The 144,179-nt window shown below is 39.5% G+C and overlaps 1 protein-coding gene across 1 annotated transcript; it reads right to left on the minus strand.

Annotated features, from left to right (window-relative positions):
• Window positions 1-4,777: 4,777 nt before the first annotated feature.
• Window positions 4,778-118,391, minus strand: TfAP-2 (transcription factor AP-2). The gene is made up of 5 exons (XM_071591896.1): window positions 118,153-118,391; window positions 57,039-57,157; window positions 8,586-8,727; window positions 6,385-6,556; window positions 4,778-5,443 (listed from the first exon to the last, which is right to left on the minus strand). The coding sequence occupies exons 1-5, from the start codon at window positions 118,389-118,391 to the stop codon at window positions 5,321-5,323; spliced, it is 795 nt and encodes a 264-aa protein (XP_071447997.1). The 3' UTR covers window positions 4,778-5,320.
• Between the last annotated feature and the right edge of the window lie 25,788 nt (window positions 118,392-144,179).

Here is a 144,179-nt window from a genome sequence, read left to right on the forward strand (position 1 = left end):
CTTCTTGTCCATGACTTCGTGCATAAAATACCTTTATGAGGCAGCTGTAAACAGCCTCAGAATTGGCTATGATTTCATCATAAAAGCTTCTCATAAACTGTTTTTCATATTTGGGAACATTTTAATTCCAATATAGAATTACAAATAAATTTGTGAATCACAGTGAAATAATGGCAAAAAGTAAATTTTCTGTATTTTAGCAAACACTTTCATAACAAACTCTGAGTGCCAATCTTTTTCTGTCTCATCAGTTTCTTAAAAATCAGCTTTCACTGTTTAATTCTGACTTTTTACAAGGATACTCTTATTTTTTGTTGCAGTTTTGCAGTATTTTATGGACCATTTATATATTGCTTTTTCCTCTTTCATTAAGATACATGTTTGATGGTTGGTTATTACGTACTCAACTGACTATTGCTTGAGTCAAATGCACATTCCAATGACGACTCCAAATTCCAATCACCTTGGCATGGATACTAAAACAATAGAATTTAAATGAAATAATAATTTTTAAGAATGGAATGAAATTTATTCCAGGTATAGATATACACACTTCCAAAGTAAAAATCAATTGAAATGTAGCACTGTTTAAATTATCTGGTAAATCATTGCCATACATAGATAGAAATACACACATGATGATAAACGCCTTGATTTAAAGTAAATATTAACAAGTATGCATGGCATGTGCAATTCTTAATGTACACACACATTCAAAGGAATATACCAACAATATTGTCTTACTAAAAGTGGCAAATGGGTCCTGGTAGTGCTTTAAATTATTAGCTGTGATCTACACAATGTCTGACAAATGGCCTACAGAACAGCCTTAGAAGATATTAAGGAAACTATTAATGGTAAACTGTAACAGTAAAAAAAGACAATGTGCATATCCAATTTTCTTGCTTGTAAGTTAATAATAGAGGATTTGGAGATTGAACAGTAGCTCACATCCAACATGAAAGAGCAGAGTGGATTATATTTGAACAAATTAGGATCATCATTCATTCTTCAATTAAAGATTGCACTTCAAATAAATTATGCTAGGACACCATGTTCTCTTGAGGTGGCACAATTATCTTAAGAGTAAAATACTTGATTCACAGTAGAAACTATCAACATCACAGAAATGTTGTCAGTTGCTCAATGGTTACTGTAGTAAAATGCTTTACACAGTCCAATACCAATGGACCAAATTATCACAAACCATGATATAGCATAGCACCTATGCATTACTGGACAAGGATTAGCTGTATACCACTTTAATCGAAAAAAACTGAAGTAGAATCTTCCCATTACTTAACCTTTGTAACAGTCAGGATTCAAACATCCTTAGTCAGCATAAGAATTCAACAATATTACATTCTGGATAAAGCCCAACAGATGATTTAGTGATGAAAAAGGTGGATTATAGAACTTGGAAAATCAGTTAAGTACCAAAAGCCAGCCTTGTTTAATAAACCAGTTTTTATATGGTACCTAACTAATAGGCAGAATACATAATTATTTCATGCTGGAAAATATTGTATCTCAAATTAATTCTTATTTTACTGTTCCAAAACCAATCACAGTGATGTCTGTTGAGGCATGAGAATATAATTTAGATTCACAGATACATTAATCAACAAATAAAAGACATAATATTATTTTTGTAATGTCTAGGTTCACAGTGGATCCTGACATTTTGTTTGGTCCAGCACATTGACATAATCCATTTCTTAAAGCTGCATAAACATCTTAATGTAAATATTTAAGTTCCAGTGTGGTATGATGCTATAAAATTAGTTTCCTTAATTGCTGATGCATGAGGTAGATCTCACTGACAATCTTTTATGAATGTTTTACAACTCATGAGCAGGTAGAGCAAGTATATTACTTGAGCAAACACTATTTAAACAATAATAAACATTAAACAACAACATAAGAAGAAATTCATTTCAATCAAATAAAATAATATTATCATTCATAACGTGGGTGGGATTATGCCAGACTGCCAGGAGAAAGCTTATGCCATGAGATACATAACAAAGATATATGAACAGATTTACTTTGCTTATTTGCTCATCAGCACAACACTTCCTGTCATCACATGCATTCTCATTCACTTCAACTGATAAAAAAATAAAAACAAATGTAGGAATTTTATGACAGATCTCCTGAATGCAAAGGGGATCCACCAATTGGGAGTCAATAAAACTAATAAAATAAAATATATATCCAATATTTATATGAACAATATACAACAGTGGAAGAAGTTTAAATTCATAGCATTCCATAATTCTGGGGACACAGGTCTTGAGATCATTTTCTGTCTGCAGCACCACATATTAAAAGCTTAATGCAATGCCTTTAATTGTTTTTAACCCATTGATGAAGTATCTACCAATTATGAAGGAGGCTGAAACTTCTTTCTATCTCTGCATGAGAAAATGTTTTCCCTCGCAAACTTGAATTTAATTTACATAACTGATGCAGACTTGATTTCAATTATTGCTTGATCAGGGATAATATTTTCATCAAAGACTTGAGTTTGTCCAACTGAACTATTATAATAGGTTTTCCAAGTCTTTTAAACAAAAATCACAAATAATTTGGGATTAGGAATTGAAAATCTAAGACACATTAGACTCCTTTGTTTCAGTTTCATTTTGTATTTACTGCTTTGATTGTTTTTGGTTCCAGTAATCCAAAATTAACAGTTATCCCACGTTTTATGGTAAAAAAAATTGAGTGGAGCAATATAAATAGTACATGATTGCACCTTATAATTTAATTATATTATTTCTCTAGATCCATGATATGTAGAAATAAGTTGCAATAATTTATATTCATTCATACCTATGTGCCCTGTGGTTCCAACCTACTGATAAGTTGCATGGTGATTGAGACGTTGTGACTGGAAATATTGTTAAGTCGTGCAAAGCCAGAATTTTTATTTAAGGGAGTTTGACTTTGTTAAAATATTTCAAAAAACATCAAGTACCTAAGTGCAAAACTGGAATAATTGAAGAAGAAAAAAGGAGAGGGAAGACTACTCATGTATCAAATGTTTGCTCATGAAAAAATAGAATTACCATTTACATGAAGGGGGAACTGGGTCAAAATAAATGTTTTTCTGAGCAGTTAAAACCTGATTTACTTTTGCAAAAAGAATGGAGACATCTCAATAGAAGTCTGGTTGGAAAAAAATTTCGAAGTGTCCCATCTGTCAGTTCTAGTTGATTTTAAAAAGCAAATAAAATAAATATTATTTGAAACTATAGAAAATTGAGGCTATGACATGAAAATCTAGCGGTAAAAAAATATTTTAAAAATCAATGAGCACAATTTTGGGCAAACAGCTGCTTTTGGGCCACTTTTGAAAATATCATGAATATGAATGCAAATGATCTTAAGGGAAATTAGAGCAAAAGCTAAACAGTAAAACTTTAATGTGGTCTTTATAATCTGAAAATCATTAATAGTAGTAGTGTCATGGGTATAGGTTTTGGCAAGAAAATTTTTTCATTAATTAATCCTTAAAGCACAGATTTACTTACTTTGCCTCTGAATGCATGTGCGATCTGAATATTATTCATGAATATGAATTTACAAAAAAAACAACTAACATACACTCCAAGGAGCCAGCATTATAATAACATGCTGGAGCATTGAATCGGATACTGGAATTGAGGGCCAAATGATCAAACATAGAACCGGCTTTCTCAACTAAATTCTAAGAAGGATGCCAATTTTGATCTAAACTTCCTGACAAATTTAGAAGATTTAATAGACTAATACTTCTTTATATGGTTTAGTTTACTTAATGTTGCCAAGCAGTAAATCCCTTATTTTCCAATTCCTCCTCCTTCCAAGCTTTACACAGTTAATCCCAATTGGCAAATCCCAACCTCGTTGGTTACTCATGACATGGGGGAAATTGCACTTGTTACAAGATAGAAGATTGTGTAATGATGTAAAGGAGGATGTTTGCAAGGGTATGATTACATTACTAGGAGTTTTATGTGTCCCCTACTTGCAGTCATAATTAGGACTTCTATTGCTATTATTCCTTTGGTGACTTTTCTGGCATTAATACCACGAAAATGTCTAATAAAAAAACTTGTTTATATGAAATTTGACATGCCATTAACCAGAAATTAAAGCCAAATTATTACAGGTTTTCAAGGAATTTAACATATTCAATAATATTCATAATCATCTACGCAATCAAAACATTAATGATGCCCATTTTTATTTTAATGTGCCCACATTATTTTTCTTTTACAGGAAGGAAATTTGTGAATTACTCCAGATTGTGTTATTATTGCACTGATGACAGTTATCACTCATTATGTTTATGAAATCAATACAGAGAAATTATTTTTTTGGGATGGGGCTACACATTTTCTGTTCTGCTTAACTTCAAATAGAAAACATTGCATTCCTTGTACATTAGCTCCATGTTCATTACGCACAATACTCTATTTCCATTGATGCTATGTTTTTTTTCATTCCAAGTCAGTTCTTTTATTTTGAGTGAAGGGTGAGTGCATTTCTGAGCAATAAAAATTACATAAAGTGAGGAAATGACAGTATTGGAGATAAAGATAATTGTTTATAGGAGTTATATTTTTGGGAATGCTACCATAATGAGCAGCCATAAAACCCAGCAATAAGAGATGAGAAGACCATCTAGGCCAAAACAGCAACCTCACATTTAAGTACACAGTCAAAGTATTTTTTTTACCTTCCTTTACCACTAATTAAGAAATAAAAACCCTGAAAGTTAACCTCCCCACAATATACATGCACACACTCACACGCACATATGTACTTGCTCACAACATCTTCAAGAGCTTCAATCAACGTTTTCATCCACTTGACCACAATGGATATCTTCTGATATAGGTCAAAATTGAAGCGCACAACTATTATACATGGTTGGGGATGCAATATCAGAATTGTTCACTCTTTAAAAATGCAGTTATATCCCATTTTTGCAATGGTTCGATTCAACAACTATTATTGCAATCATGTCTGCTTTCAACACAACCACTGATGCCTTCCAAGATGCAACTTAGGAAAGGCAAAACATAACCTGCTTGCCACTGTGACTCAGAAAGAGGCTTGCCATTGTCCATTCCTAGGAATATTCCCATATTTCACCACAACAGCTGACAGTGCACAAACCCAACAAATCAGTAGGCTCAGTGTCTCCTCATTTTATCAGCAGAAGCTGTGGCGAGGCACAAGGCAAGTTTAAAACATAGATGATGGCAAGTTTAGCCACTATGACCATTACCAGCTGTCCAGGCATAGTCTGGCAGGTCTACCAATTTCACTTCTTGTCTAAATCCTTAGGCTTTGTATCCATTGACTGAGAGGAAGTTACAGAAGTGACATGTGCATTTCCAGATGGATACATTTTTTCCAAATGCTTCAGGGATTCAGTTAAGAAATTCTGCAAAAGAGAAAAGGAATAATTAGTTGGAAAATAATATTAGTAAATAATAATAATTCTTTTGGTCAGTGTGCAGCTTAATTAAAATCAATTATCTGTTCAATTGTTCCCGGCTCAACTTTGTGGAAATTCATGTTAATTAAATGAAGAATACAATATATCAGGACATATACAATGTATGTAGGACAGTGGAAAGATACATTGTATTCTTCATTTAATTCAATTATCTGCCTTAAGAAATTGCTTTTGTTTATTGTTACTCATATCATCCTTTTTGGGGCTTCAATGTATCCAACAATGAAAATTCCCACTTTTAGGTAGATGTATATATTGTCCCAAATTTGTGCTTATATGAGACATTTCGTACAGAAAATACAACTCAAAATTCAAAAGTAGATCTCAGGGAAAAATAGCCAATTCATTATGTAGAGTAAATAGCCAAATAAGCAACCATGATTTTTGAATCTTCTGAGTACCATTTTCTACTTAAATAATCCTCGATATGTGGGAAAGAAAAACACTCTGCTCTTCCACGCAAATAAACTGCAAATTAAATCAATCCCTCAAAAACAGCTTACATCAGGGCCATTTTTACATTTGGGAAGTTGAAATAGGAATATTGCGTCAGCTATAGAGGATCCAAAACTTCAGCTCAAGAGCAAGTTTTGCTATTTAAATTTCCAAAAAATTGACTTCTAATCCTCAAAACATGGTATGATGTATAAAACTAACCCAATTTGAGAGGGAACCAAGAATATTCATACTTATCAGCTCCATAAATTCCTATCATTGATTAGTACATAAGTTATTCACTTTTGGAACTATCTGAGGCCCATCTAACAGCAATATTTAAATGTATGGATCTGCATAATCTCAGACATTATTCAATAAGAGGTACAATGTTGATACAATAATGAAACAATATATTCTATTAAACTTACTTGTATTGCAGTTAGTGCAGCAACTATTGCTGGGCTTCCAAAGCCATGCGTGATGAGAGAAAAGTGGGTTAAATGTCGTTGAATACTTGGGTCAAGGATTATCTGAGGGCGGGTGTTGCAAAGTGGAGATCGATCCTGGTTTAGGAGGTCCATTAACTCTTTGGTCACTTGCCTGAAAAGAGGAAGAATATCAACATAATAATATTTTTGGAATCATTACATAATTAGAAATTTAGAAATTTAAATATTTGTGTAAGCAACAGACATGCCTAATGCTACATTGTACCCTCCAAGCCACTACCATATAGTATCTACCAGGGGGTGATTCAACACCAGGAAGGTAAAATTAAAAATTAAGTATTTCTTTAAAGTTTGTCACAAATATGTAAAATAATTTAAATAATGGAGATAATGTAAACTGCAAGTTCATGTACAATGGTAACAAATTGTGAGATAGGCTCTAGTAATAATACAATAAACCATCATGAAGTAGTAGTAGTAATTAGGGGAGGCGACTGACAGCTGAGGTCATTTGCACCATAGGGGATGGACAGGAAAAGATGAAGGGTGGAGAGAAACCCGGCGTCGGCATTAACCTACTCTTTACAAAAGGCGCCAAGGGGTCCGCAGCTTAACGTCCCATCCGACAGACGGCGCACTCACTCAAAGTGCTCCCCACAAAGCACCTCACGTAGGGATCGAGATACCTCTGAAAAATATTCAACACCGCCGGGATTTGAACCTGGAACCTCTGGGTGGGAAGCCACTACGTTCGCCCCCGCACCATCTTGATCCCCTACCATCATGGAGATGCTGTTATTTACATTATATAATTAAAAATCATGAGACTAAACTGTACTCTCCGGAATGGTCTTAGTTTTCCTCCACAATCCCTGTGATTTCAATTTTTATGACTACAATAATCCAAAAATACCACCCAGGCTAGACAAACCCCTCTGCCTCCCTCCTCCAGCTCTGCTAGTGTGATAGCCTCTATCAAACGCTGGTGTGTATAGAATAAAATAAAAAACTTAGTATTCTTAAATAATTATGGATAGATTAGATTTTCCAAGTTCTTGAAGGAGAAACTCCATTAACTGACACTGGAAACTGTTAAGTTTATCGAACAGTGATGAGCACATGTATACAATATACTTTTATGCACTAGAGAATAAAAAACATTTTGTTAATGAGTGAAAATTAAGTTAAGGAGAGTGTAAAATAATTAACTTAAGATAGTGATATTTAGTTATTTTTCTCATAAGTGTCAAAGTTCACAGGTTTTACTGGAAAATATCTAACTACACAGCTAAATTTAACTTTATATCAGGATTCCTACAGAGTAAGAACAAGAAGAACTTTGAAGAGGGGCATTGAATGAAAGAAAAAATTACATAAAAGAGGATGTGACGAGAAAATAAAATATCAAAAGGTCCAATAAAGAAAATAAAACACAAAGCTGATCGCAGAAATAAAATGAAGTCTCACATGGGAGAGATAGTATAGTAGTGATGTCACACCAGAAAAAAAAACAAATTTCTAGTCAATTATTGGTAGCAAGGTAGGGAGGGAAGAGAGGAGATAGAAATGGATCACTGGCCAGAGGACTGGGTAAGTAGGTTGCCGAGTTCATTCAAAATATTGAGCAATATGACTACAAAAACACCAGCTATTTAATAGGTAAGCAGTTTTCAAACTGGGCCGACTAATTTTTAAAGGTTTATCAAATATACATATGCTTGCCATTAAGCACATATGAAAAGCTATATTGTTGATTTATCTTTAATAATGCCAAGATTTTTCAGAATGGTGTTTCATTAGGAGCGATCAAAGTTTTTTCTTCCTGAAAATTTCAAAACTAATGGTTACCGGATCAACCAACAAGAGGACATTTTACAATAAAAAAATTTCATCCACTGTCTCCGAATTTAAACGGATTTATTTACAAGGCGCTGATTTTTACTCATCAAGCATTTACTCATTCTTTTTTTTAACAACTCTAGATCTTTTATACTAAAGCTTCCACTCCAAATAAAAAAATGATTATGGTATAAGAAAAAGTACTCATTATTTGTCGCCTATTACCGTTGCTTTTATCGGACACCTGCCGTCTTAGATACGGCAATAGCAACTAATTAATCAAATTATGGTAGAATTATTGAGGCAGTAATAGGAAAGGAGCAAGTGTACATGCAACTTACTTGGTAGCGTGAATGACCTCCTTCCTGCGATATGACTCAGAGGGATCCACGTGTTGGCGACTTAGATACTCCGCCACTTGCCTCGCCGGGAACTCAGTCTCGCAAACGTAGCCGAAATCCCGCGCTAGGTGGATAGCTTCGCCTGTAAATAAAGAGAATTGATAAGACTCATTGTTGTGTTAATTTTGGAATAATTCTGAGTCACAAAATGATTAGCTTGTTTAAAAATATTCAATAACACGAAAGTTGTCAAAGAACATGCATTTTACATTTATCAAAAACGACGTCAACTATTTAAATGCTAATTTATATGTTATAATAAGATAAAAATTTAAAGTTGAAATCGAAATAATCCCGGCAAGATATCTTGCCCTCATATTAATTTATGAGTAGGTAATCAAGATTTTTCAGGACTATAGGCATCACCAGCTGAGTTAAAAGAGTTGGCTTATTTTTTAGAAAATTATAAAAAGATCATTTGAACAACACATAAAGATTTTTGAATGATTTTAAACTGCATCATAGTATTTCTAATATAGTGACAGCTTATGTGCGTGGTGGCAGAGGAGGTCAGAGACGTGGCAACTGAACGAAGGACTTGGGTCTAATTCCGAATAACGCCCTTGGACACCTTCCCCTTCAATTTGATAAATAATCTACTAAAAGACAAGACTCCAAATGAAAATCAAGTATGGTCGCAAAGTTAAGGGTTTCAAGCAGCGACCTTTTATTCATTGTAACTACCGGTTACTCTGCTTGTGACGTGATGATTGAGAAGTATACCTGAAAATACATTTCGTTGTTGGTAATTGCATTTAGCAGTTTTTCTGAAGAATGCATATAAAAATGAATGGAGATTAAGTTCGCAATTTCGATATAATCAAAGCACATGTGTGCGTTCAGCGCAGTGCAGCAGTTTTTTAAGATGGTTGCTTGAACAAAAACAGAACGGAGCTCATCCACACCAGTTAAACAGAAACCTTACAAAATTTTGAGTGCCATGCAACTGCGTGTCCTCCTTCATGAAGGCATTCGGTTGCATAGGGACTAAGGACTGAGGCGAGATACGACTGGTTGGAATGGAAGGGTGAGGAGGGGAGGGGAGGAGAAGAGAGAGAGAGAGAGATATTCACCATTTCGGAATAAACGTTGGGACTAAGGTGGGAGAAGAGTTAATGCGAGCGCATGTTAGGAGGCGAGGATATTAATGGATGCCAGTGACAGAGAGATATTTCACTCCCTATCACGAAGGTGAAAGAGACGACGGAGAGTCAGCAGGAGTAGGGTTACTACGGAGGAGGTGCTGGAGAGTACCGGGCTTTTTTTATAGGTAGAAGCGTGTGCATTTTTGGCCGCGTTTTTAAAAACTTCGGTGTACTTACATTTTCCGTTGTCACGCGATTGTTATTTTCAAACTCGGAGGGTAGCGTACGTTATCCAGCGTTCAAACATTTCCCCGTCGAATTAATTGAAAATTATTGTACCAGAATCGGTTTTTAATATTTGCTTTTGTTTGAGTGAGAAACACGATATAGTAAAGCAGTGAAAAATATGCAATCGATGAACCGTAATAGATAATAATCTTTGGTAATTAACGGACTACAGTGACCCTTGGACCCTTGGCTTACCCAAAATAGTTTGGGTAACTCTTTCCCTCGGATATGAGTTATGTTCTTTATGTTTTCATCTACTATAATTTCGATAGTAGACAAATTTACCAGTTACAAAGAAAACGAGAGTTATTTGGCAGAGGAAGTATTCTTTCGGGATAAATAAAGTTATTATAGAAATAACCATAAGAAAACATTACTACTTCAGGGTGCCCAATGATTTAGACTCATTCAAAAGCTTTTTTCCAGCTTTTCGACGGCAAAAAAGTTTTTCAAAGCCAGTAAAGTTTTTTTCGTGGACAAAAATGACTATACATATTAAAAAAATATTCATGTATGCTAATCCCAATGCTTCTTCACTTCATCCTATTCCCCACTCAGAGTATGTTCTATCAGCAGCAAATTATGTTCTTTAGATGCGGAAGTACTATATATCTAATTCCTGCGAGACGTTTAATTTTAAAATGATTTTTGAAGAAGTCTTTTTTTATCTCAAAGGCTTTTTTAAGTAATAATATATAATTAATAAAAATGTTCGCTCGTCGTACATTTAGCCGCCTGATTTCTATGTTTTCATTAATGTACCTACTAAAGGAATTTTGCCAGATTTCTTAAAATCCACGAATCGAACGGAAATGGCTACCCTGTACTTGGGGCGTAGAATCAGCTTCACTTGCTTGCCAAGATGAGCCTATCTCTATGGAAACCGAGGAAGCATTCCCGTACGTTCCTCGAGGAGGGACGCCCCCCACCTCCTCACCTCTCCGCCTCAAACCGAGCCGCTGCCTTAAAGCAACTACGCTTCACGGGGAAAGGGTAGCGCTCCCTTCACCGACCGACCGAGTGGTCAAAGCGGACGAAAACCGCGCCAATAATTCCGTCGCGCGATCGCGGCTCACGAGGCAGCGGCGATTGATATCTACCCCGCTGTCTACGAGGAGACCGCAGAGCGAGAAGAGGGAAGAGAGTGGGGGACGGGTGAAGGGCAGGGGAAGTGGGCAGAGAGGAGGGATATTTGTTTTGAAATGAGATCCGCTTTTTGTGCCGCGCGTTGGCAGGAATGAGATGGGGAACTGGAAGGAATGGGTATGGTCGGGAATGTGACTCGCGGTCGAGCGGGGAAGACAGCTCCTGGGATAGCTTTTTGAGGGTGGGGTAGAAAGGGTAAATGTGTCGATCGAGGGGGGAAAGTTCGGGTTGGAAAGAGACGGCCGATCGGACGGATTATAGATTAAATATTATTTTTTCCTACAGAAGTAGAAGGAAAGGGGGAATGAAATAAGCAAAAGAGTAATTTGAATGACAGCTATGCAAAAGGATGAATTAGACAGCTTATTAGTCTTTTCAGAAGCCACAAAAGTGGTTTTTCAACAATTCTGGTCTCTGGTAATCTTACTTAGTCTTTAGGCCAATCCAACCCAGGGATTGGAATGAGGATTAGTACTTAACATAAGCAAATACGCAGTTTTGAAAAATTTTGGAGCAAAGAAACTGAAGAGCAGGAGATATATCATGAGAGAGGGTTCAGCGCTAACTACGGCAGATCAAGTTAAATATTTGGGGGTAGCCTTAGCATCACGCCTTTCATGGCAAGTACATCTGAGGACAATAAAGTACTGAGGCAGAGACAAGTATAGTAGAGATCCACTTTAAAGAAACCCGGCTTCAAAAAACGGGTGGTGGGTGAACATAATCAGAAAGTTTAGGAGAGGTGTTATTTCTCTCGAGTTAGGCCGCATTTTAAATAAGCCGTAAGTATTTGGGATCCTTGGGAGGAACTTTTGCTTAAAGAATTGGATAAAGTACAGATAAAATCCTCCAGATTCGCCAAAAAACTGTAACGATAGGAAGTGTGACAGGTGTTTTAGAGGAACTAGGCTAGGAGCCGCTTGAGATGCGAAGAGAACAAGCGAGACGGTCTTTTAGCGAGGTTCAGAACATACGAGTTTAAAAATGATACAAAGGGAATTATTATAGCCCCACAATGTGTGGGCAGGTTGGACCACAAAGATAAGATATGGGGGACAGAATCCAGTACAGATAGATACAAAAATTCGTTCTTTCCTCAGACAATCAGGAATCATAATAGTAAGAAATTAAAGTCATCGTATAAATAAAAAAGGCATTCCATTTACAAAAGAGGACAAGATTAAACGCTGCGTAGACAAGGTAAATTCCAAGAAACTGCGGGAGATGCCGCAACACTGAAACAACTCTGAAACTGTTGCAATGAAAGACAAGGCATATTCATAGGTGGATGTACATGTGGTCTTGCATTGATAAACACGTCTCTGTGGGTGCGAATTGGCATGAGTTTGATAGTTTTGCATGCGGTTCAGTCTGTTTTACGGGTGGTGACCAAACACCTCCCGCCACACGCTCTTGCGGCGGCCTGCGGGGTATTGTGCAGATGTGCCCACGGTGAAATAATTTCGAATTGATTAAATATATATACATAATATATTTTTATACATAAGAATTATGAGCGCATATATATATATATATATATATATATATATATATACACACACACACATATATATATATATATATATATATATATATATATATATATATATATATATATACACACACACACACGCACACACACATAATTCTTGATGCCCATGCATTTGAATATAGTCAAAAGAAAAATAATAAGATGAACCAAAGCAAAAACAACTGCGACTAGGTAAAAGCACCACCTTCACTCGAGCCATATAAGTAATCCAAGAATTTAGTCATTGAATACCTGGGATGTATGCATAAACGTAAATAGTACACAAATATGCATTACTTAACGTATACTAATTTAGCTACCTATTTCCATCAGACGAAAATTTACGGCAAACGACACCACCAACCTGAAAATTCGGCACCAGCCAGTCCCGCCACGAATAAAATTATCCCATCGACCAAGCTAAGGATTTCTCCTTCTTCCTGCCTGCACCACCTTGCCCCTTCGTGGTCCGACCGATCCTTTCCTCCACCGAGGCATGGGATGAGACCAGCCACTCTTATAAACCACTCATGAGCAACATGTGGCCAGTTTTGGTTATTAATCGGGAGAGAGGCCAGCCATCCGAAGGGAAACAAGAAGCACACACCCTCTCCATCGTCATTCACGGGCTTTCAGGACAAGAAAAAAAAACGGCAACACGCAGGAACTCATACAAACACGCAAACATAGGTGTAGAAAGTCGCGCGCGAGGATCGTCCCTCTAACATTCCCATAAAACCGGTCCACGGTACCTACGCGGGGCAGTGCGAGTAGTCTTGAGGCATCTTCGGCCATCTTCCTTCCCCACTCCACTCTGCTTGTCCTTTCGGCCAACGCGGAGTGACCGCGAGCACGCAATGCGCCCTGAGCTCACGATTCACCGGGTTAGGCTATGCAAACTTTCCGCGGGACTTCAAGAGGCTAGATGGTGCGCGAGGCCAGTGGAAGCTGGGATGAAACAGTACTCCGGTCGAGGGTCCTTGGATCACACCTTATGCCATTAGTCCTCTCGCACGAAAAGAAAATTGGCAAAAAAAAGATTGTAAAGTTTTCGTGACGCGGAACGTGTGTTAATGGCGTGTGGATCTGTGCGTATCCAAGAAAGGGAGAGAAGATCCTTCTTTTTCCTTCATGACGGCCCACGTTGAATTCTTAAACTGGGTTTTGGGCCACCATGCCAGAGCGTGTTCACCGATACCATTTGAGTCATGAGTTCGGTCCGTTGCCAAATTTATCTCGACAAGGCCGAATAAAAAGTAAGGATATCGGTAAGGTAAGACAGCAAGTTTTCGTCGACCAATCTTGTGTTTTCACAAGTAGTGAAGGAGCAAAATCTGAGAAATGCATGCTCAAGTAATTGCTGTGATGGTGGCACTTCACCATACGCAATAGTTACATTCCTCATACAATCCAGCAATATTCACTGGTCGATATTCTCGCAGCAAGAGTATATTTGTCTACAAATTTTATAATAAAACCAAACCATTCTTATCAATCATTGGTTGATAAGAATTTTCCCGAAACAAGTTTTCCACTTTAAAATATACTTTGCTATGTCAAGTGATAGAGTGTATAGTGCCTTCCTACTGAAGGAGGAAAATATCATTTTGTATAGCATTCAACGAGTGCATTGATGTGTCTTCATACTATTACAGTAATTTAGCTCAAATTTATGATCAACAGTTAAACAGTGGTGGTAAAAGAGTAAGATAGAGAGCAAAATTTAAAAAATAATTTGGCAGCGGTTGAAGAAAAGAAAAATACGTAATTTTTTCTTTTGTTAATGCTGAAGTTTTGAGCTACATGCTGAAATTAATAGAAAACACTTTAAAAATTCTGAAAAACCGACGAATTAAAAGTAGTATAATAACGAGGATTTATTTCTTCCCGCCCGCTCGCTCATAAAAAATCTATGCACACAATAAATTCTATTTGAATAGTTAGGGCATATTTTTGACTGTTGAATTCGGCCAAAATAAATCACAGATTTCGTTGCTAATCCATTTTTCTCTCGATCTAAGTCATCTGCCATTCAGTTTTATTGTCCATCGATCGGAAGGAAAACTCGGGCGACTCTGTGGACCAACGCCATTCACGAGGATGCCGAGTCGGTACATTATGTGATCTAATCAAGCCATTAACCGGCCATCTACGAGCCGCTCTTGAATTTCATCAATAAACCTTCATGATAAAGGTTTATGAAACCCAACGATCTGGAACCTCTTTTACCCTCTCCAAAGAATCCAGTTTCAGCTATATAAACTTAATTTCTTCTTTGGAAGTATATACATACGACGATCTTCCCCGCAGGCTGAAGTGACAAAAGTGAAATCCGGATGCAAGAGCTATAATTTAAATATTCCTAAAGGCACTTGACATAAAAGTGTGATTTTATATGTAGTCTACCCAGACTTTTGATTGTGTCAGCTTTTGGGTGAACTAAAAAAAGCAATGCAGTGATTGTGTTATCAATAACTTTTTCAGAGAAAAGAGAGATTGGATGACGCTTCCCAAATACGTACATTTTTCTATTTACATTTTACACTGCACTGGGCGATTCAAATAGATTATTGAGGAGCTTAAAAATATTGACCTATTTATGCCAAACTTGATTATAAACTAAGGTCAAGGAAAAGGCGGAACGAGACAGCAATGGCAATTGCGGTTCTTTTCGCTGACTATGGCATTACTTTCCCGAGTTCAATCCTCCTCATTGGCTCATCTCACAGCGAATCTTCTACATCAGCTGCTCATTTCTCGGAAAACAAAGAGTGCGAAACGTTTCTAAGAATTTTATCCGTTTTGCTAAAGCGGGACTCATTATTAAGTCTTTTTCGCAGTTCCGCACTTATGAATCGTTTCTCAAACCTGAAACCATCCTCGAGCAGCTCTACGCAATGAGATCTCGCGAGTAAAGCGGAAATTTGGAATTTTGATCTCGATAACTTCAGCCACGAGACCATTTACCGAGGTCTCAAATCATCACCCTTGGTCCCCACTATCGGCCGCGGAATATCTCAATAACATGTTACTCGTGAGGCGGGAGTCCGAGAAATCAGTTGAAGAGCAACGCCGTAGCACCGGCTGGGCTCCTGCGGAAATCGATGTTCCCCCCGAGACCGTGGACTGCGCCACTAAAAGGGGTATTAAAAGTTACCCCCATCCTTCCCTTCTCTACGTTCGATGCATATACTATAAACGCCCCGGAAGGAGGCGTGGCAAAGATCCTTTTTTGAAATGAGGCACTTAAAATGATCAGATTGGAATGCGATAAGGGTCGAGGTGGTTCGTCCGATGGGTTAGATATCCCAGCGAGGGGAAACAAAGCAAGCAAGTTGCACATCCTCATCATGGGGAGGTCGTTAAAGAGGGAGCTCCTTTACGCTCCTCTTCTCGTCCGGGGGAGGAATAGCAATGACGGTGCCCGGAGAGGCGAACCCTTTGGAAGGTGTCAGGGAAGCGCGTGGAAGAGTAGGACCCTGGGGAAGACCCGGTTGGTGATGCTCCAGCGACGTGGGCACACGCTTGCTCGCTCCGTGTTTAATTAACTCATGGCAAAAAATATTCTCCCGCAACAATTTCGTGCCCAAAGTTCTTCTCGTTTCTTCTCGTTGGATTACATGACCGCGAGATCAGAGGGAAGTTGGCTTTCATGCGACCAACCTGGGGCAGGGCGAAACACCTCAACATAGTGTGTGTTAAGTATTCCGCGCAGGGGAAAAACCATTTGACATAAATCGAGATTATTCATGCTGATAGTTACAAGATCCTTGAGTTTTTCAAAGAACTGCGGGAGATGTTGCGACAGTTACTCTTATGAAGTCATCCGCTGACTCGATACATATACGATCCGCTCGTATACGTTGAAAATGCAGGAATTGCAAACAGTAAAAATCATCCCGATCAAGGCGAATGACTTGCTGTGAAAGTCCTGCATCCTTGAGTGAAACTCCAATATTTTATCCAGTGCAGCTGTTATATAAATTCATCTGTCCTACACCTATAGACTACTACTACCAATCGTAAACACAATGTTGCATTTACAAAAGGTTGGAATGGTAAAAACAAGTAATACTAGTGTAGTGTATATTGTAAGTAGGTATTCATTTTTAAACGGATGACGTGATTTTGAGACCAATTTTGGCAAAGTTACACCAATATTTTGTCCCGCTCATGCTCCACATAGTTTTTAAATACAAGAACGTTACTATCAGCGTAAACTTGAAAATATTATAGTCTAAATCGATTACATCCCAGGAGGCAAAATTGTTTCAAATGGTTAGTCAAAATAATACGGAATGCTAATATTAGCCGTCAACGGCTCGATTTCGAGGTGTATCATTATGTTCTTACAAGCGCAGAGCATATATCCGGGGAGTAACTGCAACGGAGGCCGCCGATAAATTGCAAGTGGCGGAAAGAGAAACGATGAGGATAAGTCCAGAATTCCCAAAATGTATGCTCATCCCCAAAATTATACGCTCTTTGCAGAGGAGCAGCAGGCAATATATATATATATATATATATATATATATATATATATATATATATATATATATATATATATATATATATATATATATATATATATATGAGACCAAAGGCGACGACTGATGGCTGTGATGTTACGTTCAGAGAATTTGTAAAACATAACTTATGCAGGTGGCAAAATGTCTAGAGTCCTGATGGATAAAATACAGTAATTTCCTTCGAATGAAACAATTTTTCGAACATTTATTACTGATTTGAAAATGAAATGGAGAGTCGAAACTCGGGTCGTATCTAATTAAAATACCGTGCAATCACAGAGCTACAGTTTTTTTTCCTAATTTTGCGAACAATGCAGTTATATTGTGTACTGTCGAGTTGAAAAAATAAGGTTAAGATTGGAAGGGCTAGTCAAAAATCCAACAATGGCGATATGAAGTCCTTCATGAGATAACCAACAATCCTTTTTGTAAAGGCGTTGAGGAAAAATTAGAAGAGAGGGAAACCAAAGAAAGGGCCGTAACTTGCGGAGGATAAATAGAGTAGGTAGTATTCATACGGAAAGGAGCCCAGTGAAGGGAAGGGAAGAAGGTTGGGAGTTCGAACGAACTCGCATGAATCGTTAGAGGCGTGAAGAAATGTGTCGTCGATGCACCTGATGCAATAGAGACGGAAGGAGGATGTTAGCCGCAGTGAAAGGGATCAGGGGTAGATATAGGGAGGGAGGGAGAAGGGGACGCGACTTGAGCATTAAAAAGATTTATTTCATTAGAAACCTGACCCAGAATCGAATGATTAAGACGTAATTGTGAATGCCCCGAATGATTAGTGGATACATGTATTTAAAACCACTGGTGGAGAGGAGGGGGTCTGAAAATTGTAATATTGAGCTTAATGAATGGATTTGATTTGCAGGAATACATTTGAATTTATTGACAAAATGGACTAGGTAGAGGTTAAGTAAGTAATAAAAAAAATGCTGTAATAGGGAATTCAAAAATAAAAATCTTACTAGGGGTATAATAAACGGCGGTTAAAAGCAAAGAGGATGCTTGAAAGAAAAATATTTTAATGGTCTGATTAACTAGAGCTTATAAATTTCCAGTTTTTGAAATTATTTTATAGTTTCTAGTCTTTTCAGAATAAATTGATGAAGCAGATTGGAAGAGGGAAAAGTTGAACTGTGTAATGAAGGTAAAATATACGTTCAGGCACGGTTGAGAAAACCAGACTGGTGCTTTTAGGTTAATTGAAAATCCCAAAAAGAATTGACAAATATTTCGTTAAAAATCAGTTTTGATAATTTTACATCCGACACTTTAAAGGTAATTACAATAAAATTGAGAGACAGCATAAAGAGTGCCAATAAAATTCAAAAATTTTATAAAAATAACTGAGGATGCTAGTCATAAAGTTTCCAATATTAAATCAAATTTTAATTGATCGAAAAAATTGTAGCACAAACAATTTATGGTCAAGAATACAAGGAAATAGAGAAAAATACATTTGAATCAGCGCAATTGACCGGGGTGATTTAATACCATAAAAAACAACCGACTTCACAAGTGATTTAATAGGTGATTCGTTGAAAATAATTTCAAAATGGCATTCCCTTTTTATTGCAGCGAATACCTGTGCATTCATCAAGACTCCCAAACTTTATCATTGACTTTGGCCGGAATTCAACAAAAGCGGAAGACGTCTTTGATTGACGGAGTTTGCATTATAGTGGGACGAATGGATGAAGAGAAAGCCGTTGAAAAAGTAGAATGTGAGATAGGAAGTGAAATGAGGGCAGACTTTGAGGAATTTGCACGCAATGCCAAATAATATCTGAAAAAGATTACCAATCTGCCTGTCGTCTTGGGCAATCATATTACTTGCTTTCCTCTCAGCCGTGAAAAGTATTTTATACATGCTTAAATCTATTTCAGGCAGTCATTGTGGCAAAAAATCCCATCAGCAGGCTAATAAAATCATTTGACATTGGAACAAATTTAAAATGAGATTAACAAAGATTGATCTAAATGAAATGACTAAAACGCAGCACCCATAAATATGATACAGGAATTAAGTTAATTTATATCATAACCAGTTTGGGGAGAGGCCAAAATTCATAATCGGTCACTACAAAAAAATGAGTTTATTAGATAATAAGATTTCAATTTTACTGCTATTCACCTGATAACCTAGTTTATGAGGGTCACTATATAGAGAGACATTGAGCGTCCCGTTGATTCAGTCTAACGACTAATAAAACACTTATTTATGTTTATTCGTTTGCAGAAATGAGAATAGTTTAAAAAAGTCGCATGGTTTCGACGGATAAATAACCAACTTAATATTTAAGCAGTCACTATCACGGAAAACAATAGATAATCGAAATATTTTTTATGATTCATTAAATATTTAAAAAGTAATTATGAAAATTGAAAAATTAAGATATGATAAGTGACTTAGATTTGCAATTGATCAAATTTTTTGTAATATGTGGCTATTAACCACGTTAAACTTTTTAGATAACTATCATAATCAACGAATTATTAATAAGCGTAAAAGAGATCATTTGTAATACCGGTACTTATAAAAAGCATATTTTTTCTCAGCAAGGAAAGAATATGCATGGATAACGGCAATCAACGTCAAGTTGACACTATGTCTCCAAGAAGCCCATTCCTGGCAAAAATCACGACTTAAAATTCAGCTTGTAGAACAGGGTCACACCGCGGGTAGGCTCTCGGTACGGGAGGCAAGGGATGAGGGCGGGTGAGAGGGCAGCAACATCACGGGAAAGAAGAGAGCGATCCTAAGTACATGAACTCGAAATCCGCGGAAATGATTAACGGTTATAGCCAACCAAACGTTACGCAACAGGTAGGTCAGGACAAAAGGGTGGAGATTTTCAGTGGATTTGCAGAGCGAGGAGAGAGGGGGTTGGCTAAATGAGAGGAGTGATTGCTGGCGCGGGAAAGAGGGGAGGACGAGGAGGGAGGAGTTGGGAGAGTTAATAGATGAGAGAGAGAGAGAGTCTGTGAATGGAGCATCGCAGATGTGGAAGAGAGAGGGAGAAAATGCAAGGGTGTGAGGAGGGCAAGTTAGAATTAACGGGCGGGCGGGACGTCGGGAGGGGCGGCGGGGGGAATAAATAAGGAGGGAGAGAAAGGTGGGGGAGGGTGAGAGAGAGAGAAGGAGAGGGTTTGCCTTATAAAGGCAAAGAGGCACGCAAAGCAGACGAACGCAAGCACGCCGCCGCGAGAAGCTCGCAGGTGCTCCTTCGAGATGCGATAAAATGGGAGCTCGGGACAAGAAAGGGGGTGGGAGAGATGGGGGTGGAGAAAGGGGGAGGGGCGCGGTGGACCGAGTTAAAGAGGCGAGATGGGGGCGGTTTTGCTTTTTTTCAGCAAGTCGGCCGTGCCTCGCGACTGCGTTGCGAGGGGGATGAGGGGATGAAGGGTGTAAAGAGGGCCGCGTGCTTCCAGAATGGAGGCTGGTTGTTTCAGCAGGGAGTCGTGAGTGGGCGTTCCGAGGAGCGCGGTGAGATAGGGTGTTGTCGCTGCAGTTGCGCGGCTCATGGGCGGCGTGCGAGGTAATGCGAGCAAAGGGAGCTACCGCTGATTGCGTAAGCAAGAGGGGAAGGATGAAATAGAAGAGTATCGAGCGGGGTACTGTGGAGAGGGTAACTAATGAAACCCTCGAATTATGTACGTCGTTTCTGTTTGCGACGCTAATTTGATAAAAACTTTCGTAGTTCGGGGAATGATTTTCCAGACTTTCTAATAACAATCACCACTTACAATACACAATGAATATTATTTCCATCGATGGAATGATGAGAATGACCTTACTCAAGTTGCAAAAGTAGGGAAGCGTAGTCTTCTAAGGTGTCCGAATGTGTAAGGTGGCTCTTCAATATTTCCGTCGATTTACCAAATGCCTTAAAAAAATAGACGTGAGGTCTTACCACCCTATTGGGAGTAATTAGGACAAAATCCTAGGAAAAATTAAAACCATTTCAACCGTTTCATGGAAAAGATATGTTTAAAAATTGGGTAAATTAATTAACATTGAATTAAGGCCAGTATAAATTCCAAAGATATTCATCTGCAATTCTGGCACGGTTCTACCGAGAACCTCGTCCTGCTGGGGTAGTGTATACACACCCATACTCTTGGGCGAGTCGGTGATAATTTTCTAAAAACTCTTAAGTATCGTATTTTACTAATAAACTTCGGAAAAACAATTTTAAACGTTCATGCCCATCAAAATGTGTCTAATTTAATTATATATACGGCCAGTATATGAAAGATCCGCATTAGAGTCATATTGTTGTTGGTTATCAGGATTCAAAGCTCAGCCATTGAGATATTTATATGGATATATCATTATGGTCTTCCTCCATAATTCGCAAATAAAGCGTATAAGAGAGGGGTAATGACTATAGATAAATAAATTTTGGCTGGCATGACGAAAAAAAGTTTTTTTTAAATAATTAAATAAACCTTTCAGATGAGGATTATTAAAATGAGAGAGTAAACAATGAATTGCCATATTGCTAGAAGAAGGCTATCTTTCATCAGATAGGAGAAATCTTTGAATAAAGTTCAATTAACAGATTAAAATTACTCAACGGCCATCTTAATACCACCGCCGTCACAAAGCAGAGCCCGAATAAATTTTAAAATAACCCAGCACGTTGAAATTACACCACAGCATATAATCTGAAGTGTATGAAACCGAAGGCAAAGTGTGACACATTTGTCTTCAACTGGGTGTGAGAAATGGACGATATATAAATCTCCAATAATTAAAAATGATGCAATAGTGTTACGTTAAAAAATCATAGGAATAGAAAGAGAGGATGGAGAAAAACGACCAAAAGAGAGAAGGAATGCGAGTCCACATCTTGGCTGCTTTTATGAAAGAACTCGCAGGACTTAAAAAGAGAGGGAACCAAAGGAAATAAATTGAGGCATGTAGGACGGAGGATAATGGTGGAAGAAAAAATAATGTAGCCACTTTGATGGGACGACGGCACCATTATGGAGTGTGAAAGAATCACAAATGAGTGGTCGGGAAACAATACCCTGGGGAACGCGTGGAGAGCTCATGGCTCAGCAGGTGTCTCTTCGTTTCATCCTATAGTGCCAATGAAATAAATTCACGAGACAAGCACCTCCTAAGCCATGCTCGACCCAATTTGGTATCCGAAAGAATTACGTACCGATTAGAAAGCGTGCTAGTTTCCGATCAATGTATTAGGTGGGTTCATTAGGCCCATGTGCATGCTTAAACAGCAATTTATATATCCGTATCTCTAATAATAGGGGCAAAGAACATTCAGTGGCTTGTAAGCCGAGGTGCGCTTTCATATCGGAGGAATAAAATCAAAAGTTATCGGCGTGTCAATTAAGCTAAATTAGAATACCTTGAGTGTATATGCCTCACTAAACAGAAATAAAAATATAAAAATATTAGAAGGCGCAAAAACGACGCTTCAAACATCATTTGGATATAGTCACTTTTTTAGACATATTAGTTAAAAATTTCGTCATTTACGCCTCATCTTTGTGGTTAAAACTGTGATGGAACAACGAGAATAGAATCCTAGATTAACACTTAAATAGTTTTACAAAAACTGAGACAGTAAATAATCCATTACAATATTTTCCCTCTCTGACTTTCGGAAATGCAATATTTGCCCAACGCTGCTTCCGAATGTGGTCTCGGAGGTTGATGGATGGCTGGAAATTTCCAATTTATGTTTACGTCGTGGTTCGTTATTTTTTTTCCAGGTGAAGTATTAGCAGGACCTCCTACCATGTCTCGTCCCTCGAAACCCACACAGGAAAAGTTGCTGGATAAATTAATGTAATCCAATATTTTACAAACTCTTTCACTTGTGTCCGAATTCGTGCGAAAATGGCACATGCGACTTGATTCATGACCAATCATTTCTTGAAGTAAACTGACTCTTCTTTTAAACATAATAACTCATTCAAGGGATTTAAAAGACATTCAGATACAACTTAAGATTTATCACACGTAAATTTTTAAACGGGCCTGCGCAAATGGAAAGGTTAAGTTTACGAGTCAAATTATCGAATGAATCCCTCATCGTGTTAAAAATCCTGTCGAAGGACAACGATAAAACATAAATAATCGAGAAGCACATTTGATTGAGATACTTTAGTCTATGAGAAATAGGGAAGACTTTGGAAATCATATGACGGGAGCGTAACCACTTCACATGCAACGAGGAATGCATCAAGTTGAAGAAATGATGAATACGAGAATATACAGGTTATAGTTTTTAAAGAGAAAAACAACCAGAATTGGTTTTATATGTGAAGCACTTAAAGATGAAAAGGATATTTGAGGAGTGGAAAGTATGCAGATGGATAACTAAAAAACAAAAAGTATACGGTAAAGTGAGGGGAGTGGAGAAGTTGAAAGGAGGTTGAAAGAGTATGGTAAGATAAGTGGAGGGATGATAGATTAGGAAAAGGGCAGGTGCATTGGAGAAAGTGAAACTCTTCTCCACGTTTCTTAAATACAGGGGAGTCTACATTATTTTTTATATTCAATGGCAGTTTTACTAGATTTTTAACTCGACTTTGAAACACTTGAATAATTTATTGTTAAAATACTTTATAGGAATAATATAATTTCCGATTCGCAAGTCTTCCCTTATTTAACTAATTGCTAATTAAATATGGCTTTTCAGAGAGAAAGATAGTACAATATGAAGTACGAGAGAAGAGGATTTTTTAGACAAAAAAAGAATTTAGAAACATTGTGAGATGGAGAAGGGAAGGCGTTCGAGCAGAGAGGATTAAATAGATACACCAAAAATAAGGAATGCTGAGGATGGTAAGCATTAGAATGGTGAAAAGGGTGGCACCTAAAAATATGACAAAACGAGAGAAGGGGGGATTGGAAAAATGAGTTGCGGTGGGATTTGTAGGGGTGAGTAATGCTCTCTCTCTCACCACGGCAAGATGACCAAAGTGAAGGAAAAAGACTCACACTGCCGGAGGGACGGAGGGGGGTGGCTAAGGTATAAGGCTGGGACGGCGATAAAAGGGTTACGAAAATGGAAAGGAGAGATAAGGGAATGGGAAAATGTCTCGGCGGCCGGAAGGGAGACGAAAGGCACCTGATGGGAGGAGGCCGGGTGCTGGGACGCGCGAGAGTGGGAAAAAGGATGAGAAGGTAAATGGAGGGCGATGACCTCTCACCTACCGGGAGTAATTGGAAATGCCCGTCCATTCCAACGTTCGCCCCTCTTTGCGAGGACGCGGGCGATATGAAAAAAGGAAGATGCGGCGGCGAAGGTAGGTACGTCAGAGGGGATGCAGAAGAGGGTGGGAGCGCCCGGAGTGAGGGATCTTCACCTCTTCTCGAGGGGAAAATGGGGGTGAAGGGATGGGGGCATAACTGTGAAGGGGCTTATGGTTTTTTTAGTTAAGAAATTTCGCTACGCACACCAAGGAAATAATGCGTAAAAGTTTGGGATGGCTGAGATCCCAACGATGCCAATGGTACATTATAACAGGAACATTAGCGGTGGGTGAGCTAAAGGAATAGACACCCTGGGGAGAGTTCTCATATAAGGTTCTTTAAAAATTACCTGCATTCATAGCTGCACATAGAAATTTCAGCAATACGGGCTTCTATATTATATTGTATCTATGAACTTAATTCATAGCATTTTTTTAAAGAGAACCTAATTAATGAAAACCACTTCGAATGATAAAGTTAATAGAATCAGGCGTAATTTTGAGGAAATTATGGTCTCCCATAGTAAAAATATAACTTAGTATAAGTGTGGAAAATTCATAGTTTTTTTTTATTATGGTCGTTTCAAATAATGAAAATGAATGAAAATGGAGAAGAATCAAGTACGAAGACATTGATTACAACGCAAATTTCCTTAAAAGCGACGAATGATTAATGTGAAGACATTAAATTCCAATGGATGCGATTAAATAATTTATGTGTGAGTCGATTAACCTGAGCTCCATTGTTCACAAATATTTAACGTTCTTTTGTCTGCTAGTTTAAGTAATTGACTTAAAGTGTACAGTAAAAATGTACTGCAGCATTTAATACACTTGCGCAAATTGTAATTACACAGAAAGTACAGTAAAATTATCACAGAACGTCTGAGTTTTTAGTGATAAGCAAAGAGAGATTCTTTTGCTTTTTTATGAGCGCGGTACTCATGGTTAGTCGAAAGTAAAATGTCAATCCGAATAAAATCCTCGAATTGCATAAAAATTTCGCAGCAAGTACTCTTTGTTATACTTGAGGCGCGTTTCAAAAACAACAGGGCTTTGGGGAGGTGATGGGGTTAAATAACTCTTACGTTACATCACCTTAAATCTTGGTGAAGGTAAAATAGCTGACCACTTACGTAGATCAAGCCAGGAAAAATCATTGTATAATACTCCAGTCAAAGTGAGCATTTATCACCACTGCAACAATTGTAAAGCTTACTTTCGACAAAAAGATTTTTCCCTCGAACAAGACAAAAATACATCCGAGTACTGTTGAAACTTAAAACGTCAGAAAAATCCATGCTGGTTACTAAAGGTGCATAAAACTCCCGTTTACCAAAGCAACAACGAAAGAATCTCGGCCTTTGTTTGTCACAAGGAGTATAAAAATATACTTTACAAAGGGATGAGAACATAAGAAATAAAAAAACTGAATGTAAAAAGCCGTGCTAGGGAGTAGGATGGAGAAAGAAATGGAAAGAAAGAGAAGAGGAGAGGAAGAGATATGGAGGACAGAAAGAGAAGGGGAAGATATGTCATTTTGACAGAGGACATTTTTCGTGTGGGCGAATGCGAGTTGCTGATGTATTAAGGGAAGGGAAGAGAGGCGGGGGGAGGATTCAGGCATAAGGGAACCGTGATGGGATGGGAAGAAGAGGATGAGAGGAACGCGGAGAACGTGTTGTGGTCTCAAGAAACCAAGGAGTGTAAAGAACGCGGTCCCGAGGGAAAAGAAGAAGAGAGGAAGAAAGAAAGCTGAAGGTTGGTAGAAAAAAGGAACCTCAATGAAAAACGCAAGGAGAAGTAAGACAGATCAACAGAGAGAGAGAGAGAAGGAAAGAGATAGAAAATGACAGTTACGCAGACAAACGACTACAGTAGACTGAAGCTGAGACGATCAAGTCCTTTTTCACATCCATACAAAAATGTATCATTCATCCTCGCTTAGAATCGAACTTGACTCTGCCCAATTGTGTGAACTATTACCGAAGCAAGATTACCATTCTTGGCATTTGGGTTGGATGAACTGTCTTGGTAGCGATAAGATATTTTCTTACCTCAAGCCATGATTAATGACCGTCATTGCTGTTAACTGAAAACTGGTAGAACTGAGCTGGCGACTGCACCAGCAATCCGGATGAGCTCATTTTAAAGCGATCCGAATTTAGGAGGACACACTCGATAATTTCTACGATTGAAAAATAGTCTAGTTAAGTTTAAGAATGGGCAATTGCTTCATTATGTTTCAATTTATAGGTCATTTCGTCCCAATAATTAACATTAACTCAGAAATACAGAAACTAATTTCAATTAAAGCGCCCACATGCATTCTATAAATTAGCATTTGATAGATCTAAATGGAAATAATGAATATCATATGAATAACAAATATTAATATAGCACTCTCTCATATTTTATTATGCGTTGTTTGTTTAATTTCATGGGATTCGTTCAATATTTCTATCCTTTTCAAGCGAGTACATTAAAAAGATTATCACGGCTTACTTACTGAATTGTTTTCTTGGGGCCTACTTTGTGACTTTCACAAATAATAACAAGTGACAAAAATAATGTTGTTCAAAAGGCTGGTAGTGTATTGACAATGAAATTTATGATATAAATATTTCATAAAGAATGACAGAGCGAGTACAAAGTACCATAGGTAAATTAATGCAAAGCTCCAAAATTCATTTGGCACATAATATGTAAAACTATGTAGAGGAAATATTTACCAGTCAACACAAAACTGAGTAAAATAATACAAAAAAATGAAAGAACAAATCCAGTGAAAAATGAAGGAACGAAAGTAAAACAGCTTTAAAAAATTAAAAGAAAACCGAGGTAAACAGCTAAATCAGTCGGGTATGCCATAGAGAGTTATGAATTTCACAAATTATTCGATTTGCAGGACGATAACGATCCTTTTCCTGATATTATTGGTGCCGATATAGTTTAACCTAAACCTCATGTTTAAGTCAAACCGGAATGAAAAAATTGAAGCTGTGAATTTTTAAAGAAAAATTTGGAGCATTAAAAGTGAAGATGCATTAAACAAAAAAATGCGAATAGGACAAACAGAGTTTTAACATGATATGAAATCGTATTTGCAATTACTTGTGGGAGAAGAGTGCGAAGGTTATTCACAGGCACAGGGAGAAGGGATACATCGGAAAGGAGAAGACATGGAGGGTAGAAACAAGAAGTGGGAGAGGAAAAGCAGAGATCACTGGGAAGCCATAGGGTGTAGGGCAAGATTGATTGCTCGATCGGCTACCACTTTGATAGCATCGTCGGCCGGGGCAGGCAGGGCGATTGGCTCATTTCATTTCAGGACACCATTGGACGGCTCGGATAAATAGAATGAGAAAGAATATTAAGCCTCTTCGTAGTCATCCAAGACGTGGAATGCCTCAGACCAGCTTGGTGCCTCGCGATATGCGATTGCGGGTAGGGAACGGTCATTTATCCTTCTCTGGGACCAATACGGCATTAATAGACTCCAAGATCATACACTCCGCTAGACCTTGCGCAGGATTAATGGTAAGTCGAGATTTATAAATCCGGATTATAGGCAGATCTTCTACAAACCGTTCGCTGGAAGATCTTAACTTCTTCACTGTGGACGAAACACCGCCCTTTGTATTTCCTCGCCAATCCGGGAAAATGTCCAGGTCAGAAACATTAAAGATAGTACGTCAGATCATACTCTTTCCTACACTAAAAAGGCAAATTTAATTGAAAATACAATTGAAAATTATGATTTCCAGAAAATAAAACAAATGCTGTTTAGATGGCACGTATATACTCATTTAAAAATTTTATTTTCGTCAGAAGAAAGTGTAATTATTCAGTCAACAAAATACAGGAAAGAGGCCAAAGGTGAAACTCCTTTCGGTGATTACCGTCCAAAGCATGGAGGAGAAGGAGATAATTAATTCTGCGTGAGAGAGGCCCGAAGGCAGAAAGTGATACCGACCCCTACTCCTGAGGATTACATTTGAAGACGCACGTTGGAGATTCATCCAAGAGGATGTAAATATAATTCTCCACTATTTCCCGCGAGAATCATTCATTGCTACAAGACCCTAAGTTCTCCGGGCAGTTCAAGAAATTCAGTTGCAAGTGGCAAATAAATTTTGCATAACAAAACGCAAACACACCAGCACATGATTCCCTCACCACCAACTGCACCAATGAATAATTGTTGATCGTTTTGAAATCTATCGTAATAGATAATGAAGATATTTACCCTTGTGTATATGAAAAGTTTGAGCGAACATCGAAAGAAAATATAAGTTTGAAGCACGTTCAATCCTTGCTGGAGCTATGTTCACTGTGCGATTCGATGGCTAATTTCATTTATGCTTTAGGAACTTATCACGATTCTAGTTGGAGAAAATAATAAAAACCGTAGCATAAGGGTAGCATATCATTTGTGAAGGACATACACTGGAAACGACGGGATATATAAATGATATATGAATTACATAGATATGTATGCCTAAATATGCCTATATCAATGCCAAAATTTTCAACTCTTGAGATCCCAGGTAAATATGCGTCCGACGTGTAATCCAACGGAACCCACCTCTACAATTAAAAAGAGACACGAGGAAGAGGAATCGAGGAGAAGGCATGATGGGAGTGGCCGTCCGAAAGGGTGAGGGAAGAGATAGGTCAGGTCATGTTTTGCCTCGGTATCGAGGCGGCGGCGGTCGACCTGCAGTCGGCGGGCAAGCACCTCTCTCTTTCTCTCTCGCACACTGGGAACAGGAGGACACGATAGGAAAAGAACGAAAGGCTGCAGGGGGACAGGATGGCACAGTGGGGTCTGGGAGTAGGGAAGATGGTTGGGCCCGGGCAGGTGATTCCGGAGGCGGTAGGGTGGAAGTTAAAGGATGGACAAGCAGGAGTGGGAGGCGGGGCGGGCGGCATGTGAAACCTCGGCGAAGACGCGGGACTTGTTTCCCGCTTGTCCTCGTCCACCTCCATCCCACCTTCCCGTTCCTCCCCACCCCCTCCTCTTATTCCCTTGTTCCCGCATACACACTCGCACAACACACACACACATACACCCGACGTCTCGCTCTTCCCTCCGACCACCATCGCATTCCCACTACGTGCGCGCAGTCATCCGACATCCGGCGTCTCAATCAAAGTCCGAAATTCCTCAGCCGCATCGCGGATACTTGCAAAACCACGAGAGAGAAAGGGATGGGGATGGATAAAGGCATTAAATTCCTTATAAATATGGAAATTACGTACAGATCTCGTAAAGCTCACGAGAGGAGATTTCAACGCGTGTTTCAAAAGACTGACACTAAAACTCATACCAAGACTGCTTTGGAAACACTTGATAGGCCAGCGGCTTCTAAACCGTGAGTGCATAAGGAGACGTGTAATTGCATCTTTTGGGCCATCAAAAAATTTTAAAGGACGAAGAGAAAAATAGCTAAAATATATTTTTATAACTAAATCGTAATTCATACAAATGCGGATGACAATGCGACACAGGAGATTATTTTTCACATCCTGATTTTTTGACTCATATAGTAAACTTATATGGTTTTATTATTATGCCTGAAAAATTTGCAGTTATTATCTTAAATAATAATTATTATTGATATTCTGTTTTGGATAGACACAGGATAAACAATTTTCTCCAATATGTATACTTAAATTTTCACTTTTCTTTTTTCATACTGTTACTTTTCTCATACTTCTTTCTTTCCACAAATTTCTTTAACAAGTATTCAAAATGAAATAATTAACTACTCGCTTTTTTATAGCTTTGTTCCCGTAGGTACCACTACGAATTTACTCTAACGGAGAGCGTAATCAAGTTTTTTTAGGACTAAGTGTGTATCAATGAAAAATGAACGAAAATCAATTGAACAGTAAAACCCATAATTTGAAGCGGTGTTGTCGCTAACAGATTGCATACCTGCACACTTTAATTTTACAAATACAAAATAAACCCGTAGACTTATGTTGAACTGGTCGTTGTTAAATGCAAAAGAAGTTTGAAATTAGGTAATGACCAACTCTCACAAAGCTTGTAGCTTTCCTTGTTCAAGTGATTGAGAATACATGCCACAACCCCAGTAGCAATGTGAGGATTTAAAAGTTTCTTTAATATTCGAAATTTCGTGGAATACTATTTAAGGCAATGAGTAAGGTGTTGTGCAAAAATTAACCTTTTAAAAATATATCGGGAGTTCAATCTCATATTTAATCCATATATTATTCCAGGGAACTTTGCAGATGAATTTCCACATGGGAATAAGTGTAATAAAATGCCAAAGCACTATAATAAGAGAATCAGAAGCGCGTTACTACTTCTCTACTTCATTCTTCTCGAAAAACAACAGATTTTAATTCCACATCAGATTATTTTTAGCCCGTTTCAGTTCATTCCGTCTTTTTCCTTAAGTAATGGAGAATCTGCCATCCAAAACGCCAATAAATGATTTATAAGTGATCTCCCTGAGACTGCTGTTTGGAAAATCAATAAACCATTGATCTCTCTTCAGCACACTATCCTCTTGCAAAACCTTTACGACCCATCAGCATAACGATGCTCGTCATTTACACCAGCCACCGATACACCGATCAAGACATGAGCTCCATTAATATAGATGTGTTTAATTTGTACTTGAAAAATTAGAGGATAAAAACTATTAAAATTAAAACTTCAATTAATTGCCTACACACACACCTTTAAGCCTTAACTCCTCGCGACTAATTTATCAATTTCTAATAATATAACTTCGCGTTTTTCGATTATAAAAAAACCCCGATAAGTGTTTTTTTGCAAATACACCTCGAGAAATGCATATAAAAATATTTCAAAGCACTTCATTAGTAGTTCTAATGGCATAAAGTAAATTGCCGGCCTTCATCAAATAGTTGCGTTTTCAACTATACACAAGTAAGAATGCGGATGATATTTGTAAGGAGGAGGGATAAAACGAGGCTAACGGAAAAGATAGAAAACACACAATCAAAATAAGAAGTTCTCTGAAGGTGAAATGGACGAATTAGGGTTAATTAATATCATCAGTCCTGTATGTTAACAGCTCCGAAAATCTTGACTCCAGTATCCACACCTGCCTCACTATCGAAGTATGCTTTTTTTTATACCTCCCGTTCTTCTAACCGCAGTCCCCACCCAATCTGCTCTCTTGCCTCTAGCCTTGTTGGTGTGTCCCCAAACCTGATCCTCACAATCACCGCAACATCATTCCCATCGGGCGACCACAAAATCTTTACCCATGTCAGTCACCTCCCGGATACAAATCTATCTCTTGCGTCATTCCACGGTGATACAAGTATGTTCATATCCACGAGGTGTGCCGTGATTTTAGCTTTTAGACATCTACATCTACATAATACCCCGCAAACCCCCGTAAGAGCAAGTGGCGGGGGTGTTAGGTCACCACCCATTACAAGAGAATAAAACCATATGCAAAATGGCACATAAAATGGGCAATCTCAGAAATGTTTTGTGATTCATTTATTCATTACCCGTTTAATTAGAGGGGGTAAAAAAATGCATTTTTTGTTTTCTGGATTCGAAAGCACATATATGAGTAATTAGTCAGAACTGACAACGTATTGAAAAAAATTGATGTCACTCAAATCAATAAATATATGCCAATACCTTTACGATTGGAGCTCATCAAAAATAGCCAAATATTTATCCCAAAAAGGCCCCATAATCTCCAATTCACGAGGAAATATAAAGTTTCTCTGATAATTTAACCAGCCAGCCAACAAATCCACTGACCCAAACCTAATTTAATTTAACAAACTTTTTTAATGCTCACGATTCAACAGCAACACTATCTCATTCCTTTCTCGCACTATCCCATATTCAACAATTAATTGAATGACTTTATTTTCAAACCGCCCATCATTCCATTTATTCCAATTTGAACCTCTTCCAATCTTCGCCATCGGCCAATCCTTACCATCCGAGGCCCAGTCGATCTTTTCCTTCGACTCTGCATAGGCCTATGTATTCATTTATCTCTGCTCAGGTACGTAGCGAGTGCGTCACATGCGATTTCACTACCATGAAAGCTCGCTTCCTCTCCATAAATGACGATAAAATAGTTTCAGGGGCCGTCAAGGTAAATTTCCTACCACTTAATTCAATAATTCAAGTGTTCTTTGTGTGCCATTACAGTTGATAAAAGTAACAAAATTTACTTTGCAGTTACAACTCACATCTAAGGGTATTACCATGAAAATGATTACACATAAGGTGTCTCAAATGATGACTACTTGTTGCTTATATATTTACGCTCCCTTTTCGATTTTTACTCGAGAGTGCAAGACATTTCTTATCAAAGTGGCATGAATACTTCATCTGAACCGTCAAATTTAAGTACCTACTTTGCTTAGTAGAGACATTTGTACTTTGCATCTTCATTCGGCTTCCTTACCATACTTTCATTAATATATAGTATAGGCATTATTCCCTTTGACGGCTTCTTAAAAAGCTTAATTCTTCTTAACCTGGTCTCTTGCTTAACAAGCAGTTGCAGAGGTCGTTATTGTGAGAATCAGCCGACAAGTGACCACTAACACCATTATCATGAAAAGAGCTACGGAAGAAGAGAGGAGAAGGAAACGAGAAGAGAGAAACTTAGTGGAGGCATTTTCCAAGTAAAGTGACACGAACCACAGAGAAAGCTTTTTAACGTCCCAACGGATTAACAATGTATTTCACTAGATGTTCCCAAAATAGTACTCAATGTGTACCCTGTTAAAATATCTTGAAAAATTCCCTCGTTGTCTTGCTAAAACGGGTCAATGCATATATTTTTCAGTTTAGCGCCTGGGTTTAATCGACGACTCAACGAGATAAGTCAAAAAGGAGAAATGACAGGTCTTAAAATTACGTTTTTAGAGCTAAATAAAATAAACAACATCATTAAGACTACCACTTATCTCACTTAGAAGATATATACTCAACAGGGTGTTATCGTCATAAATATAGCGATGAGTATGCACCGCTTATAGTGATCTATACTTCTACCCGCGATAGTGTCGCGATTTCCGTAATTTATTTCGCCATGCACCTGCCTTCAGGAACATTGATAGAGCTATAACTGTCGCAATTATTTGAAAACAATGATTCAAACCAAACGGGCTGCGCTCTTCCGTGAAGCCGTGTGCGGGTGAATTCTTATTTTGAGGAGGATCAATATCCTCCGCAGGTGGCCGCGAATTAATTCACCTTCACGTCCCACGTGAAAATCGACTGTCACCGGGCGAGAGAGCTGTCGCCATTCCATCACGAGGGTTAAAAAGTTGTCTAACCGCTATAAAGTGTGAAGAATTTGAATTTCTGATCGCAGCGTAATGGATTGCGGGAAACCGCGAACGGTGATTGACAGCACGTCCCTGAGCGCACTTAAATGGTCACTTTTTGTCCTCCGATGGATGAGAGAAAAACAGCATCTCTGGTGAATAAACCCTGAATCACGCCGAGAGGAGGTCTCTTAAAAGGTTTGGTTAAAGGAATAAGTAGCTTTACAAGTTATTACTGACAGGAGTGGAAGAATTTAACGGAAAAGGCGCACATAATGGAAACCGCTAGCGGATATTGGATCCTACAGAATGGGACGTAATTTCAATGCTTTGTGGCCAACAATAACTACGTTTATACCCATAAATTGACCACCATTTATGTCCAAACTGACTCTCAAATGGCCGCTAAAGTTAAAAAGAAGTTTCAATGAACATGAAATACTTTCGAGCTTTCTTGGATAGCGTGTATTGATGTTTTTCTCACGAGCATTTTTCTCATAAGGCCATAAAATGCGGCTTTCTTGGGCAGGAGGTATATTTGTTTCGAAGGAAGACACATTTCTGCCGCTCAATTTAGAATTGGAAAATACAGACTAAGTATTACTACTATAAGCAGGCTACAGACAAAGTAACACTGCTTCTTGTATGATCTTACCTTAACCACTTCAAATTTTTAACTAACCCATGATTATTGGTAGTATTTTTTAAAATTCCAAGAAATTCCCCCATAATATTATTTAATTACTATTCACCTTTTGGAGAGAAACATTTCTCGGTGGTAAGCCATGATCCTAATTAATATCATTATCAAATATTGATTCAATAATAATCATCATAATAGGCCAAAAAGGACATTTTTACTGGGATTGATGGTAAAAAATACAACTACCATGGAAAGCAGAACGAGCTCGGAACTACAGCAGAAAATCGAGAAAGGTACTCAGTACTCATGAGACCTGTGTCTAAGACTAATCAGAAACTTATGAGTTTGTGGGCGCGAAGTTAGGGGTCAATTGAATCCAACGACGGCAAATAATTAAAATATGGAATGTCAGCACCTTAATAATCTCGAAATGGTCACCTTTCTGTCGCTAATTTGATTCTTTATGGAGCATTAGCGATCCCATCTTTAGCAAGTGATCCCCGGAGTTGCCGTTTAGAAATAGATAGATTGTTGCGGTTTCTTTATTACTGGCGACGGCACATCGTCTTGGTATGCACCAATACAAGAGTGATAAGGAAGCGGAAAGGATGTGGAAGCAGCCATATTTGACGGTCGTCCAGGGAGGAAACGAAAGAAGAATAATACTGAGCAACATACGCACGGAAGAGAAGAAAGGAAGTCATGCGGGCAATGAACAAGTGTATTGAGTTTCTGTACACAAACATGGGAGGTTCTCGTATTTTTCGACCGATATTTATGGGTTGAGAGAAATGTTTAAAATTTATGGAAGCGAATAACTATAGTGGAGATGTGGCAGAGAAACAGACTGGAGGAAGAATCGATAAAAAAAACCGACGAGTGTAGTGAAGTGCAAATAACATAGAAATACAGGGTACGTTCCGAAGCAATGCAATTATTATTTTAAACTAATATATTAAACAGTTTTGCACAAATCAAAAATTTAAAATTCTTCATTTTTGGGGACCTCTCGCAATGTCTTCTTTGCGGCTGTTTGGATCTCTTCTATGGACGAAAAATGGGTTCCTTTCAGGGCTACCTTAGTCCGAGGGAACAAAAAGAATTCTGCCGGGGCGACGCCATGACTAAGGGGTGGGGTGGGGCAGCGTTGGCACCTGATGTTTGGCCAGCAACTCTCGGACTCGTAGTGCGTTATCGTGATGGAGTTGCCAGGTAGCGGAGATGTGTTTTCTCGTCCTGATCACCATTTTTCGGAGTCTTTACAGCCATTCACGTAGTATTTAGTGTTTACTGTCTATTTTGAGGAACAAACTCCTTATGGACCACTGGCCATATTAAAAAACCCAGGTTTCATCACCAGTGATGACGTTGTCCAAATAATCAGGTTCATTTTCAATACATTGCAAACATTGACCTGGAATTTCCGCTCGGTTGGTCTTTTGGTTGCCTGACAACCCCTTGGGCACGAGCTTGGTTCCCACTTTCCTCATAGCTAAATCTTAAGTAAAAATGCAAAACACAACAGTAGACGATAAGTTTAGTTTATTGACAACCATCTTCATACTCAATCGGTGGTTAGTCCAACAATTGTCGAACAAAATCCACATTGTTTCGGTTTTGCTGGTTGACGGCCACCCAGAGCATTGTTCGTCGTGAACCTCTTCTCGTTCCTACTTCAAGGCCTCTAACCACATCGAAACTTGTGATCAGGACAGGAAAGAGATTCCGTAAGCCTCACGAATCATTTTGTTAGTCTCGTCGAGAGATTTTTTTTAGTTTAGCACAAAACCTAATCGCTTAACGTTGCTCGATCGTCGATTACATTTTTTCCGTGACACGGTCGGGGCACAGAGGTTTACAATAACTGACATCCTGCTGCTATCACAGGTTGGAGAGTACTGAAATTAATTTTGGGACCGACCTTAGTGTCCCTTCCACCTGTTCCAAGTAATTTAATACCACTCTAACCAATAGAAGCGGCGCGGTAAATTTAATTGCATTACTTTCGGAAAGTACATTGTAGCTGAATAAATTAAATCATTTTCTAGCATTTATTTTGCTACGTGCAGAATTGTAGCTTATTCGTACAGGCTTCTTTCAGATATAATTGATATTAAAAGGTGTTTTATCCCGATACACTAAAAGGATTAATCAAATAATTTTCCCCTTTTATACGATATTCATGTACCAACCATGATTTCAACAGTATGTCATCATCTACGTGACTCGAGGGGCCTTGTTAATTATAAAATATGTTGAAACTATAGTCTATGTATTAAGTGTAAAAATTGACGTTTTATCCTTTTGACATATTGGAAACGAAATACTTGTACTTTCACGGCGTCACCCCCAAGATATATATATATATATATATATATATATATATATATATATATATATATATATATATATATAACTTCTATATCTTCAGATGAAGACGGAGTGTTTCCGTCGAAATATCAAGAAATAACGTGTGAGTGTTCTTCTTTTTTTGTGTTTCTATATTGTGTGTTACTGTGTATTGTACTATTCGGCACTTCCGTGTTACGTCTACGAAAGCATATATATATATATATATATATATATATATATATATATATATATATATATATATATATATATATATATACACATACACACACACACATTTATATATCATATACACATATGATTAAATAAGAAAATCTATGTTAACCTTTCATAAGAATAATTTTATATAATAATTATTATATACATTATTACAATCATATATATAATTATTATAATAAAACTGATTGATAAAATTACTATTTCTATGTAATATAATATTATTAATCCCCTAATGACAATAAATACCATAATATAATCCTTTTTTAGTTTCCACAATAATTGCATAGTTAATATTAGAAGATAAGGAAAATTATTTAGCCCTAGCATCCAATATTTTAAATTCAGTCAAGAAAGAGCAAATCCCATTGCTCTTATATATCACCAAGAATCGCAGAAAAACAACCCCCCCAGCGCAGTCATACGAAAAAATGGGAATACTAAAAGAGCAAGGCAGAAAATAAACAAAATTTAACGCCATTTAGGCTATGAAATTTCGATGCATTTGAATACACTCACCTTCGCGTTCATATGACTAGAGGCCGACTATTGATAGTAGCGTTTCCATTTGCTAGGCACATCCGCCAATGAAGTGATTTCGGATTGAAATTACCGCGTAGTAATATCATCCATTCAATTAATATCCATCCCCGAGGCGGTGACAATGGAAGCGCAGGCCTTCGATTGCGACCACCGGTAGTGCGAATTGTTTTGAGTCCATCCGAATTAGGTGAGCAGCAATTGGTTCACTAACGGCAGGAGTGCTCTACAACTACGCACATAGTCCGAGGAGACAAGGAAGAAGTTTGAAGCCATTCCATACCGGGATCGTTGGGATACACACCAGAGGAGGAGGAGGTGGGCTAGACGGAAGGGGAGGGAGGGGGTGGCAAGGGACACTGCAGGACATTAGCGAGTACTCTGGAATTCTCGGACGGTTCGGCGGGAGGCCCCCAAGGCCATGCCGCAGCCACCGCCGCCACTGAGCTCGCCATCCTCGGTACGCCACAGCGGTCGCCGTGGAATCCGCCCCCGGGCGGGAGAGAGGGATGCCGGGGGTGGGCGAAGGGGGGGTTGCGAGAGCGGCCCTTCGGTGGGACGACCACGGCGGCGGACCAACAAAGGCAGACATCGATTGCGGGCTGCGATGGGGCCTTGGAAGGGGGCAGAGTGTGGAGGGGGGGGGGAGGAGAGGAGTAGTTGTGCACCCGTGTGCATTAAAGCGCGAAACGGGAGCATCGTGGGATTATTCGAAACAGCCGCGGATTAATACACGCCCACCAATTGTGTTCGGAGAGGGCGAGGACTGGTCACACTACGAGGAGTATGTAGCTGAAAGCTAATTGTTGCAAGAGGATGCAAGAAAAAAAGGCTTTCAATCTAATATTGCTTTGCAAAAAAAGAAAAAAAAGGGCTAGAGCCCTCAAATGTATGAAAAACAGTGGCATATTTCGCTTTTCTATAATGGGAATGACTAGATATAGACATTTCCTACAAAATGGAAAAGAGGGATTATACTTCTTTTAAAATGAAATAATATCGATGAAGCCGCGTTATCCATAGAACTCCAGTAATTTGTTGAAACCAAAGTGAAAATAGCGAAGGGAACTAACATTGTTTATGTATTTAAGTATGGAACGTTCCCACAATGTAAACCATAAAAAGTGTTATATTAAATTGCTTGGACGACAAAAGTTTGAAGAATAAGGGACAGGCGAACTTATATTAAAGGTAATACGAAAGATAATCTCGTAATAACAGTATTCCGCTGTCACAGTTTACCTCTTGCTTATATATTTATGTGTATTCATTCACATGGAAATAGATATAAGGAAAATGGAAAGGAACACATATAAAAAGACGAACACAGGAATGGTGGGGAGGGTGGAATCGAGTAGATCACAAGCGTAAAAAGGTTTGCTTGACCGGGAATATTTTACGCTTGTGATCTGCTCGACTCCTCCTTCGCCACCTTTCCTGTGTTTGCCTTTTATATGCGTTCCTATCCAATTGATTAGGAGGTGACAATCGTTCAATTCTCAGCATACTTTGTATTTTCGCGCAAAACTTTTGTGATCATTCAGAAGTGTAATTTACACTGTGTAATTTCACATCTTGTACAACTGACCTGAAATAAAATGGACTCGCAACGATTTCCTAGGCATGCTATTTCTGAAAACTGAAGGAATCGGAGGAATCACAGATATTTCTGAATGTAATAAAAGATCAATCTCTGGAGGCCTAAGTGAGTTATTGATTTCTGGCTGAAGGCATAATGGACTTGCAGGTAAAAATACCTAATGTAATACCAACTCTGGTTTAGAGTTGGTATTACATTAGGAGTTTACTTTTATTGTAAAAACTTAAATATTTAATAAATGCCGAAGGATAATATAATGAAATTTTAACTAGTCCTTAAACGTTCAGTCGAAGAGTTGAATAACTTTATAAAGATTTTACGTGTATTCAGCCACATTGACATTCATTTAAAATTACTTATGAAAGCGTAAGTTCTTTTAAGGAAAGTTCAGCAAAGCTTTATGAAAGCTGAATTCTCCCATCCTGAGACGATATTAATATCGTGAGGGGTTCCACAAGGAAGTGTTCTCCGATCCACTTCTCTCTCAGAGCGCCAATATGACCCAAGTTTTTGGTCGCAATCACGGCGAGAGACTTTCGTCTTTTTTCGTTGGAAAAGTTGGCGCAAGGATGACAATAACATCTTGCCTGCTCCACAAATCTCCCTTTCATGGAGAGCACATCGGGGTCGGGGCTGAAGGGCGGAGCATAAAAAGATTACGGCGAGCCTCCCAATTTTCGACGCAACCTCCCGCAACTTCCTTTGACGGCGCTGCACAAAGTTGGCGCAAACCATCCTTCACAACTCCCCCTTCCATCTTTTTCACTTCTTCATATCTCTCCCGGTTTTTCCAATTCTCTCTATCCTCCCTCTCCCTTTCTAACCCTTCGGACAAAGCTCTTAATTTTCCCAATTTCGTCCCTGTACCCTTCTCTTCACCTCATCTTTCTCTTTTTGATTCATTTATAGCTTCCTATAATGCTATTTTTTGGAAAATTATTAGGCATCCACATAGCTCATGAATTCGAATTTGTCATCCGTTGGAGAGCAAATATTCTCACACATATATTTGCCACGGTTTTTCCATAACGAATTGCTAACTTCAGACTAACAAGAATAGTTAACATATGGCACATGCATTTTAACATTTCATGTTTTTGGCGCGAAAACTATTGAGAACTGAAATAGATTTATCTAGTTAACATATATAATTTTCGAAATATAGATTTTGCAACTTTTTTTGGTGAAAATTTCCCATTCGTTTACAAAATTAATATAAAAATATATTATTGAAAAAAGGTGACTTCTCTCAAAATTCCAGAGTTGAGAATGTTATTCGGCATATCATCTAAATTTGGAGATTCGGCGAAAAGGAATGAAGAACCAATATTTTAATGAAATTAATATAACACGACAAAAATGTGTAACGAAATTACCCTAGGTAATTTCGTCTATTCGAGTTTTACTTTAGAGGATTGGCTCTTAGGATTGACTTTCAATAGCTAATACTAATTCGCCGTGTCACCGAAAAGAGCTTTCACTACCGTGGACCACATCGCCAGGAGAAATGATTGCTGATAATAGTAAGTTGCTCCTCATGATGCACCCAAAAACGACGAATAATAAATACGCAATAGGTACCGAAAACCAGTTTGCATGCTTAGAAGAGTGTGGAATCGTACCCAACGTTTTTCTAACCCTTGCATGCTATATAAGAAACGAAACCATGACACCCATATTCTCGACGATTGAACTTATAATTATGCGCCACTAATATTATTCCCTTTCGAAGCCATGCTCCCCGCTTCTCCACGGCGCATCCCCGTCTTATCGCCATTTAGGCGTTGACAACCGCACTCCCATCTTCCTTCCGCACCCAAACGGAATAGCCTCCTCTTAACCTCCGCATCAGGCCAACTCCTTTCTCTTAGCCCCATGGCATGCACCCTTTGATGTCACCCTTGCAGTCCCGGCATGCCTTTCTTGGAAGAAAGAGACATAAGACAGGGCGTATGATGAAGATGGGAGAGGAGCAAAAGTAGGGAGACGTAAGGGAATCTCGAAAGGATTTCCAGTGGGGGAAGGGAGCGATAGGAGAGAGGGGAGAGGTTGGCGATGGTTGGGGGTGCGGCGGCAAACTTATTTCGCTTTATTAAATTTCATCCTAGGGCTATCTTCCAACCTTCTCCCACCCGCCTCCCCCCAGGCATACCCGGGTCCTTGTAGACGCCTTCCCTCTCTCTCCCTACCCACCCATATTTCCACACCATCCCGTTTCTTTCCCCTTGCCATCACGTGCTTTTACAGCGTTTTGTACCTAGGAAAATACCCATCCTTTGAGCCAACCGCCAATCTTTGGTCTCTTGTGGCCTCGGTGGCGGGAGCCACCCTCGCGGGCGTACGACACTCGGGTTATACCATCTCCCCCTCTTTCACCGTGTAGCGGATCAGCGATGTTGTCGCCTCTCGTGGTAAAAATTGCCAATTTCTTCGTATGCGCCTCCTTTGACTGTCTGCGCCGAGCAAATTACGAACGGTGGAGACTGTTTCAATAGACGCTCCCACCGATATCGTCTATAGAAGCGGTTAAAAAAAAAATTGCATTTCTTATATTTTTGTCATTTCATCAGAATCATATATATACATAGAATACAAAAAGGAGGTGGCATTTTTGGTGCATCATGTCATAGAAGCTGCTTTTTCATCAAGATGGAGATATAAATATAAGTAGGCAGGTATCAGCTGTTCGCAAACTATCAAAGAACCGAAATATCTTATCAAATAACGGATTTTGGTTGATTTATTAGAAATGGGACTATGGCCGTTGACTACCTGCTTTCAGTAGATAAATTTATACAGCAATTTCCTATGACTCTCAATCAGCTGCGCGCAGTCTTGTTTCCACATCTGATTCATGAATTCACAAAGGTAGCTTTTCACTGAAATTTTCAATTACTAATATCTTATGAAAACTAAGCATCCAAGGGATATTTTAGTCAATTTGGACATTTAAACTTTCTCTACGTGATTTTCATCGCTTTTTGGCACGCTTTGATAATAATCAACTAAAAACAATTAAAATGGTGGCAAGGGCGTATCGGTTTAGTATCCAGGATCAAAATAAAAACGAGGCAATGCCTTCATTATTCAAACTCTTAAGATGAACAGAAGACCAGAATAAAAGCCACAAGGGATACTAAGGAAGGAGACTTTATAATCATAGCAATAAAACGTATATAATTTTATATTCATTCTCCTATTTTCCTTCTAACTACTGGAAATGAGGTCCGTACGGTAATTTATAACTTTGTGATACATGAATAAATTTGAGGAAAATATCGGTAGAAAAAAATGAGAGCGAAACTCAACATCGGACTTGAATAACAGAAGAAAATGCCACGATGAACATGAACAATTAAATAACTAGCAAAACTAGTCTAAAATACAGTATAAATTCACGACATTTAACAAAAATTGAAAACTTTGTAACATATTGGCTACACGCGTAGGACATGTATATTGTACTGAGAAAGCCTTTAAGAATGAAAAGTTCCTGCTCTAAAATTTAATTTTGATCGGCTTGCGGAAAAGGAAAGAGAGCAACCAACTTGCTATAATATAGCTCACACGAAGCCGACAATCTTCCGGTCCACTACCATCAAAACCTTCCGCGTCCTCGACGACCCGGGAGAACCCTCAAAGGAGACGCAAATGAGGAGGGAGGCAGCAGAGGGGAAGGGGGTGATCCCACGATTAGTTGGGAGAGGGGATCAGCCAGACGAAGGGCGATCATCATTCCGCCCTATCCACGCACTCGGCCCCGGCCGGCCGGATTTTATCGCGAGCGGTGCAAACAAATAGATGAGCGTCGAGGGGGTCGATTTCGAGCGTACAATGTCGGGCAGGAGGAGCGAGAGACGAGGGGAAGAGAGTGCGGTGGGAGATCCCGCCCCGATTTGTTTTCTTCGCTCCTTTTATTATCATTTTTTTTAATCCCTCCCATCTCCTTCTCTTCCTCCCAGTATTGCGATCGGCGCGTGGATTCCGATGCCGGCGTTCCAACTCCCTCGTGAGTTGCGGGGGGGCGGGCGGTGAGGGTTTAGGAGCTACGAGAAGGGAGAAGAGGGGCTAATGGACCGCGGAAGGGGCCGCGCAATAATGGCAATGGTGTAATGCGGGGTTGGAGAGAGGGGGGTGTCCGGTGGGCGGGGATGCGAGGGACGGCGGGAGGCATGGGATGAATTGATTACTACTTCGCTCCCTTCTCAAGGCGGGCCCTTAACAAACGCGGAACAGCTGAGCATCGGGAGGTGCGGTGATGCACTGGGGGAAGTGGAGATATAAGAATGAAGGGGAGAGTAGGGAGAGGAGGTTGGTGTGTGCGAGAGGGGCCGGAGCACGAGACGAGAGTGAGATGAAAACTCGAAAAAAGTCGGCGCTGAATGAGATTGCGGTTTCAAATGGACTCCGGGAGCTCTCGGGTTATGCTCGCTCAGAAAAAAATACGTGCTACCTTTGGATCCGCCGCTATTATCTATCTTTAGGGCACATTTTATAAACGTAAGGCACGCCCGACGGACCGATTTCATTTGGTTCATATTTTTTCTCATAAACTGTCCTGCTTAAAATATAGGGTTTCGAACTGCCACTCATAATGTATTAAAGGAGACCATGGCATCAAATAACTCATCGGCTGACTTATAGTAATGAAAATTTGCCCTAGTCTCATCCTCATATCTAGAATTATCCTTCTTCTGCATTCCAGATACGGAAAGTTTTCTATAACTACTTTCTTTGGGGAATGGCTACCTGATTGAATCATTATCATATGTAGTCCAGCGATTTGAAGTAGGTTTAGGACGGTTCCTATGCGTCTTGGACTCCTCCAACCTAAACGTTTTTGCCATAAATAGACTTTTATTCGATTATTTATGAGTTCTATAGAGTTTGATGCCGTCCAAAAAGCGTTTTCTATCAATTTCTCTCAATACATCTCAGTATTTACTTTGCCCACTTTTTATGCCTTCCTATTTTAACCCGGCAACTTCCTTTCTTCTATCGTCATATTTAAAACTTCGTCTTCATTAGCCTTCTTGCATTTCTAACTGACTTTATCCATATGAAAATATCTGACCTAAACTAATCCTCTTGCTGCAGACCAGGTTTCAGTAACATACAGAGCTAACCTTCATAATGTCTTTATTAATCCCCTTTTTAATTAGCTTGACCGGCATAAATTCCCACTTCTTTGCAAATGTGTCTTTGGTTAAAGTTTACAATTCTTCTCCGAATGTCTCCAAGCCCATCTTACTCCAAAATAATTAATACTTGAACTATTCCGTGAACTCATCTGATTTACCTGCTTCGCTCAATCTGGGTATTTTTACGAAGAATATACCTTTAAAGAGGCGCAAAATATTTAATAATATCTATTCTAAAGGTGTACTTTATAATGACATGCTGATATGACATGTTTAAGTAGACGTTAATTGGTTAAAACAATGGAGGAATTTTATTACAGCATCAAAAAGTACCAAATAAATTTCATAAATGTAAACTTATCATCAAGAAATATTATTCATTTAAAAACTTTTTGCATTTCGGAATTATGCCAACTACATATGCAATTCATCGATTCTAAGTACGCATAAACGCACCAAGACAATATATATATTTGTTAAATATTTGGAGTGCTTCGAAAGGCCACAGTCATAAGTAGCGCGAATGAAACAGGAATCTGGTCCGGTCAAAGTAAAGGATAACGCATAGGTCTACTTCAAACTCATTCAGTTGACAGTGAAGTTCGAATGACCCACAATTTGGCAATATCGCTGAATTTCAGCATGATTTCTTTCTTATAGCAAGTACTAATGAAGCCAAATTAATACTTATTGTTGGGGAAATGCAACTGAAAAGAGTTATACTACGCATCAAGGAGGAACGTTACGCTGCGAGGGAAAGCAAACCGACAGTCACGAGCGTCTCATAAATGGAATGTCCGTGATCGTCGTCGGAAAAACAGGCAATCATACTGCAACAAAATACTTCTGGTGGATAAGTTCGCTCAGAATGAAACTAAATATCGATTTGAAATCATGTCCATGATGATTTGTTTTATATTTCAGGATTAGGAAAAACGATTCTAACGATCTAGATCCTATAACATGGACTATCTTAGAAATCTGCCAGGAATGATTTAAGACGGAAATATAAAATCGCTCTGACATAGGCATTTAAGTTATTTATTTCAGGTGTCTCAACTATACTTTTCAGTCGCATTGCCATCGCGTAAGCACACAGCTTCGATACACAACCCCATATTATTTTATAGTGCAGGTAGATACCATAAAATTGCCATTAACTACCATCAATCGAAAATACGAATTCAAGCTCACGATGATGCAAAGTATCCAGTTCGAATAACTGATTTTGCCAAACCTTGTTTTGATTACAAGAAATTAAGTAAGCAAAGAGAGTAAATGAATACATTACACTGAATCTACAGTATCCATACTTAACGCTGTGGCAATTGCGGCTGTTGTAGCTTTATATTTATGGCAAAGTATTAATGTCTTATTTCTCCCGACTAAGCGGAAGAATAAGAACCATGAATTCGCATGGATGAGGAATATTTTAATAAACCATCAATTTTCCCAAAATGATCACTCATATCATCTTTTATATGTCCAATAGTAAGTGAAAGTAGTTGTGATATTACGATGAAAAAGTTGCTTAGCGGCATGAAATATGGTCCATCGAGCTCGACTCCTTAACTATCGAAAATCTCCTCCTCTTGGACCCGCTTCTGGACTTGAACTATAGGTCAATTCCATGTCGGCCGGAAAGGCTTAATTTGGGTACAGCCCTCCTTCCTCTTCTTCCCTTTCTGGACGAAATGCTGTACGGCCGCCTCTTAAATCCTCCACCGCTCCTCCCACCCACCATTCATCGTCATCCTCGCGACCCCACCCTCTTACGCTCCCTCGGTCCCTCCCCCCCCTCCCCGCAACGGCACTTTTAAGTGAGAAAGAAGAAACCTTTCCCTCCACTGAACCTCATTCGACTCTACAATTTTTTTACTCGCGCGCTCACCTTATCTGATTCCCTTTCCATCTTCCTCTCTCCCACCTCTCTCCGTTTCAGCCGCCGCGGCAATATAACTCCTCATTCCGATTCACTTATCACTTATCTTCATTGCTTACATGCACTCTATACAGGCTGCCTCTTAACGACCTGTGTAAAAAGTCGCAATCGGGAAAAACGGCCACGGGATTAAATGACGACGAGCTCTTCCTCCGTTTCCATTTCCTCTCTCCATCTCTCCCGTCTCCTCCCTCCCGCACTCTCCTCACTTCCATCTTCATCTCGTCTACCTCTTCTATCCCCCTCCACCCCCAACGCCCTACCCCCTCTTCGACCCCCTTCACCCTTCTCGTTCAGTATATTTCCGTTTTATATCCACTCAACTGGCGGGGGGAGTGGTGGCGAGGGGAGGAGGGAGGCAAGGGACGGTTTGCGAGCGCATCTAGGTATGAGTAAGCGAATTTCACCGGCGGCGTCTCCCCCTTCTCCTCGGACGCCTTGTGCACTTAACAGGACTGGGATTGTGAACGGGGTCTTTGAGGAGGGAGAGGGATGGTGAAGAGGGAGGCGGTACTGCTACTACCACCCACCCAAGGATTCCATTTCTTCGTAATTACGTATTCATCATCATCATGCCGGTACAACAATGGTGAGGTCATCGCCTTCTTCCTCCATCTCGTCTTCTCTCTCTCTCTCTCTCCGAGTCTCTGATCTTTTCCCTCTCTTTTTCATGCACTCCGAAACGTCATCTGCTGGTCGCACGCAGTCGGGATAAGAAAAGTACGAGGTAGCCCCATCCACACTAATCATCTACTCGAATGGTGGTCAGTTTCCGTATTTACGCATTTAAAAAAAATCACATAATAAATATGTAGAGGATGCTGCGCTTTGCGATTTTGAGGCAATTAATAATTTAATAATTGAGTGGTTAGATCTCAGGAAGAAAAGTAAATATGAAGAAAATGTATTTTCTAAGAAGTGACGGAAGGATCAGAACGTTCCGTTCCATTATGGAAAATCTACTATAAAATATTTTAAAATTTTTGGAGAAAATATGAGCAGAGGAAAACTCATCAAGTCATTAATACTCTTAAAAAGAAAGTTTCGCAGTTAAAATAAGGATAAATAGAAGTTAACATCAGCTTCTCAAACGATATTTTTCGCTCTTTACACTGTCTTAAAATGATCATTTATACATCTAGTGAAACCCTTAGATAAGGAGATATTCTGCTTAATCATTAATGTGCATTCAGTACATTACCCCGAATTACTACCGTCACCAAAACCGTACGTAATATCAAATTGTTGTTGGTGTAAGGCATTTAAAATAGGCTCCTTTCGTTTGCCACTATAGTTATTTCCAACTCTTTTAGCGCTCTTTAACAAGAAAACTTTACCAAATTAAACTTTCCTAAACTAAAATTTAAAATATCAGCTTACGAAAAGGCGTATGAGACACTGGTAAGACTAATTTTAGAGTACTCACTTATATGGACCCCGCAAAAACAAGTGCATATTAGAAAAATTGAGAAGGTACAAAGGAAGGCGGCCAAATATTTATTGGGAAAGAATAAGGGGACAGAGAGTATGACCGAAAATTTAAAAATATTGGAATGAGAACTTTTAAAAATTAGTAGAAAAAGAAGCAGACTTTGCGGAATGTTCCAGGTACTTAGTGGGAAAAAAAGGAAATAAGGAAGGACGTAGGAAAACCACATTTCACAGGGAAAATGAACAATACTACAAGATGAAATGCCGGGCGCAAAGGACTAATTTAAAAAAAGAATTCATTGATCAACAAAACAATCGTTCATTGGAACGGTCTACCTTTAGAAATAATCGAACCTTTCGAAAACAATGAAAAAATTTTGTTTAGAAAAGGAGCGAAAACATTCCTGGAATAATTACATGTATATATGACAGTTACATTGTTATAAACTGAATGTTCGTTACCCCCTGGGAAACTGTAAATTGTAAAAATGAACTTAAATAATACTGATAATATTTCTCCATCTATATTTTCTATTTTTTGTCAGAGGAAAGCTGGTAAGTGCGGGCTCTTTCTATCAATAATCCTTTATCTAAAATCTAAAATCCTTTTCCATAATTCTTCAGGTTGATGTAATGACATTTAACGATCATTAGCATATTAATATGTGGAAATATTTCAATATATTTACTTGTTTAAAGAACGTGTATGCTATGATTATCATAAAAATACACCACAAGGCCGTAATACCTAGTTCCATTTACATGTATGCTTTCATTTCTCATAATGCACGTACATATAGTAAGATGGAAAATTTGGATGGCGGAAACTTCTTGGATGATTTGAGTTCTCGGGAGATCATCTGTGCAACCCAAACCCCTCAGAAAAACAGCTTTACTTTTGTCTCATTACTGGAAAAATCACGAGCCTGAGCCTATATTCACGGGAAAAAATACTGTTATGATACTGAAAATAATGAGCGCGAAAATTTATTTTAATACGAGAAACTCGACGTACGGATTATTCATTTACTCAAAGCAGTAATAAAGAACCAAAGTTTGCTTCAACGCGTGGGAAACACCATCTGATTGTGGGACAGGAGCGAACACTAACGAGTATTTCATAAGAAGAATATACTCACCTTTAAGTAGTTATGTGGAAAAACCGAGATGGATGCCGCTTTTTAAACCTTAAGGCGACGAACGCAACGAGCTCGAGGCCGAGAAATGACGGCGGCATCTCTTTGGCCATGGCAATAGAACCTCGCGCAGATGTCAATGCGGAAACGTGACACTGAAGCCGCTTAGCCGTAAAGATGCGAGGGCAGGAACCCGAAGTCCCTTATTTGTGAGAAAGGAGGTTTGAATCACGGGTGCGAGGCCAGAAGGAGGGTGAGTTTTTTTGATGCAAAACAATTCAAAGGAGTTGAAGGCAAGAAATGAGGAGAGAGAGAGAGAAAGAAAAAAGTAGGAATATTATCAGAACAGTTATTTTCGCGAGAAGCACCCATCTTGGGGCCATCACGGCCACGCTTTGCCCGTAATCCCTCTATATCGTCGTGGTATCTCATTGATTGCCTCATTTTAACGCAGGGCGTAATTCATCGAGTTAATCGGAGGGGTCTCAGCCCGACATTGTGGAGTTGACTGCATACAACTGTAACTGAGGATACTTGAGATCTTCAACCGCACTATCCCTATCCTGGGAGATGCCACCAATTTTCACTGAAAGAGTCAGATTTTTTGCTCATTGCGGGTCGGATACGCTGGCCTCGCCAAACTTATTGGTACAAGTGGTCCAAGACTAGGACAAGTGGTCCAAGAATGATTAAAACGTACACTCACCAAAGGCATTCGTTTGTGGCTATTTTTATGACTCGAAATAAAAAAGAGGAAAGAGCTAAGATTGCGATAAAAATTCACTTTTAGTATGCAATAGCTTAAAAATTAGTGTTACAGAAAAAAGTCGAATTCGTAAAAAATTAAGATGACACTATGATATAAAAACAAATATCATTAATAATTTAAAGTTCATCGCATTCCATGCAAAGACGAATTCCAGCGATGAATAAAATCAAAAATTAAGATAGATCTCTAAAAAGAAGACTATAATCTGGAATTTGAAAATAAAATACAAACATTATAAGCAATATAAACAATATAAGAACACAGAAAAAGATGTGCGAGTGATCTTTTTATGTGTTCTTATATTGTTTATTGCTTACCAAGTTATATATACAGCCCTACATACATACGTTTATATAAATAAATATATATACATATATATATATATATATATATATATATATATATATATATATATATATATATATATATACACACACAAAAACACATACACACACAGCTCGCCACCCTATATTGTCATTGTAACACACACACACAGACACACACGCACACAAACTGAAAAACCCCACACGTGGAGACACAGCTGCCGTCCACTGACCATCGTCTTTCATTCTCATCCCTGCGTCCGAGCCCAATTTCCTATTATATCACCCATCTGCCCCTCGCTCCCACATCTCAACAATCGTCCTCGGCCCTCGCTTTGAAATCCGACACTTTTTAACCATTCCTTCACGATCGTTCCCTTCGAGTTGACCACTCGTGGACATACTGTTATATCCATGCAAAGCGGGCCTCGAGACGCGCATAAACTTAGAGAAGAGTTACGATTCCGCTTGCGAGCCCAGCTATAAACTAGCAACAACAGTTATGATCAGCTATAAACTGTGCGAAAAACGGACTACAAATCCAGCGATTTTGATTGCAGATATAATGACCGCCACTCCTATCCAACTCCTGCCATCCTATATTTCGGTTTTCTTTCCAATTCGTGGTTGCAAACATCGGCGAGCACTCAGATATGTCACTTCTATTGTCAAATACATCCCCCTCATATCTCTGAAAATACATCCACATATTTCAAATGAGCTCTTCAGAAATGTGAATAATATTGTGCTGAATGCCATGGAAAAATAAACATGCAAAAATGGTCCCTACAAATTATACAAAACGCTTGATTTTCATCGGGTGGAAATTAGAATAAATGAAAAGTACTTCCGTTAATATAGTGATTCATTACTTCGAATCCTTTTCTATTGATTTACATTCATACGATTCCCAGTCCAGCAGAAATTATATCAATTGTTTGTCGAAGGTGTTCCGACGGTAAGGGCCATGCACAGCATGAAAGAAACCATCTCAAATTCAATGCTCGGGATCACAACATATTTGAAACATGACCTCTAACAAATTCAGATTTTATTGCTGTTACTATGGCACTCGAATAATTAGGGATACTGAATAAAGTTTAATGGAAAAGCTTTTAGTGTCTTTTAATTAAATTTACTAAGCCAAGTCAACTCAATCGTTTACCGATGCCACAAAAACGTAGATATAGTAGGTGTAATCTTTCGGTGCCGTTTTGACATTGAATACTACGGAGAAAATATAAGTTAAATGGGGATGAGAAAAAAATAATCTAAAGCAAATCTCTTGGGCCTTTTGGGATTTATGCTTCAAAATCATCGAATGAGACAAAATGAATTTAAAATGATTTTTCTCTTCTAGAAACAATGTTATATCGCCTTATTATTCATTAAAACCACATATCAAGGATGATACTAGACAGCTACCACACCAATATTGGAATTTTACCAAATAAAAGCACAACCGTATCTTGGCTATTTTATTTCCAGCCCGCCTCCCACTCCTAATGGAGCTTCTGTTAAATTTTGGTCACATTCCTTCTCTTCCTTTGGTAAAGAAAATATAACCATATTTCGCCTCATCAAGCACTAAGAATTCCATACTAAAATATTACATCGGTTTAAACAGAATAGAAATTGTTTGAATCGTACCACTTGGCCTTTTCTTCAGATTCTTCGTGCTGCCATATGATTCCTTCCTTCCCGATATTAGACATTCCATCTTCATTACCCCTTACCCTCAGACAACTTCAGTCGTAGCCTTCTTCAAAACTCCAGCCACACCCACGGATCATTCACTACCGCAATCCTTGCTGTTAGCCCTCTTTTTTTTACACTCCCTTCCTATCTCTCTTCCATTTAATTCAACGCGTGGTCATTCCAAAGTCCGTTCTTTTTATTCCTCGACCCCTCACGGAGCCCTGTTCTTTCACTCTTTCATTCTTCGCGTCCCTTCCAGCCATTGGCTACAACTCCCTACCTCTCTCCCCTCCCATCCTTCTTCCCCGGCGTCTCCTCCCTATTTTCACGATAAGCAGGAGGGAGAACGGCGCGCAATCCTAAATTATCTGCCGTTCAGGCCGTGGGCGCCTTCAGGACGAGGTTTTAGCATCCCTAACCGTAATTTTATAGCTCTCCATCCCCTTTTCCCTCCCTCACACTCATTCACCCACACCCCCCCCACTACAAACACACATACACACACGCAAAACCTCCCTGCCCCTCACACGACCGCTTTTGCTGCCGTTCGTGCCTGTCGTGGATCTCCACCCGCCCTCCATTATTTTTAAACCTTGAGCCACCCATCTCTCCCCCCACGTCCCTTCCCATCTCCCTTACAAACTTGAAGGTGTGCATAAAACGTTCGATGTGATGATATTAAGTCGATGCGTATTTTATCGAAACCTTATCGCTACGACTTAATCCAAAGTCCGGAATCTGCTTATTTTTTATTTACCACTTTCTTCCATCCCTTCCTCCTTGGGACTCTACGCCGTAATAATTCCCGGACACGGTTTCATTCTCTACTTTTAATCCTGATTAATGAGGTATACATCCTAGAAAAATACAAACGTTCCTCCGGCATAAATCTTGGCTGAACTTTTATAGAGCAGAAAAATTAGAAAGCAACACCGTTAACATGTGTTCTGGGAAAATTGCAAAGTGCAATAGATATCTCTGGTTTATGGCATAATAAAAAAATTGTTCTAGGTTTTTTTTATTAAATCCCATCTCGATGCTGAAACAAGAAAGCTTTCAGCAATTTCATGCTTCAAAAAAAGCAAATTTTGAGCAAATTCTTTAATTATTTCCGCTGAACGTTTTACTCCTGACTGGATTAACCTAAGAAGATTGTAAACTACGAAGTAAACGACAATTGAGAATTACTTTCCTGTTTTTGGGCGAGTCATAATTCATTACATTAGCAACACGATCCACTGATACAAAGATCAAAACAGTCATAACCACTTCCCACGACAAAACTCCCGACCATACATCCTTCTGCCATCCCACTTTCATTTCTTCGATATCTTCAGATTACCCCCCGCGACCACTTCCCCAAACAAGCCAATATCCGCTGAAAATTCCTCGAAAACTATTTCTTAATATAATGAAGGGCCGACATAAAAAAGTCTTCGGGAAAAAATTATGGGTCTTCCGTTGTTAGTAATTTGCGTCATTCCCGAGAGGGGTGCCGCCCTCGGCAAATCTCAGCGATAACAAATGGGCCTCGAGAGAATTTACGACGAGTGAGTGACGTCGCTAGGATTGTGAACTCCGGGTAGGAGGGGGGGGGTTTAGTGCGGTTCAGGACTCATTGGTAGAAGCGATGGAGGAATGGTTCCAGTCCAATGAGAGTGATTTGTACCCCAGCTTTCGAGTGTACAGTGCAATAAATACTTGAAATGCTGGTAGAATTTGTAGAACATGGTAAGGATGCACTGCCGAGTATTTAAGTGGTCGAGTAGATTGATACTTAAAAGTGTAAGATGTTCTTTCAAATTTCAGTAGAGTCATTTTTCATCATCAGTTGGTGCAATGAATCAGTAAATTCTTTCAAAGCATGGGACTAGAGATTTAATTGAGTATAACGGTTTTCATACCTTGAAGAGAAATAGGAATATTTACATGGGGTGGCTGAGTGGAATGGATCACCAGAGACATGCGTCCCATTTGCTTTCCCTGAAATACTCTTGAGTAAATCTGCTGTAGACATAGCAATGGAATGCGTCATTTTAAAGGATTTTCCTTCAAATTTTGTTTTCAGTTTTTAATTTCGACACGTCGTTTGAGTCCTTCAACCGCTTTCGCAAACCGAGCAGAATGTGTGCTATGGGCCGAGTGTAGTCAATAATAAATATTTTCAAAAAATTCAAGGCCTCACTTCAGGTGATTATCGTACCAATCGCCTAAGATAGGAAGCGGAAAATACTTGTTTGGAATTTTTTTTTCGTATTCGTCACGTTTTTACAACTTGGGTCCTATTCAGGAGCCAAGTTGTATCCTGGCCACACATCATTTCCCCCTCACCGTCAACGCAAACAGGTAAAAAAAAGGGACGAAATTAGGCTCTTTCGCCCTGCGTGTCGCTTTTATGAGCGGAAAATATGTTGTATGTCAGCAGGGTACGGAGTCGGAGGCCACGGATCTGGAAGGGGAACCCAAGGATGTCACCACTGCCGTCAGACAATGAACCTCCCAAACAACGGCATCACACTGCCACCACATCTACAGCTTCTTTCGCCTGTCACTCCATCGACCCCTTATAGCCCTAGAAAAACCTCCCATTGTTGTGGCCCCTCACATCCACTCCCCTCCCTCCCTTTGGACACTCCCATCCTTTTCTGAGGCTGTTGCTCCCCTCTTTAGAGCCCTTCCCTCCAACCGAACGAATCGCCGACCCTGGGGGTGAGTGTTCGAAATCGCTCGTCACTCAACAGAGCCAATTGATTCGTCACCCTGGGACGGGGGCTGCTTAACGCCTTTCCCTCCACATTGCACCCCACATCACCTTAGCCGCTCTCGCTCGCTCGTCCCTCAACAATATTCCCCATGTCTCCCCTCTTCCCGGCTCTGCCTTCCCAGAAGTGAGTCGAAAAAATAATGCGGTCGAATGCGGAATGTTTGTAGTTGATCGTGCTCGTGGAGTGGTAAGGGAAACAGGGGATAGTAAAAACCATGTCTGAAAATGAGGGAATAGAGTTGCGGTCCTTACGATGGCATGCCTATCGTAAACGGCTGTAAAGGTTTATGATACAATCGGAATTTTTCGTCGGAAAATAGGTAAGCTGAAAAATACTTCTAGGAGAAAGGGGAGGAATAGATATTTCTACCGTTCGCTGTAACGATTACGCACCTAAAACTATTTAGTATGCCAGCACCTTATCTGATATCCGAGTATTAATTGATCGAGTTAAAAAAATCTATGCGTATTGATATTACGCTCATTCATCACACATAGCTAATATGAAGGAGTTATTTAGCGCTTTTGGATTACAAAACAGAGTACAGTACGGCAAGAAATTTTAAGTACGGGCAGGATATACGACAACAGATTTTCAAAAGTTTCAATAGCGTGGCAAAAATTTGTTTACCCTCGTTGAAAGGTCAACGATACTCCGGGGATTATAAACATTCACGTGTGCGGGAATCGCAGGCTTGTACGGGCGGTGCGAGGCTCGCTACCGAAGAATTATCTCAGTTCTTAATTATTCATCCAGTAATACCGCCATTTTGATGAGCAAATATTTTACTATAGTTTATCTCAATTGATGTCGTTTAAAATCGCATTTGCACTAGCTGAATAAGGGTTACGTTTAATAATGTTTTATATAAACGATAATAAAAAGTCAATATAAGCCTGCCAACGAGTAATCGTAAAAAACAAGAGAAAGACATTAAATGAAGTCGCTCACTATTTAGGCCTTGCTGATTTTGCTTCTATACTTAGCGAAAAACACATCATTGGGAAACTGCCATTACTTCGATTAAAAATTACTTTGTGGAAGTTTAATTGACGTCCTTTCGATAACTTTTTATAGCTGTTTAATAACAATTATTGTGATCAGTCGTCTAAAAATGCCATAGTGTCAAATTTATATCATGCTCGATCTACACTTATTTTGATCTTAAACTAAGCACAATTATTTCTTCTTTGGCCATCTTAAGCGTAAAAAAGTTAATTCTCTACCGCCAAGACTACACTGACTTGGACACGAGGTGAGTCTCATTTACATACCCGTATTCTTCTCGGATCTTCCCCCCTCATTCCCCCACTGTTTGTCATTACGAGTAACGCCCTGCTAGGATATATCATATATAGTACGCTCACTCGCTAGCCCACTGGTCTGATAATAACGGCGCCGTGCTGGTTCTAGTACAATCTCTGTGTAATAAGGCTAGTGTTATATGTATCTCTTTACAGCCGTTCTCACCAATTCGACTTTATTGTCGCTTAACCACCTCCGAATGCACCATGTAACACCGAAAGCCAACTAACTAACGAGCCTTCCTGAATGCTGTAGCCAAGCGATGAATAGGCCTAGACGAGTGAAACAGATGAAACCCGCTCGTGTCGCCATCACAGCTGTAGCGGTAAGAAGACTTAAGGTCGTTTGAGTAATCCATGGACTTGCATTGCGGACAAATATTCACTAAAAACAGGAAGAAAACAGTACAATTTATTTCCAACAATAGGTAGGTATATTTTAGACCAGTGCTAAGTAACAGAAGACATACGTCTGACTTTGAACGCGTACCATCTAAATCTATATTTTGAACGCGTACCTTCTAAATCACCCTAGGGATGGGTCACTTCACGATCGTGTTATGTGCTTCAAAAATACGTTTTGGTGTAAGGTATAGAATGTCGTAAAAGTTTGCCCGAAGCGCACAATAGTTTCAAACCACACCAATGACAATGAATGAACCATTTATATAGACAACACGAGAAGGATAGATGTGACCTGTACCTGCGAATATAGTATATACATGCACAATTATATATATATATATATATATATATATATATATATATATATATATATATATATATATATATATATATGTGTGTGTGTGTGTGTGTGTGTGACGCATAATAACACTTGGACATCACGGCATTTCAGAAAGCCATGTCATGGAGTCTTGGCAACGTACTCTTAGATTTCACAAGGATATTATGTGATATTTAGACGGCCAGAAAGAATTAATGGGCGGGATGGGAAGGAAATTTGTCTAACTAACCGATCTTTTCTAGTACACACGCATTATTAATGTCGAAAGAAGTGTGAGCGATGAACACTTACAACATTGTTGTCTCTACCATTTAAGTAGGACTTTTGAAATTTATGGCGAAATTTTAAAACTTTCAACACCATTAGGACCTAGAAAATTTTCATCCAACTCTATTCCGCGACCAAAATGTTTGCTTGCAGCAAAATGTCCAAAAACTTACTATGATGTTAGAAATAAAAGATCTTGCCATAGTTTTTATTGAGTCACTAAATATAGGGTGTGAAATCAATTATATATTTTCTTTAGGGGACGAATATTGATCGCAGTTTTCTTCATTCTTCAGAGACCACTGCACGTAAATATTGATTTTCTAAGGAACTGAACAACAAGTGATATAAACTAGGTACTCACCTTCCACAAGTGACGTAAGTAGAGTAACATTCGCTGCCTTCCTGCGACCGGCAGGCAAATTGAGGCCTATTTTCTCCAACTTCTCCCTCAGTAACCGTCCGCCGTTTTTCGACTTCGCCCTTGAATAAAAAGAAGAGAAGACATTGCATTATAAATTAAAATTGACACCTGGGTGTATTTTGCTAAATTATGTGGATTTTATTAAACTGTTTCATAAATAAATTTAATGATATCTAAATATATCTAAACTTAAGTTACCAATTACGTACTTCATTGTCTGAACATAATGGAATAATATTATATGTTGCAGTAATGAAATATGTACGAGATCGTTGAAACGCTTCATTTTCATTGTTAAATAAGCTTTTTGGATATTGGAAAGAGGAATAATAGGGTTTATTTTATAAGAAAAGGCATTTTTAGCTGTGGGCATGCTTACAGTTTTTGGGTTATCCAAGCCGGCCCCGTGGAAGATGATATTTTGTTGGCCAAGGCCAACAAACCCCTTACACTAGGCCATAATAATCGATCGAATTTCAATTCTAAAACAATTTGATACGAAAATATATTTCTTTGAAAAATATTGCTACATTGTCACCGATGGCAGCTGTTGAAAATGTGTTTTCTATGCATTACCACCTATTGGTAATGCATTTCCTGGATGCGATCCAAATTTAACATTACTCCTGAATTTACATCCCTATGACTTGGCGGGGAAGTATTAATTGAAAGAAGAGTTAACACTGGAAATTAGTGGGGGGTAAAGCAATTGCATGGGCGCCGACCGAGGGAGAGAGCATGTCAAACTGGCGAGGCTGATTTCAGAATCAGTCTTGATTTACGTTTAGTCGTGATCGGAAATCCTATTCCTAAAGTTCGCTTATCTTTCATTAGGGTTGATTCCGACCTCAACACCTTATGCATCCAAATTACTTCTCTCGAGAGCAGGGAAAGTTGTGTGAGGAATACGGGTTGAAGGTACGGAAATACGAACTATGGTGTTAAGGAGAGTGGGCAGGCAAGGAAGATAATAAAACGCCGCCACAGCGGCAGCAAATATATTCCTATGAAAGGAGTGAAACACGTTAGTTTTTCGACACATTAGTTAAAGATCCATGCTTAGATTAGGAGCAGAGATAATCTCAGCATATTTTCGATAAAATTAAATTATCCTAATGAAAGTGGCGTTTAGTGTCTATTAACCCGCACTAAAACATATTATAGCTCTGAGTACATGGCTAAAAAGTAGTGAGAGATTACAAATGGGTTGGAATATTACGAAACTAACACTAATGCAAAACTTCTTGGGTCACAAACAATTATTTTAATTGATAAATAAAAATTATTATACATTTTTTACGGCTTAAGGAGCTTGTCATAATTTTTACATAGTTTTAGGCCTTTAGGCCTGACCTTAATTTGATTATAGAATCTATAATGATTGAGAAAATAGTAAATTTTGCATTATTATGCTAATGAAACAATTATTTTAAATTTTATCTACGCAATGAAATTTACATGATGGAATTGAGTTTTGTCTAACCGTAATGTTTTCCTAAGATGTTTGGAAACTGGAGAAAGTGGTAATCTTAAAGAAATAACAGAGAAGTTGAGTTTGAAATGTGATCGTTGGAAGATGGAAAAATAGAAATGGATTCCTCTCAAAGGAGGATGAAGGAGAGAAGGGGGAAGAAAGAATCGTTGCAATGAATCGAGTTTGGGAGGCTGTTAGGACCGAGGAGGAAATGCGAGATAAAGGCAGATAGATACGAGCAGTGGAGATTTTATCGGACGACCTCTTTCAACCTTATCGCTCGCCTCCTATTTAGATTTAGGAGCATTGATCGATGATAATGACTGATGGATGGTGCGCTTAAATGACCCGCAGCCTGCGAGGAATTTGAACCGGAGATGAATTTTTAGGGCCGCTATCCCACCTGTTTGAAGAGGCGAGTCATAGCCATTGCCTCACAAAAAGATCCCGGACATTGCCGAAGAATCGGAAAGAAAACGGTTCATGATACACCCAAAGATGACTCGATTAACGCTGAAAAAGTTTTATGCTCAACTAAAAATAAAGCAATTAAAAAGTATAACACTACATTTTCTATGACTTTCAGATAGGTGTCCACGGACGTAAATAGTGAAATCTTTTGTTACCATACCAAATACCCTATTTTAATGAAATAAACTATGCAGTCTTTTAATAGGATGATTGCTCACTTTGCCAACGAAAGTTGAAGAAAAATGGGCTAAGTACCAATTATTAATATTGATACAGATTTTAAACCAGTTGTTCCAGTCACCAGTGTCACCAGTGTCCACCACCACCAGTTTAAACCAGTGTCCAATCACTAATTGATGTAACACTAAGTGACATTAATTACTTCATTCTCATTTTCATAGGCACTACGTATTTATAATAATCAAAAAATGATTTAAAATTTTTATGAGCATGGTGGTTTATTTCCTAAGTGCCCCATCGTGTGTGTGCATATATGTATATATATACACACACATATATATATACACTTATAAATATTCATTAAAGAAAATAAATAAATAAATAAATAAATAAATATATATATATATACACACACATATTCAAACACACACACGATAGGGAAATAAAGTAGGAAATAAACCACTATGCTCATAAAAACTTCTTATCGTAAATTGTATTGATTATAATGTCTGTTTGTGTGTCCGTATGTATATACACACGCTATTCAAAATTATTTTACACTGGTCATGTGAGTCATTTAAATGGAAAAAGTCATGAACATCTAAGTCAAGTAGGCATCAGTGAAAGTACTCTTAACAGAGAAATAAGGATGTAACTGGAGTGAGAACTAAAACGTGAGATGGAGAGGGGCGATGGCGAAATGGGGAATGGAAAAGGAAATTGGCGAGAGGATGGGGGGGGGAAGGGGGGGACGAGTGCAGAGGCCACGAGAGATCGTATCGTTTGAAGAATGAAAGCGATGGTACGACTAATGCACGGACAATGAGACCACCACATTTGGGTACACCTTTACTGTCAACATAAATTCTTTGTTGAATGAATCCGTGCCATGTGCTGCATAGGGGTAACCGAAACAAAGGAGTTACTAATAACTGCTCCCTCTTCATCCCACTAGTCACAGCCATTTGTATCAAGTGATGGGACCAGATCAGGATGCGCATCGTGCATGAGACTGAAGAAAGTTGATTCTTCAGGGATACTCCGCCTTTCGAATGCTGTACGCGCGAACTGGTAAATTTACAACATTACAGCACCATCCTCTTTCGTTCGGAATGCTATAAAAGGCACAGTCTTACATGTCCGGCATAATTTATTTTTCAGTTTTCAATATGATTGGAAATGAAGCGTACGATTTCCGCTGGCAGGCTGGCTGCGATTGAACGATCATGTTAGTCGTAATGCTGTTACCATCATGTAAATGAAAATAGGAGCTCACGGTAAGAATACAAAATAATTTCTCTACACCGAAATTGAAATGTAGTGAATACAAAAGTAAATAATAACATAAATTAAGCGATGAAAATAAAACTCCCTGCCTCGTGAATATGCCACGAATTGTATTAATTCATTTGTGAGGTACAAAGATTTAATAAAGAGATATTATTTTACATGCGAGCCCCTCGTACGAATTCATTATTTACATTCGTAAAATTTAATTTCATGACATTTTTTTTTTAACTTTGCGATTCGAATTGCCTCTCGTTTACAGAATATCAAGATTCTAAAGTTTGAAATAATGGTGGAAACAGCAAATCCCGTGGCATTAATCACCATGTGAAATTGTTCCTAGGTAAAATTTTATTCCAAATGGTAAATATCTCAATCTATTTCCTCTCATCTACTTAATTACATGAATCATTTGGTTGTGAACATGAAGATTTATAATCAGCCATAATTCACGAGCGATAGTATGGAAAAAAGGGACAAGATTATCTGGGAAATGATGGCGAACACAGTAGAGTGATGAATGTGACACGGGTAAATTTGATGACGGGGAATTTTTCAAGTGAATACCCAAATGCTTATATCACGGCGGAGGTATTAGATCCTCCTCAACAATGAAGATCAAAATCGTCACCGGCTATACAAACAGAAGCCTTTCGAAAAATCCCACAGTTAACTACATAACAACCTTATCTTTTAAGAGTCGCCGTCTTCTAATTGAGACGTATTACCGGATTCGGGGTGATTTCCCACCAAACTTCACCACCTGTAGATATTTATCCCGCCTCCGACAACAATTAATAATTCCCCCTTTTAACTCACAAATTAAGATGCGAGCCACGTCGAAACACCTGTTCCCACCGCTTGCCGCGGGAATTAATGCGAGTGTCACCTTAATGATCAATTTATTCATCCCCCTCCTCACGTGGGCTATTCGAATCTATCACCCATGAGAGGGAAAGGAATTAAGCGTAAACGGGGGAGTGGCGAGACGAGGGGGATTAAAGATGGAGCGTGGGAGGGGGGTAGCGGGAGCAAAGGTGGACAAAGTAAAAGGTGGCGGGGTCGATGGGGGGAGTTCGGGAGAGTGGGGGCACCATCATAGGGTCTGGGGAAGAGGAGGCGCTGGTAATGCCTACGGTGTCTCTGCGGTTAGGGGCTTGCGGGGGCCCTTGCGCGCGGCGTGAGATACGTGCCCGTGGCGTGGTTAGGAGGGAGGTTGGCGGAGGAGCCTGAGGGGTGAGAGGCAAGGAAATGGGATATCTAGGGAAAAAATGGATGAGGACAGCCTGGTACAGTAAAAAGCGGAGGATGAATATCGGAGAAGAGAGAGGAGGGTCACTTTTCAGGGTCCCTTGGAAAGAAAAGAAAACCTATTTAACGATTCAAAGTTCATCTTCAAGTACAGGACCTATTTTGCGGATTTAAAGGTGAATCATGCTTCATTACATAGCCTCAAAATGGAAATTATATAATTATGCAAACTGATTTCGATCATGGTCGCTCCTACGGTCGGGGTCATATTTAACAGCGAAATAACAACTCATACAAAAAAAAATATACACCCAATTTGGGACTTATGTCCCTGGCCTTGTAGTTGCCAGGCCATTCTGATAGCTGTTTGGCTCTCGCAGCAGCTATATATATATATATATATATTCTTCACAATAACAAATATGCATAATGAATAGCAAGGCCCTTGGTAAACAGGCAATTACAATGAATACTTTATAAATATGAAACTAAAATTGTAAATCAATCACTCCTTAGTACTTAGACGGAATATTCAACTGTCAACTTGTCTGAACTTGTAATTATTTGTAAATATTTTCCAGTCAGCAGCTGCAGAATTTAAAATACATTTGGATCATTGGCTTCGGGTGATGTTTGAGTGTGAATAAATGTGAATGGTTGAACGGTGAAAAGTGAACACGGTTGAGAGCAGAGGCATACGGAGAGGTGGCATTCAGAAAAGCATAAGATAAAAGGAGAACTGGACAAGGAGGCGAACAACAGAAGAGGAAGAAATGGAGATTGAACGGTCATCTAAAAGATAGCAAATTATTGACCAAAAACTGAAAGAGAGTAAGATAAAATACTGGTATTATGAGAGAAAAGTAATGCATAAAAGCATAGGAAAATAATGAAAATGGAATGTGGATAAGGAAAAACAATTATGAACCAGGAGATGTAAGCATGACGCTCGCGTGAAGCTAAATGATGAAACACGAGTGGAGGAAATACCATCTTTAGAGCATTGACCATCATATCAGTTAGGGGTAATAAAAAGGACACGCGACGGCTTCCTCCTCTCGACATCCAATCTCAAGAGAAAGCATACTCAAAATATTTTACTAACATTAAAAAAATGACCTTTTTTGCCGACATTATTCTCATAGGGAATAATGAAAAACTTTTCCCGCAACAAACACATTTTTTAGAAAATCGTTCCAGTGAGCATTAAATGGATTCGTACACTCAGCACTTTTCATTAAGTGGAGAAGGAGAATTTCAAGTGGAACGAGAAAAATCTGGCACTGAATGCATTCCCGTTGACGAGACGGGGTTTCAATAGGTAGCCCAATAGAGTATCAACCAGTAGAACTGTGGGTTCACCACCGTTGAAAGTTTTACGCCCTCTTCCAGATACATCGACAACAGTGCATTCGAGAGATAAAATCTTCGTCACCACCGAGGGATTCGAAGCCCTGCCCTAACGGGAGGCAAAACCGCGTTCTAGAGATGCTTCTATGCCGTTTCTCGGGGGGTAAGAGAACGGGGAGTGAAGAGGAAAGGGAGAGAGAGAGTGGTCGAGACGGGGAGGGGTGAGGTGGACGAGGCGAAACAAGAAGATGTACTGCGGGGACCGCCGCGACCAGCCAGATCTCCACCCTTCGCAGTAATGAGGCGAGCTAAAGGGAACAGGAGGAGAGTGAAGGAGAGAAAGGGGAGAGAATTTAGAGGAGGGGATGCATGAGCGAGCTTGGAAAGCTTTCTCTCCTACGGAGGACACTGTTCCTCTCTGGGTTCTCCAACCCCTGGATGGACTTTCACGCCTCCTCCTCCTCCTTCCGCCCCCGCAACTGTAAATCTGCCTCCACCCTACCTCCATGGTGTCCATCCCCCGCTCGTCCTTTTTTTCGGCCCCCGTATCGCATTAGCAAAACATCAAGTGCTCCTCCACCACTGCCTCACCCCTCTTCCTACTTCCTACCACCACCGAACCCTTCTCGACCGTACTTCCATCTTCCCCCGACCCCATAAACACGCCCATCCACATACGTCTGTCCCTTCCTACTTATCGCCGTCGTATCTAGGACTGCGACTATGATTTCCTATGGGGTAGGGTTTGGAAAATGGAATAAGTTTGACGATTACATTGAATTTAATAAAGCATCCGAAATGCTTGCGAGCAACCGGATTCGTAATTCTACATTCAAATGGACATCTGCGCTAAAAAAATTGGCACACGAAGGAAAAATTATGATAGTTTTTGAAAAAATAGAGCAATCACCGTTGAATAGTCAAGATCGGAATAAAGTTGACTTCGATATGCAATCTTTCGAGACAATACGATGCGCACGCATTAACTTAAACCTAACTCTCATTTCTCTGGGATTGTGACTTAAAATAATTCAATATTCACCCAAGGCATTGCATAGAAAATAGTCAGCTTCCAACCTCAAAAATGATATTCGTTCGCTGGAATAATTAAAAAGCTCATTTTGCAATTCTTCAATCAATCAAAAGCCTAGATTTACCGCTATGCAGTGGTGCGACCTTCACCCATATCGATTGACATCAAAGAACGACTCCTTGGGAGCTCAAGTTGTTCTAACACCCCAGGAGAGAAAGGAAACTTACAATTGTTCCAGGCATTTTGTCTATTCATTACACTTTCCCAAGAAGTGAGGTCATATGTGGTGACTTTTCACTCACTCCGAACAATCCACTCATTTATGATGAAAAAGTAAAGAATCTGGAAGGGAGGTCTGAATTGTCGGGAAGCAATCATATCATTAAAAACACTGGAAACTTTGATGGGCGATGCACGTGTGCAAGCGTCCCTCAGTGCCGTCGTCTCGAGTAGTGTGGCGACGGCGTCGTCGAAGCACCACCCGCCAACTTGTTAGCTGCTGCCAAGCTGCACTCCGTGCCCACTTAAAGCACACCACCCACTTCGGAAGTCATAATGATTTTACTCCGACAACTTGGCCCGCTCCGCATCACCAGGGAGAAGGAGATCATGGTTTCGCGGCAGTCGAGATAATTCCGATACGGGGCGCTAAGGGTCTCAGGGGGAGGGGGGCGTCGAGCGAGAGGAGTGGAAAGGGGATCGGGAAGGAAAATGGGGTGGAAAGGGGAGAAACTAGATCTGAAAGAGCAGAGGAGAGAAGAGGACAAAGGAAAAGGGGAGTTTAGGAGGGGTCGTACGAGGACGATATCGAGAGGACGGGGTGTGGGTGTGAGAGGCTTTAAAATGTTGGAGCGAGAGACGATTAGCATAGTCAGCTCAGAAAGGGGGAAAAGGCGCCGTCATCAAGGGTTCGTGAGGGACGGACGGGGAGGGAAGGTCGGGGGGAGAGGACTTCGTCTTCCGCAGGACACATTAGAGGTTCCGTGTGGGGGAAAAGGGCGGAGGAGATGGTTTGAGATACAGCTTTGCTTGGAGGGCGAGAGGACGGGAGGCAGGCAAATGAGGGAGCGGGAATGCAGGACGGGGTCCCGACACGGGACAGGATTGCGTTGAGTGTGGGAGAGAAGACCGTAGAAATCAATGTGATTCGTGGAAGGGATGACAATTAATGGACGGGGAGGCAAGAAAGTTTAGCGTACCAGTGTAGTCCACTAACAAGGCACTAGGGTGGAGAGCATTAAAAGAGAGCAGTGTTGAGAACAGGAGGGGGGGGGGCGAGCAAAGGGATAAGGAAATTATTCAAATTATCGATAGGTGATTTACTTATTCATTCTTGCATCAATTTAAGAATTTGAAGTTTATGGTGATTCATCTTTTTGTGTATTAATTCTCCTGTTTACGGATTGCTTGATTTGTACGTTGAAATAAGAGCTTTTGTTTTTCTCTTCAAAAATTAATTTTTTAGTTACTCTTGAATTCCGCTGCACCTTTTGCCTTACTTAAAAATAAACATAGTCTTACTTAAAACTCTCCATTCCGATTAGGCGAAAGTAAGACTTCACAAATTTATTCACATGCATATACTCGCAAATTATATAAAAATACAATTAAAAATAAATATCATCTAACATTTTTTTTAACTCTAGTTTATACTGTGCAAAAGTTAGAATCACTCCATGGATACATTCCATTTCGACAATTCAGTTTAAAAAAAAACCTTAAACGTAGTTATTAACCTGAAGGACGGTTTGGTAGGTGATGGTAGAGTTCACCCAGTACTTAGCCTAACGGCGTGTGAAATTCACAACTCACGGTAGGTGAGCCAGATCCCTTCCCAGTGCCACTTGTCAATGGTCCAGAAAAGAAATCTGAAATATGAGTGTATCAGCCAACGTTTAACTTCCTACCCAAGGAAATTACCAGATATATGTATTTGCAATGTACATATCTGTATTGAGTATCATATGTCAAAAATATTTTACTTAAAGCGGTCTAAAGGGAAAATTATCTTGGATGTAATTATTAGTAAAACAGGGAATTCAAAAATTTTCGGCTGATGGAAAATACATGCAAGCATAATCATAGTTACGTAAAGGTATGCTAGCCATAAAAATAAGTAAACGAAGAAAGGCTCGTAATTCAGGAATCGTAAAAACGGATAAGCGGCAATGACGCTTGACTTAAAATTGAGAAATAATGTAATTTACAAATTACACATGTTCTTGGCGATTATTCAACAAAAGAGGGCGCAAATTAAAAATATAGAATTGGAATATAGAAGATATTTATTCAACTTGATGTCTATTCAAGAATGACGTGATGAGAGTGAAGCAAAAGCCGTCCAATGTTTTTAAGGAAACCGGCAGAGTTATCAATTGATATTCTTAACTTAAGGCAAGGAAAAAGTAATGTCGTTTAAAGGTAAAACGAACTGAGTAATTGGATTTTTAAGTTAGGCTTAAGTGTGCTTTCATTTCATCTTTGTAAAACTCTCTATTTTCATGGATGAAATCACTTTGCCTGATATAATTTATAATGATGTTACCTACGCGAGGTTAAAGGTGTGAAACCTATTTTAGGGCAAATAATTTGTAGATACATAACATTAAATCATCGATACCAGGCATATTTTTAGTATCGCGAACATTTTTATTCAAAATGTTGATATTGCTTGAGACATTTTTGTGAAGCATGCTGTAATTAGAGAAACCCTGAGTCCTAAAAAATCATTAAACTATAAGATAATACATTACATTATGCAGGTTAAAAATCTTGGAAAATACCGGCTACCTTTTATCTAATATGTAATGTGACAATCATTATAATCGGTCTCTTACATACTCAGCGATTCTCCAAAAAAAAATAACGGTCGACGTATAACCACAAGGTGAAAAAATATATCGTGGTGAAGACGAGCGCTTACACCTGCAGTTTAAATCCCAAAAGCTTAAAGAAAGGCCGCCGACGATAACTATAAAAATTGATTGGAATGGAGAAGGAATCTGGCCTGGAAAGAAATGTTTCTGAGATGGGCGCAAGTGGTTAGGTTGACGTGGAAGGTAGGGAGCATGTGGTCAGAGGAGGGGATGAAGGGGAAAGACGAGTGAATGGGGGGGGGAGAGAGAGAAAGAGAGAGAGAGACGCGTATGGAATTGAGTTGTCGACTTCGGAAACTTGTTGCGCCGAGTGGAGAACGGCGCTAAATGAGGGATGATGGGTGTGGTTATCGGAGCGTAAGGACGGGAGTGGGATAAAGAATACGGCAGAACCAACGCTGAAAAGAATCAGGCGGAACTAAGGGGAGGGGAGACGGAAGAGACTAACAAATCGGGAAGCTATAGATGGGTTAATGTTGGCTTTACACGGATTGGGGGCACTGGAATGATCATAGTCTTTGATGGATTTGAGGAGGGTGTAAGAGGGACTTGGATGGGAGCCGAAAAAATAGTTTAGAGAAGTCTTCTCGGCGCTGTCCAATTCGGCGATGCATCAGCAGCCGCGCGATGATTCATCATTAGTTTTCACTGTTAAAAATCCAATCCCGGAGCAATCTATCAGCTCAGTTGCTTACACAATGGGCTGCACGAAGTAACCATAAATAATTTTGCAAGTAGAAGAAAGAAAACCCAAGCCAAGTTTGAAAGGATTTTCACCTCTTCGCGTGAATTTTGATTCGTTTTGTTACACTCCAGAAACGATGAAGTCTTGTGGTAATGACAACAGTTACAGCCATTTTATGTATGCGTGTATATATACATATTATATATATATATATATAAATATACATAAATTTGTGTGCAGATGATTTCGTCGAAGTAACACGGAAGTGTTGAATAAAAAACTTGGACAGCAACAAACAATATAAGAACATATAAAAAATGTATACATCTCGTATATATATATATATATATATATATATATATATATAAGTTTAACAAGTTGTATGGATATCCAACATGCTGTGGGCTGATGATTTACTCTAAAATAGAAAAAAAGTATTGCTTTATCATAAATGTTCAAAAGGGTTTCATACGACTGAATCAACGTTTCATAATTTTTGAATTTTGTTTTAAGATAATGAAATGTTAACGGATGCCCTATAACCCACATGGGGATGAGTTTATCTTCATATGAATGAAAATGTTATCTCTCAAAAAAAAAAGTTTTGTGACTAGAAGCGGGAGCCGAGAATGATTAAATAAATCAGAAGGCCAATGCATAAATGGCCAAATTAAAAGCTACCATGCATATGTATATATATTTACGTAATAAATTGAACCATTGGATAAGACGTAATAAAATTAGAGATTCAGGTCAATGCTGGACAAAAATTAAAATTTTTTTATTTTTTTTGTTGTCTCGCGGGCGGTACTTGCTCTAAGAGCAAGCGAGGACCTATGAGGGGAATGAAATTCACGTTGGTCGACGTGCGGGTTTAGAAGCGGTCAGTTGGAATGGGCGAACGATGGAGGTTAAGGAGAGGAAGGGGCCGAAGAGTGGAGGGCTCGAATGATAAGTCGACACAGGGATTGATTTATGATCTTCCTTCGAGTCCGTCCCTCTTTCTTTGTTTGCTCTTTGGATCCAACTCTTTCTCTCTCTCTCTTTCTCCCTCTTTATTTCACTATCCCTCTTTCACTCCCACTTCATCTTTCATCCTTTTGTGGCGTGAACAAGAGCGGTTTGTGACATAGCACACGAGGGGGTAAGGTGATTAAACTCATACGATTAACTCGTATTTAAATGCATTTCCACAATGCTCTAAACTTGGGCTTTATCTGAAGCTCAATAATTTTAATCCACTTCATGATGGGTGACCTGAAGGATGGTAAGATGAAATTGAAATCCCCGTTCTTTCTGTAAATACTTCAAAATATCAAAATCTGAAATCTCAAGTGCATTGATAATAAGTATTGACTTCGCTTGAAAGTGGGCTCGCTGAAGTAAAATTAGCAAGAGGTAGGAGTATTTGAAGAAATTCAACGTAGCTCTTGGCAAATGTTGTAAAAATTGATTACTTTGATTGTATAAACTGGCGAAAAAGATGAAATACAGTGCATTTTATGAATATGAATGCTAGAATAAGAAAAAAACCGCCTGTATGTTTCTCGAAGAAGGAAAAGTTACACGGATGACCGAGATGGCTTTGGAGACGTAAAGAGACAAAAGACCCATCGAAATAAAACGAGTATTCGAGGAATTTCTTTATTAATTGCCACAAGAGATGAAAAGAAGGTCATTCAAAAGTTCTCTCCCTTACTCTTGGAATGAAGTGGCAGCATAATGAGAAATGCTTTCGAATGCGAACTGGGAAATGAGCGTTCAAATGAGCAGTGATTGATTGCCTCGTGTTGGGAGGTCGCTCGCCTGCACGGAATGCGTCATCGTGAGAAGACGAGAGTGCGCTACAAAAGGGATGTCACAAGGACTGAGGGTGAGAGGGGGACCGAAGGGAGGGCTTGCTCGACCAAGAGCATGAAGGAACGAAGGATGGCGGGAAGTAAGGGAATGAAGGATGAAGAGGAGTCGAAACTTTGAATTGAAGGCGGAGGAGAATGATGATAGGTGGGAAAAGAGGGACGGCGAAGGATGAGGGTGCTAAATTCAGGGGCTTGAGATTGGGAGGACCCCAAATTGCGAACATTGGCACGCGGAAATGAAGAGCTTCTAGACATGGTAGCTTAAAAATGCGAGGGAGGCAAAATTGAGTGGGATCGTCTGACACAGTGACAGGTGCGCATGGACAAAGAATTTCATTTATATCGAACTGTAGATCATCAGACCTCACGAATACCACAACTCTCACCGTCATTCCCGGGAGGACAAGCATGCGAAAGGATAAGAGTGAATACGCAACAAAGCCATAAAGCTAAGGGAAGTAACTAACGCATTATAGAGTAAGGGTTTCCACTGAATATGCGAATATGACAATAATTTATTTTCGTTCTTGAGAAAAAACGTAGGAAGTGAATTTTTTTTGTAAATTCGCTAATTTTCACTAGATGAAGAAAACTTGCAGAAATATTACGGCAAAAATGTAAAATATGAGCAGAGAGTTACAGCTTATTTCATCAGTCATGTGAAAAACCACTTCAATAAGAAAAAACACCTAATAGAACATGTGGCATAGCATACTGTCACTTCGACTCCTCAAGTGGTTTGAGGAGAATAGGTATGTATTCCACAGGAAGCATATATATTTGTGATCTTCCATTTGGAGAATCTCATAAACAATCAAGCTTCCCATGCAAAGAGTCTGTGGTGTTTATAAACTATGACTATCTTGAAGGTCGTCAGATGTTGCGCTTGTCTCTGTTCCCAGCTTTCCACAACCTGCACCAAAACTTTCCGATATCACGTAACCTGACCAGCCATGCTGGAACAAAGGAATGGAAGGCAGTTCACGAATGTGAAGGATATTGCTAAGGAGAGGGGAAACGTGATTGGGATGAGAATTGGATGGGAAGTATAGAAGCGGAACTCTCGCCACTGGAAGCCACGGATCCACGGACTCGAAGGGGTCGGAGAGAGAAGCATCTTCCTCGCTTGCGTGGGAGAGAATCATGGCGAGAGAGAGAGAGAGCAAGCCCCTTTCGTGCACTCGTCCTTCCGCACGAAGAAACAAGCCCCCTACCCCCCCAGCAGCACTTCGTTAAGAAACACAAGACACTTTACCGAAGCGAGAGACGCCGCGTCCACCGATGGATCTCTGAGGTGTAACATCCCATTGAGCGCCCAGCCTTGAGTTACGCTCACGATTTAAATCCGACGGAAAACATTTTAATCTTCATTTGCGGGAGACGCTGCGAATTTCTACGGAGAGGTCGATGCTTCTTGCACCAAAACAAAAGTGTTTACGTGCATTTTTTCGCGGTGCTCTTGCTTGCCGCACATGGTTGTATTTATTCAGCTAGTTAAGAACTACTCGAGAAAAGGGATTTGTGATCATTCCTCTGTACATATTTGTTGGTGGAATCAAATTGATGAGTAAAGCTGCTGAAAGGGCTTTTGTTGAGAGAATGACTAAAACATAGCGTGGGGAACCTTTTTAAAAGTGTGGTAGGAGGTCATGTAAACTAACTTCCGCTTTGCCGTTGAAAATATTTTTCATAAGTGCAAACTTGGCTTACAAAAATAACCTCTCCGATGAAAATCATTGCAATCATTTGGGAGAAGTGACTAGTGGCAACCAATAAATTGTTGGTGAAGTAAATTGAAAGAGAGGAAACATGAGTAACACATTTATGGGCCAAGAAGTTTTGAAATAATGTTACAGAAATGAGTACTACGCTTACTCACGAAGTTGAAATTCGCTAAGTAAGAACTCTAAAAGAGTGACTCGGTATATGTATGCAGCGAAGTAATTGATTTTTAGTAAAAACCTGAATCGCTGCTCTTCTACCTCAAGGCAATGGATATAGCATTTTAATAGCGATGAAAACCAATCCCTAATCTGTAAAGCGATGCAGAAATCCAATTTATCTGTATATGAGGATTGTGGCCACCAACACACTTTTTCACGGACCGACAAATGGTTATAAATACTCAACAGTTTTAAGAGTTAGTCTTTAAAGAATAATATTTCTATCGTCCTCGGATGCGTTAAAAACGAATAAGGGACTCTGATTCATTAATCACATTAATATGCGACGTTCTGAACTAATACTCCTTCATTTATACTTGTTGAATTAACAGTAAGTAGGGCGGAGAAAACGCTTTGCTATCTGAATCTAAGCTGTTTAGATATACGCGCCCCACGAATGGACCCAAGGCATGAAAGGCAACCCAAACACACTCATTTTGATGTTAATGATGAGGGCTTCGGGGAAACAAGATCTCTATTCACGTTAGGTTTGACAGCGACAGCGGCGACGCTGACATTATTAAGGGTAGAGCGGCGAGGGTCGAGATGAGAGGCGTGGGATGGGGAGGGGGAGAGATGGAGTAATGTGCCATGTCGGGAGAGTTTAAGGGTGAGAAGGGGCGGAGGAGATATGCAGATCAGTAACGGGAGAACGAGTGGGGGATAAGAATAGGGGGAACCTGGAGAGGGAGGAGGATAAGGGTCACACTGGAAGGGAAAACTACTTTTATGCCTCGAACACGCCAATCAACTCCTTCCGAGACGCGATGATGAATGGGTTATGAGCGGAGGTAGACCGCTACGTCTTTCTCTTGCCTGCGCGTCCACTGTTTGTCCATACGTCAGATGGAGAGAGAAGAAACTTCTGATGGGAGGGGCGAAGTTAAAGCAGGAGGAGGAGGAGTCGAGCAGATGGGGCGGGGTCTCAGAGCACGAATATCATTTGGACAAACGAAAGGGAACGATTCGGTTGTTGCTCGCTTAATGATCATGAAGAATTGTGCGCATTTAATCGTCACGAACAATATCTGTGAAGGAAGCTCAGCAAACTCGGCTGGTAATCAGAAGAAGTCCAGTAGATATATTTATATATAGATTTTATGAAGGTTATTGACTTGCCAACAGTTTTTATTGAATCATGGGTCCACTGAAAATATTTTACCTGATAGTTAAATGGTAGTATCGACTTTCTACGTAATGACGGTACTCTACGGAGGAGGAAGTGTTTATCTCTTACGATCGTTAAGGGGACACACAATGGAGAGGGGAAGTTAGCAGATGGTGAGGGTGCACATTGAAGTAATAAATTTCTTCAAAAGGAAAATCTATTTCATTTATCTTAATCGCCATTACTCGACAAGAGTAGTTAGGCATTACTATGCCACCAGTTGCAGGCGTGAGATAGCAGTTACCGCCTCCTGTTTTAGGGTAGCGGATTGGCGTTATTTTCCCAAATCCTGGTAACATTGGAATACAAACTCATGGATAAAAGGTCTTTACCAGTAAAACCCCTATGAATCGCATAAAATAATTGGAAAGAAAAATATCATAAATTTGTAGAGAAACGTCGCGTGCCTACAGTATATTCAGATGCCGCGCGGTTTGATCTGGACCTGAGCCGGATGCTTATAAAAGTCTCTTATAGCTGTAATTTATTCAACAATATTATCGCTATCAATTCAAAGGCAACATTTTCAGCGTCATGGAATAAATCTCAAATCATGGGGAAAATGTGAAATAAGAAGAGCATACGTAGGGAAAAAATCTGGATATTTTGAAGGAAGTGTAGCGGGAGAATTGTTGAAGACTTAGTATCACAATGGGGAAGGAAAAGGAGAAAAGCGCAGGCTGATGGTCAGACTGGAGGGGAAGTTTAAGACAGTCGTGAGGTTAGAAGGGCGTGTTTTGATTGGAAAATTCCTCCACTGTTGCTGCAATCAGATCGGGTTGGATCATCTTGAAGCGTCGCGTGCAAATGATCTCCAAAGTACCCGCGTGGGTGGCAACGCACGCGACGTTTCGTGCCAATGATTAAGGGTATCAGAACGATCTGCATGATTCTGCGTTGTCATCTATTACGCCAAATCCGCGTATGAATTTCCTGCTCTTCCATGCCCGAAACGATTTAACCTAAAATTAAATATTTGAGACTCCTTATTGTGTAGGTATGTCCCGTAGTAGTGAAAAGCTAATAGAGAGACAGAAAATAAGTAATCAATAGTGGATAGGTATTGAAAAAAACTAAAACAGATATTTAAAATAACTATTTCGGAGATGTGACTTTAAAATAGCCTTATGCATTTCGGTGTTTCCATCATCGTTACATCTCCGGGGCAAAATAATGTTCAACTTGGTAAAATTGGCTACCGATTTTCAGCTGAAACGAAAAAAATCTCACGCCATTGGCGCATGGCGAGAATAGAAAGAGGGAAGTTATAGCTGAGAATGTGAAGGAAAAGGTGATCAAGTTGAATATGAGCAAAGACAGGAGAAAAGAGCGGATGGAAGAAGAGGAATAGAGAACACAAAAGAGGAGCCAGGAGGGACGAAGAAAGAAAAGCTATTGAATAGGAGGGGGGGAGGGAAAGGGCTAACAGTAGGGAAGGGAGTGAATAGGTGAGAAAAACGGGTGAGAAGGTGATGAGAGAGGAGGTTCCCGAGGGCAGAATAACAGGGAGGAATCAAATGAAAGGTAGGTTGCAAAAAAATAACAAGCGAGATGAATAGGGGTGAAGAATTGTAAGCGTACACTGGCCAATTTCCCGACGTCCGGGAAAGTGTGCGTGCATTTTGTGAGGGGATGAGGCCCCTCCGCAGAGAATGGCAGGAGGCTTGGACGGGATGATGCGTCGGGAGGGCGTTGAGGTGTGCACGCCGAGGTGTGGCGATGGGAGGGTGAGTGCTTGAGCTCGGGCCTAGAGAAGGGGGAAGAAGCGAGAGATGGGATAGGGCCACTCTCATTCAGGCCCGTGCTCCTCCGCCTACCCTCTCACCCTACTGACCCCAGCTACACGACGACAGGAGGTTAGACCTTTTGCGGCGAGGGGGGGACGACAGAGATGGCAGCGTGGTAGATGGATGAATATTGAGGAGACAGATGTGGAGGGAGGATCGCGTGCGGTGGGGGAGAGGAGAGCTCGCAGAGATCAGCAGGGAGCGTTTTATTCCGTGTAGAGGGAGGGATTGGGAGGATAGTGCGGTTGCAAAGACGCGAGGCAAGCCTTTGGCTCCGCAGCGTCAGCCGTTGTTCCTCTTAGTGAGCTAGATTGGTGGAGGGATTCCTTTTCAATATCCATATGCTCTTCCCCTATCTCGCGGAGGGACAATAAGTGTGGCCACGGTTGAGACCGATTGATAGTTTTGGCAGGGAATTTATAGTTTTTAAATCATGAAGAGAGAGGACTGGACGCAAAAATAAGAGAGACTCAGAGTGCATCATCTTGCATATTTGCCGATGCATGAATGATGAGCTGTTATAATTGAAAAATTGGGCCTACACAATGTTTCAACAAATAAAGAGAATATTTTTAGGTGTATGGCAGTTTACCACCGTTTTTGTTACTTCAGTCCATTTAAATTTTTGTTGTTCTATCTTTCTATAAATCGGCTAACATTATCTCAGGCCGCGTAAGATCTCTTTAACAAATATTTTTCCACGGAGGAAAAATGCAGTAAAAGAGCACGTTACATTTACACTGCACTACATATCACCGTTACATGGCATTGCTACATCTTAACCCTAATGCTGTTGCCACAAAAAATAAGCCCTATTTCTGTTTAAAAAATGATAGAGACTGATGCATAGTTTATAATATAGCTCTCACCTTGAATTTTCTTCACTAGTGATCCGGAATTTCGCGATCCCTGTCTTTTTCTTAAATAATAAAATACATCTTCAGATAAAATTTGACAATTTATCAACTTTTTCTTATGCTATTAATACTAGATAATATCGACAAAGACATTTTAGATATTCAAGAAGTCCTCTCGGGTTTCCCACCGGGTCAGGTTGCAGTACACCGACGTTTCGAAGGCTGACTCTGCCATCGTCTTCAGGGTGAAGTGTCTTCACCCTGAAGACGATGGCAGAGTCAGCCTTCGAAACGTCGGTGTACTGCAACCTGACCCGGTGGGAAACCCGAGAGAACTTCTTGAATACCATACGCCGGTAAAACCTGAGATCCTTCATTACATTTTATATAATCATTAATCCGGTGAATGATATATCAAAAGAAATATTTGTTACAATAGTCACAACTGTAAATGTGATCATTGTTAATAGTCCGATGCAAAGGCCAAAATGTGCTGTTTTCGGACTAATGCTGAATAAAAAAAATAAATAAATAAAATAAAAAAAACAACATGAGTCCATTAAGGAAGAATGTAGTCACATGTGTGGGATTTTAGGGAAGGGTGTAGAGAGAGATTTTAGCGTGGTATCGGAGGAATTCATTTTCAGTGTTAATAGCGTTACGAAGACATGGACCTATGTAGGTGGGATGAAAGCCTACCACTGGGAACTGAAACAATCTGAGAGGAGCAGGAGTTTTTGAGGGAAGGCAAGAGAATGGAGTGCGGAGCTTTTCAGTTGGCCGCAAAGACGGCGATCGCGGCGGGGGGTACGAGCAAGTAAGGACAACTCGGCTAGGAGAGGAAGGCATGGAATTTTTTTTACTTCTAAAACCAAAGAAGAATGGATGGATCCAACCGACAGAGGATAAGGAGAAGAATAAGAAGGAAGAGCGGAAATATGAGACGGATAATGCCTGTGTAACTAGTAGACCAAGTATTGAAAAATCCATTTAGATACAGCATTATTGATGGTAGTGGAAGATTAGAGTTATTCCATCAATTAAAATTAATCAACTAAAGAGGTAAAGGTGCTTGATGAATTTGGATCTTAAGAGCATGGCAAATAGCATGTAACCCGGGTATTGGCAGCAGCTAATTCAAAAGACCTTATCACACTTGTGGTCATTGCTTACGGCTTTGGCTTTTCAATCACACACTGCGAATGCATTCCTGTGACGATTACCAGCAAAAAAAGAAAGGTACCATTTCTCAACCAACAGTTGACAACCGTACGCAATAAAATCTAGAAATTACGTGAAGACGGCGACGATTTCAAGTTTTCTGCTCACCACATCTTCGAGTAATTTCCCAAAATAATGGACCTCGAAATCGGCCGAATATCCCAAACTTATCAGGCTTTATATCTCCGTGAGTATCCACTTTAAATACATTAATTAGATGTGATCGACATTTAAAAGATATTTTTACACGAAATATCGGAAATGATCGTCACTATCGGCTACAGGTATTGGCATTTGGTATAAACTACGGGAAAATATTGGCCATGTGTTTATTTACATATTATTAGATGGAATTTCCAATCTCATGCTAGATACTCTTCGTTTAACTATAGATACCAAGTTGAAGTAACCAATAAAATATGAAGAGTTAATAATTATTACCATAAGTGAAAATATTATGACGATATCAAAAATGAATCTCTAGGTTTAGAGTTCATAATGTGCAAGAGTCACTACCGGCCAAAAGCAACAGGAAATGTGCTTGTAATGGCAGGCACGGGCCCTAATAAACAACTGCAACTGATAACAACTATCAATAACATAGTAGACAGTTTTATGTGTACATACCGCACTCCGTGGGTGCTTAGATCGAATCATACCGGCGGAACCATAAAATGCTTTACTCAAGATCGATAAACGGTGAAGTTTCGCTCTAAGCCATGCCATTAATAATGAATGGCGGGCGTTTTGTGATGGTTCAATATCCTACATTCCCTAGGAGCCATGCACAAAACCACAATTTACCAAATATGTGAAGAGCGACACAACTCTGCTCGGAAAATTTGCAATAAGAAAACCAGCAAATAGTGAACCACAACAAGCGAACTAACTGGGAAATATTTTGTGTAAAATTTTGTGTAAAATTTTGTGTAAAATGTAGCAATGTATTCTATGTCTATTGAGTGATTTTTTTTTCTTTTCTTGAATTGTTTATCATTAGTTTAACTCCCAACATATATAAGCACCTGTAGATGTTAAAATTTTAGAAAAACTTTCCTTATGTCTGATTATTTTTGTCTTTTTGTCTGTTTTGTTATGTATGTTGTTTCCTTATGTCTCATTATTGTTTGTAAAAAGGGGAACTAAGATTCAAAGGAATCCCCAACTAACTGTGAAGTAAAATAAAAGTGGACCCAGGAAACCATTGGTCAAATGGGTCCAAAAAAAATGAAAAAAAAAACTAATGGGCCTTCTGCGAGTCAGTATGCAATAAAAGTGGTAAGGATAATAAGTTACGGAACACATGTTCAAAGAAGGATAAGTTCGACTAATTTAGCTCTCCTCATAATGCAAAGAATACGGAAGGAATGCAGGAAGAGGGGCGAGATGACACGAACGGAATGAGTATAATGTGCAGCGGATGAAGGAGTTAAAGAGGGGGGAAGAGGGGACCCCGGGATTCGCCTCGAACATTAAAAGAAGGACGCACTGGCTCTCACAAAAGGAGACAGGGGAGTCCGCCGGCGAGGCTCTCGCCATCCGCCGCGTCTCAAAAAGCCGCGAGAAAGTCCAGGGTGGCGGTAAAAAAGGGGCGCATGCGCGAGATCGGCTACAAAAAGATGAAGTTTCAAAAAAAAGAGGGGAAAGGGAGTGACGGAAGGAAAAAGGAAGGGATCGCTCCTTGGGGGGTGTAAAATAACAAAGCGGATGAAAACGGGGGCGGCGGCAGCGAAAGGGATTCTCCATTGTGTGTGTTTGTGTGCGACGTATCTCCCCTTTGGTCTCGCGTAATTGAAAGGCGGACCACACACCAAGCGCAGAAACAAACGAGGCCTGCCGCGGAGACAGAAAGAGGCGCCACCTACGACAAGAGACGAACCCTTTTTCTCCCTTCCCGAAAGTGATTCGCGATGGACAAAAATATCGGAACGCGGCTTTTTTCTTAGGACGCGTTTGCGGGAAAAGATGTTCCACTCTTGTACTTCTTGGGGAAAGCGATGCCTTCTCGAGAGTTCTCCTTTTAAGATTCGAGCTATTGATATTACCCAAGGTTCTTTCTTCTAAAGGCGACTTATATACAAATGAAATAAAATATAACTGTGCACTTCTGCATTTTCATCCATTGGAAAGGCAGTTTCTCGTCAAAGGCCCGTTTCTCAAAGTTACGAGTCAATTAACCACTCTTCTGAAAACAAGTTTAAATTTAATATAAAACTTTCAAATTCGACCATTGTGTAACATAGGCAAGCAGTAACTGCTCCATTTATTATACCCAGCCTATATGCGCAATTTGCATGGACTTATGTGCTGACCTGTAGCTTTGCAAAACGGGCCCCGAAATGCACTCACCATCACCTTGATTCACCACCGTTCAATTTCTGCGGGTGCAATAAGTATCCAGGCGCACGCATGCCAAAACCGAAGCATACTCGTAAAAATTAAAACGGAAATATTTTGAAGTAATTGGACCACCGCCAGTAACAATTGATAATAGGATTTAACGACAAAGGGCGTTCATTTTAAAAACAATGGGAAATTAAAAACTTTAGTAACAGTTTGCCTCAATTAGAAAGAGCTTGCCATGGTTCATTCCGTGGTAATTCTTCGTAAAACTTGCATAATAATCAACATTTTTTTAATTTTATGGACTATGCAATTGTAAACCTATATAATTTGTGTCAATAAGGCATAAAACTTGAAGCAAATGAACAGCTTGTAGTGTTTTTTTTATTAAAATGGGATTCGCATATCAAGTTTTCACGAATAGGCCTTTAGAAACTTTCGATGACATTAGAAATTCTAACATTGTATTAAAACATGACAGGTTGCGGTGTGCGGTGGTTGAGGTAAAAATCAATCTCAATTATCTCTCTTGTCATTATCAAAGTGAATACCGATAATCATTAGTGGAAAATCAATAGTGGGCGTATTATTCATTTAAAGAAACTCCATCTTCACCATTATGTAGAGGTTTCCTCAGGGATGGCAATAGATCAGTAATTGCGACAGCATACGTGGGCCGAACCGATAAATCATTTATTTACGAACCTATCCCTCCATCCTAACTCACGTTCAGTGACTCGTACGGAACATCACCTTTTAGTTCCCACCATTTGATGAAAGCACCGTGATTCAGCTGAAATGGACATAAGAAGACGGTAAACACGCTTCTCTTAGAAAATACCGCGGCTTTCCGAGGACCAATCTTACATAGGACAAAGGAGTTGTGATGGGTTGACCTCCTTCACCGATTCGGTCTTCTTAGAAGCCCTTTGTTTCATTTTGCTCACCCGGACAGCATTGAATTACTTTGATAAAATTGCATCAAAAATTGGCGGAGTGATGCGGGTGAAACACCCTGGTTTTTTTTTTAGACGACTGAAACCTTATAACCGCAATACATGCCAAGAGCACAGAAAAAAACTGAATTAGCTTTTCCGAACTGAGAAGCACAAAAAATGAAGTAGTATATAAATTAGAACATTTTAGAATGCCATCAAAGTAGAACAGTACCTTTAATTTAACGAAACTACAGTGCAAGTTTTTGCCAGGTGGCTCATATTACTAGCTATTTCCGTTGGGCTGAGTTCCTATACTATATTTCGGTCCAGGAAATCTTTTTTATTGGAAGACAACATTTGGATTGATAAATATCCAATTATTTCCGCATATACATATGTCCAAAAATGTACAGGTTTATATCCATTCGTACTAAAAACAATGTACCAAATGCTTTAAAAACAAGGCAAGTAATTATTTACAGCTCCAAATATAAACAACTCCAAATTATAAAAGTTACAAGGCTTCAGGCATACCATACTGTTCAAAAGTGTCCAAAAATCAAATATCTCTTTTGAAAGGGCCACGTAGGATTAGTTAAAAAGAAATCAACATCCCAGGAGCAAATATTCAAATGTTATTTCACGGGAAAACATGCGTGGGAGAATAAAATTCACTGTGTCTAATCTTATGCTCTGGTCCTTCATCGCTGGAGATCACTTCATCTCCTCGACTCTTTAAAAAAGATTCTCTCGGAAAGGTTAAAGTAGCTTTCTTCGAGGGATTTGCGCGGTTGGCCACCCTTCCCTTGTTTGCGCGTCGCTAAAAGGACACGTACGGAGGAGTAAACCCGTGACCGCTTCGCATTGAGTCCCAGAAATCGCGCAGTCACTCTCATTAGCGAGGACACGGAACCATAAGGAGAAGAGAGAACCCCTGCAAACATGCTTTCCGGCAAAGCTCAAGGCTTCTTTCCTCCCTAGATCTTTACTCTTCTACGTCTGTGCGCTCGCAGACGCCTTGATTATCCTCCAGCTGCCTACTTTGGACTTACTTTAGTGGGCGAAGGTGTGAGCTTTGAGCTTTACAGAATACGCGAGCATATTCAATTTTCTCACCTATGAATGACAAACACCTCCGATAATAATTTACCGCTTACTCTATTATTAAACGGCACTAATAAGTGACTTTTGTGATATTTGGGTACATATTACACTTTTAGGGATACACGAGATTTCTTATCAATGCGAGAGGGAATATTCTAAGCATTAAACACTTCATAAAATGCATCATGTACCATGAAAATGTAAATAATACAAGACAGTAAGTGATCGATTTCATAGGGAAATAACAGACGGGCTTGAACAAAATGAATTTAAAGGGTTATCCAAAATACTATGATAATAGACATGGTTTGATTTACCGAGAAAAGGGAAATTGAAAAGTACAAGAGCCTATGTAGTGTTTTCCTATCCCTCACATTTAAAGGGTGCAATCATAAAGCCATTTTGATGCACACCTAATTCTAAGTATTATTCAATGAGGTAAGTACTTGCAAGGTAGCGCCGTGTGAGCCTGGCGCGTAGCTGACGCTTCTCACGAGTTCTACGAGATTTGAAAAAGACAACAAAAGGTAAGATGAGATAATAATCTGCCAGAGAGGAAGGTTTGGAAGAAAAGTGGATAAGGAATGGTAGGACTTGAATGGGAGAGAGGACCAACAACCTTTGGAGATTCCTACGCACGATTTCGCCGAGAGATTTCAACGGACGAAACCCACGAACGACGATTTCGGTGGGCGTTTTTCAGCATTGTGTGCAAGGAGTGTGCAGTAAGCCGTAGAAAGGCAAGGTGATAGAAGGGAGAAATAGAATGGATTAGGAAGAGAGGCCATTGTGGTTTGTTTTCAGGCGCTTCACTGGAATTCCATACAAATCCTAAAAATATAACGGAATCCGATAATCACTTATTCGCACGAATGGAGTCAGAAAATACAGCATTCTTCACGGATAATAATTGTTCACCAAGCATACGAGAAAGCATGACGAATTCTGACAGCAATAATGCTATTTACTTCCGAACAATTTAGTGACTCTTAATTATATTGATCTCAATCCAATGATCCGTTTTTATAATGCTTATTATGATTACGATATTCCAGAGCATTTTACATTTTAATCTGTACAATCCCGTTTCAAAAGTTCCCTACTCTCAAATAGAATTACTGATAAAATGTATGAAGATTTTTTGGTCGAATTTTTACCAAGTGATACCAAACGGTGACTGTAACAATAAATGTCATTATTTTATAAATAGCAAGTGCATTTTACAGAACATCAACATCTTGAATACCCATGGCTCAATATTTAGTCAAGACAAACATTTCAGTTGTTCTCCACACGCCGAATGCGGTGGTGGTGAAACAGGAGGTACGGGAAGCCTACCATTCCTCCATCGTCCTTTTCCCTACTCTTTGGTGCCCAGAGTGTCCGGTATTTTTTCTCTTCCTGTCTCTCTCTCTCTCTATCGTAGACAAACACACACACTTTGAGAGGCCGTTAGCCTGCGATTTTTAGTACGACCACACCCCACCAGCTCCCACAGAATCTCCACTCTCCCCTTCCAGGCGCTGTCCCAGCCCTCATTCCCTTTGGCGGCTGCCCTCGTTCGCTCAAAGTCGGGTCACGGGCTGTGCATTAGATGGAACGCCACCGCGGGATTAGAAGGCAATCTTCAGGGCCCATTCCGGGGAGCCTATTCTTCCAGAGGCGGCGTCTAAACCCCCTCCTCTCCCTCCCATCCATGTCCGTAACCCGAACCTCCGAACCACCCCCTGCTGTTGTCCGCTCCCACCCACCCATTTCCACCACCCCCGCCTCCCCTTTCACCTTTATCTTCCCCAGTCATTAAACCCAGTCTTTTCTACTCCGGGTCTTCCTTTCTCGTCTATATTGTAATAAAACATTTTCGATTGAATACCAGGGTTGGGTTAAGGAACCTTCCCTTTACAAGAATGAAATAAGGTATAAAAAACCTTTTTCGGGTGTACTCTGAATTTTATTGTTCCGAAAAAAATTGAAGACGCTTTGGTTATAGTATTTTGTGGGCAATAATAGTTAAAAACGTTCACCATTAGGAATACCGTGCTTCGAGATTAACTAAAGATACAATAATTTATGAAACGTAAGTGATGTATTTAATTAAGAACCAATATAAGAAATTTGAACGCATGGGAAGGTTGACTATACATTAAAAGACATCAGTGTTAGGCCAAACGACAAGAGAAAAGGGAAAACTTTCCCTAGTATGTTTCATACTTGTTCTAATAAAACATTTCTGACGACCAGCGGAAATTCACGAGTGAAAAGAAGTTCCAACTCTTTCAGGTTTGTTATAAATTAATATCACTATGGAATTTACAAATATCCCCACATAAAAGCCTCCGACTCTCTGCGCCTATCCCTCAGGTAGAATTTGCAAAAACTTCCTTTCTAACTTTTGTCGTTTCTGAAACTACCTTTTGGTGCTAATATTACGTTTTCATCCAATCCTTAACTCAATTGCTACCCTCATTTCATACAGATCTAAGAAAGAATTAATCTACTACCTTCTCTTTCCTTCCAGAACCTCCAAATACAATCCTTCCAAGATCCACCTATTACAATGTTCCTGTCCTCCGTCCCTCCCTTCCTAACCTTCTACTACCTCTTTGTCCTCTCTTCTCTATTCTATCCCACCATTGTCTCTCATACCTTATGACACAATGGGAGAAACACCCACTCTATTTCTTGATACTCAATTTTTTACATTATCATTTACTTTCTGGACGCTGCATTCTCCCTTCCCGCCTCCCATTAATCAAGACTCCACCAGGACGGCGAAGAGATTGGAAGGCAGATGGAGGAGATGGGGGAGCCTCCTCGCCTGGGTTGGGTGGCACCCGACGAAAGGAGCGGCGGGCCAAGATGAAAAAAAACAGCTTACTCTCACTCTGATTCTGCTCACCTCACACCTTCCCCACACTATCCACCTTTCTCAGCGTGAGCTACACCACATCCACCCACGACTGATTTACTATTTGCATGCGGATATATAATGAATTATCTTTCTCTTGTGAGATGTACGTATACAATGCCGAAGGAGAAAAACTTTGGAGATTCCTTGAAAAATACAAACGTTGATAGTAATGATAATATACGTATATGAAAGCAAAGTATTAGCCCATTCATTTTATTTGTCTCTTTTGAAGAGAAGGTGGATTTAGAGCATAGAGGATAGATTGTTGGACGGAATGAATGGAGGAATGTATGAGGAATTGAAGGAAGGTTTACTGTAATTTAAGGTGTCAGGGGATGACTTGCTGCGCGAGCTAAGTAATTTAATGATGCTCAGTCTGCATCCATCCAAAACCTACTTTAAACGGCAGAATACAAATGATAAATATTTTTAAAAACAATAAAATTGGAAATTCCCGATATGGAAGATTGCTTTTGTAGTTTGAATTTGAACGAGACTGATTAGTCGTATGGATTGTCATCCCACCACCAATGAGGGAAGATAAACCACACCGAATTCTTAATTCCAAAAGTTACCTTCGTTCCAGCTAAACAAATCCTTCTTCCTCTACATAACTGATGCCGGTTCATTTCGTATGGCGTTCAACTCTAAGAATTTTACAATTTATCCATTTCAATTCTGCTGTATTCATCCCGCCAGGTCTAATTTTTCGCCTATTTCGTGTGCGAATATCAGATAAGTTAGAATATTTAGCATCTTTTCTCTTGTTGATGGAAACTGCATATTTTTGCTTATATGATCAGAAACATGTCTTTTGATGAACTTCAACTCAAAAAAGAGCATTAGTTAACTTTTAATTCATGTTAATTTTCACCGCAAATCTATCAACAGCATGCAGCCATTATATATTTAATGAGTATACATTATCTATTTACTTGCGTATATTTATATCGGCTTCCATCCCAGAAGCAATTTTAATAAAAAATCAGCAAATAATAAAATAGACACCTTCCGTGTGTAACAATACTCCAATAAAGCAGAGCTTAAAGAAGTGAGGGAGGGTGAAAGATAATAACGATCATCTTAAACGCCGACAAAAACCCGTTAATCGTGCCGGACGCCAATGGAAGGAGACGGTGGGTAAAATGGGCATCGTGATGCGAGAATTCGGTTTGACATGTGAACATGTTCCCATACGTCAACAGATTAAGACCTGTAGATTGAGATCTACAATCCATAAACTTTGAGGAGTAGAAATAAGCATAGCGGACCAGTTCAAATACTCCAATGTAACTTAAGCATCGGACCTATCATAAAGAAAATACGTTCTAAATATCCACGGACCTGTAAGGCGCCATCTTTCGCCAAACGAACAGTAAGAATAATGAATGTTAAGAGTGCAAAATAATCTCAGCTGTCACAACTACAAACATAAAATGTAACTAAAGTACAGAGATTTTACTCCACCTACCAACTTTCACTGTAGCTTCGATCCTGCGTGGCTTTCGATGCCTTCATAAACTTGAAACAATTGCTATGATTCCTCATAATTTCTATTTAAAGCTATGGCTTAAGGCCACTTTTAACACTATTGAGACGACTTTACTCCCTAAAACTCCCACGATTGACTATACAGGGAGCTGATGGAAGCCATAATGATCAAACATTCTCGCAATGGCACCACATCGACTTGGGATAATTCATGTGGTGCTCTGAGGGGTAATTGCGCCGTGGCTCCAAGCGACAGATGTTGGAAGAAAATTATGGGAATAAAGAAAAGTCTTCGTGGTCGAGAGCTGAGAGAGACAAATATGGGGGTGAGAGAGGCAAATGACAGTGAGGCAGAAGAGGTTGGAGGATGGAGAGGCGCAGCAGTGGATGGGTAATGAGGCGCGCTGCATAATAGGTGGAGAATTGGACGCAGAGAATGCTGGGAGTGCCTCTCATAAGGAGACAAATAATGGCACGGATATGAAATACAAAATTGTGTGAGGGAATCATGGTTACGGAACGAAAGGAGCAGCAAAATTCTGTGCGAATCGCAATTATTTCTTGGGAAAAGTCTAAATTTAGTTGTGGTATAAAGAACCGCTCTTTGGAATAAAGAAGCGGCAAATTCTGAATTAAGAAAAAAGGGTAAATGTGATAACAAAATAGTAGAAATGAATCCAACGTCTGGTTTAGTAAAGCCCGACATAAAACCAGTAGGTTTGCTGTACTCAAATGAGGGCAAACGATGGACCACGAAAGGATCAAAAGTGATTCCCGAAACAAAGTCATGCAGTTTCCCTCGGGTACTATTTACTTCCTCACAAAAATTAATTGCTTCGAATAACATTAATATATTTGCAACATAAATTGCACTCTTTATACTCTGCGGGCAAAAGCTAGAGGTGACAGATGGAGGAGTGATTTTAAATATCTCAACCCTTTGTGAGAAAACGCGAGGTTACTTGCAAGACAAAGGATATAGCTGTGCAAGGAATGAAGGACACCTTAACTTGGAGATCTTTCCTTTGGTACAGCATTAAGCAGCATCCTAGCGGTAGACAGCAACGTCGTACTGTGGCCCCCCGTCGGCATGAGAACAACCCCGGTGCCTTAGACGGCGACGGAAGGTCGTGGGACAATGGAAATCCCACCACGGGTCGGCACGGGTCTCATCTCGCTAACAAACGCTCTCACACACGCACTCACATACTGCAAGCTGAAATGGAATGGCTTCTGCTCTAAGTGCTTGAGGAATGGCTCTCTAAGGTAATAACGCACGGATTGACATGCGGATTCCAAAGGATGCCTAGATTCCCTTCCGCGTTTGGAAGTGGAAATGCTTAAGGCCTGGGTGTTAACGAACGCTGTTTTATGACCTCCGGAGTGGGATGCTATATGTGGTGTGAGGGATGGAATTTTTTAGAGAATACAGACTGAAGAAGTAGCACTTGGCATGTGCTGAAGGAACTGCATATTATACTCTCGTGGGTGGTAGTTATTCCAGGTTTTTTAAATAATAATAATCACGAAACGTAAACTTTAAGTAAACGTCTCATTATTTTTGGTATTTTATGAAACTCAAATGAAATCACCTTAAAAAATTCTTTCCTATCAATTTGCCATTTCGTAAACATACAAATATTTTATTTGACTTTGGCCGGCATGAATAAAGTCAGTAAGTGTGCACTGCACGATTAACTCATAGTCTTGGGAAATCAAACATGATCCTTGGGCGTGTCAGGCCGTTTCAAGTAAGTAGGCCGTTCAACACCAGATCTCACTAAGTTCTTTCTTATTCTGTAACATAATCCCTATAGCAGATACCAATCAACGCTAGAATCAGGCTTGATTGGCAGGGTGACTAGAGTGTGGCTGTCGCAGAACAAAGAGAGAGAATGCCATAAACGTGGGTCTAAAAACCAAGATAAATAGATATCGAGGAAATAGACGAACGAAATGTGATCATATCTCAGCATAAAAATACTTCTGTAGCCTCGGGAGAGTTCGGATCTCAAGAGCCATGTGCCAGAAATAAATCACTCATCGCTTTAAGTGAAACGTATACTGTGGATATCCAAATGTCTCGAAGGCTAATGGAGCCTAGATCCAGAAAGATTTAGGTGCAAGAAGTTTAATGTGATAATACAAAGTCAGTGTCGCTTCAAACGTATTAACTACAAAAATTGAACAAGTGCATGGTTAAATATATATTTAGTTTAAGTAGAAACATTATATGACAGAAAAAGTAGCTTATCACGGAAAACATCGATTTTATATAACATATTTTATCATTAATAACAACAATTTAAGGTATCACCCATATTGGGCAATTTTTCTCCTCAGCATACTCATCATTTAAACTTCTACATTAAGCAAATCTAAACTTTGTAATTTCCTGGCTAAACTTTGAATGTAAAACCAGCAGAAGCTTATTGCCTACCATTCTGCGATTGATTCGTAGATGATCAATTGTTCAGCTGCTCATCTCGTATAAGCTTATACATCTTTAAAAGAGTCTTTGCCATTATATCACTGATATGCCGAACTTGAAGGGAGGCTTGGAGCTTAAAAAATTATTATTCATCCAAACTTCACCTCAATGTTTCAGAAAAAAACATAAAAACCGTTAACGCTACATTTCAATATCATTACTACCTCATCACTTTTTATATACGATCACAGTTATTTCTCGAGCGACTTCTGAGAAAATTAAATTTGCAGCCAGTGATAATTCTGACTTAACGAAAAATATGTAGGTAATCATCGCAGCATATAATCCTTAAAATTCCTAATTGAGGGTTTAAGTAACTGTACACAACAACCAGTGTTTAATTAGTCGTTATATAGAGTTATTCTGGTTAAAAAAAGTTCGAGTCACACGGAGGGCAATCACAGTCAAGCTCTACTCTTGCCATCACACTGTTATAGCTGTTGGAAATGATGGAGCATCCGTTTTTGTCCCCCGGCGACTATTACACAGCAACTCATCTTGTTCGATATGTGTAACTGTGCACTGATTCATGGCCACAGCCGTGCGGAGATTTACATCTCGCAAAATTATTTTAGGCTGTTTCCACATTAAAATCTGCGAATTTTTCAGAGAGCCAAACAAATTTACTGTCCGAAAAAAAAATTAGGAAATTTTATGAAGGACTATAAAAACGGAATTACGTAAGATTATGGAATCTAGTATTATCCGCTTGAAATGAATATGAAACAAATTTTTTGAAATATCGTAAATGTCACTGAAATGTCGCGTGTGTTGCGATGACAGAAGATCACGTCGGGGGTCTGAACACGTATTCAAAAGGCTCCCGAATGCAGACCTTGATGAAGAGATTTGGATAGATCTGAACTCCGGAAAACGCGAGAGGAGTCTAGACGCAATAGGGAAGAGGGCAAGAACAACAGATGAGAAGAAAGGGCGAGGGAGAGTTGCGCACGATAAGAAAGTTGGAAGGGAGGAGGATGAAAGGGGGTATGTGGGCAGGGTGTTATGACGTTTGGCGCGGAATGACGAAGACTGATGATTCGAAGTGTCGGGAGGAGGGTGAGAAGCAAATGATGGCGGAAAGGAGGAGGGTGGGGACAGGGGATGAGCAGCGAGCGGAGGCAGGAATCGCGAAGGTATGTGATGGAGAAGGTTATTAATATGGAAGGTGGTGAGGGAGGAAATATTATTAGGCAGATAGGAGACGGAATTATCTCGACAGGGAGGATGGGAATAATTAAGGGAAGAAAGGTGGGGGAGAATTGCATGGGATAGCGTGAAGAAAGAGCCATTGACCACTCTTGATATGAACTCACTCCGTATTCATTTAGCGAGAAACAGACTTGTATTCCATCAGGGTTTGATGCAAAAAACTTTCCATCATTGTATTTTGCACGCTAGACGAGAGTTCAAAATAAAACCACAAGCGAATCGCCTGAATTAAAATTCTGTGCTTCACATCAAAGAATTCAAAGTCACTCGGATACCTACAATATTTGAAATTCAATTCACTACTGATATATTCGACTGTTTCATTTCGTTGTGCACGTATTTGAAATTCTGTCTACTCTTTCAGATTCCATCTTACCTCAATAGGACGAGTAAAATTATAATATAACGTATATCGAGAATGAATGTTAAATAATACCAATTGTGAGTGCTAAAATAACTATGAACTTTTCCTGAAAAACCTTGAAACTATCAGAAATATAAGTAAAATCATTGATTATTCGGCAATAATACTCTCATAAAAACTTATAGGTAGATTGAGACCTAAACACCTCCCAAAGGAAGTAACTCCGACGAAGAGAGGGAATAATACGAGAAAAGAGAGCTCTAATTCAATGCAATTTCCGACTGTTGAACCCGAAATTCCAGAATATATAATTAACTTCACGTCGAAGAAACACGGCCTATGGTGACGCAAAGGAGATTCTAGGAGAGGGGAGGGGATAACTTGAAGAACCACGGAAGGATCGGCCGTCACAAAAGACATGAGCGGCAAGTAACGGGGCTGAAGTAGAGAATTAGGGAATAAAAGAGAATTTAAGAAAGAGAAAATAAAAAAAGGAATGGAATCAAATAAAAATCGGAATGAGCGCTTCTACATTTCGAGTGAGAAAATACTAGAAACGTAATATTTGCAATTTCTGTATGGTAAAAAAATTGTTATAATCCCTCTCATTTACAACATTTCAAAAGAACTGCCAAGTAGGCAGCACAGAATTGTAAATAAGAAAGCAGAATTACATGTACAGTGCATTGTGTTCTTATATAATTACTGGAAAGCACCTTCATGAAATAAATGCAAAAGACACGGAAAACTGCAATGCAGCGACCTTAGATTTAGAGCGTGCAAACATAAATCGCAACAGATTCGTTACTTTCATCTACGTTAACGGAAGCATACACACTCAAATTAAACACATTGGTAGAGGAGAAGGTAAAAGGAGGAAAATTAAAAGATATGACAAGCAGTTATTGACATCTTTTAGCTTAGTCATAACTGTCGCCATTTCTATCAAGCGAAGAGGAGAGATACGATGAGAAAAATAGACAGTATGAAACGCAAATGAGAGGAATTTGAGAAGAGAGAAGGGGAAGGGATGTAGGCAATAACGGTAACAGGTCGTCCCTAAAGAGGGACCCGGGTCGGGAAGATTCACCGAGGGAGGAAGAAAAAGGGGGTGGATAGGTGAGGGTGAAGGAAAGGTTGTTAGGACTATGGTGAGGACTAAGGAGGGGAGTGAAGGGGTTGGAGGGGAGAAGGTGGAGGAGGGTTGGACGGGAAGGAATAAACTGTTTTATCACCGTTTTACGTCCCGAGGTGGCTGGTCGAACGTAATGAGAAAGGAAAACCGGTCCCCTGGGGGACGTTAATAGGGGTCCGAGAGGGAGAGAAGGAGGGGTAAAACCGTGGATGATCTAAAAAGCATCTCTGCCCTCCGTCTTCTACTCGTTCACTCGAGTGGAGGCGCGCCACCCAATGCAAGGCGTGGACCACGCCCCACGAACCCTGTTCCCCTTTCATCAATTGCGTCGGTTCGCGGAAAGACGTGTCTGTCAGTGCAGGGTGTGCGGAGAGGATCTGGGGGAGAGGGGCGTCCGGCAAATGTGGTCAGCTGGGACAGTTTATTCGTCACTTAGAAGCAGGCAGATAGGATCTTCGGGAACATTAGGGGGAATCAAGCGTACGAAAGAGAATTGAGAAAGAATGTGATAAAGAGAGCGATATTTATACTTTGATGGGTTTAATAAATATGAAGGAAAATCGGCAATAATAGGTTGAAAAAATCATCTTTAAAATAAACACTAATCACCATCTTAACATCTATCATACTGGAAATATCCAGCCCCTGCGCGGAGCTAGGCGCAAATAATTATGTTATATCATCAAGCTTAGCGCAAATATTTCCGATGAAAGTACTTCGTGGGTTTGGGCAAGTTTATCGGGCCACTGACCCATCTATAGGCAGAGGCAGAGGAAACTTTTTAGAAGTGACGGGGTTCCAAGTCTATTCTAGCAAACAAAAACCCTCTGGTCCTGCTAGTTAACATTCTGAAAGAGTATTTATCATAAGCAGGTTGCGTATCTTGAACATTCTCATTCTTTGAGAGGGATAACGGCCATAATAATATAATCAATATGCTATTTGTAGTTAATCATCAATGTCTGATCATCAACATCAATTTCTGATCAATATAACAGCCATTTCTGTATTGTTTGACCGTGAATCGAAGGAATGTTGAAATTGTACTCATTATATGCAGGTTTGCGTAACGAATTCGGAACTAAGAATGTAAGTTTAAATGAAAAATATACGCACCATTAAGTTAAATTGTCCTCACGAAGTCAAATTTTGGTTAAAAATTACACGAAAATCAAAACAGAAATGCGGACATGCATCAGGAAATAATGAGTCGTTTGAAAAAAAATGCAAAGTCATGTAGGAGCGGAATTTTCCACATATCTCATACCGTGACCGCAAAAATATGCGACCGAAACTTCAACGAAGGGCTATCATCTCGATACTCGAGGCAAGAGGCACGGTGACCCAAGGGAGGGGAGAGCAGTGGAGCACGCACCCTGATAGAAGACTCCCGGGTTTGAAGGGAGAGGAGAGAGACGGTGGTTGGGTGAGGAAGAATAAGAATTAGATTGAGATTGGGAGTTGGATACGCTGTGCCTGGGGTGGGAGAGGTTGACCAAGAAGGCAAGCGGATACGAAAAGTCGGCAGAATAGTCGGGAGGAAGGTGAGGGGGAGGGCAGACGGAGACAGAGTGAGAAAGGGAGAGAGAGAGAGAAGACGCACGTGGAAGAGGAAGGAAGGGAATGCGAAAGAGATGGGAGTAACGGTAAAAGTCTCCTGCAAGGCGTTACTGATTGCATCCAGCGTACATCTCGAAGGGGAAAAGAAAGCTCATGGTAGGGAGAAGGAAGAAAGACTAATAACAGATCGATTGTTTCATGATTTATTACCTTCGGTGGCAATGCTATAAGGCTATCTCCTTCCATTGTCCGCTTCCTCCTCCTCATCCCCAAACCCCTATTCGCCTCTCTAATACCCAAACATTTTTAGCGGTGAAAAAAATGAGCACCTTCCCCTTTAAAAGTACTACCCATCGTACAGCTGCGCATGACTGATTCGCAAAATGCTTTGTGTAATCAACTCCATGTAAAAACAAATTATAAATAAAATCCGAGAATGATGCAGGAGTTTCTCGTCGCAAGTCTTTCAAAAGAGAGGTATTTTGTATATTTTTTGAAGATTGAGCGGCGTTACAATGGGGATGCTGTACAATGGTACCCATTCGCTTGATGTGATTATATCCTTTCCGATTACAGGGACTTAAGATACGAGTAGATTCGGGTCGTAGAGTATCAGTGCATTGGTTTCCAGTGTCTAAAAGACTCTACGGGCCATAGCCATATAGTCCACCATTAAATGCATACCCTCCAATTGAACTTTCTTATTCGCTTCTGTTCTCAGGCACAGAAAGAAAAGAGTGTTATACGAAATTCAACGAAAAGCACGGTGCATATTCTTGAAGTATATTACCATATGAATTTAAAATATTCACTGAGATCATTTGCATTATATGATTGGAGCTTCGACTTCTATAAACTCAAATGAAGCATCTCTCTTGCACTTAATGCATGTATTAAGAAGTTAGAAGCTATTATGATTTAATATGTGTATGAGAACAAGTATAAAAAGACCTAATAGTTGTGCGGATGAAGAATACGTATTCCTCAGTCTTCTTAATCAGCAGGGCTCATCTGGTTAACAGGAAATTCATATTTCAACCTTGGTATTATCAAGTCATACAGCGATATCAGCGTACAAACGGCACGTTATATAGACTGCTGGAGGCTATATTTTAGGACCGGTACTCGGCGTTATCAACCGTCAGATCCCCCAACCAGTGGTCGTTGGTGGCGGTTAAACATATTCTGGAAGACGAAATTAATCAAGTCGGAGTGACAGAAAAAATAGAGAAGAAAACAGACGAGTTTGGGCAACAAGAAATTGAAAAAGTGGGAATTAAAAAACAATTAAAAAGCAAAAAAAACTTTCAAGTTTCAATTTCGCTACCACTGACGGAAATTCAAGGAGATATACAAATGAAGAAGGTATATTAATGGCCCCGGAGATCGTTAAAAGCGTATCCGGGTAGGAGCGTTCGCAATGCAATGCCACGTAAAAGATGAATAACGACGCCGGGTATGGGAATCTATAAGACGAAGGCAAAACCTCAACACTTTGATGGCGGAGATGATGAGGCCTGAGAGAGAAATAGACAGCGAAATAGAGATAGAAATAGAGAGAGAAATAGAGAAAGAGAGGGATTAAGAGAGTGATAAAAAGAGGGATAAAGAGAGAGAGACAGAATGACAAAATCACCGAAACGCTGAGAAGGAAAGACGAAAAGAAAAGCAAGCCAAAACCAAATGAAAGGAACTCACACGAAAAACGAAAGGGTGGCAAAATTTGGAGAAAAAACATTATAATTACAAATTAAGACATATTTTGGCGATAAAAAACGTCGAGAATTTGTATTCCTTGAAACTGTAAATAAAAGCATTTTCCGAATAATTTTACTTCATCCGATGAAACTCGGTTCTGTAAAAGCTCAGTTTGTCGTTAGCAGTCGTATTTACGCGTGCTTCGAAAAAATTTCCAAATGAGGATATGTTCTAATACAGGAGTTGACAGAATCATGAGGTGGAGGGAGAGGAAAAAGATGGGCCTTGAATGCCGGTCGTAATGAGTCAACTTCAAACAAAAGGCGATATGAGAGCTACAGCTTAATACATATCGCGCGATGAACTCGAAATGCCAGCTATGCAGCTCAGAACCAAAATACAAATGGAGGAATTATCCCACATCCTCTGGTGTAACGTTAAAAAATCCTTACCCTTCAAAGAAATACAGCATTCAGCCAGTCCATCGATTTTAATTATTTATTTGAATTCCGTGTTTTGCGAATGAGGAATGGGGATTTATTAAAGTAAGGTTAGAAAAATTGAAAAAATACTTAAAACGCCAGACATTATGTTTATTAAAATTCATAGATTGTTTAAAAGCTTTACAATGAAACTAATGAAAATGTTAAATTATAATAGATGTCATACTTAGCATTACATATTGATGTAAAATATCTGGCTGCAATATGGAGGAAATTCTGATTGCATGCCCTAATAAGAACATGGGAAATATTTTCAAGACAGAAAAATATGAAGCAAGTCAGAATACCAAGGCATATATCAGTTCAAATATACAGTTCTGAACCAAATAGAGTACAAACCAGAAACAAGTATTCACGTACTATTTACGAGACTAATTAGAGGCTGAGTAATCCAGAAAAGGACACTTTTCGGCAATGTCAACTCTTAGAATGCCGTTCTCTTTCCTTTCTTTCTGATACATCGGAAAGAATAAAGATGAGGCATCGAGGGAAGATAGAACGAGAGGACTAAAGGGAAAGATAAGGGAATAGTGGGAACCGGGACTGCAACGGATGGGAGTGACGGTGTAGCGGGAGGGTATGAGAATGATTCTGAGTCGGAGATAGTGTAAGACAAACCGTCCATTTTCAATTTCAAGGTGCCATCCGATTGCAGGCCGCTTGTATCAGAATGGAAGCCGACTCGTTGTCTGAGATACTGCATGCTGCGATGCTCGAAGAGGTAAACAGAAAGAGAGGGAAAGAGAAATAGCTTAAAGAGGTGGAAAAGCAGAGAGAACTCAAAATGCTCTCGGATGTAAGGGACTCGGATGTTGAAGGACTTAAAAAAATTGGACTAAACTGGAGGGAAGATAGATGTGAGCGGGGATTAGGTCTATGAGTGATGATCAAGGGCTGCAAGAATCATTTGGCCAAGAATATCTTTGTCTGCTAGTGGAATTGAAACAACTCCGCCTAAGCTGAGATAGTGCAATTAATAACATAAAAATTAATTTTTTTAATCGACCTTTCCACGACACTTTCCATTTTAGAATACTATTAATGGCCCATAAAAGCTTATATTAGTTCAGCTTTGGAGATTGATCATTTCCCAATGAAATTGAACTGAGAGAGCTGGAATAAAATAGCTTAAGATCTAAAATATATTATAGGTACAAAATCGCATGCAGCAAGTACGGAAGTCAGAGTCACTTCTTTGGAGTGCAAATATAAATACTGATCGTGCGTGGTGCATGTAAATAATTTAAGAGATTTATTTTTTTTAAATCTTAACTTATAGTCTTGAATGCGGCTCCGAACCTAACGGTCGATGCTCGGAATGCGATTCGATTCGAAAGCTTTCTTCAACAGAGTCCAACTTTAAAATATGCGTGAGCACATCCCCAAATAGCATTACCTGATAAATAGAGGATGCCAAACAAACCGGCTCTATGAACCAGATGTAGAGCGAAGCTATAGGAACATGCACTAAAGCAGGAATGCAATATTTTGCTGAGCACCCAGAGTTGCCAGGAATACGTGTGGGGACACACGGGCCAGGGGGCGTGGAAGGCGCTGGGCGTGTAGCAAACGTCATGGGATGGAGCGGAAATTGGGAATTAACTGTGGGAAAACATAGCAGCTCGTCTCTCAAGTTTCGTCGACGTTCACGAAACAAAATCAGTTACCGTAAATTATATGTGACGAATAAATCTTCTATGATCTGCACCTATGGACCATCGTTAATGGGTGGCAATAAATTAACGAATGCGTTCCCAAGCGTATGTAAACTTTAAATGGACACGAGTTGGGTTGTCGGAAAAAGTTGACAGATTAAAAGTGTTGAAAAATTGAGACCTTCAAGCTGAGGGAGTATAAAGTTTCGAATTACCCGTTTGCGTGATTTGGGAAGCGACGACGTGGAGTCCAGTAAAGTGTAAAAAAATAGAGAGTGGAAAATAAAGAAATGAAAAGAGGGTCCATTCAGAAATGAATTGCGGTTGGAGGGTGTCAAGAGAGGATCCGATTGATATGGAAAGAACATTCTTGAGTATCAAGGCTGACATTTGTACGCTGTGGAATTCTTCAGCGTTTTTGGTGGAAATAAAGCAACTTACAAAGTAAATGAAAAGTGTTTTCCACAGCTCTAAAACTAACTACTGACGGTGACCGTCCACGAATCTCTTTTTATTGATTTGTTTATATTTTTGAGATGTCTATGCGGTGAAAAATATCATTAAATTCATTTGAATTGATTTTTCGGAATGTTTGAAAAGGTCAGTAATTCAGACATTAAACATTAAAACATATATATATATAAATATATATAAATATAAATAAATAAATATACATATATATGTATGTATATATATATATATATATATATATATATATATATATATATATATATATATATGCATATAAATGTCGCAAAAATAGCGAACTAATATGAAGAAAATGAGAGTGAAATGTAGAAATTAATTTAACGGAAACACTACGAAGATAGCATTAAGATTGCCTAGCAAGTATGTCTAAATATTTAAATGAATTTTAATAATAATGACCATTATTCAAAAGATCTTCGCAAAAGATGATTTGTTTACTCAGGGAAAATTAACAATAACATTTTCTTAGCAATGAAATTTTCCTTCTTTTATTGAACGTCTACTCAAGTGTAATTACTCTGTTCGTGGAAATACGAGAAAGTTAAGCAGGATGTATTGAAGTTAAATAGATAATAGAGCCAACTTATATCTACCTATTTGAAGTAGCGGTGTAGCAGCATTTACACCAGGAGAAGAAAAACAAAGAGACCGTAATAGATACATATATGAATTAGGGAAAGATGACTTCTAACATAAATCGGAGTGAAGTTGTCACAAATATTTAAACGGAAGAGATATTTATTATTAATCCATAGAATGAAACTATTTTACTCGGGGTATACTAGATTAATATTATTTCTGCTCCCTTTTGTTACAACTGAAATTTTGTTAACTATCAACTCTGTTCACTACAATCGCTAATCCATTCCTTTATTATTCTATACTGACCCTCTTAAATTTATCTAGCATATGGATTCTATTCATTCCCTTCCGCTGCTTCTCTTTTAATATAAAGCTTATTTAGTTTTGTCGGATAGATTTCGTTGAAGAAAAAAAGGAGTGTCCCCAAATACGCGATATTGCTTTTAGTTCATAGATAGGGAACCTTTGGTACGAAAAATTACATTTCAGCGAAATTTGATTTTGATGTCGTGCCATTACTTGAGACCCCATTATCATCACACACATGGCCTTTTCGAGAAGAAGGAACAAAGAAAACGCATAAAAGTTCAGATTTCGGAAAAAATCGTTATTGAAGCAAATAACTTTAACACATAACCTTACGTCAATCTCATTGTCTGTAGCATAGGAAGGTATAAATGAAATTTTTACTGCCTCACGCAAGGTGAAAAGATTGAGAAAACCTATTAAAAATCAACGGGTGCACAAACTAGGCATTATCTACTCCTCTACTCGAAAGAGATACTTCAACAGCAGTATTTAACGAGCTCATGGGAAGTAAAAACACATTTAACATTGAATGCGGCCTTTTTAGAAAATGATTTTCTTCACCTCTTGAGCGCTATTAAACAATAATATACTTGGGACCTAACGGGGAAAGAAAATATCAGCGGGTTACTTTAAAAGTTTTGAAATCAAACGCTCCTTCTCAAAACCTCAGGGCAATACAAAGGCCGATTCGCCCTTGGGGTGTAAAGTTTTAACGGGATGTGGATGAGAGAGAAAGAATACCTTTCAGAAGACGTGGAATATGCACACACCTCCATGGAGAAATACCATGGAGACGATTTGCTGAAGGAAAGAGAAAAAAATTGAGATAAACGAAAGAGACCGGTAATTTGATGAGTCAAAACGCTAGCGATGCGGGGGAAACAGAAGAGATGACATCATCCGGAAAAGGAGAACGAAAATCGCTTTGGTTACTATACGTACACGCATGCCGGGGGCGTCAAATGCCACCCGGACCCTGTTGGGCCCTTTCCCGCTGGACCTTGACCATGCATGTTGAACAGTCAAAGCACTAAGGAAGGGAGCGACACGTTAAAAGCTGCTTATGACTTTAATTCCGATGCCTAGGGAAACGAACCCAAGGTGCAAATCTTCCATACGTGCTGCTAAAGGAGGCAGAAACCGTATTGTGATTGCGGGAAAAAATCTTAAACATATTTTTGCTGCCTTAAGAGACCACGGAAAATGATTTGCACAAGTGTACAACAAATTTTACCCAGAAGATTCCATGAAATTCACCATTATCACCACGTTCGTACAAATATCATTACCGCTCCAAAAAGCTGTAAAACAATGGTTTTGAATACGAAATAATCATTTTACAGAAATCCCTAAGTTTCAATTATTCATTCTAACACAATTATAAAAATAAGAAGTTATCATTCAATACTTAGTATGTCGAAAACCAATTAAAATATTCCTACAACAATCCTCGTAGTTTTACATTGAACAGTGGCTCTGTAGATATACGGATCCACTATATATATACATCCATATAGGCACATCTAAGGTGAGGCAGCAGAATTTCATCAAGCAATGAGAGTATGACTGCAGATGGCCATTTTACTTCCGTTACACACTAATTGAGATTAACACGAAGATCAACACCCCGCGGATTCTTCAGTTTCATCTGCGGAGAGATGTTGCTGGAACAAAGTTCCAATTAGACCACCTCGAATAACCTCCTTTCCTATGAAAGAATGAAAGGCTGAGGAACCAACAGTAGAGATGGAAAGAGTTCATACAGGAATGCCGACTTGATTTATATCTCTTCCTTCCTTCTTCCTCGCGTGAGGCAGGGCGTGTTACATCCTTCAACTCGATTTTTTCTCACTTTTAAGCGCGTAAACCGAAAGGGAGGGAATGCCGCTCAGCAGCGTTATCAAAAACGCTGACGGCTGCATCCGTTAAAAGGGGTTCAAGGCTCTAACCCAAATAGTAATCGCTCATAATTTACACGTTACGAGACCACATCACATGAAACTGCGAGTACCTTTAAAAAAAAGTGCGATCTAACGTTGGAAAGACCCCATGACCCCTAGGAGGTGCCGAGGGAACGGTGCGCGTGCCACCTGCTGCCATGAGGAAGGCCCCAGCGCTGACGATTGGGCTCCGTTCATACACGAGGGACTGTAGAGGTGATAAAGATGCAAGGCAAAAGTGCGCGCTTCTCCAGTCCAAAGGCACGATAAAATAACAAGGTCGAGCACTGTACAAAACCTCCAAAGAAAACTTAAGATCTAGATGATAAACTAAATGGGTTTATAAACTTGATTTCGCCAGTTTTAGGCTAAGGTAATAGCAATAAATTATATAAATATATATTTTTTCCACACGGCTCACAACTGACTGATGATTTATCGATTACTTCCTGTGTAAAGAATAGAGGCTAAAAATATTCTTATGGTTTAAAACAACGATTTTTCATTGCCTAAAAAACCAATATTGCTAGTAAATATTTTCTGCGTCCAGCAGAGTTTAAAGTGCTGACTAAGTACTCCGCTTGTCATTCCAGTCAAAGTGCTTAGTACATTTGCGTTGAATCAGCCTGAAATATCAAAATGGATATGAGAAGAGTGTTTAGGTATTAATTTACGATTAAAATACGATTTATGATTAAAATAAGAAATGAATATATTCAGTCGTAGAAAACATTAGATATGACTACGGACAGTACATGAGGTAATTCCTATAAGACGTAGATAACATATTTTGTCCTCTGAAAAGTTGAAATTTCTAAATATGAAAGATATTCTTTAAATTCAAGACTATATCATTACAGTATTAGTAATAACTGAGTGTTTTGATTACCCCAACAGAATACGGTTTTGTACAATTTTCGGCTAGGCATTTCAACTCAAGTGTCATAAAGAGAATTGATCAAATAAACGTAAAAAATTTAAAGAAGAGAAAATTTGAACGGTTACACTTGAGTTCTATTTGGAATCATTTTTAAAAACCATTGGTCACCCAAAATTAAAAGGACATATATTAAATTAAGTAAAACTGCTGTTGATAAAATTGTAAGACAAATTCAAATATTCTCTCATGCCAAATGGTTAGAGAGGTTAATACACATCTGAATTAAATTTAGGACATCATACCTATCCCAATAAATATTCGCGAGGATTTGATGTGTATACATATTCACTCCAGCTCTTCGTAAGAACATTACATTCGCACTTTTATACAACTATACGAACAAATCAAAACGCTGTCCCACGACGAGAGGAGTGGAAACCAAATTGTATGAATGCATCACAAATTACACGTAGTTCGTCTGGTGGAACTTGGGGCTCCGCAGGAGTTCCGGAATTCAGCGAAAATTGCAACCGGAGAAATCGCGATGAGAAGCTAAGGGAGGGGGGTGGGAGGGAGCGAGAGGTTGGGGAAAACGCACCCGTTATCATTTTCTTCAAAAGGGACACAACTCCTCCCTTACCCCAACGCCCCTTTCCCTCCTGCTTACCACCGTAACGTCTAATCATATCCTGATGACGTCACGTGGTCATTATCTCTCCGCCCCAAGAATTCGATACTCCTATTGCAATCCCGATCGTGTTGCTGTTTTGAGGTTTCACAGATCATCAAGCAGTGGCGGCTGCGGCCACCGTCCGGCAACGAGACATGCGGCGGCAGCACACTTGTCCCACTTTTCAAATCCGCAATCGAAATCGAACGAACGCACACTCCCTCTCGATGAATTTTGCGCGCTCCGGAGGGAGGATGGAGTGAGGGAAAGAAATATCACGACCACGGGGAGACACGCGGATGAGGAAAAAGAGAGCCACAGAAACACAGAGAGAGAGAGAGGGGGGGGGCTCCCGTCTCCCGTTTCCAATCACGCATCGGAAAACCATTCTTTATGCGAGCCATTACGAACCAAACGTCGGACCGAAAGAAAAAAAACGCACTCCTCCCTCTCCCGCGGATGCGGGAGGGACCCAAATTACTGCGGAAGACGGACTCAATCAAAGGGTTTCCCCAATGCCCTGCCCTTCTAGCCTATCGCTCCCCTCCCCCCCATCCCATTGCCTCTCCCTCCCCTTCCGCTGCTACACCCACTTCCTCCTATTCCACCCTCCCGCTCCCATCCCATCCCTCTGTCTCCCCCTCCACCACGCCCCATCTCGAAGCCGCAAGACGACTGCCCGCAAAAGCCGATCGCGGGAAAATGGGCACAACATAGCCCGCGCAGCAATATAGTCTTTTGTTTTGTGGTTTCGCGGAGATCTTCGCAAAATGAGGAAACGGGGGCGGAGGAAGGGGAAAGAGAGAGTGAGAGAGAGAGGGATGAGGGGGGATAGTATTATTATTATTGGCAATGCGGAATGGAGCAGATATGGAGAGAGTTCGAGAGAGAGACATTGTGGGGTTTCGAAGATTTTCTTTGATTCGCTCGCATGTGTAGCCGGAGCCATAAATGTATTTTTTATTCTTGCCCCACCCCCTTTCTCTGTGGTTCAATGATCCGGGAGATTTACATTGACCATCTATCACGGACGTGATCCGTACTCCCCCCCAGGGCCTTATGGCGGAGCAAGTGCACTCCAGGCTACAGCTGAATGCACTTTTTTCATCCTATCCCCCGAGAATACTGCGCATACCGCGGTTACAGAGTGCTCATTGGTCGGAGAAAATTAATATCGCCGCAAAATATTATGCGGTTTACGCACTTACCCGAGGAGAAAACGCTTAGTCTTAATTTCCATCCGCAAGAGTGTAAAATGTGAGCAAGAGACAAAAAGGTCTTATCTTTTTTTCAAGTTGAGCCGGATATATTTCGATCCCATTTTTCATCATTTTACCAGGTTAATTATTCCACAAAAAGGACCTGCAGATGCATGCGTACTCAACAGAGGGATAAAACTGTTATGAGATGGTTACGGACGAATAGTCACTCACTTGTAAACCCTACCAAAGTACATATAAAAGATAGAGGCAGAATTTGATTGACCCGTTATTTGTATACCAAGTATTTTTTCGGGAAAGATCTAAATTAAGATCGTTATTAAATGTTTCTCCGTTCACGACGAATGTTTACGCTCAACATTTTTAGGAAAGAAACGAGCGAAATAAAATGAAATAAAAGAGAAAGGACGGAAACGAGTTTTGAGAAGTTTCTAGATCGCTATCTCCCAGCCGATTATCCGCCTCTTGAAAAGAATCCGCTGAGGATGCTCGAGTGAGCGGAGACGAGAGGGAGGCCGAGAAAGAGAGAGTGAGGCCCTGCTGTAATGAGAAGCGCTTTAAGACAGCGATAAAGCGAAGAGAAGCGTCGAAGAACCGGTTCAAATATGCCGCGAAAATATTAGCCAGTCCGGCAAAAAACGGAACAATTTCGCGCAAGTCGGCACACAACGCCGATTGAACTTCTTTCTGCATTTTTTTTTTAACCTGCGATTCATGCATTTGTCGAGCGGTTATGTTCAGACTATCGTGGTCACGTATACGCGCCTCCTAATATTGAATCTTCTAAGGGGCAAAAAAATGACAATAAGGGAGTAATTATGCTTAGTTTATTCTCCAAAACATTAACTTGCGTCAGAAAACTATTCGGTGTTACAGTTTTGACAAATTAGCATGGAAAAAATGACAGGCATGATGGCGAAAACAGTAATGTAGGCTTTGCTTTAATGCTTTTTACTGGCTAGATGAATATCATTTGTTTCTCCAGGATTTCCATAAAAAAATGTTTCACCAGAAGTGAATCCTCTTGAAAATCGCAACTGAATACTAAAAAAAACACGTGTTACATAACAATGTATCTGATGATGACAAATATTTTTGATTTTAAAAATATATTCCACTGCCATCCATGTGGCATAATATCATGCTATATACCAAGAAGATGCCAGTTAATATTTAATAGTGAGTTACCGTTGAGAAATCACAATTGTAATATGCTCACATTGTAAAAAAGTAAACATACATTTAAAATGAAAAAGGAGCTAAGCTACATTAAGTACACCATATATCTTTCGTGCATGGATTTACATTTATCATTACATTTTTCCAGAAGCTCAAAGGCCGAGGAGAAACTCGGCAAGTTGAAGATTCAAAGTTCATATGTGAGGCATATTTCGTTAAAATCCACCATTTTCGGAATAACCACTGCTTAAGGTTGATCATGACTGGAAGGCGATTACGGCCATTTCACGGAATCAATGTATCCCTTCTCCTTTCCTTGTGCCCGATCTAGTATATTGCAAATAAGGTTTCACGAATCAGTGCAATTACTCAGGGGATCCGTTGCCTCTCGGATCATTTGCGCTTGCAGAAGGAATTATTTTGGAATTACTGAACGTGTGCATTAGGGAGGAGAGAGACGTAGGATTGGTACTATGATACTCTCATTTGAGAGCTCGGATGACATGCATAGATCAACATTCCTTACAACGGCCAAGTTTCCCTGTACTAAATGTTCTCAACGCAAATGATAAGAAGAGCCCACAAGAACATCATGAAAACTAACGGTTTCGAGGCCATTCGAGACAATCGGCGATAGGGTTTGTTTTTAAATGGAACGACCAGTACCTGGTATCCCTTATTATAGCTTGGCAATCCACTTTTAAGCAAAAATAAATGCTTTCCCATCATAAAAGGACCCATCCCTTAGCTCTCGGAGGATTATCTCTGTACTAGAAGTTCTTAATGAGTCGACCCCTGTTCTCACAAGAACTTGCTAATATATTTTAGGACGTCTATTGCTGAACTTGAGCGAAAAATATTGTACTTAACCTTCACAATTATTTTGGTGACTCACAGGTTTTCTAAAATATTTAAAATATGCTTATGTACAGTATTGTGGGAAAGATTATGAGCCCCCGTTAGATTCTGGGTGGTATCAGAGGTATAAAAATTTTAGAAATTCTCTTATTCATAACTCATTAGGTACTCCTTTTATCCCCTAACTAGGAACTCTTCTCATGGTCTCTATTTCCCTACTCTTCTGTTTTTCTCCCCTTGGGTAAGGATATTCAAGGGAGTGTATAAATTGCTATTACTTCCCTCAGAATTTTCAAATCGCCATTACTTCCCTCAGCATTTTCCTCTTGTTGCAGTGGAGCTATAATATTGAATAAAGGCATAATAATTTTTTTATATATTACGTTAATCCCATTAATTCACAATTAATACATCAGGAGAATGAACATGGCAATAAAAGTCTTCTTGTTGATCAAACAATGACCAGGTCATTTTTACCGCTCGCAAAACTACCCCAATGTTCTTTCTGGAAAAGTGTCTTCTTTATCTCGTAATTCACTCCCACCTAACATTAAAATTAACCGCATTTTCCTATCAATTGTTTATTTCCGACTTTTTACATAAAGAGAAATCAAATAAAACTGCGTGTAATTTACTTTTCAATCATAAATTGTTCTTCCTCTTGGATTAAGATGGAGGGAGTCAGTGTATCCTCCCTCAACCGTCCGCACCCATTCGTTGCAACTGCTTACGATAGTATGTAGGTAGTTGTACCAACTGTCAACTACCTACATACTATCGTAAGCAGTTGCAACGAATGGGTGCGGACGGTTGAGGGAGGATACACTGACTCCCTCCATCTTAATCCAAGAGGAAGAACAATTTATGATTGAAAAATTCCCCTCTTAAACACGTGCCGGAAGACTTTGGCGGCGAGTGCTAACCCGTCGAGGGAAAAAGCCAAGGATTCGCGAGAGGTGGGAAGAGCAAAAGGGACATTAAAACCCGCAGCCAGACTCCTTTAGAGCATCTTCCTCCTCCAAGCCACCCGAGAACAGGAAAATGACCGAGGTGGTGCCGGTGGGTGGGTCGGGTGAGAAGCATTGACGAGAGGCGAGATGGAAACGGATGAAAATCACGCAGAGAGGGGACCACTATGAATGCACCATCAGCCGGATGGAGAACAACGCAATTTTTCGTGGAACGACCACGTAGTATACCACATATTTTAAGCAAGGTGGTCATGAATTTGAAATTTCATGGATAGGGTCAGAAATAAATCAATAGGCACTGATCGAAGATAGTCATAAGCCAATATATTTGTAGATAAGGGAATACCATATGGCTTAGAATAACTTAATATGAATTATTAGCCAATAATTTTTCCATATTATCAAAAATAATTTTTGAGATATTCTGTTTATTGGAAGAAGTAGGAAGTTGGCTCTGTATGGTCGGATTGGGCGTGTAGGCAAACATTATTAGACGGCTAACCCAGCTGAGAAGGCTTATAGAAAGACACCCAGAGAAACCAGAAGGAATTACTGGTTACAGCACCGTATTTTTAGGAAAGGACATGCTTATTTTACTTCTATAATTTCCCCGAAATAGGACTCATTGTATTGCAACGAGAACTTTGACGGTACAAAACGTCCTGATTCCTTATAAACAGCTATCTCAAAATTAATTTAGATTATGTGTTGGAAAAGAAAATACCTAGTTGTTTCACCTAATGATGATTTTGTAAATCGAAAAATAGGTCATGCATAATAATAAAATATATCTGGAAGAACGAAGTACTTTCTTTTCCGATTTGAATCGCTTCCACAAAGTGACCTCAAACCATTCTATCCAGATTATATGTATAGGATATACGATTGTGTTTATATATGTATATATTGGATATATTTCTAGTTAATATATATAAATATATAAATAAATAAATCAATATATATATATATATATTCGTACTTATTTATAATTGAGTGAATATATGTGTGTCTGAGCGTACGCATATACACAAAAAAACGAAGTTAAGAATATAAAAATGTGTTCATATATGCAATAACTTACATTTGGACACACAAAATTTACTATAATAACACCGAGATCAGTCTTGCAATGGGGAACATAACTGACGATTAATGACTTGAGCATGAGGACGAAATCCAAGTATTCAGTGAATATATGGTCATAACAAAACAATAAACAAGTCGAAAAAGAAAATATGCCGAAGATGGTGAACGAAGATGATGAGGGGAGTTAGAAGATACCTTGCGGTTCGAGAAGTGGCCTTAACAAGCCACGGAATTATCTCCCGTTCGAAATCTCCCATTTGCACGTATACGAATGCTAGCCGCACCGTCTCCGGGTTCGTGGACCGGAATAAAACCGCACATAATGCAAACATCCGCTTTATGGGATGATAATCTTGGCGTTAAGGACTAGATGGAGAAATACTTTCACGGATTCAGAACGAACAAAGGATAAGAGTTAGACGGAGAGAAAAAATGTAAAAGATAAAATACATGTGCGAAAAATTACCCCATACAAAATGGTACGATTAAACTAGGAATTTCACGTTTACAGCTCACAGAAACCTGTATCATTCCTTTTGAATAAACGCCAAGTACCGATACGTTGGCGAACTTTCGAGAAAACTACTTTCCTCAACCTGTCTTCTCGCTATCTTTTCTTCTTTCCCTTCTACGGGAAATAGTCAATAGCGACAAACAACGTTCAATCCGAAAGCGAGACTCTAATTAGTGTGGAGAATTGGTGGAGGAAACGAAAGAGAAATCAGTTTACAAAGGGAAAATATTTTTATCTTAGCAATATATTTGGGAAAATATTTTTCGAAGTTTGAAAGAAACTGTGTAAAAAAAATCCGTCAGGAGTCAAGAGAGGTTGACCAGTGATACCTGTAGACGGAAAGAATTTCTCGAAACAGCCATGAAAATCTTTGATGATTCACTTTAAAAATTTTCCCGGCTGAGTCACTGATGCCGTGAATTTAAAGAGATATCTGTGAATGCGCAGATTCCATATTCTTTCAATTCCGGCTACCTAAGGAAAATATTAATAATTTAACTCTTCAAGCGTGGATCACTATGGGAGATTAATGAGTAAATTAAATATCCAACTAGAATAATTATTGCGAAGTAATCATGAATTTAGAAAAGAGAAATTTCGAACTAAACTTTTTTTTCTACCAGACTCGCAAACGGTGCTGATTTGAACTTTTGACCGATAGGTGCTCCATCCATATTTGCCACTGGGCACGATCGCAGTGGAATTTTGAAATGTGCCAAAAGAAGTACGAGGAGATCAACAGGCTTTCGACCGCGGCAATTAGCGAAACGGTGAAATCCTTCACTAAAACCCTCCTTTACGTTTTGTATCAGTCTTTCAGAGCGAGATGACAGAAACAGTGCGAACATTTCCAGCGGTAACCGAGAAAGGCGTAGGGGCAAAATATAGGACTAACCAGACGAACGAGTTTGAGCCGTAACTACATTACTCATATTCCGAAGTTCGACTGGCATACACAGTTTCAGAAAGCTACGGTCTGTTTTAACTACGTCCATAAAACTCGTTATAATATCTCAGTTATGACTTATAACGTGATTGGAATGGGCAATGAATTTTCACTGATAAAATGAACAAGCAATATTTCCTTACAATTATTCACACAGACTAAAATGGGACTTATATTAGAGCGTAACAGGTTTGACAAATTAATACAATTATAGTACCCTTCTAAATTGCCGCAACTATAAAGAAACCATACTCTACAAAGCAAATAACTTTCAAGATACCAAGAAAATTCCGCGCGGGAAGAAGGGATAAAATGTATATTATCACGCAAGTGATACAAGATAAAATAAGGTGCGGATATCCATTCAAGTAGCACAGGTGCTAAACGAATAATTTCACTTAACGTGTGTACTCTTCCATTCACAAAAGGTGGTGGGACAGATATTATATGATGTGTGACTTACGTGAAACTTAATTTCCAAGCTTTCCGGAGCACGTTAGTACTCGTACTGACTTTTACTACGCAGAGATAATAATTTACGAGAAAATGTATTTGCGTTAATCAGCCAGGGTCTTTATAAAACATTTCACAGATCATGATTATGAATATGACAAAAGAGACGGTGTATAGTGTGCAAAAAGGTGGCAGACATTCAGAATCTCATTAAACAAATTGAATATGTTTAAGTAAAAGCAGATCCCGGAATACAAATATAATAATTACAGGAATATATATCGCTGTATAATTAAAATCTTTGTTTTTTTTAAGTTATAAAGACACACTATACTATTTGATAAAATAACAATTTCTGGTGGAATTAGACTCATACAAATAGCACAACATTCAACTTCACTAAAAACATTATTGAGATGTGAGATCAAGATTGATAAAAATTACGTATTTCTGAAAATGAACATACTATCAGGACAGATAGGTAACTCAAGACTTGTTGATTGGAAACAGACTTTCCTTAAACTTCCACTACAAGTTGTAAACTTTCACTAGGACGATAAACAGAAAACATAAACGGTACACTGATTAAACACCACGGCAAACAAATTGTAGCCATAAAATCAATGCAGCACCAATACTTTTAGAAGTGACACAGAGAAACTATCCAAGTCGGGACACGTAACTGAGAATTTCGACTTGCGAAAAGAAGTGTCATTCTTTATTCCTATGATATTTTAACTTTAAAACCTGTCACTAAGAGGCGCATGCACTTTCCTAACTGAATATAGGCACCCAACATTATTTCATCCCAGTAGATCCTTGGAAATATATGATAATGTTTTACAAAAATAAAATTAAAATGAAGGTTTCATCACCTCAAAAACCATAGCAGTAGTTTTTAGAGAAGGCGATCGACAAAACCATGCGGATGAAAATAAAACAACAAATGAACCGGTCCCCGAAACTTGTGGAGATCGTGGGTCAGGGAGGAATGCACGCGATGCAAGTAATTGCTAATTACGGCGAAAGAGATGCTTCTCAAGAGTACAAGGGAGAACATAACCTGGGGCCTAATGGTTCAAAATTGGAGTGCTCCACCACGGCGGTGGGTCGCGAGCAAATCCTACTGCACTCACACTTCCTTATTCGAAAAACCTCCGGGCCTTCGGGCATTTGTTCCCCCTCCATCTCCTACTAATTCTTTGTATCTTCCTTCGCTTTTTTATTCGGAAGAAAACATGCAACGCCTCGTCCGTTTAGAGGATAACTGTCGTCTCGGAAGTGGCGGCAGTTTTGCTAGGGGTGCCCCCAAGTGTACCGTTAGGCTCGCAGGATTCTGTGCAACAGCGGGATGCCCCTCGATCCCCCCCTCCGCACACAAACACGTGGGGTGCTTGAGAGGTGGGCGGAAGGGAGGAGAAGGATGGAATGCATGAACTTAAGTATCAAGGCATCTCGAGGGTTGAAAAATAAGCATTTTAATAAAACAAGCATTAAATTTTTTTTCGCGCGGCCACGATTAAATGGGACGAGAAATTTGACCACCCAATCTACGAAAAATTCTTCCAAGTCGAAGAGCCTTACTCATGCAATTAATTCACTATTAATTCCTTTTAATAAAGAACAAGTTATTCTTTTCAACATGAAGCATTTAATAAAAATATTTGGCGGCTTGAAAGGCCGTCCACCAGTTCCATCAATTTAATAGCTAGGTGTCCAATTTAGAATATTGCTTATACATCGAAAGAAAACTCGTTCAAACTGGAAAACCCGGATAATCAATTAATACATACAGACTAACTGAGATAAATAATTATTACTACTAGTTCATATTTTGGCCCATTTCTGTTTACAAATGCTGGAGACAAATTTAGCATCATTGGATGAGCGTGCTTATGAAAGAGGTAAACGAAAAATTATCATTATACCTGTATTTACATTCAAAAGAGATTTCATTTTAAATATCTACAAAGTGGCCGTGTTGCTGAAAACATTGACAAATTGATAATACTTCTGTTGACATCAAACCAAAATTTAAATAGTTGTAACTGAAAGCCATTGTTCAAGCCTCATAAAAATACCTTTTTGTTACCGATGAAGGCAGAATTGGCGCAGAGCATAAAACCGTGGACGGAGAGAAAAGATTACAATCTTTCGCAAAAAATCTCGACTTGGCTATTTAACATGTAGATGGGTAGATGAGTAATTTACTTTTCACTCACAGTACTTGGAGAGATTCGGGTAACACTTTCACTTTATGGCAGTCTAGAAGAAAAAGAAGACTAATATTTCAGCAAATAACTTACCAGCCAATTGGTTAAGGTGCTTTGCCAAACAAACGGTTAGGTAATTCATTTTAAATTACGACAACGGGAGAAGCATGGAATAGCACTTTCTCACATTCAGACGAGGGAAAAGAGACCACGGGGGAGTGGACACGAGATGGGAGCTAGTTTTTGCCGCAAATTTCGTTTTGCGGAAGAGTCTGTCCAATTTAGTATTCACAATGCGTATAATAAGTAACGTGAAAAATGATTATTTTCGCGAGAATATTTTTTGCGCGGCGATGACTTATATGCGACACGACGCGCTCCGTTAGTCTTTGGGGTGTTAGCGATACGAAGGCAGCCTAATAGAAAAAGAGTAAGCAGAAAAATATACGAGAGAAGACATTTCGACATAACTGAGGGCGTAAAGTGAAAATACGAACCACACACCGAATCCGCTCGTGAATTCCTTCTCCTTTCTCTTTGAGTCATTTCCTCCGAAAAACCTTTAAGACCTATTATTTGCGGCAATTATTCATCAAATTTCAATATTGCCGGCGGAAACTCACAGCTAGTGTCAATAAACTCAAACAAATACTCTACACGTTACGGCACAAGGAAGACTTCGCCCTTTTTAATGTCAGGTTTGGTTTTAATTTTTTAACTAGTACTTTTAGTACTCATTTGTTCACATTTTTTTCTTACAAGCAGTGGTTATAATCACATTGTTTAAGTTTTAGCTGGTATATGCACGACACCTCTTGCTGACACCGGCGCTCTCCGTCCAGCACCCCAAAGCTCTACCGATAGTCGCCACACATGGCTCATTACACGGGTAAGAGAGAAAAAATGTGATTTGGGCAATGACTATTGATATTGAGGTCGATTCGAAAATAAAAGCTCCCAAAAATAAATGAAAACGAGATGGAAGCCACAGTAGAGGGCAATTAATTCAAATTACGTAAATCGAGGATAGTACTGGTGGTTCGTGTGGCGGAGAAGTTTGCTTCGACCATTAATTACCTAGGGAGCAGTTCTAACGGGGCGAAAGAAACGCGCAAGTTCTAAGCAGGTTAGTTCCTAGAGAGAGAGCGGAAGGATCTGGAAAGGCTTGGCACTGCGGCGAAGAGACGAGAGATAACGCGTAGGCGAGAAAAATATATAAAAAATCAGATATGATGGAAACAGGACAGATATAAAATGCACAAGGAAAAGTAAAAAGAGAAATAAAAGAGGAGATGTGGGCTTAAGAATGACAGCCATGGAAGGAAATTAAAATATAAATGACGGAGAAAAATGACAAGGGAGGATTAATTACGAAGAGCAGCTACTACTAGGTGAAATTCAAACGATTGGGTTTCATTACTCGACCAACTCTGAGAGAACAGTGAAACCATGACTGTAGAATGGGAAGAACACTAATGACAAACATGTTTTAGCAAAATAAAATAATTGCAAAAGAGTCGACCCTTGGATAGATAGTTCACTCTTTCATGGCATCCTCCATTGTGTTGCTGTATGTTAGTCCTAAGATATTATATGTATAAATTTTATTGCTATTTATGTATGATTCGTGTAATTTATCTGAAAGTTTAATATTTTAAATGTAAGACGAGGGGTCGGGAGGTAGAAAAGGCGGCATAGTCTCAACCTCGCCCCAAAATAAAGATGACTATCTATCTATCTACTTCTTAGGCCTCACGTACATCAAGAGGAGCAATCATTAAAAAAATGTAGAGTAAATTTCGCTAAAAATTTTAACTTGGAATATTTCATCATTTGTTGAGTCTGGCGATATATCGGAAATCAAGTTAATACTAGTATAACTACCTCATTTTATTTGAAAAGGTGATTACGACTGGTAATTTTAGAGCAAAGATTAATAGTTCTGATATCCTTAATAGCGAAATATGTGTTGTTATGTGAGGATAGCAATGCAACTTTAGTTTTCCAAATATACATATGCATTTAGAGACTTCGGTTTGCAAGTTATATGTATTTGAATATTCTGAAAAAAGTAATCAAAGATAAGTAGCTTATTGGGATAACGCCATGGGTAGATCGGGTGTTTTTGAGTGGCAAAAGTTGTTTCGGGAGGGTAGAGATGTTGCAGAAGCCGAGCGTTCAGGACGCCTTTCGGCCTAAAAAAAAGACAAAAATCTTGCAAGAGCAAAGCTTTTGTTGGACTAATCGCTGATTAAGTGTTGGCATGGTTTTTGATGAACTTGGTATCCATAAACGTGATGTAAATCTACTTGTGAGCGAAAACATGGGCATGAGAAAGATGTGTTCGAAATTGGTGCCACGAGTGCTCCCAGACGAACAAAAGGAAACTCGCGCGCGGATGGACTATTGGGACTGACATTATATCATTTATAAATCCGTAATACAAGGAAAATACAAGAAAGATATAGTTACCCACATTTTACGGATATTATGTGTGTAGTGAAACAGATTTTAGATAGTAATTAAAAAAAAAGACAGAACATGAAAAAGAAAAAATAATACATTTGGGAAAAGAAAAATCCAAATATCTTTCAGTATTAAGAAGACTCTAATAAGAAGATAGTATTAAGAAGAAAATGAGTTCATTGGCCAACACTTGGATGAGCTTCAATGGAAGGACGAGCAAGCAATAAAATACCATACAGAGTGGCCAATTACGACGCCTTTAGTGAAAGTTATAAACCATTAAGGAAGATTACTCTTCTTCTCCCCTGATATGTGATAAACGTACCTGGAAAGGAAATAACTCCGCAGTCTGGTGACTATTATTTAGTTAATTGGGATCATCCGAAAGGGAAGGTATAAAAAGTAAAATCTTGCGTAGAAAAGCGTAAATATTTGCACAAAATGATGAGTCAGTCAATGATATAAGCTTAATATGAGGAAAGCTTCGTTACGTCATATGAATGGATACTATGCATAAAACATGACTAAAACTTTCAATTAATTTGATCTCTGTTAGGTAAAGGCAACCATTAGTTCACCATCGGTTTGTCGAGATTACCAGATGGGCAGATGACTAAATCAATGACATTCCTATTTTTTAGGAGAAAAAACTTTAATTTATGTCTTTGATCGAGAATGCGATACCTGAATCACTGAAAAATTATGAATTTTATGGAATGCATTCACAAATGGAACAATCTCTGGCAGTGATGAGCCTAAGCGATATGACCTAAAGCTACGAAAAAATTCCTAATAAGATAAATCATGCCCTCTGTGGCTTCTATAGACTTCAGCACTCACCAAAGTCCTTCAATTGTGGTTTTTAGACACAAGCCTTTCAGCTAAGGACGGTTTTCTCGCACTTTTACTAATTTAATATCCTCTACAGAGAAAATAGGGGAAATTGGGAAGAGGAAGAGAGAAGATGGAGGAAGAAGAAGATCCCGGGAGGGACAAGAGTATTCTGTGATAACACGCGATGTGATATGATCCTTCTTTCCATATGGCATCCCGGATAATTTACTCGCGGGGTCCATTTACTGGAGTGGATTCCCCGGTGACAGTTTCCCACCGTCTCTGATCTGCGCAACCACGCAGTGGATAAGTCAATAATTTAACGCTCCGCCTCCATTTGCTCAATATGACGAGACGTAGGATGAGCGCCTGGTTTGTGAGAGGGCGAGCAATAAGCCAAAGGAGAAGTAGGGTAGAAGACGGGAGTAGTAGGAGATAATCTAAGGATGGTGGAATCATGGAGAAAATTGCGAAAGGAATTAATGGGGAGAAAGGGAGTCACCACCTTAATTCCATCTCTCCGTTGTTTACGTACTATCACTTAACGAACAGAGATTCTTGAGATAACATTCTACTCCTTAATCATAAACTTTTCCGAGCTGTTGCATCGTATATAGAATTCAAACACACTATAGAGTGGCGGAATAATTTATATGCACTAGAAATGTGGCTTATAACGAGGGGACGTGAAATTGAACTATTTCACTAAGGTAAACACATTATGCTATGTTTTCTGCTTCAGCCAATTGCCCTTCTCAGTTAATGGAAATTCCAATTTTGTGTGTGACGCTGTGGTCGAAATAATTCAAACTATGTTTCTCTTCGGAAACAAAATAATGAAGTATCATTCCTGAAAATGAGATCATTACAAGTTGACTATGACAATAAAAGTAACTTTTTCTTGTGAAAATCTTTCTAAGTCAACAAAATCGGGGAATCGTGGTTTTCTTTATTTTTTTTCCTGCATAGTCTTTGTCCATTTATAGAGATAGGGCTAGGAAACTATTCTAAAGAATTCGATTACCAATGCCTTAAAAAAAGTTTTAAAAACCATCGTTCTGTAAGTCATTATTAATTAATTGTAATGGTAATGATGGCGTTTCTGTATTTAATGCTATGTAAATACAGAAATAATTATGGTGACTTCCAAAATGTGTCGCTAGTAGATTTACTCAATCCAAATTTGTACCATTTGAACCTTATTCCCACTTAAAAAAAGTATTTGACTCGTTGACAATCCCCACGTTAATTAAATACGCTTTGTGAAATAAATAATATGGATAGGTTTGAACCATTTGAAGTATGAGAGAAATGTATAGAATTCACACCAATTCAAAAACTACATTCTTCTCATCAGACTACATCGATGATAACAATTTCCATAGAGATATTCAGCAAAAGGTATGGATGCAAACGCCGATAGAAGTATAATTTCCTCGTTTTTCATTCTCTGTGCTGTCGTACTCTACCAGAAAATCCAGGAACAAAGCTGACTTACAAAGGTGCTACACATTTCATGCACCACTCAACGTTTTTGAAACCTGTAAACTTACTGTCAGTGGAAATCGCAAAAAAAGTTAATTGGACGAGGCCAAGCACGAAACGAAAAAGAAACACAATCGCGACATTTTAGCTTTCAAAATTGAAGCGGCTATTCGTTGGATAGACGAGTAGAAAGTTGAGCCTTATACGGTGTTGCTCCCATCACTGACGAAGAGTAAGTGTTTGATACTGCGGATGGTTGACAGAAAAGGCATGGAGGAGATGGACATTAAGGAAGGGAAGGAGAGAAAGCGGCAAAGGTCGTGCGTGGAAGAGGCGGGCTCACGCACTCCACCCACTAGTACCCACCGCTCTCTCCGCCCCGTATCTCGGACACCGCCCGATCATCGCGATCAGGACACAGCGGGGTTCCAAAGGTTGAGACCCTCTTGTTGGGGCCCCTTGAGTTTTTCCCAGTCAGACCTCTCCGCTGCCTCCCGCTGTCAAGGGGACTGAGTTATTGGAAACCAATGACCACTTGCCTTTTCCCCACACGTGACGTCACTTATCGCAACGAAAGTTATTAATCTTTAGCATTCGACTTTTCTCTAGGTCAAACGGGCGCAAATTTCTCTTTTCCCGGCGGGAAGAACACCTATTATTTTCGCTCACTGATGCTCTAGCTAAAAACTCATATCTTAACGATTCATTAAAGGCAAAACTGAAATTAGGCAAGTCAACATTCCGATGGGTGTTTTTAAATGATTTTGAAATTGGTAGCTTTAATTCGATGTTACTCTATCATTTCTTGGGGGAAGCACAAATGATATACGCATCCATTATGTTTATGTCCTGAAAAAAATCTACGGCAGGCCATGTAATTATAGATATTTTATTGAGTTGATAAACTGTCGAACTAATTGGTCATGAAATAGATGTGATTTCTCATTTTCTAGTGTAAATTGAACAATATTTATAATGAGGCGGACACTATTAAACGACAGGTGATGTGTATCGAGTAAGTAGAACCTTCAGAAGCAAATTAGCTTTGAATTTCGCATTACCCTGGACAACTTTCAAGCCCGGATGGACCCGTAAAATAAGTGTTGCTTGAATTTTCACTGGGACATCTTACCTTTTTAATAGATACCTCCTTAATGTATACTGGTATATACTTAAACATTTTTTTTCATACAATCGGTAACCAAATTCACGGTCGTTACAGTGCGCACGCCCTTTTCCAATTTCATTTGATGTCTTTGAATACTTGAAAGGAAGAACGAAAATGGACTTTCGAATCAGAGACGAACCTTCCTGGGAAAAATTAACTTCTTTCTTCCACAGCATCTTGCGGAGAGGATTTTCTCTTTTTTTATTTCATTCCTGAAAACAGCCCATTCGTTTTTCTCCTGGTAAAGGGTGTGGTTCTTTCGTGAGCCAAATGGAAATTGCATACTGGCCCGTCAGTCGGCCGGCGCACATCTGCCAGAGTCGAGGGATGGGAGTCAGTTCCCACGGCCTACTCTGAAACGGTGGCCCAAATCACTTATCGCCGATTCATTCATCCTGCTCCGGAGAGTCACTGATCTCCTTGCCCACGCCTCGCCAGTTTATTTACCCTTCTCTTGCATCCGCTTCCTCTCAGACTCCCCGATACCATTCCCACCGTGAACAGATTACCCTGCAAGTTTCGGCAGGTAATTTTTACTACCAACAGTGCAGTCCAAATGACCTCAATAAAAAAACGGTCGGCAGATATACGTGTGTACAAACTTTATGCGTTTCTACACGCCTGACTGGCTCGACGTATTCAGTTCTACGGGCATTCTACAGTGGATTAGTTTTGTATTAATTACTAATTGGGATTATATCTTTTATGAATTATCAACATCAATAAAAATATTTTATCAACAATCAATAAAAACTTTACTCAAACAAATAATAGAATTTAAATATTTGTTAGGATAATGCTTTTGCAGTGTGTTAAACTTGCATGCGATTACTGAATGGAAAATCATTCTTTTGGTGAAAAAATAGGTCACTTGAAGATTTCAAGGAAAACCTTTTGAGGTCCCTTGAAGGCGTTTCGACCATTTTACGAGGATGCCGGTCCATGAGTTAACAATTTGTGCATGGAAATGTTTTTATACAGATGGATATATTCAATATTTTTCATTTGCCATTAGAAGAGAACTAATAAATGTAATTAAAAACCGCCATCGCCGTTTACTTCAGGTGTTTTTCTATTTTATGGGTATACAATCATATATCATTCAAGTTTCAGGCTTTTTTAATGAACTGAAATGAAATAGGTTCAATATTTTCTCGAACACTACATTTCATCGTTCCCGAAAAAACTTATCATTTAGAAAACATTTTGATTCACTTGACTGGATAACAACACTTAAATTTAGCCTGCAACTGACTTGCGTGTATGGCGTTCAGGGATGTATACATTTCTAAAACTTATAATTCGGAAGAATAACCGTAAGAACTGAAATTTCATCTTAAGTTAAAGACATTTCTAACCACAATGAACCTCTTCCAAAAACACTCACTACCTAAATAATTACTTGAAGAATAACTACTAATAAAAATTAAGGTAATAACAGCAGCATGAAGGTGATATTAAGAAATTTCGTACAACTGACTCATTCAAAGTTTTAGTGCATTTAGTGTTGTGATATTTCATCCCCATCTTACCCTGTGAGTACGAGGGCTTGAGGCAGTGCGCTGGCATGTGGGCGTATGTAGAAATGAATTATGCACATAAGAAATAGCAAGTTCAATGATTGAGCTCCACATGGTATCGTTTTAAATAAACCAAGAACATTTATGTGTCTTATCGGAGAGACATGCAATGTCCCTTTCAGCGTTTCATTGGAGATTCCATCTTGCCTACATAATTTCGGAATGAAAAAAACGCCTGCAAACGCCGAACGCACCGCAAAGTCACTAGTAGCCATAGTGGCGCACTCCTTGGAATTTTCTCTTACAACCGATCTCGTTCCAGCTTTACATCTTCCCCTGAGAACATAGCCGGATCCCACGGAGAAGAAGAAGAGGCGTGGAGAGAGATAGGGGCCGGGAAAGTGTCAGTAAGAAGGATACTCACCTCCTGAGCACTCCTCCAAGCAGAGAGGCGTTGAGGCACTCCGGCGGGGAGAGCCTTCGCTGGACCTCTCCCACGGTCACCTTGTACTTGGACGTGGACGACAGAAGCGAGAGCCGCCCGGGAACACTGCAGAACACGTCGGTAGTGGTAGAAGATCCTCCTCCGCCGCCTCCCCCTCCTCCTCCTCCACCACCCACGCCTCCAAGGAGCATGTCCTTCTGGTCGTGACGTGGCTTCATGCCTAAAACAGAAGGGAAGGCGGGGAACTCATTAGACGGTGGGAGGCATGCTAGGCAGTCTTACGACCTCAAAAGAGCCGCGCTGCTCTTTTAAGGCGAGCAACCGTGGGTTACGATGGATACTTAAGGTGCTTTATTATTCTCCTTGGAGGAAGTGACAATCGAATAGTCTTTCCGATCGCAAATGAGAACGGTTTAGCGTCATCCTCATCCTTTCGCCTTAGTTTTAAATTAAACAATCGAGATGGCATTCTGGATGAGAAAGGCTGGAATAGCGCTGAAAACATTTTTAATTGTTAAGATCTCAACGTCACCAGGATATGATTTCGCTTTCATGACAAATCGTTATCTTCAAGGCTACTATAAATATCAGAAAATCCAAAAACCCTGAACTGACTAATCTTGCAATAACTGAACATGAATAGCTTTACAATTAAGCGTAGTTTAGAATGGCACCTCGTTGACTGACAATCGATGCATAACGCGAAACACGAAAGACTGACTCATTGGTAATTCATCGAAGGAATGTGAGATCACAGAAAAACTTCTCTAAATTACCTTGCAGTCCTCATACATTTAATAAAATAAATAATGGTGAATACATTTAAGCCTTAGAAAGCGCAGACATTTTTTCGATACAGAACCTATGATTTACATTAGTTTTTCAATGATGAATTAAGTACCTGGACAAATTTCTTTGGCGAAATTTACTGTATCATTACTTTTCATAAAAAAATTCAAAGTACTTACGCATCAGGGAATAAATAGTTTTCTGTGACGTGCATGGTATTTAGAATATTATTAATGCATTAACATAGAAAAGTATCCAGAATCTCCTACCCTTCATATGCTAACTGATGTGAATCTGAAATAATGACTTGTAAAGTTTCTTTCATTAGTAATTTGATCATAGGGATAAATTGACGGAGGGAAAGACTCGTGAGAAGGAATGAAACTCCCAGTACACCTTAATACTAGTTTGGAAACTAATAAATATTTAATTTCTAATTGTAGACCCGACATCGTGATAAATTACTTTAACTAAAAAAATCATAGCTAGTTATAATCCAAAATATGCATGGTAATTCAGGGTAAAATTGATTTATTGAATATATAACAAAGAAAATTTGCGAACAATGAGAGAAAAAGAAGATTTAATTGAAATAAAATGATGACACACGTTTAAAAAGCGACAGCTAATTCAAGATATTTCCAGAAGACAAAATAATCCGAAAAGATCTGCCCCATTAAATTATCCGGAAAGTATAATCCTGCACGACAAAATGAGGAAGAAAATAGATTTCCTAAATATTTATTATTGTTCCTAGCTAACTGCTTCCGTATTACCCAGCATAAAGTAGGTTTTGGATGTACACAGACTGAACAGCAATACATTTCCTTGCCTCTGCAAACAAAAACCAACCTGACCTCCGACACTACAATAAACCCTTCTCCATTTTTGCATACTTACTCCCTCCTTGATCCCTCCTTACTCCTTCCAACATGCCTATCATATTCCCACTCCTTCCTCACTTGATTTACGTTGCCCCCTCTATCAGTCTGTCTTCATTCCATTGACAGTCAAAATGTTCTGAATCCAGTTTTCCTGTCTCCTTTGGATTTCTCCCATGTTGTTAGAAAAAATTACGTTCAGTCCAGTTAATTAATTCACGTTCAGTCCTGACAATCTTACGCATATCGTAATTGAGATGCAACCCACGGAGATGTAATTTACTGAATAGCTAAAAATAACTATAAAAATTAAAATGCATAAGCATTTACTAACTAGATGCCAAAAACTCCACTATATAGTCTAACAGGTCCCATTTATTTTCTGTTTAGAGCAGTGCTTAACCACAGTGCTATTAGAACAAATTGTTATTCTACACCTTCGTCCAGTAATAATGTCTCATTGCAGAATCTTGAACTTAATCTATATTCTGAAAACAAACTCTAAACCTCATGTTGTAAAGTATGAGTAATAAAGTTTTGAGATCTTCTAGATAACGTCGAAAGTACAGCTCTACACTAGAGAGAAGTAAGATGTCAATATTTCCTAAAAAAAAACCTATGCAAAGGGAGTTGCATTGCCAGTCCTCCTCACTACTCTTCTCTCCTGGCAAAAGAGCTTAGTTGAGCCGAGTAGGAAGAATAATCCAAATAATGATCTCTTTTCACCATCTCCCGATAAACAAAAGCAGCGTCTGATTCCTATCCCCCCCCCATCTCCGAAGTCCATGCCATTCTTTCCAACTCCTCCCCACCTCATCCTCCACGGAATCCCACCCTCCATCTTGTCCTTCAATAAACGCGTGTTTAATTAAAACGTTACGCACGCCATTCCCCTCTTCCCTACTGCAACCCATTCCGCTCGTCAATCCCTTACCCAATGACCCCCGCTCCATGCTCACTAACGTTCCTTCCCCCGTCCCGGTGCCACAACCACCTCACCCTTCCTCTCCACTTCCATCTCCCTCCCTCCCATCAGCCCCAATTTCAAACCCTGCCGCCCTCTCCAAAAGACCCCTGCCTCCCCCTTTTCCCCTCCCTCTCTCCTTCCCCTCTATCCCACCCCTCCCCTCCCCTCCGACCATCCTAAGTATTCCAAACATCCTGGACTTATCCCAGAGAGGAATGCATGAACCGCCAACGCTTCACCCTCTTCCTTCCTCTTCTCCCTCCCTCTAGGAGAGGAAGAAAAAAATATTTTTATATACAAGAGAAACCTCCGCCTTCTCTTCTCTTCTCCGCTATCCCTATCTCAAACCATACTTCCCCTCCCTCCCCACCCACAATTTATCCTTTCTTCCGCTCCACTTTCTCCTCATCCCCCCACAGCCCTTCAACCACCCGATATCCGCTCATCCCACGAATACATTTTCACCAGAACAATGAACCTACCTCCCAGAACTGAACCTATTCATAGTCAGTTTCGTATAATGTTGACGAATGTTTTCATATTAGCTGCGAGGAGCATTTCTATAAACAAAAGAGAAATACGAAAACAATTGGAAAAAATGACAAATGGGACGACAGTTTGATATTATTCTGAACCCAATATTGGCTAATCCAGAAGAAACAACCCATTGGCATAGAGCAAATAAACTTATTACTGAGTTATATTACAGAAGATCTTCCAGTACATCCTGCAAGGGACTTGTACGTGCAAATTGACAGGTAACATAAAACCTACTGCATCCTCCTGTATCTTTGGTAACAATCACTGACGCTAATCTCACCGAACACACGTCGAAAGTTTATAAGTTGACATGCGAGATTATAAAAAAGATATTGCATAGGAACACTTTTCTCTTCTAAAGCTTAATTCTCTAAGAATTCAAACACCTGTGTCAGCATTTTTGACGAGAACGATTCCAACTCTCGAATTTTATTTAGCTGTCTTAACATATTCTTCAGTGACTTTTGACTACGGAGATGGAGAATTTAAATTACGTCTTCAATTCTTGAAAACCTACCAGGATCCAATATGTAAGAAAATGTAGCGAGCAAAATAAGAGGCCGTTATTAGTCTGCCAAAAATGTACACCGAATTACATGAATTCAATAATAAGAAAAAGATTCCGCACGGTAGTGCGTTCGCTGCTTAGAAAACCGCTATCGGAAAGTTGGGACCCTCGTTCCACACAAATATTCCGTTCTTCCTCCCATACCAAGCGATCCCCTTCTTATTAAGTCCCGAAGTAAAAATAAAATGAGGGAAGGAATGGTAATTTTCAATATCGAGCTCCTATGGTCAGGGAGCGATTTTGCTGGACAAAAATCCTCCCCATCGCTGAGCTCACTCTTCTCCTTCCCGAGTGTTGCGGAATGCTCCTCCGAAAAATGGAATTCGAAAGCGGAGGGGGGGGGGAGGAGGAGAGAACCGAGTAGGGCGAGACTGGAAATCCGGGGGAAGTATATGTGGGAGGTAGGAATTAAAGTATGAAAGGGTGGAAATTAGGTGGCGTGGTGAGTACACAACAGCAAGTTGAAAATAACTGAGGCACCATGCGGTGGGGAAAACAGAGCATTAAGGAAATATGGATGGGAAAAGTAACCACCAACTTCAAGCAAAGATTTCGATTTTGAAATTAATTTTTGAGAGATCAAACTCTCATATTTAAGATTCCCTAAGTTAAAAAGTCCAAATGTCTTTTTTTTTTAATGGAGTTTATGTAACTGTAACTCACTATTTGATAAAGCCGAAAAAACTCCCAAAATACTTTAAGGTAGAAATATTTTTCTCAATGGTGAGTGATACCACTTCTCAAAAAGTGAATGAAATTTGCAGAGGTATATTTAAAAAAAGGATTTCCCGATCTAATTACCTGAATAATGCTATCTCAGTCAGCCAAGTTGCGTACTGAGAATATGCCCAGACACATCTATCTAACTTCGCAGATCTTACGCTTAGGAATCACAAGATATTCTGCAATAAATAACTAAGCATCGGGCATTAACCCAATGAATTAATTATACCACAAACAAATGGCAGTAAATGATTTCTCAAACTCGCATTCAGAAAAAGTACTCTAATTAACACAACCAACAAAAATTGATATGTCGTATGAATCAGTTTAATAATTCCATTTAAAAATACAAGGTAAACTAGGTTAGACATTCAATTCATTTAATTAAGTATGAGAAATTGGAAAACTATGCAATTTTTCCAAAAAAGTACTAATGAATAAAGGGGGATGAGAAATTAATAAATTTTCTTTGCTTTATAAACAGGTGTAGGTAGAGAAAAAGAAGACTTAATTTAAAAATGAAGATGCCAGGGAAGAAGAAGAAATAAATGGGAGAGGGAAATGTTTTTGTCGGAGTGGCGAGGTCGGAAGACCATGAAGAGAGGGGAATGAGGAAATGCTGTGAGAGAAAAACTCAGTTCTCCGCAAAAGTTTCAAAATTATTCCGATAAAATTTTAATAACTTCAAGCACCGTGATCGCGATAAGACATGAAAATTAAATCGAAACTCTTCGAACAAAAACGAAGGAAAAGGTAAATATATTTCAAAGGATAGTTGGGGATTGAATATCACTGAAGGGTGAAAGAGTGACTGACCGTGTTTCATCACTTCCAGGACCAGTATCGACGTAAATACTTCTACAAATCAATCATTCAAAGAGGGTTTTGTAACATTCGCCGTTTGTATAAAATTATATACTTCATGCTACGTCTCAGAAACAACTTCCTATGCCATGGAGCAAAAGCCATAAAAATGGTAATTTACTGGTGAATGAGTCAAACGAAAAGGATAATTTAATGGAAGTAGAGACAGAGTGAATTCGTGAATATGAAAAGGATGAAATATAAATTCAAGATAAAAACTACGTGGGACCATTATCTAATGATTATTTGCCAAGGAATGCTATAACTTGAGTGGATTTTCCAAACACTTGTTAGTTAATTTAACCTACGCGTAAAAATAATAAGTTTGCGAAATGTCTTGCCACTAGTGAAAATTGTTGACAATCTAACTGTAATATATAAGAATAGTTATTGATAACACCTAAGGAATTTTTTCAAATACGTTGTTATGGAATACCAGATTTTCTGCGTGCGTGACTAAATTTATTTCGAGGATAAATTGATATAAAGACTCCTAAACGGAATGCTTACGCTCCAAGAATTTCCGCCATTCATCTGCAAGCCTTCTTTTTCAAGCGACTGAGGCGATATATTCAAACATTTTTCACACTCATGGAGAGTAAAATCCCACCCATTGCGTGCAGCGTTCCCGTAGAGGAAAAAAATAAATGTCTGCCGCCATGCCGCCTCCCTCTTTATCCGCACCCACCCTCCCAGTCGGAGCGAATCAACGGGCTGGGCGCTCGAGTCGGTGAGTTCTGGAATTGCAGGCAACGGTCCAGATATGTGGGAAGACCGCGAGACACAGGAGGAGCTGAGAAGTAGGTAAAAGGCAGAGTAGTGATGCTATCGGTGGGACGTAAGACTGTGATGGCTTGGGCAAGGAGCCAAAGGTCTTCGGATTTCCCGTGGTAGACGAGGCATTCTTGTGGATGAGGTCGGAGCACTGCAGTCAGACTGCGATGTCTCGGAGACCGACACATGGCACGGTACCTCAGAGTAGTTATTTTCTCAAAGAATGACTACATTTTTGCTATCATAGTGACGAAAATTCGAGACTGGTTCGAGCGAGCTTTGCTATAACACCATTTTTTCTCAGGAAAGCATCCTCAGGTAAAATATTATTATAATACGGTAATCACAAAGGACAAACAAATTCCCACCCGGATTTCCGGTCATGTGACTGATCATTTCACTTCTATCAGGTTTTCAGGAGGGTATGCTGCAAAAAAGTCAATTATGACACAGTAAAAGAGAGACTTATCCATTTGCTTTCTTTTTTCGAAAAAAAAGGTTATGCCCCTCAAAAAAGATGGCATAACCGCTTAAAAGGAGAAATATTTGTCCGGGAAACGATTGCTTATACCATCTACGCGTGATAAACAGCCGCCATTACTTGGTTATTAGGATTTAATATTTCATGGAGCGTAGGTTACCTTATTAATACCTTTATGATGTAAAGTTTATGGGGCAATAAAAGACAATCAGTGCAAACCATTGAGCAACAGCTGAAAAACATGAAGGAGAAGGAATTCCAAAGACACGAAAAAAAGGAATGTGTGCGAGGGGAAGCGCTAGGCGGCGATTAACGCTGAAGAGAGGGAGGATTATAGTTGTGGATGGCAAATGAGGATGGAGAGGTGAAGATGGGAGTTCGGGGTAGGAGGCAGGAGATGAGTAGTGGTGAGGAGTGAGAGGGTTGAGGGAGACGAGGGATGGAGGAGGGCATGGGTCTGGGGTGGCGTGTATACTTAAATGGGAGGTCTGCATGACGTAAAGGAGCGCTCCCTGGGCGTCGGACGGCGGAATGAGGAAGGTAACGGAGTGAGAGCGGGAACAGCGGCAATAATTATAATGATGATGATGAAGGAGTCGGTGGCTCAAGAACGCCTTCCAAACAACCTCTCCGAGCTACTGTTCTATCGGGGAAATAGGAGAGGGCAAGACATCACAGGGGACGATCACGCGGAGGACGAGTCGTTTTGAAATATCGGAAGATGTGAAAGCAATATCATTTGTCTAAAAAAGGTAGACTCGATGGAGTGAAGAGAAAATAAAGGGTCGAATTCAGAAATCTTGGATCGAATGCAGAAATAAGTACAGAGCATCAGGCGTCAGAGGACTCTAATGAAAGTTAGGGGTCGTAGCTAGCATTTCCGAAGGTAGGTTTACAAAGAAGGGCAGAAAAGGAAAAAAGCAAAATTTTCAATACATTCCTTCAAGGCGAGGTGGAAAATTCGAAGACAAAAACATTTTTTAAACTGCACTTCTCAATTAAGTGAATGTAAAGAATTTCATTGACACTATTAAGCTTATAAGTTCCTTCTTTCTTATTCCGTGACAACGCCAAAGCGAAGGGAGGAAACTGAAATCTTGACTAAGCACAAAAATGAGGGAAAAAAATGCAGCACTTTGAACTAAATGAAATACAGACGACTCTATTCCGAGGACCTTTTTCAAGATCGCTCAAGAGAATTGATTGAAGAAACAGCAGAAGTATAGCATGAATGTTAATTGTGAATTTGCACACCGGAAAGATTTTGGTGTTTTTCATAGGTTAACTTGAATAATGGTGCTAGGATTTGGGCAGAGCCAGGAAGTGCAAATGTTCAAAATCTGTACCTTCCAATTCTAATTGAAAATGGATGAACACTCTGTTCACAACATTTATGAATAAAAGAATTCTGCGGACGGGATTTAGGAGAGGAGCAATTCAATAAATCTACGAGAGATATAGTTATCCTAGTTCTCAATGCTAACATAATCCCAAGGCACGATATTTTTTTTGCCTGAGAATTCCAAAGATTGTTTCATATTATTATCTGAACTTACTTCAAGTTCGGTTGTCACAGATCCTGTTTTAAGATAAATCATATGTAGAGATCCACAAATGACGACGATCAGCAGACGCAGGAATTTTTCAATGCCATGCATTAACAAAGATTTATGGATAAAAGGTTTTTAAACCGGCGACCAAGGCAGGAATGAATGCGGAGCCGAGACATTTCCAAATGACGATGCTAATCGTGATCCCAGGCAGTGATAAAGATTGGAATAACTTTGGATGAGAAGACACCTATTGACAACAGCTCCCACCAAAACCAATTAAATATCATGAAACACGCGATTGGCTGTTAAGAAGATATAAAAGCGACACACGAATAAAATATCTCAGTCAAGTATCTTGTGGGACAATGTCTCTATTGACGAATCGATTACAATCGACGTAGCTTTGATAACAGCCCGACAGCTTTAATGCAGAATTGAATCTGGGATGGAATTCATGATGGCATGGGGAAACTAAACGGTGAATGTGCAGACAAAGAACAAAGGAAATCAAGTCCGCTCTGTTCCGATGTTTTGCATGAGATATACAATGTAGACATCTAGGCTCAAGAGAATTTCATTTATAGAAAGTTTAAGCACTAGCTAATCGTCATTATAACAGACGATCAAATAAGAAAACATAAAACAAAGAATTTCAAATATTGCAATAACACATAAGGGAACCACTAGTTTATTTCCAATCGACAGCTATATGTAAGATGTTGGTTTTTAAATACATGCATTTCTTTAATCATCATGAAAATACATATCTCTACTGCAATATCTCTTCATTTAAACCACACTCTCGATACTAATATTGAAATAATTCAAATATCGGCTTTAATTTCTTAAAATTTACTCATTGGACCCAGATAATCTACAATACTGGAGAGGAAAAAACTGGTCGCGTATCTTTTCATTTAGGCAGATATAAAGACACGACTCATCACTACAGCATAACTCTTAAGTTTGCACTCTATATGAAGGAAACAAATAAAATCTCCCCTCTGTAGCACATTTATATTCATGAAGTAATGGGCAATGATAACTTATGATATACCTGATTAACACCGAGACAAAGAGTGTGAAACTCTTCATCTGAAAGTTAATTTTCAGTTAATTTACAAAAAGGAAAGAAAATTATGCGTTCGCATCTAGCTATTTTAATGTCATGTTTATGTGCTTTAATATGCAAAGCAACAAATAAATCTATCAATAAAATGTTACAATTAGCATTTTGATTGCAATGAATCCACGAAACGTGTTTTCGCAAAAAATGCCTCGCCAATTATCTTATCAATTATCCAAACATAAATACAAACGGAGAAAGATCCGATAGGAAGATAATTACCAATTCGCGCTGCCCAGCAAGCGGGGATCCTAGTGAACCCCTTTCCAGTATAATGAATAAATCCCGATAATCTACCTCACTGCGCTGGATGAAAAAAATGGAGGCGTATAGAGAGGAGTAAAAAAATTTCCGGTAATTTTTTACGATGGCATCAACTCCGGCTATAATTTTCCTTATCTGCTCATGTATCTCATGTCCCAAACCAAAACGCCGCATGGGCCAAGACATCGACGCAACAGCCCTCACGCTGTAGAACGGGCCCGCCGAAATGGTACGGGGGCGGTGGATCGGAGGGAAGGGGGTGGGGTCTGATTTGGGAGAGGGGAGGATTGGAATGTGAGAGAGGGTGGGGCGTGATAGGGAGCGCTGAGGAGATGATAGTTGTGGGTTGGGACGAGAAAGGAAGGCAGTAGCCGGGGCGGGATGTAAGGCATTGGGCGGAAGGGAGACGTGGCTGGGTGGCTTTTGGAAGCCGAAGGGAGGCGGGGTGGGTGCGGATGGTGGCTGAGGTTCGAAACGGTAGTCGCGGAGGGAGGAGGAGGAGATGCGTGGGTGGCTGTTGCACGCCCTTCGCGGCCCGCTGAAAATCACGAAGCCTTTGGCATAGAAAGGTTTCCAGGAGATGGCGGCAGTGCCGGCGCAAACTCTCCCTCCCCTCCCCACAGATTGCCTTTCCCCGAAATCGATCACACCCACCTAAAATTAAGGGAAGGCATGCCGAAAAGTGCGGATTCTATTTAACGTCCTGTCGCGGCTGAAATATTGAGGTTATATTCAGCTTGATGAGAAGAAACTGATCTAGCAACAAAGGATTATGAGGACCAAGAATACATTGTATATTAACCAGAACTTCAACCAATTCTTACCGAAAGTCCGTAGTCACCAACGCTCTTATAGTTAATGTATTAAGCTTTGTAATGTTCATCTCAAGATGGAAGCCATTTACCTTATAAGTCACCCTTTCTAATGGAATCTAAAAAAAACGTGCTCTAATTAGTGAGCTTCCCAGTCATTTTTACCCGTCTGCCCCCTCATTTGTAACAAAGATATCAACTTGGGTAGATGGGTTCACATTTAATCTGGCTTAACAATAAATATAAGAAGAAAAGGTAATGTATGTAGCTACCCTCTAATCCTGCGTGGATATCTATTCTTCTACGCATTAAACCAAGAACCCGAACAGTACACATTTAATTAAAGTTAAGAATTTATTTAAGAATTTTCAGCTATCATACATGGTTTACATTTTCATAATTATTATTTCAGCCATGAGGAAAGATAGTATTTTTGTTGTACCGACAAAACCGGTATTTCATAAAATCTTCAGGTACTAAACCTTGGGGCAAAAGGTGAAAATTAGATCATCATCTTTTGTTGAAATATATGTGATTACGGATACGAAAATATTAGAAATACCACAAGATAAATAATATAATTATTTAATCTCTGGCAATATTTTGTTTAAACTTATTTTAAATGTAAGCCTCTTTCAACTAAACTGCAGAAAACGTTTTCAAATAATATGAAAAAAAGCCATGTATTTTAGCTAGATAGATAGACATAACAATATTTAAATACTAAAAATGATATAAATGAATTTCAAAAAACGTGGATTTTGAACCGCATAACTTCTACTGTAGATTTATTACACTAATAATCGGAGTTATCAATCCGAAGTTTGGTATGATAGGGGAAGTTAGGGTTTAAATTATGCTAACAAGCCGTACGACGCATAAAGTTGACACATAAAGAGAGGGCGAAAAGTCAGTTTCCTTGTGCTACCTGCTGTTTCTCGGGATGATCAAGGGTTCAAAAAATTCGCATAACTTACATTGATATGTTGGTGTTTATAAATACTGAAAACCGAGTATAGTCATCCAATTTATAGCCGAGGTCCCAATACACTAGAGGACCCTAATTCCTCGAAAATACTGCTTCATGGGAAATAAATGGCTATATAGGCTCTACCAAAATTTTTATCAATTTAAGATACTTCAATATTCCAAAGTAACAAAATCTACCACAAATGTGAGCGAAAAACAAGTAATAATTTCGAACAAAATCAGATTCATTTCCACAGTATATTAAATTTCCAAAAAAAATTTTGAAATTTAAATTCAAATAAAATTTCCCATACTTCTACTTATTCACCCTATTTTCCCTAAAATCTTAATAAACTCCTTAACTCTATACCTTTAATAGAAAGACTTTAAAAAAAGGCAAGACTGAAGAGAAAAATATCCACATTTTCTAAGAAACAGATTTTCAAGTAATAATAAATGTTAAAACATATACGACTGCTTTATAAGTATTTTTAATGATGGAGTTAAGACTCAACAAGCTAAAAATCTAATAATTGAATAATGCTCTGTTTCAAAATGATCACTTGTAAATTTTCCACTGCAAATCGAATAATTGGCAGCAGCATCATCAGTTAACGATATGTATTTCCATGCGTTATATCTATATGATTTTGTGGGTAAACAAATGACATCATAGGAGTTGCATCCAATCTATAAACCAAAACTTTGCCATACATTTTTCGGAAAATCCTTTTTCAAGTACTTCAGTCCTAAGGTGCTTTTACTTGAAATTTACACAAAATTTTAACGAAACAAAACTTCTAAAATTACTATTTTGGCTTTTACCAGCCTTCATTGCATGTTTGAAGGTTGCAACTTGCTTATGTTTAATGCGGTTGAATTGACACATTTGATTAGACAGTAAGCGCATTTGAAAGAAGGCTGAGAACATTTTGTAAGTTGGTCCCATGCGGAAATAGGAACAAAGTTTTCTTTTCACTCGACTTCTTAGACCGTCGGGATCATATATGCGTACATTTTATTCTTGAATATTCTATTATCGTAAAAATACATCGTCCTAGCTATGCAAATAAATGACAAGCAACAACCGAAAACGATGCGTAATCACACGAAAGTGGATGCATGTAATGATGCCCTTTTTCTTACAGCGATTAACTTCGTGCACGAAGTTTATAACGACTCTCCAACCCGTCCCAATTCAAAAACGCTCCCTAACCCCTCAACTCCCCCCACACATACTCATCTTTATTAAACGAAACTTTTCATAACCGAAAGAATCTCCCCAGCTACCGCTTCTCAGCCATCAATTCTTCTTCTCTCCCCCTACGGCCCCCCATCACCTCTTCCCAACCCAAAGGGCCCACTCCTCCGCTACCCGTGCCAACACGGTCGACCCCTACCTCGCTCTTCCCCCGCTCCCGTCCCGCAGGCCCCTCTCACCCCTCTTCCCCCCTTCATCCCCGCACCGCTCTCTCTCTCTGCCCTGGCGACCCAACCCTTACCCCCTCCCTCCTCGCTCTTCTTCGTCTAACCTATCCCCACGTATTCCCTCCCCCTCCGCGATTCGACTTCCTCCCTCCGCATCCCTCCGCTTTCTTCCTCCTCCTCGCTCTACGTGCATGATCCTCCGTCATGCTAATAATGATCATAAACTCCGTAATCATCGGCCGTCCTCAATCATTATAAAGTGTAAAAAAAGAAGCGGAGGAAAAAGGGGAGGGGATGTCCGCGAGGAGTGGAGAGGGGTGGAAAAGGTTGGGAAATCGGAAAGGAGGGACTAGGAGGGACGGGGGAAGCTGTGTTAAGGGGCTATGCGGTGTTTCGGGGAATAGGGGCAGGGGGGTTGAGAGTAAAGGATCGCAGGAAGAGATGGCGGGGGGGGAAGAAAAATGAGATGGGTGAAGTGGTCCAGGGGTTGGGGGATGGTGGCAGAAGGAGAAGGGGGATTATGAGATAGTTTGGAGAAAGATTAGGTAAAATTCGGACTGAGTTTAGACGGGAAGATTGAACTTCAAATTCCTTCCAACCTATTTCCATGCGGATGGAATATAATTTGAAAGTGATAGACGATTGGAAAAGTCGTTGGTTCATGCATATGAGACAACATATATTCTGATTTATGGCCGAGGTTACTCGTATGTGGCGAAAGTGATTTTTCTTGGAAACACCTATCGGCCCACGGTTGATATTCAGTAAGGTTATCGAAATCGAATACGCATAAACATCTATTTCGACTACGCCTTTTACCTTGAGAATTAAGGGTTTCATGTATGTTAACTCATAGCGCGGAAAACAAACACCGTAGATATTACTTTCAGCAGAGCATTTCTTTCGTTTAATTATTGCTTTAGTGTATGCTTTTCTTTAGTAGGCAATGGAAGGGGTTTTAATAGGTTAGTTTTTGGTCCTGTATGCAAATATGTAATTAATAATGCTCCAAACAAGCTAACAAGAAAAATGCAAAAGAAGTAGGACGTCATAAATGCTTATTTTTTTAATTTTTCCTAATAGCCTAGAGTAGCGGCATGCTATAATACAGGGTATATCACAGTTTAAGTATCTTACTTATAAACATAATAAGACCATTCGACTTCAAAATTATGAGCACTTCACCGCAGTAAATGAACCATTACATTTTACCGTATGATGTAGCGTAATATTAATTACATTTTAGTTGACACGGAGACTATGTAGGTACTTAGTGAAAACTCGGTATTAACCGCCAACATTACACGATGTGTCATCAAGGACCCCGACCGATATGCCAACCACAAAAGTGGAGAGAGAAAGATAAGTGTTGAGGAAGGAGAATTTTCAGCTTAGTTGCACCGTCACTAGTGTATAATCAAAGCAGAAGAATAATGAATTAGCAGATCAAAACGCTACAACTCATGGCAATGGGAACAGTCTCTGAGTTAAAAAACTTGATGAACTACTTGGAAGAGAGGAGAAAGAATAGAATAAGAAAGCAGCACACGCAACGATGAAAACTAAAGGGATGCAAATAGTACTAAATAAGGACTGAACTACTTATAGCGGAATAATAAAGAGGGCAGAAGGAAGAAAAGAGCAAGCGTACTGCTTGGTCGGAAAGCCAAGCAAAATAGGCGTGAAGGAATTTTGGGTTGTAAATGATGGCGCAAGGAGGGAGGAGCGCGGTGGAAAAAGGAATGGGGTTAGGGGATGGGGGATCGGGGAAAATAGTGATAAGGTGTCATTTAAGGAAAAGAGAAGAATATTCAGATCTCGCCGTCCGAATGTATAAAAACAGGCTAAGTGGATTAATTACAATGTTTTGATGCCCGATGGTGTGGTATATTTTGCTCGTGTGAAATACGTAGGCATACTGCGTAATTGGTAATGATAAATTTTAACTACGAACTTTCTTCCCATATTTTCCTAAAACATTTCGACTTAATTCCAAGAAACTGTTGGAGATGCCGCGACAGTAACTTTTAAAAGAGTCATCCGCTATATGCGCATTACAATGCCACAATTTCAGAGGGTAAAAATCATTCACTTTGAACGGAATGCACGATTACGAATGACTGTGACATTGTTTATACGGTATTTCGTCACAACATCTGGTCCTTTTGAAGCACCCAAAATCTTAGAGTATTTCAACTTCATTCCAAAGGTTTTTGTTATATCCAACACGCACATATGATTAAAAGTTATCCGCACTTAATACGCGTTTTATGGAATTTCTTTGTGAATATAAACAAGTTTTGATATTTTATTTCATTTCAAAATGCGAAATGTCGTTTATATTTTTCCGAATTCACCCAACAAAGCGTGAGTTAAAAGAGGTTGATGTAATCGCAAAATGTAATTATGGCATACCGAAGTATAATATATAAATAAGCTTAGCTTATTTTTGAAGAAGAAATAAAACCAAGTCCAACAACATAGCATGGAACAAAACCTTATTATAGAGACATGCTAAAAAGTTTTTTTAGTAAAATCGTTGGAATGAGAAGGAACGCAATTTGAAGGATTTTCGCGCACTGCATTTTAACCGAATGCATCAGTTTTAATTCACATATGCGCGAGGTTCATAGTAAACCAAATTGCAAGCAATGAACGAAGCCATTACGCGATTTCCCTTTTCCACGACTTCTCTTCTCTGAGAAAGAGCTGATACATTGACTGAAGAGACTAAATATCCCCGCAATTACGGCTTTCGAGCGGAGTAGGACGTTATTTAACCAAAGCGCACGGGAAAAACGCACGAACGGCTGCAAAAAGCCATGCGCACGAATGGATTGCCGCCACAACTTGAACTTGTTCAGTGCAACCCCGTAGCGACGACTCAATGGAAACTTCAACGCTGCATCGGGAGGGAAAAGCAATCAGCGGAGACTTCAATGCCCGCCCGCTTCGCCTCTTAACGCGAAGAAACGTACGAATCAGATGAAGGGAAAGAGGGGATTGGGGGGGGGGGGGAAGGAGGGAAGCGTGATGCCACGCAGACGGGTAGAGCGTGTCGGAACATAAGCCTTTCGTGCGCCTATTTGGAAGGGTTTAAAAGGAACAGACGTGAGGAAATGGAAGCGCAGGAGGACAAGGAAAACACCTATCGGGCCACACAGTAGTCGAGAGGGAGAAGGCGGAGCCAACAGGGAGCAGCATGAGGTGAGGAGGAAGAGGAAGAATGAGAGGAGGAGAGAGGGAGATGAAGAGGCAAGGTGGAGGAAGAAAGGGGTTGGCGAGGGACCGAAGATGGGGAGACGGGGAAAAAGAAACAAAAGTAATAGCGACTCTCAGAGGAGAGGTTTCAACTACCACGCATGCTCAATAATTATAGCGGCGAAGGCAAAGAAAAAATACGAGAGCAAGTATAATGAAAATACAATCTCGATGGGGGAAAAGGAATAAAAAGTAAAAGATTACGGGCGTATAAAAAACCTCAGGGATGAGGGGGAGTGCCCTGCTACCTGACATCGTTCATGCAAGTGACGTGAACCTTGGGTGAGGGGAGGAGGAAAGGGGGAGATGGGAGTTGGGGGATGAGGGAGGAGCGATGGTCGAGGTGAGTGGGCGTGAAGATGGCGAGGGAATGAAGAAAGGGACGAGGGGGAGGGAGAGTGGGGTGAGCGGGTGGTAGGCAGACTTGAAATTAGGATAAAATTAGAGGAACGGCAAAAGGAGTGGGTGCTATCGATTAGGGATGTAGGACGTTGAACTCATACTCCCATTGGCTCATATCTTCAGCATCTCTCTCATTTTCGTCCCGAATTCCCAAATTGGCTAATTTTCCACAAAAAAAATCGATTAGGGTCGTCCACATATCAGATGGGAAAGTCGAGTCGGGAGTTTTGCAGTTGACTCTCTCGAACCGTTCATAAAAAAAATAAAGAATTCATTTAGCCGGGGAAAGCCGCTACGTTCAAGAAACGGAAGCGGATTGGATGCTGTTCTTGCCGCGTTCCACAGCAAATTTCCGGATATGTCTATTGGGACAAAAGAATTCTCGGCAGCGGAGAAACTGAAATGATTTAGTAGTCGTTAGCCTCACCGTGTAGCCAGTGTGGCCGTGGAATCCACACCTTAAATCGAGGACAAGTATTCTGAGAATAAATAAATGAACTCTTAAAATACAATTCAGTGCTTTGAATTTTCAACGCAATAAAGCTACTTTAATCATGAAAACGAAGAATATATCCAATAAAGGAAGGAAAGAAGGGCCTGTTCTTTTCAACATCCCGGAAAGCCAATGAGTGGAAAGAAGAGCTCGGCGGCAAGGAAATTCAACGAATTGGACAATCAACAGTGAAAAGAAAGAACAAAAGCGGCAACTGAATAGAAATTATCGATTAAGCAGGGGCCATAAAAACCAATGGAACTAAAGCCTTGATAATATAAATGGATAAAGTATTCCATAATTATCGACACAATGGCGCATAGAATCGAGTAATTCCATATATTTCGCCGAAATATTCTTTCCACTCTTTCCCGCCACTCTTGTCAAGACTATATTTTTATCCCATCCTCCTTTCTTTGCATATGATTATGCCAAAATGTGGTGGAACGCACATGGCGGCCTAAATAAACCTGTGGAAGTGTATCTAAGGTTTCATTCTGATATGAATGTTTAACCTGTTTTTCTTTCATACCCCACACGCCAATTAGCGCAAACCAGCATGACCCAACATCCTAAGGGCACCAATCGCCAGACAAGCGTAAGCAGTATTTTTATTTTAAAAAATTGAAATACTTGCGAATGAAATGACATATCGAAATCAAATGATCAACTATCTATTATCGGGTAATATTTAATATGGATTTACATCGATGCATATCGTCTATCCATAAAGACAAATTAATCACTTGAGGAGTGGATGGCAACTATGGAGACTTATTATAGAGTAAGAGCTGCAAGATCAATTATTCATTTTGTGATTTTTGAAAGAAGTCTGGACTAAATAAAGTAACACGAGGCATTTATATTGCTGACAATATTACATACAAGTACACTGACAGAAAAAAATGAATATTAATTAAATCTACTGGTGACAGAAATGAACCACCGTGAGACTAACACAAGAAGAAAGACATGAGATTATATATTATTTACTAAAAAATAAACGTTTCAAGAAAGATCTGACACAAGGGTGGTGCTGAAAGAAAATCCAAACGGAGAAATAACTTTCACAGGAGCCTTTTTACGTTTTTTTCGACCATAAGTACCGACCATTCGACAAAGGAAGTCTGAGAGGAGCAAAAAAGGGCGGGAGATAAATCTCATCAAACATGAAATATTAGAGCCATGATCAATGGATGATTATTAAGGAATCGCTCATTCGAATAATATGACACGCAAAAGGTAATTAAGTCATATCCGAAATCTATTCACCATATACATTACAACCAATCACTTCCCTCTCCTTCTGATGCCACATGTGATGCTACAGAGCCGATTCTATGAAGGAATAGAATTAAAAAAATGTAACGGTTCATTCTAAGAGGTGAAGGGATGAGAGGAGGAGAGAGGTAGAAAGAGAGGTGGAGATAGATTCTTCTAAGGTGCCCATAAGAATAACTAACTAGTCATATGATAAGTCATGGGGTCGGGCTCTCCCAGAAGGGGAGCAGGTCAGATGAAGAAAATCATGGAAATTAATGGAGGATGGAAAGAAAGAGACGGAGATGGAAGTAGAATGAAGGGGAGTCAAGAAATGTCGGTAAAGGGGAGGAGGGAAGGAGAGCAAAGAAGAGGGAGAACTGCGCAGGTGAATGAGAAAACCTATCATTAAGAATACCTCTGCATCAACTGCCTGTCCTTTACTTCCTCCACTCACCTCTCCCCCCGTGACCCACTCCCCGCCCTTAACTTCCCGACTCGCCCCGCCTATGCGCCCGTTGCCAGGCAACCGACACCCCCTCCCATTTCCCCAGCATACTTCTTCATCGCCACCATACGTTAAGTTGGTTGCTCCCATCCCCACCTTCGCCGCACGAAATCCGTTCCGGGGGAAGGAGGACCGACCCCACTCGCGTGAATCGCCCGCCACGAGGTGAACGCGCGTGCTACCAATATTACAGGCATGATTCGGTGCCCGGAGCCAGCATTCCGATTAGTTGGTGATTTCTGCCCCGTCCGCCCTGCAGGGAGGATGGGAGGAACTCGTCAACTGTGCGAGTCACGGGAGGGAAGGGGAGGACGGGGCGGAAGGGTTCGACGCGGGGAGAGGTGGGGAGGTTGTTGGGGGGGGGAAAGGAGAAATGTAAACGGGCCAACACAGTCTTCAAGGGGAAGGGGAGAAATGATATCCAAAATACGTTGTCTTCCTTCTCGAATAATCAGGGTTAATTGACACAACCGAAATGCGGGAAGTAGTTGGACTGTAATTTGCGACGGCGGTTGCTCTGACTGACGAAGAAATATAAATTTGCATTCTCACCGCAGTCACTGTTCCAATTAAGTGAAATTACCATCCACAGTTCGACACTGTGGTCTGTGAACGCTCACGAGACAAGCATCGCGACGTCCGTGAAGCGTAGAATTATCTGTGTTACAATCCATCAAAATACTGTGAGCTTCGACTTATTTTTGCCCCAATCGAGCGTACTTCAAACAGGAAACTCTCATTAGCATATTAAAATCCCTCAAAATCTACTCAAGCAAAAACTACACCGCATTCTTTTCCGACATGATCTTAAAAGGTAACATACAATTATCGTATCTTCTGAGAAGTCACAACCGCGAGCAGGACTATTTAAAGTATCGATGATCGCAATAATAAATGCGTAATATAAAATTTTAGATATAATGAAAAGCAACTTCATTATTTGACCATAAGAGGAAGTGAAAATATGATTAAATATGGTTTTGAATCTCTAAACCTTGATTTAAAAGTTATGGAATAGATATACCGTAAAAACTCATCACATGCAGAGTTATTTATAGAAGAGAGAAGGTTGAGTGTAAGATTTGAAAATTATTATTTTACATCACTAATATTTACAGATTGTTGTAAGTCATAATGCAAATAATAAGCAATAATGACCAAATCAAAAAAATGAAGTTTCACTCTAAGTTTAACCTATTATAAGTAGCAATGATCCGGGTGTCTATCAGGTGGCATTATATCATTGTTTTCTAAAATTAACAATGGTTTTATAAACATTCACGCACTCAACTCAAATATATAATTGAGACTTTTCTGAAACGGCAAAGTTGTTATGAGAATTGAAAACAGTTGCCATGAGAAACATTTTTACACCACTTAGTTATGCAATCAAAAGCTGAAGCTTTAAACACAGAGGGCGAATGTAGGGAGTTGATTAGGGAAATCCTAGAAAGTTGGAGGCAGTGGATGGAAAAAATATTGAAAGGTAGTAAGAGCTGAAGGCTGTGATAGAAGGATGAATGATGGGTATATGGGGTAGAGGGAGAGATTAGCGATTTTAGGCAGTATGAAGGTAGGAAAAAGCAACGAATGAATTTAGGAGATAATCTAGGGAGAAGAAGAGGAAATTCTCACTGCCCGAAGAAAATAATACAAGTTATGGACTATCCAAAAACCTGCATTATTATGGAGACTATCTTTAACGAACTTATTCCCTTGAATACCAGTGACAATCTACGGGAGTTGCTGTTATTACTATCGGTACTCTGCGGGCAGTCCTGCTAGCTATTAATGACCATTGTTCATTAACAACTTCGCAGGCAGCATGAACCTATTTGAGGACTGACTCACGTCAATTTTGATTATACTTGTACATGTAAATAAGAAAATAATATCATTTTAGAATAAAATAGCAGGTGTTTCCACTTTAAAACATTTTGCCTGAGGCTGGCCCAAAGTCAAGAGCTTTAAGGACTCCATTTCAAGGATGTCAACTTTCCGATTTCCCGAAAGTCAAAACCACATCCGTACTTACGGCCATTGTTAGTGAAGTTAACGCTAAAGTAAATAAAGTAACGCTACGTAGTAGGCAAAACATGTATTCCGCCGTGTGGGGCTTACATTTAATGAAGGGAAATTTGAAATGGTCATGTCCTACAGGACAACCAATGCGATTACTGTAATGAAAATCCCTGAGACTATATGATCCGTGAGCGCACTAGCATTCTTTTCTTCTAAATAATCACCCTAACTATCTAACACTCAAGCAATCAAATCTGTAATCATTCATCCCCCTTCCGAGGACAACAACACCCACTCTACCCCTATCGCCCCCGAAAAATTCCCATTCTCAACTCCGCCTATTCCTACGTTCCTTCCCTTCACTTTCCGTCTTCACACTCTCGCCACCCCAAAGCCACTACCCTTGGCCACCGAAAAAGGCGACCCTTCTCTCCCCTTCCCCACGCCCGTAACTATTCTCCCCGTCTTCTTCCTCTCTTCAACCTCATCCCGACGTATTAATATAGTGGGCCTCTTTCCCTCAACTCGGTAGCCGGTCATTAGAGGAAGAAAATCTCTCCTCAGCCGCGGCTACGGCTCCTCCCCGTCACAAGACGCCTCTCGTCACCCTCCCTCGAAAACCGACCATCCAGAGCTGTGGCACTAAGGAAAACCTTGGCAGCCCTGGCAGGAATCTTGGCACTCAAACCTCCCTCAATTCTACATCGCAGAAGCCTGTCTTTAAAATTATTAGTGCACAACTTTGGGGATGAAGTCTCCTCTAGCGTTCTTCATCGCAGTGACTACTGAGCTAGATATTCGGCAGCGATCATTCTTCGGGCGAAGCAAGACTGCTTATCTCAAAACGATGTTTGGGAAAAGAAAATTTGTTCTACTATTAGACTCTGGAACATCTTTAAATTGAATTAATACTACATGCGTGTAAAATCACTTGGCAAATAAATTTTTAAGGAATCCGGATCAATAACTGCCCTCCAAAAAGAAGAATTCTGAAAAAGGCACAGTTTATCATCACATTACCGTTTAAGTATATCTCTATCTATAGTTATGGGAGCAATATGCAATTATTCTCAGTTGTTCTGCAGACCTCTAAAGCATTAATGAAAATAGCATTGGAATATAGAGTTAAACATTTATCAAACTCTTTATCATTATTATCGCTGTGGTAATATACGAGGGTGATCCCATGGTTTAATGTAAATGACGATTTAAATTTCAAGGGAAACAACTATTACCTACTTTGCCCACCAGAATGCCCGAAAGCTTTCCTTGTCTTTTAATTTATTTCCCTAAAGATGACATGGCTTTAGTTAACACAGGACCCTCAAGAAGGGACCCCAATTTGCGATATTAAGCATTTGTAGTATTATAGAGTTTCATTCTACAAACAATTTAAATATATGGTTTGGAGCATTTGAAACAAGGAATCTTGGTTTTTAGAAGGTGTTTTGATCACGTTTACTTAAATTTCCGAATTGAGTTTTATTTTATTGTCCTCCTATGTAGTCTGAAAAAATATCGCTGATCTCAAGAAAAATTTAGAACAGTATCAGTCAAGTATTATTAGAACGAATATTTCTATCTTCGGTCACCCAAAATCATATATCTTTTGAGGTTGATCAAACGTAAAAAATAATTCTGTGAAATATTTTTTCTAAATCATTGCATGGAATACTTTTCGTTTTCTCAGCTACTGTCCTTTACAATTGCATCATGTCAAATGGCGGATCTAAGAGTTTGCTCACCAGTTCTAAAGTCTTCGTGTGCATAGAAGTTCGAGGTATCTGTCATTTCATTAGGGTAACATGATCGCCAAGATTTTCCAAAATCTGGTTCCGAATCCTGCCCAGGGCTTCGACGATTTTCATGTGGTGAATGGAGATGTCCCACTTTATCACGGTAAGAAAAATGGCAATGGAATTAATATTTTATCACAAAATAATCTGCTCAAAATGTTAAGCACAATGTATGAACATGGCGACAGTGATTAAAAGATCCGGAGGACAATGTATGATAGAAGGGAAATGTACTCACCAACCTAATACCTAATATGAAAAGGTGCTAATCCAGCAAGAGAAAGCGACAATGCTTCTTTCAGCAGTCATCTCTTCACCACATTAGCAGGTATGATCCGCATAAAATTTACACATGCACATGTCTCTTATTAAATACAATAGGAACTCGAAAGCGTTTTGCTGAATAAAACATCTAAAAAGAACTGCGTGAAAACATTATCTTCTATATTTCCACGGACCGTCTTTGCCAATTTTTATGTATTAACATGAAACTCGTTCTAAAAAAGGACACCCACAAAAATACTTCATATTTTTTCACCCATTAAATTTTAACAGTTCCGAGAAAGCAGATACCCAATACGTATCCCCACATCTATCAAATTATAAGAACCCCATTTGGAATGCAGACCTGGAAGAGGAACTAGAATCCCCTCTAGTAATTCCGCTGATGATTTTAGAATCTTTTCAAAAAGATCGAGGGCATATTCAAAGTGAGAATAATGAGGCAATCTATAAGTATATCTCAAGGTTTAAAAATATTTCACCCCCAAAAGAAAATTAACTCATAAATACAAGTTTTGGAGCATTGATATGCAAGAAATAACTATCAAGAAGATGCTCAGAATGTTCGAATTCTCATTTGTAACGTCTTTCCTCAAGAATCCGGAAGCCTAAGTCAACACTGAGCATGAATTAAGGATCCGTTTTTAGAGTTTAAAATACGGCTCAAGGGAGAGAATTCTAGCTGGAATAAATGTTATCCATTTGAACGTGGACGAGCGGAGATACCTGCGTCCACTCCCAGAGAGTGGACGCTGCTCGCGAGGAACAATAAATACCATTGGTTACACTGAATCGCCACGAGGAGGACATCACAATTTTCACCTCCTTAACATCTTCTCAGCTGCAAAGCGAATCGAAACGATAGGACTATTTATTCGACGAAGAAAAGTCGATACCTCTGGGACAAGTGGAAGATTAAGACGCATAAAAAAGTGAAAATAATGGCATGTTGGATATAGAGGGAGAAAATATCAAGAGCTCGGTTTGGCTGAGTTCAGACGGAAGACGCATGAATTGTAGGGTTACCGAGATACAACTGAGAGGAAGGACAATTTGTGAAGGCGCAAGGTAAGAAATGAGAAAGACTCGTAGCCATGAAAGAGGAATAGAAAAGACAGAGACATAAACTAACATCGCAAAGGAATTCAAGAAAGGTGCTGTGTATATAAGGAAGAGAGGTTTATTAGTACCAAAATGTTTCCAAAATATTCCTCGGCGCGTAAAAAAATTAGTTCCCATCATTTTTATAGTCCTTAATGAAATGATCCAGAAAGTAAAGAAATATGATCACTTTTGAGAAAAAATGTTTTATTTTTACAAATGGTTTTCATTTATTTCTTTGTAAAAACATCAAGAGGAGGGAGTATGATTTATATATATATATATATATATATATATATATATATATATATATATATATATATATATATAGTACAATACACAGTAACACACAATATAGAAACACAAAAAAAGAGAACACTCACACGCATTTTCTTGATATTTCGACGGAAACAATCCGTCTTCCTCTGAAGATATAGAAGTAATGGAGTAATGAAGTCATTACTTCTATATCTTCAGAGGAAGACGGATTGTTTCCGTCGAAATATCAAGAAAATACGTGTGAGTGTTCTCTTTTTTTGTGTTTCTATATTGTGTGTTACTGTGTATTGTACTATTCGGCACTTCCGTGTTACGTCTACGAAAGCATATATATATATATATATATATATATATATATATATATTTAATGCTTGGTGATAATTTCCATAAAATTAATTTTCTCTTATTATATATACATATGAACAACATTTAATTTTGATTCTGCAATCATGGAATGGCTTCATCTTCTGCCATACACCCTCGGGTTGTGCCTTGCAGTGTTCAATGTACTTGGTAATAAGATAGATAAAGGCATAGATGAATTTGGAAACCCAAGCATTCCATTCTACTTCAGATATATCAGAAAAAATTTCAAGGAATCATAACGGTCAAATACAATGAAAATAATCAGTTTTATTTGATTAAATATTTAAAATCTGAAGAATTAAACGGTCCATCAATCATCACAAATTACCAGCAAGCAGCAGCCATAAATCAAGCACACGAATTACGATGCGGCAAAATTGGTCGCACTCTGAGGCTCAAGGTTTAACTTGAAGGTCCTAGCATTTGATAAACGTAGTGAAACGGATTGCTGTTCATGATTACATTTTCATAAAGGGCTTATTACGGGAGAGAATACTCTTATCCTTAGTAGGATAATCTCAAGACCAACGAAATGGTTGCCGCATATGAATTAGGAGGGAGTAGCGAGGATTTGGTTACAAGGGAATAAATGGGAGTGGAGGTGAAAAAAGGGAGTGGTACAGAGGAGGTTTTAGGTTTTACGAGGGAAAGAGAAGAAACCAGGCAAGGAGTGGGAAGAGCATAAAGAGTTTTCATGTACTAACGCGGGACATGGGGGAGAAGAAAGTTATTTTTTTCAAGATGAAAAATGGAATCCACCAAAAATGAATAACAAACGGAATGGAAGATCTGGATTTCAGCATCTCCCAAATCATTTAGAACGTCTTCTCTTCCAGCCATTGAGATAAATTCAAGACTTTGTGGAAGATAGAGAAATGCTGAAATAAAGAGTTTGTGAAAACATAAGACCTACTGAGTTCTATTGCCCAGTCATGCGTAGGGACTTCCGATGAACGTTTAAGTGAAGAGGCAACATCAGAAATGTGAGCAGATGGTTAACAGTTAGTTCGGGTCAAATTTCAGGGGCAGCACCGACAATTCTCTAAATAAACTTTCAGTGAATCAAGAGTTCAATGCACGAAATGAAACGACGTCTAGAAGAAGAAAAGACTACCAATTTTATACTACACGTGGCTAATCTTCGTCTTAGAGCGAAATTTTGTTGATACATATTTTGCAATTATTTTTCCACACCCATTGTACGTTCTTAACGAGCTAATTAAAAGAATATGATACATGGAATTAGAGAAAAGAAATTCTGAGAAGACCTCACAACCATTCACTGGGAGGTAACTTCGGGCAAACTTACGATAAGAGAAGTAAAAATGACCCTCCCTCACTGTCTCAGCAGCGCGCCTCCCAAGCGCAGGGTTACACGACTAAATAAATGGTATCCGAGATTCACACTCGAGGACCAGCTTCATCACGTAACTTGATACAACCTTCCGAGGAGAGGCGGAGGCAAGGGTTGGGAAAAATGGGAAGGGGGGACCTCCT

Source organism: Hetaerina americana, unplaced genomic scaffold (assembly GCF_022747635.1).
Source record: "Hetaerina americana unplaced genomic scaffold, ioHetAmer1.1.p SCAF_5, whole genome shotgun sequence".
Taxonomy (NCBI): domain Eukaryota; kingdom Metazoa; phylum Arthropoda; class Insecta; order Odonata; family Calopterygidae; genus Hetaerina; species Hetaerina americana.

Bases quoted from the DNA above. Each gene is read 5' to 3' on its own strand.
- TfAP-2 (XM_071591896.1), bottom strand. From the start codon at position 118,391: ATGAAGCCACGTCACGACCAGAAGGACATGCTCCTTGGAGGCGTGGGT. The intron at 57,158-118,152 runs GTGAGTATCCTT...TTTTTATTCAAG, and splicing joins CTTGGAGGAGTGCTCAGGAG to GGCGAAGTCGAAAAACGGCG. The intron at 6,557-8,585 runs GTAAGTTGCATG...TCCTCTTTTCAG, and splicing joins GAGGTCATTCACGCTACCAA to GCAAGTGACCAAAGAGTTAA.